Source organism: Gymnogyps californianus, chromosome 3 (assembly GCF_018139145.2).
Source record: "Gymnogyps californianus isolate 813 chromosome 3, ASM1813914v2, whole genome shotgun sequence".
Taxonomy (NCBI): Eukaryota; Metazoa; Chordata; class Aves; order Accipitriformes; family Cathartidae; genus Gymnogyps; species Gymnogyps californianus.
Genome location: NC_059473.1, coordinates 73,225,781 through 73,347,676, shown reverse-complemented (window position 1 = coordinate 73,347,676; position 121,896 = coordinate 73,225,781). Strand labels below are relative to the sequence as shown.

General features: G+C 40.1%; 9 protein-coding genes across 11 annotated transcripts; 5 read left to right on the top strand and 4 right to left on the bottom strand.

Annotated features, from left to right (window-relative positions):
• Positions 1 to 254: 254 nt before the first annotated feature.
• On the top strand, positions 255 to 3,063 carry CALHM6 (calcium homeostasis modulator family member 6). The gene is made up of 2 exons (XM_050892979.1): positions 255 to 788; positions 2,647 to 3,063. The coding sequence occupies exons 1-2, from the start codon at positions 255 to 257 to the stop codon at positions 3,061 to 3,063; spliced, it is 951 nt and encodes a 316-aa protein (XP_050748936.1).
• A 4,469-nt stretch (positions 3,064 to 7,532) lies between these two features.
• Positions 7,533 to 29,147, bottom strand: TRAPPC3L (trafficking protein particle complex subunit 3L). The gene is made up of 5 exons (XM_050892981.1): positions 29,063 to 29,147; positions 25,803 to 25,900; positions 22,772 to 22,871; positions 9,321 to 9,506; positions 7,533 to 8,253 (listed from the first exon to the last, which is right to left on the bottom strand). The coding sequence occupies exons 1-5, from the start codon at positions 29,102 to 29,104 to the stop codon at positions 8,134 to 8,136; spliced, it is 546 nt and encodes a 181-aa protein (XP_050748938.1). The 5' UTR covers positions 29,105 to 29,147; the 3' UTR covers positions 7,533 to 8,133.
• Positions 10,225 to 15,620, top strand: CALHM5 (calcium homeostasis modulator family member 5). The gene is made up of 2 exons (XM_050892980.1): positions 10,225 to 10,785; positions 13,680 to 15,620. The coding sequence occupies exons 1-2, from the start codon at positions 10,246 to 10,248 to the stop codon at positions 14,067 to 14,069; spliced, it is 930 nt and encodes a 309-aa protein (XP_050748937.1). The 5' UTR covers positions 10,225 to 10,245; the 3' UTR covers positions 14,070 to 15,620.
• A 6,187-nt stretch (positions 29,148 to 35,334) lies between the features above and the next one.
• CALHM4 (calcium homeostasis modulator family member 4) lies at positions 35,335 to 38,632 on the top strand. The gene is made up of 2 exons (XM_050892978.1): positions 35,335 to 36,058; positions 36,851 to 38,632. The coding sequence occupies exons 1-2, from the start codon at positions 35,501 to 35,503 to the stop codon at positions 37,253 to 37,255; spliced, it is 963 nt and encodes a 320-aa protein (XP_050748935.1). The 5' UTR covers positions 35,335 to 35,500; the 3' UTR covers positions 37,256 to 38,632.
• Positions 38,633 to 41,590: 2,958 nt separating this feature from the next.
• On the top strand, positions 41,591 to 53,513 carry RWDD1 (RWD domain containing 1). 2 transcript variants are annotated; one of them, XM_050892985.1, is made up of 7 exons: positions 41,591 to 41,678; positions 43,528 to 43,593; positions 44,808 to 44,938; positions 45,941 to 46,084; positions 47,111 to 47,243; positions 49,021 to 49,083; positions 50,885 to 53,512. In XM_050892985.1, exons 1-7 carry the CDS (start codon positions 41,606 to 41,608, stop codon positions 50,995 to 50,997), a joined length of 723 nt encoding a protein of 240 aa, XP_050748942.1. In that variant the 5' UTR covers positions 41,591 to 41,605; the 3' UTR covers positions 50,998 to 53,512. The 2 variants fall into 2 exon arrangements, with proteins under 2 accessions (XP_050748942.1, XP_050748943.1); XM_050892986.1 differs by lacking the exon at positions 41,591 to 41,678 and adding an exon at positions 41,713 to 41,731 and having other exon boundaries at positions 50,885 to 53,513.
• A 2,804-nt stretch (positions 53,514 to 56,317) lies between these two features.
• On the bottom strand, positions 56,318 to 64,534 carry LOC127013991 (amine sulfotransferase-like). Its single transcript, XM_050892984.1, is given in 7 exon segments — positions 56,318 to 56,442; positions 57,227 to 57,407; positions 58,334 to 58,344; positions 58,926 to 59,009; positions 59,603 to 59,729; positions 61,777 to 62,012; positions 64,387 to 64,534. Coding segments are annotated over 7 exon segments (903 nt in total). The 5' UTR covers positions 64,526 to 64,534.
• A 16,285-nt stretch (positions 64,535 to 80,819) lies between these two features.
• ZUP1 (zinc finger containing ubiquitin peptidase 1) lies at positions 80,820 to 90,670 on the bottom strand. Its single transcript, XM_050892973.1, has 9 exons — positions 90,379 to 90,670; positions 88,174 to 88,290; positions 87,100 to 87,209; positions 86,147 to 86,315; positions 84,482 to 84,670; positions 83,991 to 84,159; positions 83,384 to 83,535; positions 82,823 to 83,043; positions 80,820 to 81,602 (listed from the first exon to the last, which is right to left on the bottom strand). The coding sequence occupies exons 1-9, from the start codon at positions 90,668 to 90,670 to the stop codon at positions 81,555 to 81,557; spliced, it is 1,467 nt and encodes a 488-aa protein (XP_050748930.1). The 3' UTR covers positions 80,820 to 81,554.
• Positions 90,671 to 90,980: 310 nt separating this feature from the next.
• On the top strand, positions 90,981 to 109,743 carry KPNA5 (karyopherin subunit alpha 5). 2 transcript variants are annotated; one of them, XM_050892971.1, is made up of 14 exons: positions 90,981 to 91,031; positions 93,248 to 93,381; positions 95,724 to 95,825; positions 95,908 to 96,007; positions 96,807 to 96,901; positions 97,736 to 97,867; positions 98,741 to 98,829; positions 100,039 to 100,138; positions 101,790 to 101,953; positions 103,058 to 103,136; positions 104,074 to 104,199; positions 105,329 to 105,456; positions 107,139 to 107,317; positions 109,068 to 109,743. In XM_050892971.1, the coding sequence occupies exons 1-14, from the start codon at positions 91,028 to 91,030 to the stop codon at positions 109,253 to 109,255; spliced, it is 1,620 nt and encodes a 539-aa protein (XP_050748928.1). In that variant the 5' UTR covers positions 90,981 to 91,027; the 3' UTR covers positions 109,256 to 109,743. The 2 variants fall into 2 exon arrangements, with proteins under 2 accessions (XP_050748928.1, XP_050748929.1); XM_050892972.1 differs by lacking the exons at positions 90,981 to 91,031; positions 93,248 to 93,381 and adding an exon at positions 94,045 to 94,145.
• Positions 109,744 to 113,073: 3,330 nt separating this feature from the next.
• On the bottom strand, positions 113,074 to 117,329 carry FAM162B (family with sequence similarity 162 member B). The gene is made up of 4 exons (XM_050892982.1): positions 117,212 to 117,329; positions 116,617 to 116,728; positions 113,551 to 113,659; positions 113,074 to 113,322 (listed from the first exon to the last, which is right to left on the bottom strand). Exons 1-4 carry the CDS (start codon positions 117,327 to 117,329, stop codon positions 113,224 to 113,226), a joined length of 438 nt encoding a protein of 145 aa, XP_050748939.1. The 3' UTR covers positions 113,074 to 113,223.
• Positions 117,330 to 121,896: the final 4,567 nt, after the last annotated feature.

The following is a 121,896-nucleotide window of genomic DNA, read 5'->3' as shown; positions in this document are numbered from 1 at the left end:
TGCTGGGTTGATGTTGATTACTGGGATGGGTTTCCACTGTGGTGTCCACTTGTCCTTGACGCCATGCAGTGAGCTCGTGCTCTTCTGTTTCCTCTAAGGAGAGCTGCTTCTGTGTCTCACTGCACCACCACCACCAACAGAAAGTGAAAGCTCTGCGAGCTTCTCTAAGCCGTGGGAGCTTCAGAACAACTTGTCTTTCTCTTTTCTTTTTCTGACTGAGACTTCACTCTCCTCAAAGTAAGGGGAGGCAGAAAATGGATACGTTACACAGGGCACTGGATTTCTGCATCCGCCACCAGACCGTTCTGGGTTACGGCATTGTGTCCCTACTGACAGCTGCCAGCGAGCACATCTTCTCCTCTGTGGTGTTCAAGTGCCCCTGCAATTCTGGGAACATGCTGTACGGCTCCGTCTTCCTCATAGTGCCTGCCTTCATCCTCTTTCTGCTTGGCTGCATGGTGAACGCCAGGACATGGCACCTGCTGACAGGCAGCTGCCCTCCGGAGAAGCGCTGCGGCTTCTGCCCCCGGGGAACCTGCACCCGCCACTGCCCCGTGCTGGTGTCGATTACAGCCAGAGCCTTGGTGGCCCCCCTCACCTGGATGGCGGTGGCCCTGCTCCGAGCCAGCTTCTACGAGTGCGCGGCCAGCGGGAATGGCCTGATAAAGAACTTCGTGTGTCAAGATAAAGGACAAGAGTGCCACAAGCTGCTGGCCAAAATACCCTGCGATGAGAAGTTATCAGAGAAGATATCGGGTGAATTCCTCAGCCTTCAGGCACAGTCCCAGGTAAAGCCTCACCGCTCTTCTCTTCACCCTACAGACTTCAACCCTGGCTGCTCAATGCATGGTTGTGCCTGCTGGGGACTGTAAGCAGTCCTTCTCTCTCACGCTATACAACTACCAAAAGTACACGATTAGCAAAAATTTGTTAGCAAAAAAGCACTAACAGAAAGGTAGTAAGTGTATATTTGTGCTATCTTCTGGTTTTGCCTGTTTGCGTGGCAATTGTTTGGCACTGCCACTTACAAAACCTCTTTCAAAGCTGGGCAGGGAACCAGCCTAGAGACCAGGACTTCCCACAGCAAGTTTTCTTCTCATTTAACTTAGGCACAGTGCAAGTTCTTCTCTTTTTCCACTCTTACCCCTCTAAATTCCTCAAACTTTTGTAAGTACACATTAGCTGAGGGGAAGCTGAGGTCACGAATAGAGGTGAAGCTGATGTCTCCTTGCAACAGAGAACTGGTAAGTGAAACAAATAAGGACAGTTTGTTTGACTATGAATCTCAACACTTGAACCTATTAATAATTTCACACTTGTATTCTAGAAGAATAGTTAAAATATATATCTGTCTTGTTAAAGTGTTCTTGTGCTGAAGGCAAACTGCATGATCAAAAAAATAGCACTTGTGGGTGGATTTTTTTGTTTGGAGTAAAATGAAACCCGCAACTTTTGGCAGCACTCCAATTTTGTTTCTAGGTTTGTTTGGTCATCATCTTAACTCCAGTAGAAAAATCAGGTTTTATCACTTTTTCTCAGGAAAACATTAAGGCTGGTTAATGGAGTTAAGTTTATAAGAGATTATAATTACTTGGATTTTTATAAGTTCCTGTTTAGTACAAATGCTTATTAAAACAAAAAAAGTGTTTACATTTTTTAAATATTTAGCATGCCGCTCCTCCAAGAAGGCGGCTGAAAAGGGGCAAACTCCATACCATTGAATTCAGATAGGGTAAGAAAGGAGCAAAATCAAGGAAGACTGACTGTTACTGATATTGCAATGAAATCTAAAAAACCCAAACCTGTCAAACAAAACCAGAAAAAGTGTGAGAGCATTTTTATTACTGACCATTTTTTTTAATATCTGACCTACTTTCAACAAAAGTAAGAACCAAAAAGAACACAAACTCATTTTTCTTTAGCACTCAATGTTTTTCACTTGAAAACAATCAGCCTGAAGTGAAAGAGGATGCTGTGAGATCTCTGCCTGGAGCTTCCAGCTAAGTACCACTGGGTACTGGAGGGACTAGCATCTGCTAGGACACCTGCTTTAGGTGGGGCCTCTGAGACTTATCTAGGGATGTTAAAATCATGTATAAAACAAGAATGAATTCCTGTATTCGATAGCCAAATCCGTGTCCTGCCTACAAAACATACAGGACACAACTTTTCCTGGGTGCTGTGGCAACTGGCTATTTTTTGCAGGCTCAGGCATCAGGGAGAGGAGGTACTTTCCAAGAACAGATAAAACACATCAGCAGGAGGTCTAATGCACAGCACCAGAGGTGGACACAGTGATTCTGCACCCTCTGTACTGTAAACCTGACCACAACTACAGAAACTGCTGGTCAGTATCGTGCCTTTAAAGTTAAGAAAGCTGGATATAGCTGAGGAAAGAACTTCACTCCACCTTCTCTTTTTTTGGTATTCATCCTCAATCCAGCAAGATCAGCTCAGGGGTGCAGAAGCTCTGTAAGGCTGGCTGAATTGTGCGCATGGGATCCTCTCTTTCCGCAGTGAGCAGACTGTTACAGGCACTCCACGGTGTCTTTGCTTACCGTTTTCATGTCTTCTTCAATGTTAAGTTCTATACTCCTACATATGACCATGCAAAATGACTGTTAACCCATCTATCTCTTTTCCAAGCTGATGGGATGGCTCCTGATAGTCATCATCGTGACTGTGGTACTGATTTCAACATGTGTCAGCCGCTGTCGCTCCCCGGTTAGCTATCTTCAGCTTAAGTTCAGGAAAACTTACTCGAAAAAGGAACGGGAGCTCTTTAAGATCAAGGCTAAAGAGCATGCAACCAGGCTGGCAGAAATAAATGTGAATTGCTTTTTTGAAGCCACTGACCCAGCACCGTTTCAGACTCCCAGCAATGAAGACTGGCGGAGGATTTCATTGTTGTTTCCCTCCAATTCGCAAGAGCAGTATTACAGCATGATACACAAGTACGTTAACACAAACAGAGGCAACAGCGTCAGATTTGGGGAAGGAGATCAGAATCCCTCTGTTTTAGGATCTGTGGATGAAGAAGGCGCAAGCGAATCAGGGTTTTAATGAAACAAATCCTTTGCAATGCTGGCAGTCTTTTAACTCTACTGATATAAGAAGAGTCATTCTGTGCTTTTATTGAAATCTACGCGAATTGTATGTAAAAGCTGATAGTTGTAACCCTCAGTAGATTTGTTTTTAAATACACTTTATTACTTTTGCTTATGTACCCTCATCTCCTATTTTTCCCTCAGTCTGTTTACTTCTTAATCCTGCTTTAATTAAATAAATTTAAATAAAGACATCTGTCACAATGGGAGTTTTCATATGTTGTTGTTCATTAAGAAGAGCCACATGTGTAAAATAATTAGCATCCACAAAGATGTCAGCACGTACTATGTCAAATTATTACCAAACACCTTAAAGGCATTTGGCAGCTGGAGTGACAATACCAAAACTTCGTACCTGGCAGCATCAGAGACAAAAAGGAATGGAAGTTTTGATCAGAAATTCAGCTTAGTTTATTAGCTCTCACTTGACAATATGTCTTTCAGTGGAGCTTAGAGCAAGCTCTAGACTAAAATATTTACTTTCAGTCAATTACTTTCTCAAGGCAAGGACCGTACCTTTTAAAATCTGGGAAGCAATTAGCATTTTGGAGCTACCTGGGCATAACAAAGGAGTCCATTGGAATGACTTCAGCTGCTTATCAGTTTGAATAGATAAGCAAAAAGATTCCAGCCACTTTACCCCTACGTGCTCAGCAGCTTTAGGTAACAACAGTGAAACTAAAAACTTCCATGGTGGTGAATTTTCTTTACCACTGCCTGATCTTGATCACCTTTTGCAGCAGGCCTTCTTAATTAGCTCTACTGTTCGTTTCCTGTGATTGCAAAGCTCTTTAATGGAAAAAAATAGGCATTTGAATGCTGTAGGGAAAACACACCAACATTAAACTTCCTGTTTATATTCCATTTATATTTTTTTCTATTTTTTTTCTGAAAAATATGTATTATGGGTTTTTTAAATATATAATATTACATGTAGGGTTTTGGCCCTGGCATCAGTACCTAAGCTACACCTGGATGTCCCTGCCAAATACACTATTTAACTTGATCCGAAATGGAGTCTCAGTGCAAATTAGCACGTCTTGAGGGGTTAGGCTTATGCATAACATGGCAGTATAGGTGAAGCTTATATTAACAAACATTTATAGCACAGCTACATACTTAAGGACATTATAAATCCACAATCCATATTAGCAAATAATAACATTCTTATCAAAGAACATCTAATTATAAGAAACAAAGATACCAGTTTTGAGTGAAGAATGATAAAGTTCAGTTTTTCTCTGAAAAGCTTTTTTTAGAGAATATTTTAGAGAGGTGAGTCAGATTGTTTGGTCTGGGCTGTCCTTTCACTCCTCCCAGAAATCTTTTCTTTCTAGACAGTAAACTCTATCTTGGAAACTATTCAGACAGAGAGGAATCCCATGAAGTTGTTTGTTACAGTCATTTTCCAAGGAAGAAGGAAGGGAAGAGCTTATTTTAACTAGCTGAATATAACTAGTTTGGAAGCTTCATTCTGATTATAAACTGAAACTATGACATGTAAAGGGAAATCAAGATTTAATTCTGTACATAGAAAAGAATTTTAAAAAGCATTCATTTTGTCACAGAGTCACTGACTTGCTCAGTGCTCTTTTCCTTCCAAGAAACTTGATGATAACAGAGTAACAAGAGTCCAATTTGTTACTTGTGCCTCCACAAAGCATGGTTCAGTTAAAAATGTTCCATTTTACCTCTCATATTGAAGAGTTCATTTGTTCATTGACATCTAGAGAAAGACAAATCTACTCTGGAATGTCGTAAATGGGAAGGAAACAATGTCCTGGCCCCACTGCAATCAGTGCCAAAACGTTCCTTGATGCAGTGGGGCCAGGCTTTACCTTAGAGATATAATAAAATACTTTAGGATAAACTGAAAGCTTCCAGGAACAAGCCATGCCTTATTTCATTTCCTGATGAGAAGCTGCAGTGAAAACATCCTCAGAATTCCTGTTAATCCTCTCAGCTGCATCTGGGTGGGCTTTTGCCACTTCCCACTCATGGTCGCAACTGCCAGGGTCTCATTACCAAAGCTGCCTCGGCTTTCCATGGAAGACAGAGAGCTGGCACTTCTAATTAAAATCAATGAGCAAAGGCTTCAATACATATCTTCAAGTTTGCTGGCAATGATGGCAGTCTATTTTTCACAGATAAAGTGACTTCTGGGGGAAGGAAAAAATTTATATGTATGTATAAGGATAGAAGCAGATATTTATATATTGGGTTTGTACGCAGTCACGTTTGAATTTTGATTTTTCCTCACCTTTATGTAACACTCATATCTTCCGTGAGTAATTACATTTATAACGAAAGAAATTTCAAAGAGAAGCTTCAGCACACTTGCGAGTGCTCCATTAGACACCTTCAAAAGAAAGGCCTACACTAACACAAAACACTGAGGAACACTTCTGTGAATATGCTACCAAGCAAGACAAGCAAAAAACTGTATGTGCATAGGGGAGCTAATGTCAGCAACTAATGGTAACGTACTGTGAGTCACTGTTTATTCTATTGTTTATTACTGGTTCTCTACCTAATATTGACTTACTCCATCTTTAGAATACAATGGACGAGGTGATCCAGTGCGGGAAGAAAATACAAAAAACAGCAAAACAAGTGTGCGTTGAGCATGTCTGCCCAGCACAGAGCTGAGCCAAGAGGAATGACTGCTGCACGACCAGATGCACAAGCAGGATATGACATGAGTATGAACGAGCATCCAGCCTAGTCTGGCAGTCTCATGTCACCTCTTGGCTTGATCTCAAATCTGTGCTGCCTCGACTGGCTCAGGCATTTCTGCTATATGTTCATTTGCACAGTGGAGCCTTATCCTTCAAAACTTGCCATGTCCAAGTAGAAGTAAAGATTTCCTCGGGCTGTTTATTCTGAAATACTGAAACCTAAAGAAACAGTTTTGATGGCCTACATGGAGCATCACTGCAAATGTTTGGCATTGAAGGAAGGGGAGGAAGCCTTGGCCACACCAAAGCCAGTGTGGCAAGACTGCAAAGGCCCCAGGATGATGCTAGTGGTCCTTGCTTTAAAAATCTAATATCCAGCCCTGACTTTGCTAGCTAATGCCTGCAGGCAGAAACTCTTTAACAGGCCCTGAATACACAGGAGTCAGCCCATGTGTCACTGCAATGCGGTGACTGACGCTTTTTAGCTGGTGCAGACCTCGACAGAAAATGTTACCATAGGTGTGTGCATGCACACACACCTGCGTGCAAGTCTAATGCAACAGCAGTTTAAGTAAGAGAATTGTATCTTACAAAACAAGGACAGTATAGGTTATTCACTTTCAAGATAATGATAAAAAAAGAGGAGAATAGTTGGTTGGTAGGATGTTGCTGGAAAAAGGAAAAATGGCCTGTGCCTTCTAAAGAACCTTTTTGTGGTCAGCCAAAGTTGCCACATGTCTATCTCAGCCAGCTGGGCACAACCAGCAAAAACCCCACCGAGGGCTCCAGCACAGGCAGTGAAATCAGGCAAATTCCACAAGACCTTTCAGCCCCGATTAAAAAAAAAAAAAAAAGTAGGGAAACTTGTTACTGGTTGTAACACGTTGTTACATGTCGTAACTCGTTATTTGTAGCATGTTGGGCTGAGCCCAAGGCTGGGTAATGAATAGTTTAGTTTTTGTTCTGTACAAAATTGTTCTCTTAAAGCTCCATTACACTACGCTACCACTGCATGACACTGCTAAGGCAAACGAAGGGAGAAAGATTATCGTGAGGATTGTACAGATCTGGTGGGAATGAACCCCACTGTCCCCAAGGTAAGAAGTGCCCCTCACTTAGCAGGATTAAGAGGTAAACAGACTGAGGGAAAAATAGGAGATGAGAGTATAAATCACAGCAATAAAATCAGAGTTAACTCTGGGCTTCACTGAACTGAATTGAGGGTTTGTATTTCGGTTTAAAACAAGCACTTTGGTGAGAAGAAGGTGAGCTGGCTTTGTGGGTAGGGTACTGTGCTAGGACTTGGGGTTTTGTCCAACCCTTACCCAGATATCTTGCATTACACTGGACAACATTAAACCTTTCCTATAACTCAGGTCTCTGCGAGGCTGCTATTTCTCTACTTCCCAGTCATGTTGTGGTAACAAGTCCACTGCCAAGGGGAAGATGTTCAACAGCTGGTGAGGAAGGTCACGTAAGAACAGACACAATAACCAGCAAACCAGTTGTGTGGCAATCTCTGAATTTTTATTCAAATTTCCTTAGGTGAGTACAGATCCACAGTGACTATACATTAAATACGCCATGCTTTGTTCAGTTTGGTCATAAGATCAGCGCTCTTCAAGAGAAGACTGACACGAAAAGGCCCATAGCTTGAAGCAACACAAGCATTGCTGTGGTTGTCAGAGTGCTGCAGCCTGACGCACGCACAGGGCTGGACAGGCACGCCAGCAAAACTGTATGTGGGGCCTGACAGAGCCGTAATGAACTGAACTGGCTCCTGCCATCAGTGAAGCCGCATCCCTCTCTGGTTTCAAAGGGAGAGGATGTCCAGCGTGGAGGACAATGAATGACAAACCATTATGCATCAAAACAGGCACCTGACAGCGAGACACTGCATACAGCAGTCACAGCGGATGAATTCATTATTCCTAACCACAAACAGCCAGGGAAATAAAGTACCTCTTAGCAACCATGCTTTGAAACATTACCAACAAACAAAATGGGAAAAGGTGGTCATATTTAGCTGAAAACAGTTGGTGTCCAAATGAATATTTTGCATCCAGCGTGCACTAAATACTGAGATAAAACTTACATTGAGTTCAAGAGCATGTTTATGTGAGAAGGAAGGGCAGGCCATTTTGATCTTTTGTACTAATATCTGTGTCATGACAATTAACATTGCTCTCCTCCTGCTCTGCCCCTGCTGTTTGCTGCCCGGCTCTCTTCACCTTTCAAATGAATGACTGGTGCAGCTCGCTCAGCGAAGCCATTTTTACCCTGCATGTCTTCTTCAGAAACAAAAGGCGCAAAATATCCCTCAGCAAGGGTTTCTCCCAATATTTCTTTCATTTATTTCTTTTGTGCTTTCTGTCTTCAGCCTTCCTTAAAAACGTAATTCCTATTTCTGTCACAGCATCACCCTTCAGCCTGTCCTGGAGGAAGGTAACTTCTGCTGCTAACTGAACCTAGGAAGAATCAGGTCGGATCAGTCAAGTAAAGAAATGCCCAGTTTTTCCCTCTCCTCCAGCATAACAAGCTTTTTCTCTCTCTCTTACCACACGGGGACTCTCTTTCTCAGGTTTCATAAGAAACAGAGTTCTAGATTGCTTTAAAATATCTTTCCCAACTAAGTTAATAAAAAGGAAGTTTATATACACTGGAATTTGTATAATACATTACCCTTCATTCCAGTACTTTGCTTTCTTCCGAGAACCTAAATTGTGTACTTCATGATTTTGTGATCACAACATTTCCTAATTTTCCACGTAATAATACTTATGATATAATACTTTTTAAAATTAGTCTTATATCAGATACTATAATTCTGAGACTGATGTACATATACATAATACTTGTACAGCTCGTTTTCTTGAAACATAAGATATATGACAAATTAGATACTGACAGAAACATAAAGCAGCCCAAAAGTTATCATCTTCCAGAAAACACCACAGAAGCTCTACAACTCAGTGACTTTCAAATTATGCCCTTTGTTTACTCTTTTGTAAAAGTCTTAAATTTAAGAAAATTTGGAATGTCATCTGATACACTTCTGATGCTTTGGTTTTAACATTATACTCATCCATACTTTGTTCTCCCTTTCAGCAGGCGCTGCGGTAACCTCAGAATATTATTTATTTTCATGTATTTGGAAAGAATCAGGGATGACTATTACTGGTTACACCTATGCAGGAAAGTAAGACAGGCTCAAGGAGCAGTGGAGGCATCCAGCATGCCCCTCTGGCTCTCCACATTACGTGTTAGCTGGCTCCCTGGTCCCACCTGGCTTTTGCACCTGATTCAGCCACTGAAGAGCCAAGCAGGGACAGTGTCGAGGTGAGCCAACCTTTGTGCTTCTCTACCTCAGAATCCAGGATCAGTCTGGCCCTCTTTTATTTACATATAGACATTTAATCTGAGAGAGAGATTAAACACTGCTAAATTTCCTTCATTTATCTGAGCAAGTGGTTTTGCTTTCCTGTGCCTCTGCATATTAACAAAGAATGGAGAAAACAGATGTGCCCTTCCTTACCATTTCCAAGGCACCTCGAATCACCCCGCAGAGGAGGTTACAGTAGCAAAGTGATGCTCGTTCTGCTGGCAGCTCCTCCACAAAGTCCACTAGTGGGTTTTTGTCCAGGATTAAGGAGAATTCATTTCCTGCGGCACTGCTGCAGCTCACACTAGGGGTGACCCCAAGGTACATCTTGAAAGCAACCTGCAAAAGGATGAAACTCTGCTGCTTGAATCTGTTGTGTGCAGACCAGAGGTGAAACTTTAGGATGCAGCATCCTGTAGACCAGCTTTACCCCAGGAAAATAGGGGGAAGGGCCAGACAGCCTGGAAATCAAACCAGATTTGTCTCTTCTGTGATAAGCTTGAGCCAGAGACACAAACCTGGAGCTATGTGATACTCCAGGGAAGTACAGCAGAAGGTCTTTGATGTTCCTACATTTACAACCCCATACAAAGTGGTTTTACTGTTATCACTCGTCTGCTTTCAGTCACGTCACACTCCCCTGGGACCATTAGCATCTATATTAGGTCCTTCACTACATTGCCGGCAATTTTGATAATCACAGCTCAAGAACTCCTGCAATTGGTGAGTGTGTGTTTTTACTCTGATCTCCATCTGCAGTCACAAAAAAAACAACCCACCAAGAATATGACTGCCAAGACTGCAAACTTATTTGATTATATAGAGCATTGCTTGCTTTCCTTCTACTACGGATGAATGTTACTGTAAATGCGCAACATCTGCTCTGCTAGTGGAGGGGTCCCCTGTGAGCGCGTTTCTCCAGACAGTGACATCACCGCGTTATCTAGACAGTGCATACGCAGGCAGGCTAGCAGCAGGCTGTTCTTCCTCTGGAGAGCTCTCCCCTGCTACACCACTACAGACTGCTACGACCGAAGACAAAAGTGTCTTGATTTTTACCTCTTTATGAGTATCAAACATGGACAGTTTCCAAACAATCCTGAAATTCTTTATGAACCGGAAAACAGCTATAGGTTACAGTTTTATGGCACTGCTGACCATGGGAGGTGAGCGTGTGTTTTCTCTTGTTGCTTTCAGATGCCCCTGCAGCAATGAAAACTTCAGGTACGGTTTGGTATTTCTCTTCTCCCCAGCTTTTGTTTTGCTAGTTATTGGATATTTCTTGAACAGCAAGACCTGGAAACTCTTTACAGGCTGCTGGGTGAATCCCAGAAAAATATTCCCCAGAGGGAATATCTGCCATTTCTTTTATGTCTTCGGACAAATCACTTTAAACGCTCTGGTAGCCCCAGTGATGTGGCTTTCTGTGGCTTTGCTCAACGGGACTTTTTATGAATGTGCCATGAGTGGCTTGAAAAATCCTGCCTACTTACATGCAGTTTGCCACAGCAAATCTGCAAAGTGCTTTGAAGAGCTACACAAGGTAGCCTGTGACAAAAGCTCCATGCCCTTTTCAGAGAGTGACGAACTGAAACGAACTCTTCAAGCACAGTCCCAGGTAAGAAAAATAAATAAAGAGCATTATGCAGTTTGTACTGCCGCTGTGATTTATCTGTGGAAGATCCTGATGTCAGATGCTAAGATAAAACTGTTGGTTTCACATAAAGTTTGGGCATGATGCAGCCTTGCTAAATACAATCAACCCATTTTTTAGTTCAGTTTGAGCTGTGCCATACTTCCTGGGGGGTCCCACTGATGGCAGGATCAATAAGACCAGATAACTTAAAGCTTTCTTCCTGAATGAAGATTGCTCTAAAGAGAAAAAAAGACTGGATTGTTTAGGAGGCTGAATTAACAGATGTCACCCCGTTAAAGGGGTCTGTCCTATTAAAAAATCCATACCACACTCTCCTATTTTATACCATCATGATAACTGTAATGAAATCTTAGGTCACTAACAGTAGAAAAATACTGGAAAATAAGATTTGCGACAGATTTGTGACTCCTTACATAATATGTTTCTGTCTGTGTTCCTTACGTTCATGATGCCAGATGAGAGCACGTTTTTGTCCTGCTTGAAGGAAGAAACACTAAAATAAAACAAGCAGAACATGCAAAGCTGAGATCATATTACATTTTACTATATTCATGTGATACAGTTCTGCTCAGTGCCTTGTAACATAAATAAATTCAGAGACAAAAAATCAAAACAAAGGAAAAAAAAAGAAAAAAAGGCTACAGAAAATGATAGAAAGATGATTGTCAGCAGAAAGGAAAAACACTCTGTGGAGCCAGCGAGTTTTTGTCAGACAATTATATCCATCTGGAACCATTTCCTCCCCATGAGCTGGTTTTATTTTCAAGTCCTCATGCAAATAGGACTGGAATGCAGACAAAGCCTGCACTGCAGACAAAGCAATTTATTTCAGAGTTTTAGAAGGAAATAACAAACAGTGCTTAAGACTTTAAGTTGTATCTACAGAAAACAGTGAAAGACCGGTGACTCAGTTTATAGCATGAGAATACATGGGTTCATTCTCCAAGCTGCAAGAAAGTGAAAAGCTGCTAAAAAGAGCAGTTTCTCAAATACCCATAGAAATCATCAGTCAGTACAAAGTGACTGGAAAAATAACAGAAAGCAAAGCTATTCTTCCATACCAGTCCCTAAGAATAATTGTTTGTCAAGCTTCTCTCTCTCACATATTTCCCTGAGGAAACTTTCTATATTCCCTCAGCTAAATACAGATTTTTACTGGCGCTTATTTTTTTAACATCAGTGCAAGAGTTCACATGAGAAAGGTTGCAGCTCTCCAAATCATCACCATTAAAGCATGGGAAATCAGTTTCACTTCATATGGTCTCTGAAACCTAGAAGATTTGTTCCACACTGGAATTTCTTCCACTGTTTGAAAACAAGTGGGGTTCTTTTGCAAATGCTACACATTTCAGTGGAGCAGGTGGGTAAAACTATTGGCTAGGCCAGCGGCACTAGGCATGAAAAAGTTTTGTTTACACCTCTGCTCTCCTTAGAGGAGAACATCCCACAATAACAATTTCAAGCACATTTTTCCACCCTCAGCCCTTGCTCTAATCCTGGAAATAGCTCCTTCTTTTAAAATGTTCTTAACAGACTTTTGTCAAACTCTGAAGTCACTATAAAAAAAGTTGAGTGATGCTCGAAAAGCATATTTCAGCAAAAACAAAGTTCTCTGAAAATACACCAATTATGTCTAAACAGTGTGCAGATGAATTGGGCTCTGTTCCAGTGCCAACACGGACCTGCCAATGCACATGCTATTTCTTCTTTCTCATGCCCTCTCCTCCCAGCATTCTCACAGGATTGGGCAAGAAGGTAATTTTAAACCAGTTTTGGCATAAAAATTATTTTCCACTACAAAGGGCTGATTCATCAAAGTCAAAAGAAGTTCCCAAGAATAGCATAGATTTCAGTGAATCTCCCGGTAAAAGAATTGGGGAACGCTTTTTAAATTTAAGACCATCTTTTATATTCCTGTTAGCTAATTAATGCAGTTGTTGGTTTGGGGTTTTTTTTAAATTAAAAAGAAGTCTGAAAACAACACATCTAAAAATGGTCACAGTTTAAAAGGTTGATTGATCTGGGACAAAAGTTACTTACTCTTTTTGGTTTTGTAGTTCGTCACAATTCAGAATTGTGTCTTAATCCTAATTCTTGCTGGATAATTTTATTTAACGCTTTCAGGAGATAGAAAACCATTTACCATCCAGTGATTGTGATATTTTATTCTCCCTATGCACTTTTCCCTTTGTGTGACAGAATTCAGTGAGCAATTCCAATACATTACATACCAGATGGTTATAGTTTTGCAATAAACTCTCATCAATATCCTCTCTAAATTACCCAGACACTACTCCTGCTCTCAGGTCCGCTCTGTTTTCTGTATAGCTCTATTCAGCCATAACATTATTTGACTGATCATTTAGACCTCTCTTAGATTTTTCGTCACACACAGTCTTGTAGTTGAGGTCTGATTCAAGATCATCTGTCCCTGAACCTACCATTGCCGTTGCACCAGACATGTCTCTTCAGCTGTTATCTGAGTTCCCTTCGTTATAAAATGGGATGGGGAAGCAGCCAGTCTCCAGTATAAGCCAACTTTTCTTGAGCGTTTTGCCTTCCACTGTAAAAATCAACCAGCTTTTGCCTTCCTGAGAAAGAGACATCAAAATGAGCACTATTGAGAAGCCTCAATCCTGACGTCTTCTGCTTCCCTTTGGTCCCCATATGGATGCCCCATTAACACTAATGCCAGGCACTAAATGCAAACTGGGATGAGACACCCACAGTAGGGTCCCAAGAGGAGCGGGAAGCCCTTCGTACAAAGTGTGGTCGCTCCGTCGGACACTCTTGATTTAAGCAGCATTTTCACTTGGGCCTTTTTAACCTGAAACTCATTTCTTTTGTTTTCCCAGATTTTAGGCTGGTGTGTGATAGTTACCACAGCTCTTCTCTCCCTGCTAACCACGTGCTGTGCCAGCTGCCAGTCAAAAGTCAGCCACCTCCAGCTGATGTTCTGGAGGGTGTATGCAGACAAGGAGAAGGAGCAACTGGAGCAGATATTCCAGCTGTATGCCACCAAGCTGAGTGAGCGAAACCTGAAGTGCTTTTTTGAGAACAAGGAACCAGAAGCAATTCCCCTGCCAGCTTTTCAGGCATGGGAAGATGCTTCCCAGCTCTACTCTTTCAGCAGTAGCAAACAGCATTACAGCACAATTCACAGGCTAGTTGAAGAAGGCCAGAAAGAAATCAGTGAGGAAAGAGAGACAATGCTGGACTTTGTAGACAGAAGGGAAACACCATAGATCAAATATATTTTCAGCTTTTTTGTATCTTGCTAACGTAGCATACTTCTAGCTGGTTTCATCTCTATATTTTTTCACAGTGGCCTCTCTCTTCTTCATCATGTTCCCTCCCAGTTACAAACTTGCTCCAAAAGGATGGAATGAAATTATTTCCCTACATCAATGAAAAGGTTGCAGTCCTCCATGGCACCTAGGGTTCATGCTCCACTAATGTCGCTGGCTCCAGATCAAGAGCTGACAGCAAAAAGAGATGAATAATGACTTCTACAAGAGGGTTTTAACAATATCCTATGTAAAAGGTGCTATAGTATGCTCGTCCTATGTAAATCAAGACACTATCATAAAGTAACACCATTGAAAAGGTGTGAATATGATAATAGAAGATGTGTGTGGCTTTCTGACAGTCCACAGAAAGTAAAGGTTTTGCTTGCAGGTCATTTCCAGGCCATTTGCAGGTACAGCATTGTTTTGAGGCACTAGTGGTCACTCAAGGCATCTCAGTGTCTTTGGACTCCTGTTGTACCTAGAACGCCACGGATGGTCACAGTGATCAGTCCTGGTCTTCTAGTCCCTGAGACAACTCCCTGGGATGTGGAGCAGTGACCTCCATTGACAGTGAGGTGCCAGGTAATTTTTTAGACAAATCTTACAGCTGAAATGTAGGGTACCAAGAACCTGAAATTACCAAATGGTTCAGCATTTTTGTGTTTTTGTTAAAAAATAACATGCTATTTTGAAACATTTGAAACAAAAGTTGTTGTTAGTGCTTTGTTACAATAATGAAAATGCATCACTGATATTTTGCCTCTGCAGAGTACTTGGTATTATCTTCTCCCACTGAGAACTTCTCTTTGTACAGGTATAAAGCTCCTGTTTTGAGTGGGTTTCGGGCACTGGGTGCAACCTGCAGAGCTAGGTAATGTTGTTTGTACTGGGCCTGCAGCCAGTGTACGACAGAGGGCCTGGAAGGAAATTCCACATTTTAAGACAAGAAAATATTTTTGCAGCAGGCTGATTTTTATTTTTCTGAATATCTTAGGAAACTTAGTGTCTGGCGCAAGAGGAACCGGCAGGCAATGCAGGTGAGGCGGCTGCACAATCAGTGCTTCTGACAAATGCGTTTCACCCCAGAGCCCTATGCTTTACCTCACTCACTTGGAATTCACCACGTGGCTCTCACACAGGGTGTCCAGAGTCTTTGCAAACACTGTATAAAATGAGAACAAAGTTTCTGCCAAGTTTCTTTCCCTGGGGTGACTGGGCAGGCTTTTATGCAGCATTTTGCTGCCAGTCTCCCTGAGTCTGCAAAGAATCATATTTTTGCTCTGCTTGAATCAGGCTCATCAACAAACCAGGGTACTCTGCCCAGCTGTTCTCATACTCACTGCGCTTCAGCAGAAAAAAACCATCTATCTGCATTTACAGACCATTACTCTTTTTTAAAATAAAATCCAAGAGCTAATTCCACTGTGTGCTTAGAATTTTCTCTGTGTGTTTTGAAGAACTTGTGGTCTTTGAGCAAATGTTTTAAAGTTTTTTTTATCCCAGCTGACCCACTTTGCAGCAGACTTAGAACATGTTATATGCCTAAATGTACGTGCTGCAGCTGAAAGCACAGAGGCAACACTACCAAAATGAAAGTCACAACAGCAGGCATGTCTGACACCATGTCTGGCACATACGCATTTTTCTCCCCGGGCTCCTCTCCTGGTATAGCAACTATCTAATTCCAGGGTACACGTCCCTTCCCATTTGTCTGCTTTCCTCTTTCTTTATGAGAGATGCCCCAACATCTACTGCCCAGCCCCATCTCACCTCCTCCCTACATGCAAGGGGAGAGGGGACACCACCTAACAGGATCTACCCACTGCCTGGGCCAAACTTCCCTTCCCAAAGCCATCTTTCCACCTCCTTCCTCATTGGTACCACAGAAAACCAAAGCAACTAGGCATGCAAAGGGGAAGACACTAAGTAGGTTAATGACCTGATCAAGGAATATGGGAAACAAGTGGGTTGATGTAAGGATGAGGTCTCCACTGTGACACAAGAGCTGGGACACAGAAGCGAAAGCATAGTTGGCAGAGGGAAAGATGGGAGGACAGAGGGATCCCACTCTGGGCTTTTGGCACCCTCTTTTTCCTCAGGAGAAAGCTTAAAGCTCTGCACCTGAGTAGCCAGGACCATCTGAAACAGGAGTGTTTCCCAGCCCAGCCTCTTCCTTTATCGTGGAGGGGCAAAACCAAGGTGCATTCTCCTCTCCTCATCCTTACTCTGCTTCATGTTCACAGCTAACTAACGTTGAGAGTGTCTCCACCTCCAAGAGCAGCTGCTGAACACTTAGTGCTGCAAAATGTGCCTGGTAGGAGCCTAAGTCTCTCACTAACCCTCGTTTCCAGGGCTTTGTTACTCTAACTGTGTTGTCTTACCAAAATGCCTGTGACTTAATGCAATTGCCATGTGGATGCTGGAGTACTTCTATAAAAACAGATAAAAATAAAAGCCAGTTTGACCCTATGTTTTCAACTGGAATCTGGTTTTGGCAAATTTAACCGTGTCCTTCAAGCAGCTATCGCAAAAGCTGTTTTGTATCAACGTTGTCCCTGAATTAAAAAGTTCAGCAGCTACCACGGCAGCTCAGAAAGAGGCAAAGACTATTGTCAACATCATCCAAAACAAACTGGAGAAAAAAAACCCAACAAACAGCAGCATCAACACTTTCTCTTGGAAAATTTAGATTTTGCATTCATTCTGATGTCCATCAAAATATGAGTGCACAAATAAACAGGAAACTTCTGCTCAATTCTCTGTGCTTTGTCCCTCAGTTTACTATTTCTTCTCCTGTGTGAGAACCCAGTTTTCTCATATAAATTCTCTTCACTCTTTTTCCGCTATGTATCTGCTGCTCCGTCAAACTTCAAGTCTTTGTTACAAGAACAAAAACTAGTTAACTGTGCTAGGCCCTCATATGCTTTCAATTTAGTTTCAGCTGTACTTTGCATTACGGTATGACAAATCTGTCCAAATTCTATTGTTAAAATTTCCTGTGTAAAAGAGAACTTGCATGGAAACTATGCAAAAACAGTAGCTGGTTTGCAATGGAGCACCAAATTAAGGCAAAATTGCAAAGCTATAAAATGAAAATTGTAAAAAAGTCTCAGCAGAAAATATAATTTAAGTACATAGAGAAGTAATTCAATGAATACATATGAACTTTTTTTTTAAATCCAGGCTATGACTGGACAGAAATTCCTTTAAAACTACCATACACAACTTCTCAGAGGGTAAAACAAAGGTCTTTTCAATCTTTCCTTCTGACTCCAAAGGACAGGGAAGTAAAACGAATGAGCGGTTTTGAAAGTTGCATCCATAAATCTGTCTCATTTCTATCTATATGAAATGGAAGAAAAAAGAATATCTGTTTAGACATGTACATAGGCTCACCATCAAAATGACACCCATATAAAGCAAAATCTCTCTTTTGAAAATGTTACTTGCAACTCTATGGGATTATATACTGCTTAATGTCAAACAAGAAATCGATGCAGTCAAAATTAAAAATGTACCACTGCCCTTTTTCAAAGTCTCAACTAGCATCCCATCTCTCCCAAGCAGCAAGAATGAAATTCATTAACATTTTGGTGGTGCTCAAACACAGTCTAGAATTACCGAAATATTTAGGAGGCCACTAACTTACCAGTTCCTTTATATACTACTGGGGACTTTTCACTACAAAACATTGTATGCGTAAGTAATGTTGCAAAAGTAAGTGATAATACAGACTGTTAAAAAAACTGAAACCATAATTTCAGATGACATAATAACAAGATTAATGAAAGACCAGAATTAATCAGCTTAGAAGGGGAAAGGCAGCCAAAATAACATTTTTGCTAGCATACTTCTCATTCTTAGTACTTTTCCACAGTCAGTGTTTGGGAAGAGCAAGATGCTTTAAAGGTCTTGCCATCTGTTGCTGATTCCATGTACACACAAACTTCTCTTTACTCTTTACAGTGCAGCACTTCATTTTTCAGTTTACTGTCTACCACTTAGCACAGCAACCTGCTGTATGCATTTCCCTCTCACTGTTGAGATCTGAAAAGCAACATTTACCAGCTTCGTAAATTCTGCCAGCTTCTGTCAGACTTTCAAATTGGCCATATGTCAATATATAGGGACCTTGTGTGGCAGGACCTCCCATGGGAAGGGGAATCACATCTCTTGTCCTACAACTCTGGGCTTGGGGGTGACATGGTTGGATTATCCTAGCCCTGGTGGTCCCCAAGGGCCTCTCTACAAGCAGCTGCAGAGACGTACGTTTGCTGCATTCATGGCGTACTGAGCTTCCACCATAAAGCCCATCTCTCCAGCCACTGCTTTTCAGCAAGGGATATATCCTTAGGCACAGCACTGTATTAACACAGCTATGGAGCCTGTGAGCCAGCACTAGCTCACTATGGACCAGAGGGCATGGCCCAGCTGCTCCCACCTGTAGCACACACAGACACCTCCTGGGACATGGTGACATTGAGCTATAGAAGGTAACTTTGTTCTAGGATTAGATCTAAAACCAGAAACTGTATTTTTTGCATCTCTCTCGATCAGATCAATGATGCTAGAGGCCTTCTGAGGAGGAACTGAAGTAAAAATTTGATTTTGTAGGATTATAGAGCAAAATTATCCCCCTCATTTCAAACATAATCCTCAGTTATACTCAGATCCAAATTCTGAATCCAGTCTTGGACATTATTTGTTCAGCTGAGCTTTGTTCCTAATACCATTCCTCAATTGGTTTCCATTTTCTTATCCCAATTTGCCAGTGAGCAGAAAGCCTGCTTTTACATGGCCTGTTTTATCTTTTTTTATTCTACCCCGACTGTAACAACACAAAGTCACAGCACCAACACGAGAAGTCAGTGAGCACCATGGGAACTCAGTGTAGAAGGACTCACTTTGGCTCATCATCAAAACTTGTTGGCCCTTCTCCAGTCCAGTACAAGCTAGCAGTAAATCCCAGGCTTTGCAGCCTGAACCAGTGGTTGAAGTTTTAAGCCCTCAGTCACTGCCTTAGGTGCACCTTTCCTCTGGTATTTATTTCTTAATATGGCAAGCTGGCTTTGTACTCCTCATTTTACATGTTTTCCTTTGCTTCATCTCTTTCCATTTCCACAGGGAACACCCACAGCCTGATCTTACAGACTTCTCCTTTGCTTTCCAAAGGACTGCAGGATAACGGCTATGTTTACAGGAAGTTTGGCTCTAACTACTTGAACTGCTTAACTGCCTTAATTTAACTTTGAACTGGTTTTATCCTACACACTCATCCTCAAACAGATTTCTACCTCAGAAGAGTTAGTGCTGTTAAGTATTTAAGCACTTCCTCCTGGCTGAGAATGCTACTGCTGAAGAGTTAAAGAGATCATGTAAACAGCTGTGAAATTCTGAACCGATAACTTTAACAGCATATTTACAGTTACTTGCTGGGTCATTTTACAGATGTTTTGTTGGTATGTGCCTCAGACCAATGTGCTTGAAGACTATTTAAAAAATGTTTTGCCAAAGAAATGTGAAAATGCTTTCCATATCACATTTTGCCTCAGAAAGGTTATACTCCTACTACAGAACTCCTCTTTTAGTTTGCTAAAAATAGGCTTTTCAAGAGACTGTGTGCTTTAAAGTTTGTTCCAATCTTTCCAAGTAATTTTATTTCTCTCAGTAAGTCTCTTTTGAAGTACAACCTGCAGAGAAATAGTGTCTTTTTCCTTACTTTGATGGTTAATTTCTCACTGTATTTTGTTGTTGAATCCCATGTACTTAAGAATGATGGTTCAACTGTACTAAAGCATTTGTAAATAAGGGAACTATGAGGAACAAGACACAGAAAACCAGATATCTGGCATATACGTGAAAATCCAGAGAAAAAAAAGTACAAATATCATCTGAAGAAGAACAGAAAAGTGAACAAAAACGTGATTTTGCAGCCTGGTATCATTCTTTTAATGAGACAGTGTATTTTAATAGAGTGATTGAAATGTTGCTTGTCTCATGGTTTTCATTCAGCTGTCCTCACTATCTCCAATGGATCCTCTACCCTGGCTCAGCTCCTCCAAAGGAGGAGCTTTGTTATACATCATCCTGATTTGAGACTCCAAAATACACTTTACTTCAAGAAGAAATTTAGTTTCCACTCTTTTATGAGCTAATGGGATCTGGCTGGCTTTTAGTAATATGTGACTTGCTTCTGCTTTAAACTTTGGCAGATCATGGTGTATGTGTGTGTTGTGCACATGTACATTTTATAGCCCTACCAGCAACAGCAAATGCAAAGAGGTCCTTTCTCTGTTTCTGTGACAGCCATCAGTTCCTCTATGACAAGCATTTTGGAATGATAACATAACTTCTGTCCCTCCATTTCAGTCAGATGTAACGTAGGTATCTCTGACAAGGTTAATGTGAGCAGGATCACACATCTCCTGATAACATCCACATACACTTTGAACTAAGATACTCCTGTATAACCAGCATATACTGGTGCCTTAGTTCACTGTACAGAAAGCCTGCTGTTTCCCAGTTCTGCAGTCAGCAGTTAAACATAATGCTTACATTTAGCTGATGCTGCTGGTAATTCTCAAGCAATCAAAAAGTATGCCAGGCATATTTTTGCCTCCTAAAATGAGCCAACGGAAATGAATCTCAGTTCAATTAACTGATGCCGTGATCTCTCCTCTTAAAACAAATGACTACCTAGCAAACAGTTCTTCGTTATAAAGTGTGGTTAATTTTTGCCATTGGGAAAGGCCAGGCATATCTTCACTGGCAACACTTCATAGCTGAAAATCATAAAGGATAAAAGGGACCATTCACCATGACGTGAGCAGGTATTAGTCCGAGCTAACTCAATATCTATGAACTACCACCTCCATTACAGTGACTCAGCAGTCTAAAGGGGCTGGACATCCTATGGATTCTCTTTGAGCTTCCCCAGGAAATCTGACTTGCCCATGGGGGCAAAAATACATCTTTAGAAACCTGTGTATTGCCACTAAATTTCCTCCTAGATCTTTCTTGTCTGACAGTAGTGTGAATGACTACTCAATAAAAGGGAAATTTCCATCAAAGAAGGCGAAACTACCCCCTCTGATTTTATCTTTTTGATTTTATTATTAGATTTGTGGGTAGTCATGAAAATGTTCCTTTCATTTTCCTTTCTTATAGTTCTTCTCTGCTACCATTGAGTCTTCCTTTTGCAGAAAATCCTGCAGCTTATTCCTAATATCACCATTTTAAGGTTAAAAAACAACTAAGAAAATTATGGAGATGCTGAGGAGATTCAGATGGCAGGAGTAAGAATATCAAAGTTTAAGATCTGTGTGAGATGGTTATGCTCCTAGAAAAAGAAAAAAGTGAGGGAATATATGATTTGAAGTTTGTTAAAACTGGATCATTTTTTGTTGTTTGCCGCATTCTCTGGCAAGAGTAGAAGAAATCAGATTAAGCTGCAGCAAACAAAAAGAAACTTTTTAATTCTTCTGATGGCAAAACACCTCACAGGCTACTAGGAATAGAAGAATTTTAATTTCAGCTTAGCAACTGTCTTTAAGGTTAGTTTAAGTCAGGGGTTGGCAGCCTCTCACAGGTGGTATCCCATTTTGTGTTCTCTGTCCTCAGCTCAGATATAAAACTGTCCTGGTTTCAGCTGGGACAGAGTTGGCTCTCTTCTTAGTAGCTGGTACAGTGCTGTGTTTTGGATTTACTGTGAGAATAATGTTGATAACACGCTGATGTTTTAGTTGTTGCTAAGTAGCGCTTATCTTAAGTCAAGGATTTTTCAGTTTCCCATGCTCTGCCAGCAAGCAGGTGTGCAAGAAGCTGGGAGGGAGCACAGCCGGGGCAGCTGACCCGAACTAGCCAAAGGGGTATTCCATACCACAGAACATCATGCCCAGTATATAAACTGGGGGGAGTTGGCTGGGAGGGGCAGATTGCTGCTCGGGCATCGGTCAGCGGGTGGTGAGCAACTGCATTGTGCATCAGTTGTCTTTTCTCGGGTTTTATTTCTCTCTTTTTTTTGTTATATTCCTTTTCATTACAATTATTATTATTATATTTTATTATTATTATTGCTAGTATTATATTTTACTTTAGTTAGTAAACTGTTCTTATCTCAACCCATGAGTTCTACCTTCTTTCCTGATTCTCCTCCCCATCCCACTGGGAGCCGGGGGGGAGTGAGGGAGTGGCTGCGTGGTGCTTGGCTGCTGAGTGGGGTTAAACCATGACAAAAACTAATACCCATGTGAACAAATTCTGTGGTTCTGATGACCCTTTGTGGTAAACTTACCACTGTGTGTTTATCAAGACCATCCACAAAATTCTTATCTCACTAAACATCACATTTTTGTGTTCTGTTGAATGTTGTTTTTTTCCCAGCCTGATGTAGCACTATGCTACAGAGGTAGAAACTGATGTCTCTTCTCAAGGCCAACCTCTGTGAGCTACTAGTTGATATGAAGTTGTAGATAAGGAAAAGGCTGTATTTCACCCAATGGAAGCATGGGTATGATTGTGGACATGAGTGTTTTTTGATAAGACGATCATGATATAGCGAAAATGTAGGTAACTTCTGGAGCAAGCTGACAGAGAAGGAGGGAAAAGCTAAGACCACTGAAGCTGATGAAACTCTAGACAATGTAAATCTTGTTTACCTGTGCAATCACATCTGCAGTTTCAGAATAACTGCGGCACTTTTTCACAGCTGAACGAGCTAAAAAATCATCAATCAGCCTTACGCCAATGCCATATCCCCTAAGGAGAAAACGAAGAAAGTTTACATTCAAAATGGGGAACTTCTTTCCACCTACCATCTCCCTAATCTGTCTCTTGTGCTTTCTCAGCAAAACAGCTGCACGTTCCTAAATGAATGGCTTTGAGGACAACAGATTTTGCTGGTCTAGATTCTTCTCTCTACCACATTTTTCAGCACAGTGGGATTGCCATTCATGTAGTCATTTAAGGAATCATACTCCTTTAAGCATGATACTCCTGGCAAGGAAGATATGAATGTTGTTTATATACACATTGTCTATACATACATTTATATTTACGTATATGAATAAATATTAGATGTTCGATATAGGAGTATAATATATAAATAATATACAAATGATACACCTGATTAAGACTGCTTTGTCACTAAAAATAGGAGAGGATAACATAGCACAGGATTTTCTCCATTCTTCTGTTATCCCCTGAGTTCATCTCACACTGTCTCTGTCAAGGAGAAGAAAGCAACTGCCCCTTCAGGTCACAGCATTCACCTCTGGGTTGGTACGGATTTCAGCAAATCCTGGGCACCCTTATTGCAGCGTTCAGGTGCCAGGAAAACCCACAGGAAATGGACTCACACCTGATCTCTTTCACTTTATCCTCTTATCTCATCACCTCATTTTTCACTCTTCCTCCACAATTCCCTTTGTCTTTTTTCTAACATGTTCTCTCCCTTCATCTACTAGTTGCAGAAAGAATTTGAAAGTTGCTAGTTAATACACAGTTTCAGTACACCACCACCTTCATTTTGTATTTAAAACACAACAATTTCAGAGAAATGAAATAAAAAAGGATGGAAGGTAATGGAATTTTTTATAAAACAAATATTCATTCCTAGCTCTCACACATGAACAAAGGTCAGTAACTACATAGTGTGCAAAATAGCTATGCCTCCAAGCATTTTTTGAAAAAGGGAAAGAGATTGACACAAATGTTATGAAAGAATGTGAACTCAACTCAGAAATGTTTTTAGGGAATTTTTCGTTTCCATTTATGTGGACGTTGGCAGTCTGCCTGTTTGTCAGAGGCCCTACACCCTCAGTGAAGCAGCCTGAACTCGATGGAGTTTCTTACTGATTTTGTACCACGTCTTTGACAAGAAGCCAAAAAGCAATCTGATGTCTAATGTGATGACAAGAGCAAAAAGTGGTTTTGGCAGCATGAAGTTTAAAATTGCAGTATGTCATGTATCGGAAAACAATGAAATATTTATTTATTGCCTAATTATCAATATCAATAATGTTGGTAAATATGTCATCAGCAGTTACCAAGGTATTTATTGGTGATGTACATGACTCCTTAGATCCTTTTCAACTTTTATGCCTTAGATTTGCAAAGTCAAATGAATAATAAATTGACAAGCAGCTATTTGGCAACTGTACGGTGAAAAACACCCTTCCCACTACGGATTATATATGTACATACATATAGAGAGAGACCTAAGAATACTGTTCCCAACTGTCACAGGTCTGCTAATCTATAAGGTTTCTTCCTCAAGCTGAGCTGTTTTCATCTTCACAGAAGTAAAGATGGCCATATTGCTTTAATGAAACCTGTCATTACTTTATCAAGTCTTTCTCTTTAGCAAGAGAAAACCAAAAAGATTTTATAAAAACAGATATAATAATAAAAACACAAGGAGCAAAATATGTCTCCACATCTTCCAAAACTACCCTTTCATAATTTCTACCACAGCATCAGAAAGAAGTCTGTATATTTTTTAAATGTATGATTTTCATCAGAGCTGAATGAGGGATTAATATCAAATAAATATCCGAGGGGTGTTGTCCCTTCTTAGTTAGTGAATAAATTATTTTTCTTTTTTCCAATCAATTATATTTTTACTCACTTCCATCGATAGCTATTTGACTATAGCTTGTTTGCAAGCTTTCAGATTAATAGTAAAATGGTTAGGTATTCCGTCCACTGTGATTGTTGTAAATCCATTTTGCATGTCTGTTTTTCTTGAAAACACAAGCCTTACTCTTCTGCTGAAGAGCTTCTTGTTAACCAGCTCAAAAGTAGTTTCTTGCTGATTTTCTGTGATATTATTATTTTTACTGTGATAATGCCTAGGAATCTCAGTCAGGATGACAGGATCCTATAAACATAGGAGCTTCATCTTCCAAAGAGGTTATCCATGTAAAAATGAGTTCCTCATTGACCATTTGTGCGCTCTCACTCATTGCTGTATGGTCTTTTAAAGGTGAGAGGCCCGTCTGCCCCTAACCCCGGGGGGGCGGGGAAGAAAGCCACCCCACAGGGGACAATTCAGAGCACCCAAGTCAGACACCTGAATTACACCCTCAGGGAAGGTGATTGATTACAAAAGGAGTCTGCCTATTGACTTAGTCACCTAAGCCAAATCCCTACACCCTGGAATTGTGACTACTTTTTAGCTGTCAAAGTCACAAAACCATGGTGTAGCTAGATGAGGGGGAGCCATGGGAAGGCCACAGAAATGCATGTTAACTAGAAAACACCTGGGAGAAACAAAAAGCTTGTCTAGTTTGAAGTAACGTGGGTATGAAGAAATAAAAGAGGAGAGTTAACATGGAAGTTGAAAATGAATACATGGAAATAGGAGACGAAATTGAGAAGTTTATATTATTAATTAGCTTTTGAGAAGTTTATATTATTAATTAGCTTAACAAAGGACCAACAAGGAACAAGTGTAAGCTGTCAAAACAACCCTGACACTTTTCTTTTGAGAATTCAAAAGCAGATTGTTGATCTTCATTCACAAATTAGTGTTATTTCTGTTGACAGAATATTGAACCTTATCCCCATGATCTCTGTAATCCTAGACAGTGCTGGAACTCATAAGATAACAGACATAAAGCTGAAAGGTAACATACAGGTGGACAAATAGCATTATCGATAAAGTTGAACATTTAAAGCAGTACTTACATTCTATCTAAACAGGTGTTGACATCTTCATCTTTTTCATAGTCCTTGCACAGCTGGGCTACCAAAGCTCCATACGTGAGTACAAAAAGTTCTCTGCTCTGCCAGAAAAGGTGGAAATCGAAAATGAAGCAAACTAGAATCAAACTTTTTCACACTTTTGAGCTGCTACCGTATTAAAAGCAAGCAAAAAAACCATTTACATTAATCAAGAAACTTTTGTGCATGGACATATAATCACTGAAATCCACAATTCAAGTGTGACAGTCTGACTTGATCATCACTTGAGTCTCTGTGCAGCAATTTTGCTTGTCAGAAATACCATTTCTTGGGATGTAGCTACTTTAATCAGGTACATTCTTGCATTCTATAACAGCACATATGTATGTTGGATTGATAAATGCTGTCAAATGCCATCCAAGATTAATGAGAAGTGTTTAGTTGCAGGAAGAATAATTGAGGCAATGAGCTATTAGTCCTTTTACAATAGGAACAACAGTGTATAACTGAAATTCCAGTTCCTTCACAAAGGTATGGTTGATCTGATTCAGATCATCAGCTGCTTCCCCCGCCCCGAAAAAAAGTAGATTAAAAAAAAATTAGCTCAGAATAATAAAAAAATACTATAATTCAGCACAAGTGTAAAGAATAACAAGCAAAGTAGAAAAGAATCAGTCCCATTGACATGTCCCCTTCTTTATCAGACTTTACAAGTAACTTGAATAGCTATCAATACTAGCTCTCCAAATGCCTGGACAATCTCACTGTGACATTATTTCTGTATCTTAATACAGAAGACGTGGTTGGTATGGCTCCACCGCATGAGCAATATGAAGGGGATGGGTGACGATTACAGCCACCTGCCCAAGGAGCATGGAGAGCAACTGAAGAGGTCAAAAGCGTATCCCTGCACAGATCCTGTCACAAGTACCAGTATGAGATCTTCAGCTGTGCACCAACCTGGAGGAAAGTTTTCTTCCCTCCTTGCCCTGCCAGATCACCCCCATGGCACTGCAGAACTGACTGTATTTAGCAGGAGTAGCAGCTGGCCTTTAGGGGAGAGACTAGGTTGACTCTCACTAAACTTCTTGGACAGGAATTAATTTAAGGAAGTGCTACAGGCCTGTGGCATGTGGGCAGACTAGAGGTTCTTTTGGTTTATAGCCTGTGGAAAAATAATAGTGAATACCAATGAAAACAATAGAAAAAAAAACACACAAGGAAAGGAAGAACGGCTTGGTGGAAAGACCTCTTCCTGCTCCCATTGCATCAAAAGCTTGGAGTTTAATCAATGTTTCCATTTTAACAAGTCACCATTCAAAATCTTAAGTAGTATGAAACCATTTCCTAAACTCGCCTTGGTGATAACTCCTGTTTACAATAATATTGCACACTTTGCCAAATTCTCATTAACAAGTTTTTAATGGTGTAAATGGATGTCATATTGTTCTAGTCTCAGCAAAAAGTCTGTGTTATAATAAGACAAAAACCTTAGAGAAACTTAAGCATACTATATCAATATAATTGTATTTATCAGCCACTCTTGCAATCCATTGGAGTATTTTTTCCCATAAACTTATGTATATTAATTTTAATTATATTATAGTCGTCTTTTTTGTTCAGTGGAAATCTCTGTCCCCTTTCCAGAAATTGGCACAAATTGTCCTAAAGCTTTCTGGAACTTCTCCACTGACCCAACTCCTAGCAAAAATCACCATTAACCATCCAGACAGCCCTAAGGCTCTAAGTTCCTGAAGACAGACTTGTGTGGAATTGAACCATCCAAACAAAGAACAGAGATCTCTTTCTCTGTTTCATTTAATGACTATCTAACCACAGAGGCACATAAACCTACCTGGCATTTCTATCTTTGACCATAAATCTCTCCAAGCACTTAGACCTCTACTTCTGAACAGACCCCAGTCTCAGAAACTTTGTGCCTATCTTTCCTAAGCCTGTTCAGAATCTCAGCACTAGGGATAAAGCAAAAAAATGCAGCTAAGTGCCCAGTGAGCGAGTCAGTCACCTTGGTTTTGTTATCTGTTTTCTACAGTTGTCTATGTTCTCTTTTCCTTACTAGCAACTTCCTCTCTCTTCAGTTTGTTATACCTATGTATACATATATACGCGTGTCATAATTATACTTTTAGAGGCAAACATATTCTCTTCAAGACACAATACTACTATTGGTTTTTTTAAATCACCGTGGCCTTATTTCCGCATTATGGCACTTTCGTTTTTTGGACTTGTCGTAAAACATTCCTAAACAGTTAGAAATTTTCAACCACAGATAGAGATTCTGAGGAAACTTGCTATCTGATTTTATATTTAGACACACCGCTGCCAGAGAACAAGAAGGAGAATAACTGGTATCTTTAATGGCACAAAATACTGCTTTTTGTGACCATGCAGTTTAAGAAGGCCTCTTGGGAAAATCTTGCATGCAGTATATTTAAAACAACTGCTGGAGCTTTAGGAGAATATTAACATGAAGTACAGAAAAAGAAGGAAGTTTTGGTCCATATAACTTCTACCTGATAGAATTCTGTGCTATGTGATCAATGGTCAAAGCCAATATTCAAAGACAATGGTTACAGTTTTACCATTGTTTCCCCAAGAATCAGATTTTGGCCTTAAAGCCAGATGTTGAGATCCTGTGATAGTGCACTCCCTGTGCATAGAAAAAAATGCAACATTAGGAGGATGAAGAAGGACCCCTGCTCATGCAACATAACCCCCAAAAGAAGACGTGGTCTGCTATGCAGAAGGCACACAGTGGGTACCAGGTATACTGCACCCCCAGATGAACCATCTCTTCCTGTAATTTTTCATGGGGTAGAGATATGGCCAGTGCAGCTTCTTTTCTCCAAAGCAAGAAGAGAGTTTTGGCCTCAAGGATTCATGTTGAGGGCAGGACTGTCTGAAAATCATTTCAGGTCATAGGCAAGGTAGCTGGAGAGATGTGAAGGCTCCTAGAGCAAATCTCAGTATTACTGCTCAGAGTCAAACAGACTCCAAGTCCTATGGGCAGGCTTTTTTATGTCACTGCTTAATAGCTGGCAGCTTGTTGGCAGCTCACAAGGGGGTCCCACTGTAGCCATAAATGCTGCCAGCGCCTCTGTTCTCATACTGGCAGACTCATCCCCATCCTTTCAGTACTTTCAGGCTATTCGGAAATATGACTGTATAAAACACATCAAAACAATAATAGCTTATTCTTACTCCATGCACAATTTTAATTGCACATTACAAAAATGCCTTACTATTTTGTGGTTCTCCTGCTTTCTTCCTGGTGGCCGAGACATGCTGCTTGTGTAACGCCTCACGTACTTGATTGTCAGTTTATGTCTTTTCTTCCTCAAGCAGCATAGTTTTCTCTCAATCACTGTATTTCCTCTTTTCCTTCTCTAAAGTTTTCTCCTTTCTGCTCTTCTGCCTTTTGCATGAGATGTGTTCGCTGCAATCTGTAATGCTGCTGATGCTCCTCCTATTGTCTACGTGTACTGAGCCGTTTGGGAGGAATTTGACTGGCAACAGATCTGCCCCTGTACACAACATAAATAACCGCTCCATCCATAAGAATGATTTGTAATCAAATACACAGCAAACAGACATGGGAAGTCAAACTGGGCAGCCCCAAGAGATTCACAGGTCTTGCGTTTTTAGGGACAGCAAATTCCTTCTGTTGTTTGTGTCAGGTTTTAGTGTTTGGAGAGTTAATAGGAGCTCCCTCTCTGAAGAATAAAAACACAATTGCAAGATACTGCTGCACAAGGTAATTAAAAATTGATCATTTTCAACTTAAAGGAGCTATAGTCTTCTGACAGCTCTGACTGCTTTAGTCTGGTGAGTTAATGTCTGCCTAGGCAGGAGCAGTATGGGTTACAAGGCACTACTACCACCATGTTTCTGCAAAGCTGGCAGGACAGATCTAGAGCACCCAGGTTCCCAGAGGAATAAACTGTGTACCTGCTACAGCTGCCAGCTTGTACAAATGGCACTTTCATTAATGATGTTTCTAGGGGTTCTTATATCATTCTTAACCTATTATAACCCCTATTTGTAAACATCCCTGCTATGAACATCCAGGAAGGTTCGGCTTACTTTTTCCATTTTCCCCTGAGGTAAATTTGGCCTATTCTGTTAGTTTAGATTTGCAATAAATTTAGACTGTGGTCACTAGTGAATTTAGAAATGAATCAGGTAGCTGTCTTTCCTTATAGGACTTATCTCCACATATATTCCCACTGAGTCCTCTCAGGAAAGGAAGTAAAAATACGTGGCCTTATCTGAATGCCATGCTGTTATTAAATTTCAATTAATTAATAGATTCTGTGCTAGAGTAAAATTACAGGTATTTACTACTTCAGGTACACAGAAAGCAGCAGATGTGATTCATTTGGGATAAGAAGGATTAATTTACTTTAAAAAATGGTAGTTTAAAGTTATGACACAATTCAACAATAAAAAAGAGGACAGATAAAAGGATTTTCAGCTTTTTCTGTGGAAAACATAGTCATCCTAACAGCTTTCATTTTACACAGAACAAGCTGGTGTTGACAACTTTACAATATAATAAGCCTATTCCATTTTTTTCTAGGCACTTTTCTAGCCCTGTAAAATCCGACTCCATTTTATAAGTGAAACTATTGCAGGTACTTCCCATATCTAAATTTAAATAAATTATAAAAGCCAGGCATTACAATCCTCTAGATAGTTACTTGCATTTCTAAATTGAATCTGAGATGGGTTTGTTTCTCAGATTGTCTCCAACTGGCGACAAGCGCCAACTATGTCTCTCATTGCAAGAGACATCCCACATTCCATAAGAAAGTGTACTGCATTGCATTTTAAAAAACAGCTCTAAAAGATTATCATTAGCATAATCTAACTGCAGCAAAACGATCACAAAGCACTTACGGCTACCCAGAAGTGAGCACCATTTTATTTATTCAGTTCTGAATATAAGGATGAATTACTTCAGCTTGCATTATTAATACTACAGTCATGAAAGAACACTGTGGACCAGACAGTGCAATGTGTGGTAAGAACACATCAGCATTGTTTGGAAAATACATACGTGCACACGTGTATACATGTAAATTCACACATAAAATATGATGTATTAGGTAGAATGTACTACATTTTGAAAGGTTTGCACATGATTGAGAAAATGAAGCTTAAATGGTGTGTCCAAATAAACTGGGGATTCAATGGCTCCAGTGAGGGAAACAAGTCAATGGTGGACTGCATCCACATCTTCAGGAACAAAACAAAAGCACCTTCTTAATTTTAACTGTCGTCTGACTTGCAGCCCTGTGAATAGAGTAGAGGTTGGCACATATCTGGCACCTGTTTTAAACCTTAACATAGACTTCTCAGAAATAATCCAAGGCAATTTGAATAGTGAGGAAGTTAGCATCACCCTCTACCTCCCTTTCTGTTACGTTTGTCCCGAGAGGATTTTAGCCTTCAACCCCAAGAAGGCTGGTCTGGCACACTGCTCGAGCATTAGACTACACCAGTTCTCTTCATGCTCATTAAACTGAAAAAAAATACACAAAATATCTTCTGAAGTTCAAAAGTATGCATTAAAGTGTGCACCAGCACCCCGTCTCTTATAGTTGACTGGCTATTATGGAAAGCTGAAACCTGTAGAGCTAAGTACATGATCGCTTTAGTAGTCCAGTATCTAAGGATTCTCCTAAACATGAATATCCCAGTGCAAAGTGCAATATAAAGGTCAATAATGAATTAGGTGTCAAATGCCTAAAAAAATACCTTAAAAAGTTCTTTGAGCCAAAACAAGAATACACTTGCCACAAAAGATGGGTGTCCAAATTAGTACAATACAGGATCAGCCTTTTGTTTGCTCTCCATCTCCAGCTCAATAGATCTTGTGTTAAATATTTCACTCACAGGAAATTGAATTCTTTCAAATCACAAGAAAGTAGGTGATGGGGCTACATGAAAAAAAAGTACTTGAACACAGGTTTCCCACATCACAAATGAGTGCTTTTACTGAAAGCCCAGTGTGGCTGCTGCTTTGGCCATGTTTCAGAATAAAGCAGTGCCGTTGCTGCCACCTTGCCTGTAGTGCCCTGCCTGGGAAGCGTTTTCAGCGTGACCTGCTGAAACTTCCTTGGTTAGGTTAGGCATCTCAGGAACTGTTTTCAAGAGGGTGTTTCTGGATTCGGGTGCCTACTTTCTGCTGAAACTCACTGCAGGCACCTAAAACCTCATATAAATTTGCCTATAAAGCACAGCTGAATTCTGAAGCAAAAGATGTAAGTTAAAAAAAAATCATTAACAGGTTTCTATATTTCCCTTAACATAAAGCTTATTGATGATTTTCTCATCAGTGCTTGTCTTGGTTAAGGGGAGAGGAACTTCTCCCTTAACCATCCCAAAGAGACCACGAAAATGACTTGGCAGCCTGAAGCCAACCTGCGACCGGGCAGAACACAGGACATGGGCAGTGTTCCCCTATGCTCCCACAGGAAATCTGTCATGCAGGTACTTTCATAGCATGCTTTCTAACATGCACAGGCAGGCTCGACATCCATGTAAAATATAACTCAAAATGCAGCTAGAGGAGGCACAGAACGTCAGCCTTTTGACTGCTAACTCAGTGATGAAAACACTTGCGCAGGACCAGAGAGACCAGGGTTCAGTCTCCTCCTCCAAACTTTCCAGGAAGCAACCTTCAGATGGAAAATAGAAGAACACTTCACTTTTTCTGTCTACCTTTTCCTGGCCATTAGATAACAAAATCCTAATCTTCTTCTGATCCACTAAATATCAAAATCCTCTCTGTAGGGGAACTAAGTGCAACTGGTAGAACTATGGCAGGAAAGCTGGAGAATACAGCTTCTTCCCACCACAGTCACACCACATCACTAATAATAACTGAGCTCTTGGAAGAGAGAGATGAGTGAGCGAGTTTTGACTCGATCAGGTGGAGAAGGGAACTGAAACCAATCTCTCCCTTCTGCCACGGCTGCTTTATTTCAATAAAAAGCAAACGAGAATAAAAACTGTTTGCTTGTGTATGGGAGGATAGGAAGGTGTAATGTGTCTTCCAGTAACCATGTTTTAAAAGAAAATGACAAACCACTATCAGTTCTTCAAAAAAATCACTTATTCTCATAAGTGAGGTTGCTGGCAGTGAATTCAAGCTGACAGAGCCCTGCAAAATGACAAGCAAAACCATGGCTAAGGTTTGCCCGTGTATCCTATTTGCCTCAGACATCAGCTATAAGCATCTCTGCCTCAGAGGCAAGCTGCCTGTCACCTCAGGTAGTGGTATTTTGGATTGCATTCAGTCCTAACTTTTCCTGGGCATCAGATAAAGAGCCTAAATGTCTACCTCAGGACACCGGGTTCCTCTGCAAAGGCGAGTACTTAAAGGTTTGATGTGCCGCCCAAGCTCTTAATTGGATCCAGCCCTGTAATTTGTTCCATAATAGGATGACCCAGCAGAATTATTTACAGAACAGCATGAAAGCAAATGCCAAAGAAGTGACAATGCAGCAGTACAAAGTTGTTGTATTGATTGTATAAATTGCCTCATTCAACAGCCTTAGGCTGACTATGAATATTTCAGTGTTCTACGTCTCTTCAGTTTCACATCTAATGTGTTTCTTGAGTAAACAAGTGATGCTTGGGAAAGCCTTCCTCCCTTATAAACAAAGTAAGACATGGGTTCCCAAAGAAAGTTCAGCAGCAATCAGTCAGAGATTTTAAAATGAACTGAGGCATAAAACACATCTTCAAAATAATTCTGTAATAGCCTGATGGGTTTATTCCACTGAATTTAAAGGAGGTAAATCTTTTCAAAATATAATGCCACTAGTACAAAAAAAAAAAGTTATTGAAAATCCTGTGATACTGAAAGAAAATGAAGCTTCAAAATGGCAGTGTTCAGACAGCACTGGCGTTTTGTTGTGCTACCACTCTGCCCAACCAACCAAGAACTTAACAACAGGTTCCAGAAAAGCTGTGGCAAAGTGCTGCTGGATGTTTCAGCATGTTTCTCTATCGCTTTTAATTTTGTGTGATGGTGTCACATAGTTTTGAGAGCCAATTACCAGGAAGGACCTCGTTCACAGATTGTCCCTGGGGATGAGACAAGCAGGTGTCTACCCTAACAGTGCACTGGAGGAACAAAGTCTTGCCTAGTAAACAGGCAAGATGTGTATAACATGCCATCCATGCGTATAACAGCTGTGAGAGTGTCTCTGCCACCCAAGCAGATACCATGGGTGCTAAAACTACTTTTTGAGCTGAAAGTTATTATTAGCAACCCTCTCTGCAAGGGGAGAGAAGAGGCTGTGCAGTCAGACACTATTATATCATCTGACCAAGTCCACGCATGCTGGAGATAGCCATCTGTAATGGGAAGACAATTTTCCTCATAGACTTTCTGGCTAATTTTTTTTCTGTTCTTGGTAAAAATGTTTATATTACATGCATTTAGACCTCTCAGAACTTAAACACAAGTATTTGCATATTCGGATCAGCCTGAGGTATGCAATGTACAGAGCTCCTGGATAACATGACCATAGACAAAGTGTGACCTGGAGAAAATCATCAGGAGTGAAATGTTTTAAATTAACCTCTGTTTAAGGCTTGATTTGTGAGAGATGCTGAGAGCCCAGATCATACATCCCAATATTCAGAAACCAGCTCTGGAAATGTTTAACTGAAAAATTTCTATCTACTGCTGTTCACAGAATGGGATTGACGATGCATACAGAAAATCTTAAAACTTTGGATCACAAGCATGCTGTATAAATGCCAGCTATTACATGAGCATGTCTGAAGCTGGCTTGACACTGTGTGAGTAGCAGATTAAACCTTTCCAAAAAAAAACCTTACAATGGAAACATTCAACACTGTCAGGAAAAGAGACATGCTAGCTTCTTGCCACCTACAGGTGAAACACTAAAATCCTCATGGTCCAGCAGCTAACTACATCTCAGACTCCAGTGTTGGGAGAGCAAATTGCCTCAGAACCAGAACTGACATTAAACATGAACAGAATTGGGATTCCAAACTTTGTGCAACTTCCAGAATCTTTTCTGGTTTTATTTTAATGTTGAAGCATTTTAAATGCTTCATTTTTTATAATCAGTCCACTTGTCAAGGCTTTGTTTGGTTGGTTTTTTATGAAGAATAGCTGAAAGCTCTCCTTTTTCCCCCCCCCCCTAGTCCCACGCCATGCTTCTGCTAATTACCATTGATTAAGAAACAGCTTGCCAATTAACCCAGACAGGGTAATCATCAGTTTGATAGCATTGCATGTCATCCAAAAGGTAGGGAGAATTTATTGTTAGTTTCAGACAATTAGCAAGGGGCTGGCAGAGCTCACAATTGCCTAAAAGCTAAATGTTCCAGAACCGCCGAGATAAATTATTGAATCAATTAAAACACATGATTGGATGTTTGTAAGTGTATTTAAAGCTAGCAAACAAGCTTTTAGGTGTCATGGAGTAGAATCAAAAATTAGTAGGAGGAGAAAGACTAGCAGAGTTTTTTTGGGGGTTGTGTTTAGGCTTTTTTTGTTTGTGAGTTTGTTTGGGTTTTCTTTAAGCTGTTGGAGTTTGTTCTGTTCTAGTCTGCTATTAATATTAGTTAAATATAACTAAAAGCTAGTATTGACTTAAAGCAAAAGCATCTGGTAAAGAGGAAGACCTAAAATGACTTTCCTTCCAAAGTGGTTAACTTTTCTAAAAGGCAAAGAGGTTGTTATTGCTAATGCTGTAATTGCGATACTGACAATTGGTGGGCAGCAACTTTTCTCTTTTTTTACATTCAGCTGTCCCTGTCATGTCGGGCAGAACCTTATCTATGGGCTGGCTTTCCTAGGAGCTCCTGCACTGATCCTTCTGGTTGTTGGTTATGCCCTGAATAACCAGACTTGGAGGCTGGTTACAGGCAAAAGGTCTCCTCTTCAGGAAGAGGCTACACCAAACCGGTTACTGCAATGCAAACTGATCTGCTTTGTCTTGTGCAGCATCACTGGGAGAGCCCTGGTTGCCCCAGTAACATGGCTGGCAGTCACCCTGATAAATGGCTCATATTATGTCTGTGCCATGAGCGAGTATGTCTCCGTGCATTATTATGGAGCTAATCCTAATGTTACTGCTAGTGAACGCAGAAGGATGTTGGCTGCATTTCCCTGCAGTCAGTTAGTTCCCCCGGAGCTGAGCCGGGCAAGAGATGAAGTGATTCTCCTACTCCGATACCAGTCACAAGTGAGTAGCTCATGTTGCTTCTGTTGCCTGCGGCTCTAATGATGAGAACTAGAGTTAATTCAGCAGGCAAAGTGTTAGGATAAAACAGGATCACTATCTTCTGCCTTGAGTGCCAAATCTCTATGTGTTTTGAAGCCTGCTTTGTTCCTGTATGTGGAACTGAACTTTAGGTATCTAAATTACTATGTCTGGTTGCCCTGTTTGTTACCTGCTACTGGAAGATATATTCTTACTTGATAGTACTTTTCAAGATGCTACACAAGGAAGACAAATGGAAGTTGAAGAGCCAGGGAGGGTATGAATTTTCTTCATTCAAGCATAAGAAACCTGTGACTAAGGGGCCCAGGCTGCAAGGGCTCCACGTGAACCAAATTAAAATCTTGCTTTTAGATCAGACTCAATTCTAAAAGCTTACATACTGGGTAAATAATATGGGGAACACTAAGTTGTCACTTCAGAGAAAACTGGTTTTAAATAGGCCTTAAGCTAATATAGGCTAGGAATTGATGGCTTCTCTTCTCACAATAATAGCTGTGGAAGCAAAATCCTTAACAGATTATACAACAGAACTTCCTTAATCTTGACAGAAAGAAGCGACTTTACTACATGGCCACTTCCAGTAGGCAGGGACTGGTTTTGATGGCAACAGACCCTTACCAGGCTTATACCTTGTTAAGCTTATTATTCAGGAAAAGCAAGTAAAGATCATCTTACGGATTTTCTGATGCTCAGAAGTTACCACAGTGAGTATTTTCAGCTGTAACAGTTTTTTCTTTTCTTTTTCTTTGTAAGGTAGCTGGCTGGCTTCTGATTGCTGTGGTAGTCATCACTGTCTTCCTGTCTTACTGCCTGGCAAGCTGTTTCTCCCCACTCAGCTTTCTACATTTCAGATACTGGAGCAGCTATGTCCATAATGAGCAGGAGCTCTTTGATGAAGCAACAGACCAACACTCCAGGCTCTATGCCATGCAGCACGTAAGGAAGTTCTTTGGCTTTGTCCCAGGGAGTGAAAATGTAAAGGAAATCCGTATCCCATCTCTCAGAGAGTGGCAAGCCATTTCTGGACTGGCCTTTCTAAAACGAGTGGATGAGGAGCACTACGACTACAGCCTTCTCCATGACTGGGCACTCAAGGAGTCTGCAAATGGAAAATATCTGAAGACTGATGAAGACCCTGTGATCAGAACACAGTTCTGAGGGTTCAAGCCCCCACCAACACCTTGCAGAAAAGCAGGAACGTGTCTAGCTCCACATCAGACCTGAGCTGCTCTGGAACTTTCCAATGCCTTATTACATTGATATATAAAGTACAGGAGCAAGGGCATCTTGTTAATGTAGTCCTTTAGCACATCCTTACAGATGCCTTTCCTGATGGTGTCTGACTCCTGTGTGATGTGATGGTCTGTCTAGATTAGGGTGGGCTGTTTCAAGCTGCAGCTCTCTGATTTCTCATACTTGTGCTAAAAGGATGAGTATGTACTGGGAGAGAAAGTTATTTCCAAATGCTTTTTTTCCTCTCATTAAAAAAAAAAATCTTTAAGAGCTAGACTTTGATTGGATCCTATGAGTCAGTCCATTCTGTGCAGAGCAAAAGCAGATATCCAGCTCTGTCTTAGTGACCCCTAGCAGAAATGCCTTATTTCTCCTCTTCCACATCTTTCTTGTACTATGTAAATAAAATATACTGAACTAACTACAAGCTAAGTCTGTGGCTACAGCAGCACAGAAGAAACACATGGGGATACTTCACCAACAAAGGCTGAGTCTAGATACAGTGATGAGGGAACTTGCAATTCTGGTAAGGAGATAAAATGGCCACTTTATGGCCAGCCATAGGATGGAGGGGTACAACATGTAGCAGCTGTACAAACAAGCACTTTACACCTGGAAAACTGAGTTCAAATGTATTCTGGGTGAAAGCAATAGCAAGGTCGGTCTCCTACTCCTTTTAAATATAATTCAACATCTCTTAGTTGTTTGTGTGCTTGCCTACTGTACAAATAGCGAATCAGGATGGGAAACAAATCTCACTCTGTGCAGCAAGGTTTGCTTTGCCTGTGATAAACTTAGAATTTAGTCATACTACTGTGCCCATAAATATCCCTGTGATTAAAAACTACTGAATTTAGTGAAAGAAGGCTTAATTATGTTTTTGTGTTAATTCAGTGTGGTATGATGTGATGTTACTGCATCTCATCTCCTCTCTAACTCCCTGTGCAGACATTTCTAATGTCTAAGGGGGGAAAAAAAGGAATATCATAGTTTTTTGTAATGCTTCCTGTATTGCCATGTATACATGTACTTATGTGTGCTACAAAGCCATATGCTAGATTATAGGATGCTATCTGCTGTTAATAAATGACCCCAGAGCGTTGAAGTGGGAAAAATATTTAGTACATTTTACTAGAAAATGCAGGAGCCAGAAATAAGTTAAATAGCAGATCTTGGTAAATGTGTTTGGTCTTGAAGACTTAAATTTCTAAACAAAAGCAAGTACTTCAGCAAATGCAAACGATGTATGTGCTGAATAATTGGAGAATTATGCGTATTTTACATCACTAAAAAATTGTTACAAATTCCCACATATGTATTTCATCTGAATCCTAAACTTTCAGATATGTGATGGGTTGACCCTGGTGGGATGCCAGGTGCCCACCAAAGGTGCTCTACACTCCCCCTCCCCAGCAGGACAGGGAAGAGAAAATATAATGAAAGGCTCATGGGTCAAGATAAGGACAGGGACAGATCACTCAGCAATTACTGTAATGGGAAAAACAGACTTGACTTGGAGAAGTTAGTTTAATTTATTACCAATCAAATCAGAGTAGGATAATGAGAAATAAAAACTAAATCTTAAGAACACCTTCCCCCTACCCCTCCCTTCTTCACAGGCTTAATTTTATTCCTGAATTCTCTGCCTCCTCCCCTCCAGTGGCACAGGGGGACAGGGAATGGGGGTTTGGGTCAGTTCATCACACATTATTTCTGCCGCTCCTTCCTCCTCAGGGGGAGGAGGACTCGCACTCTTCCCCTGCTCCAGCGTGGGGTCCCTCCCATGGGAGACAGTCCTCCACAAACTTCTCCAACGTTGAGTCCTTCCCATGGGCTACAGTTCTTCACAAACTGCTCCAGCGTGGGTCCCTTCCACGGGGTGCAGTCCTTCAGAAACAGACTGCTCCAGTGCGGGTCCCCCACGGGGTCACAAGTCCTGCCAGCAAACCTGCTCCAGCATGGGCTCCTCTCTCTCCACAGGTCCTGCCAGGAGCCTGCTCCAGCACAGGCTTCCCACAGGGTCACAGCCTCCTTCAGGCATCCACCTGCTCTGGAGTGGGGTCCTCCAGGGGCTGCAGGTGGATATCTGCTCCACCGTTAACCTCCATGGGCTTCAGGGGGACAGTCTGCCTCACCATGGTCTTCACCACAGGCTGCAGGGGAATCTCTGCTCTGGTGCCTGGAGCACCTTCTCCCCTGACCTTGGTGTCTGCAGAGTTGTTTCTCTCACACAGTCTCACTCCTCTCCCCCAGCTGCAATTGTGCAGGGTTTTTTTTTCCCCCTTCTTAAATATGTTATCAGAGAGGCGCTACCACCATCGCTGATGGGCTTGGCCTTGGCGGGTCTGTCTTGGAGCCGGCTGGCATTGGCTTTATCATTGGATATCAGGGAAGCTTCTAGCAGCTTCTCACAGAAGCCACCCCTGTAGCCCCCCACTACCAAAACCTTGCCACACAAACCCAACACAAGGTGACAGAACTGCACTGTTTATATGAATGCCTTAGGAAGCAAGGTACCTCTGTTAGTAAACACAATCTCTAATTTAACTTTAAAAATCTTTGTGGTTTTCTATTTAAGTAAGATGGAACACTATGGGTAATCTGGAATACATGCAGCTGATCTGTGTAGCTGCAAGTTTTGGCAAAAAAACCCTATGCTGATGTCTGGATCCAAACGACAAAAAACTAACTGCTGTCTTTATTCTATGCGGGTTCTTTCCACTTCTTCCCTTGTTTTGCAGAACCACTACAAAATGATGCAGTATTTGCAGCTAAGAGAAAGGTGAGCTGACAAATTCTTTTAACTTCTTGCTAAACTAACTTTTAAATTAAACTTCATGTTTTCTGATTTTGTCCCAATTACTATTTGCCCTGTGGTTTTTTTTATAGTTTGTAATTTAAAATGCTGAGTGGAAGTACTAGCTGTATCTGTCATTGTGAAGTCAGCCTGCCAATATACAAATAGACTATCACCCTGCTAGCATATATTAATCCATAGTACTAAATACAGTTGTAGTACTATAGGTGATTTTGTGTATTTCCCTTCACTGCTCTGTTCCCTAAAACACATCATGGATTGATAATGAAAGCATAGCTTTGAAAAGAATTCATAATTACAGAAAAATCAATGAGTTGGTACTGAACAGTATAATTGTGCCTGCTAAAACCTGAATCATCTTACCCAAAATCAATTTAGAACTGCAGTTTGCTCACTTGAAGTGAAAATTATTCTCTTTATGTCTATGGTAAAAGTTTTCTGGAAACTCTGGGCTTGTAAAATGCACCTGAGGGAAAAGTCCTGGCCATATGCCCAGGAAACTGATGCACCTTAAAACTACTCTGTGTACCAAGTACCCATCAGGGTCTGCTGTTGTTTAACCCTCAAGAGTCTTAAATTCATCCTTGCAGGTAACCCCCAAGTATGGGGGCTCCCAATATTGCTAGCCTTGATGACTCCTTTTCTGCACTTGCATAATGACGTTGCTTACGCAATGGGACTTCTGAAATCACTGTGAGCATTTCCTGGAAAATTTGCAGGTGCTTTTTAACTCCAAGCTGTACCACCAACTGGTTTTTCCAGCTGCCTCAAACGAACTTCCAATTTCAGGCTGAAATAGCATTCAGCTGCCTCCATGGCACCCTTACGCTATTCCTACAGCAACCGTTTTGAATCCCCTTCGGTTTGCCGACCCCAATAAATTTTCAGTGAAAGAACGACAAATAGCGAATACCTGCCTAACACCAATGCACTTTTTACAGTAACTCGAGTCCGCACACCTTCGGAAGCCTAAGTAACAGAGCCTGACTACCTCACCTACTCAAACCACTGCTATTCCCAGCAGGGGTGGGGCCGCCAGCGCAGGTGCGGTGCAGATGACGGGGACACACGATTCTTCTAGCGCGTCAGGCACAGGTGGGTACACACGTCAAGTCCGTTCCGTTCCGCCCAGAGCTGAACGCCAAGCACCCAGTACTAGAATTAACTGACCACAGGGCACCGCACTCGATCGCTCTGTGTGAAGGCAACCGAAAATCGGTAACGCTCGTTATTTGTACCCTCACAGCCGCTTTTTAGCCCAAGCGCGGCCGTTGGCTACCCGCCGCGCAACCTTCCTCCCCTTCAGCCCAAAGGCATCCACCGCCGATCGACGGTGCTAGGCATGCTTAGCCGATGCCGGCGAGGAGCGCGCATGTGCGGGCCGGCGGTGAGCAGCCGGGGGCGGGGGTGGCTTCGCGGTGCGGGCGGCCCATGGCCGTTGGCGGCGGCGGGCGACGATGACCGATTACAGCGAGGAGCAGCGCAACGAGCTGGAGGCCTTGGAGTCCATCTACCCGGACTCGTTCACGGGTGAGCCGCGGCGGGGCCCGCGCCTCGCTCCGCCACACGGCCGCGGCGAGCCGGTATGAGGGAGGAGCGGGAGGCCCCGCCGGGCGACAGCCGCCCCGTGCGCCGTGCCTGCCCGGGCTCCTTCGGGTGTCTCCTTGCTGTTAGCTGCGCGGGTTGAATATTTTTCGTCTTTTTTTTTTTTTTTTTTTTTTTTTTTGGGTTTTCCCTAGGCGGGAAGACCAAAGCACTTGATGGCGCTTCTCGCCAAGTACGTGTGTCGGTCTGGGTTGCTGGTGTGGGCGATGCCCGCCTCAGCGGCGTTGAACGCCGGAGTCCAGCAGCCCAGCGTGGGCACCCGCTCCTGTATCCGAGCCCGAGTTGCGTGTGGCTGGTGGAAGGACGCTCTTTGGAGAAACCTTTCAAAAGATGCGGCCCTAGGTGGAAATTGGGGAATTGGCTTGTGTGTCGACCAGTTTTCCTTTCTGGTAACAGCTTCTCACAACCGTGAAGCACGGGATGTTTTGGGGTACTTAAAAGTTGCTGTTTCCTCTCTAAGTGCATTGCCGGTATCTGCCTTATTCTATTGCAGATCTGTGGTGGAACAAAGGCAAGCTTTAATTCTCAGGTGCAGTATGTTATATTGCTAAAACTTTCATATGATGAATACATTGGTTCGTCAGATTTTCAGGACTTCCTAGTTACCATCAAACAATTAAGAGTATCTACTATGCTAGCTAATCCAACGTGATTTATGGTGCTCAGTATCCAAAGAATTTTAACAGTGAAAAAACCTGTGCATTTTCGGTTTCCTTCCTGCACAGTTTCTACTCTGCCTGAAGTCCCGCAGTATCTTACTTGGTAGTAACTTCATCACACAAACATTTGCCCAGTACATTTGCCCATCTGAAAATCTTTTAGGTTCTTCAGTTTTATGTTACAGGTATATGAATTGATGTCTGGTAGCTGGGGATGCTGAATCACTGATATGGAAGTAATATGCTTTCATATAGGCTCTACTCTGATGCTTACTCTGAGTTATTGTTCGTGCATGTAATGCTCTTATGCCCAAAAGAAGAGAGAGGAAAAAAGGTGGTGGTGGTAGTAGTAGTACATTAGCAATTAGGCAAAATTCAATTAATACTGTGAGAGGATATATACTAGATTGGGCATAGGTTATAACAGCGATACAGAGTGGTCCTTATTTGAGGATATGGTCTGCAACCGACAGTTGTGTGGTGAGGTTTCTAGTGTATGAAACTTTAGATCACAAGGCTTGCATTTTGTCCGTCTCTATAGAGCCGCTTGTTGTCTATCTTCTAGCTGCCTCATTCACGCAATTTCATTCTAGTACATTCTTGAAGGAAAGCACTATGTATTCCTTTTTTGTTTTAAGAAGCATTTGTTATGTTAAGCTGTCCTAAATATAGAAATAGGTGCAGACATACTGTAAATATAGTCCAGGGTCAAGAGTACACTGGATGCTCATTATGCGTATCTAGCACAATAAAGCAAATTAGCTTTGGGAGCTTTCTGTACATGTTCAGTGCGCTAACATAAGTCATTTGATGGTAGGTAGATTTGCACTTTCTGGAAAAGTGAAACTTCCAAAAGAAAACTTTCCAAAAGAGAAACTTTTTGGTATTGTTGATGTTACTTGCTCTCATTCAAAGAGCACTCCAAACATCACATCGTATGGAAAATAGCTGTTAGTTGAAAAGTATTTATTAATAGGGTAGAAAGGCCCTTAACACTGGATCAAGAGCTTCCTTGCTTCATTAGTCCTTGAGAAGTTCAGTTTTAATGATGTGAAGAAGTAGTTATCTGATTTAAGGAATCTCTCTCTGTCCCTTTTTTTTTTTTCTTTGAACAGTATTGTCAGAAAAGCCAACGACTTTCACAATCACTGTGACATCTGAAGCGGGAGAAAATGATGAAAGTAAGTTGATCATGTCTTAAACATATATAGGAGAAGTTTCTGTGTAAGCCTAATTCTATCGCCAACAGCTAGATATACCTCCACTTAAGTCCTCTCACGGGCCTGATCCAGCAAGCATTCCTCAGAAAATGTAATTCAAGGATTCTGGTGGTCTGTGTTTAATTTACAAAAATGTTGTGCTCTCTCACTAAGGCTACTTTCTGACATGCTGAATCTCAAATGCTTTGTAGCATAGCTTCAAAAATTATTGGTTGTCGTCATCCCTGTAGGAGCTTACAGCCATGTTGTGAGGTGATATTTTTTCTAGCAGCTGTATGTATACCAGCCACATGGGAGAGCTGAGTCTGTGTATTGTGAATATGTAGTCCTTAAGGAACAGTTCCAGAGCGATGAGCTGTGGGTCCCAAGTCCCTATGTATTTGTTGGGTATCAATGGTTGCTAAGCGAGCCTTACTCCAGGTAAGTTTAAGAGCTGCTGTTCTGTGTTACTGTATCAGAAGGAAGAAACTGGTGCTGTCTCCTTCAGTTTTAAAGGAGCGAGTCCTGCTCAGAGCAGGTGTCTGTGTTGAAGAGACTGCTGGACTGCCAGAACTGTGAGTCTGGAACTGGAGGAAGTCTTCTCGCTGGTATCCTGGCAGAATGCGTGAAAGGAACTTGATTTCCATGTTATCCTAGCTCTGGGTGGCTTCAGGTTGAATGGGTTGTCCTTAGGCTGTTCTCTTCTTATAACTTCTACTGGACATTATGTCCTTGTCATATGATTTATGTGGAGCCCTGGTACCCAACACAGAGGTTGATACTCCAGCCAGGCACACAGAATTTAAAGCATTAATATGCTGAGATTCTCTCTAGATCTGTTGTTAGGACTCTTCCTCATTTTCTCCAGCTTTAAGTGGAATATGAGGGGAGAAAAGATTACTGCTCTAGTACCCACCGTACCACAGAAGGTTTTCCAGTCTTTCTAAAGACCTTTCAGACGTTAATAGCCTGTAATAGTTTATGTAAGGGTAAACGTCATCATCTTAACTTCTCAGAACTCTTGCATTATATTTAAATCTGTTCATATAGTTTTAACATCTGTGTAAGATGACTGTTCCTTTAAGACAGGAATATTTTATATTTTAAAATCTTTAGGCTGCTGATGCAATAGAAAAATATACAATTTAAGTTACATAGAGTTATCACCATAAGAATATGTGTTTTTTATCTTGTAGCTGTCCAAACAACCCTTAAATTTACCTATAGAGAAAAATATCCTGATGAAACTCCACTTTATGAAATTGTCTCACAGGAGAATCTTGACGATAATGATGTCACAGACATAATAAAACTACTAGAACAACAGGTAAGGAAAATGGAGTATCTCAATTCAGCTTGATACCACTTCACTTTAGCCAGAATTTCTCTCTCAAATCAGTTGTTTTCTGAGGTATGTGCTGCTGATTTGAAACCTATTCCATACTGTAGGGACTGACTTTGAGGTTTGAGTTTCGTAAATTACATTATTGAGGTAAATTATGTTAGTGAGGTAAAATATAGGGCTAATTCAGTGTGCAGAGGTACGATAATGAAATGGTGCTCTAGGGCTTCCCCTCTTTTGCAGTTCTATCTTGAGGTGAATTTATTTAACTGTATATATAGTATTTGTGGAAACAAGCCACTTCAATTTTATTTTGAAAGATTAAAATGCTACATTGATTCTTGATTCTTTTTAATAACATAACTGTTTTGGGGGAGGATCTCTTCAACCTTTGGGATCAGTGAGAGTGCATTGTGAAAGAATGAGAAGGAAACACTTTCTTGGTTTCAGGAATTCTTGACAAGTCCGCCCTGCCTTAAAATTGCCATAGTACGTTCAGTAGGCATTCTTTCTTTTCAGTTTACTTCATATAACCTTCCTTCCATCAACTGATGTTTTTTTGTTTTTCCTGGGAAACTGTCCCACTTCAAAGGGGCATGTAATGGGATTAAGGAATAAGCTATTTCAGGAGAGGAGAGGTTCTGAGTGACTGTTGTCTCTTATGATTTATGATATTCAAATCTTGGAGTTGTATTCCTACTATAAGTTTTGCTTTAGTCATGAAAAAGCCTTCTACATGTCTCTAACATGTTGATAACCTGAACACAGGTGTTCATCATTGGTGTTTTGCTGCGCACCTGTTTGGGGGTAACTTAACTGGCTTGACTGGCCAATTGACTTGAATTTACAGCGAGCTTTTGAGACTGGTGCAGAGTGCCTCAGCTGTGTTATCTGCATTGGCACAGCATACTGCTTTCTAAACATACTTATGCATTCAGCTGCTGAAGGTTTGATGTTCTGTTTGAAATTGCCTTCTTTGTGTTGTAGGCAGAAGAAAATTTAGGAATGGTAATGATCTTCACGCTAGTGTCAGCAGTACAGGAGAAATTAAATGAAATAGTGGATCAAATAAAAACACGAAGAGAAGAGGAAAAGAAACAGAAAGAAAGAGAAGCAGAAGAAGAAGAGAAAGTATGTAGAATAATGTTTTCAATTAAAAATTTCCTGCTTTTTTTAAATGCGTGGGTTTGATGCAGGAGCAATTCTCGGTTGCAGTGGGAGAGGAACATCTATCCCAAAGTTGATATAATTAAAACTTAAGGACCTGAAGATTCTTTAGTGCACTTAAGTAGTGTTTTTTTCCCCCCATTTTCTAAAGCAGTCTTTTCAGAGACATATTGCATGGTTGCAATCCTTTCTAGCCTTACTTGCTAAGGGAGGCGCTGGGATTTTTCCCAAATTAAATCAAAGTTGCTGTAGCCAGTTTTTTTGCTTGAAGAGGCAAGAGGGGATGGGGTGCAAAAAAGGCTAGGATATGGCATACTGCACACAGGCTGTATGGTCTGAGGAAGTCTCTTCCTCGGTAGACTGAGTGGGTAGGGTGGAAGCAGTGGGACCGGTCTTCAAGACTGGTTTGCCCTACCTGCACGTGTGCTTTCTACCAGCCACTGTGGAATAGTTTTTTCCGTTCATGGAATGTGCTGTGATAAGTCCAACTACTGAATCTTCACTTTCTTCCTCAGAAATAGCTAGAGGGTGATGGGAGTTGGAAGGTTCAGTATTTCTGAAAATGGCAGAAAAATAGCTGGAAGAAAAGAATCCTTTTTTCTGTCTCAACAAGTTAGAAGGGTTAATGTATTTTAATGGAAAATATTTCAGTGCAGATTGCACTTAAGAGTTGATAAGAAGTGCTGCCTACTTATGGATAACCTGTATTAGGGGTGTGTTGCTAACTGTTGCACTGTAGGTCCAAGAGTAGTATGCGGGGTTTTTCCATAGGAATTTCCACCTCAGTACAGTGCTCTGAAGGGAGAGTCCCATGACAAAAAACAGTAAGAATGTGTTCTTTGTATATTCTCAGGGTTAGGATTAATTTCTCAGAATACTTCGCAGCAAACAGTGCTTCTGGAATGTTGTAATTTAAATAATTAAGAGAATGCTCATCTTCATTCATAGCTTTGCAAGTTGTGTTTGCAGCCTTGTTTTCTGTTCTTTCAGCAACGTTTTCATGGCACTCCTGTTACCATTGAGAATTTCCTAAATTGGAAAGCGAAGTTTGATGCAGAACTTCTAGAAATAAAAAGGAAAAAAATGAAAGAAGAAGAACAAGCAGGCAAAAATAAATTAAGCGGTATGATTTAAAACTGGTCATGAAGTTTTTGCAATGTTGCCGGACTATAACAACAAGCCTAAAAGTAATTTTTACACTGAAAGATGATGGTAGTAAATAAACTCTTAATGCAGTATTTGGTTATTGTCCTCTATATTGCATGAAGTCTTTCTGAGTGCAGATTTTGGGCTAAATACAAAGCTAATAGATTCCTAATGAAGTCATTAAGGTTCCCAAACTGTGTGTTTAAGCTTCTTCAGTTTTGTGCCAGACAGTATACCACTTGGAGCTGCTACTGACAAGCGTTGTTCTGGCAGAAATAGTTGGGATTTGTTAAGCAACAGAAAGAATCTACATCAGACAGTTCATTGATTTGGCCTTTATTGCACTGGATCGTACAGTGACTTCAGATGATTCAAGCGCATGTAGGAGTTTGGGATGCTCTTGCTGGACTGAAGCAACACAGAGGCTGGCTGCTGCATATGACAAGCTTACGATGACTAGTGAGAATGGCTCTGATATTTTGGGGAAGAGCTTGTCATAGCAGTGGTTTCGGGCTCTGTGTTTTGCAGATCACAGTTTGTCCAGCAGAAAGCAAAATCTCTATCCAGTGGGCAAAATGTGGAGGAAATAATTTTTCTTATGAGAACCTGTAGGTAAGAATTAAATCTTCGGCATCCTCCTCCACTTTCTCCATGGCTTAGTTTTGGACTGGTTCTCCTGTGATGTTGGATCTACTTTTTAATATGATTACATGAGAAAACATGACCAATGTGATCGTGCTGTATCACTGTTATCTTTTCTTCTCCCTTCTGAAGGCGCTTAAAACTTTTCACTAGTTTTGGTGAAATTTGACATAGAGATGGAAATTTTAATGGTAGTAAGGTTCATGAAAAGTTGCACAGGGCGGAGGACACGCTTGATTCCCCTCTGAAGGGAATGCATTTGGGAATCTGCAAAGATGAGATAGAAGAAGCCTGATTTCTGCTAGTTTTCCTGTTCTTAAAATTATTGTTAGCATGCTGTGTCTATTTTCCTCTGTACAAGTCTAGTTTATAGAAGCTCACCTTTACAAAAGTAAAACCAGGCTTGTTCTCAGATGTCATGAGTGTAACCCCAGTAGAAGTAAAAGGTGTCTTAAATGTTTTACCGTGAACACCAACCAGTCTTGTTGGCAGAAGCATGCATAAGCAATACAAATATAGATGGAAGATGGATAGTTTATGTGGGAAGAGTCCTGAGCTTTTCTTCCCCTACCTCCCAGTTAGAAAGGCTTCACTTTGCCTTGTGTGATGTTTCCTTCACGTATGTTTGTGTGTAGGAGCTGGTGGTTTGTGTGTAGATCCAAGTTGCTTTTCGAATGGGGAGGATATATGGAAAAAGAAGGAGGAGGCAGCTAATTTCCTTTCCAGTTCCCACGGATGATTTCTTGTGGAATGCAAGATGAGGACTAAAGCAATAAAGACGGAGCAAAGGGTGTGGGGCAGTATGGTGTAAATTTTCCCACCCCCCATTATTAAAGCCGTAGTAACATTAAAGTGACTGTAAGAAATAGTGACCCATTTCACTTGTAAGAGGAGGAAGCCTGTTCACATGGAAGAATCCTGGATGAATAGGCAAAAAATCAGAATGGGGAATTTAGCGAAATGAGCAGCTTAGGAAAAAAAAAAAAAGACTGCTCAAATTGGTTAATTTGAAAAGCCTGAAATACATGTGCTAACTGTTGTTGCCTTAGGTTGATAGTTATTTCAGAACTCTACTTGCTTATATATTATTTTTTATTTTATTTTCTTTCTAGGTAAACAGCTGTTTGAAATGGATCACAACCTTGACACCTCTGACATCCAGTTCTTGGAGGAAGGTAAATTCCTGTTTGTTTGCACAACTGAAAGACAGTGGCTTAAAATAGGTCAAAATTACTAAGCAAAGTCTGTATTATATTTCTGACTTAACATCTTAGCTCAGTATCACTTTTACATCGGAAGAACTTCCTGAGAAGTACTGTTTTGCAGATTGAACAGAAGTGATTTTAACTTCTTTCAAAAACAAACAAAACAGCTAAAGCATATTTATTTGCAGTTTTGAGCTTGAGTTGATCTTATTTCTGTTGCTTCTATGCAAATGTTTGGACTGGAAGCAAAACCAAAAACAAGCAAAGCAAAACAAACAAACAAAAAAAACCCCACAACCAAACCCTGCTTTTCTTTTTTTTTTCTAGTAGCCAGGCTTCTTACCCCCAATTTCAAGCACAATCCTTGAAGTCTGTGTCCTTCTCTCTGAACCTCAACACCGATAGTAAACATCTTGCAGGTCAAATTAAATGCTATTTGTTTCTGTGCAACCCAGTTCTTCTTCGTGGTTTTGTGCAGATTTGTCTATTATCTTACCAAAAATACCTGACCTGGTGCCAGCTGGAAATTTTGTAAGCTTGTGCCAAAAGATGTTAAACTTGGAAAATCTGTTGGATATAAATCAAATAAATCTACTCACAGTCACATATCTATTTAACTTTCTGTACTGCCTTTTAGTATCCTAGTTTAAAAGACTAATTTTTGAGTTAAGACAATTCTTTAATGTAGCTGCATTATCTACTGGTATTGCAAAACACACATTCAGAAGAGAGTCAAGAATTTTCTCTACAAGTAACAATTTAAAAATAAAAAGTTGTTTATGAACATCAGTGAGTATAAACTGAAATGGCAGTAATGGGGGAGTTGAGTTTCTTTTAGTTAGAGGGCATAATTTAACCTTGTCTTCCTCCAAAATGCCTGAAGTGAAGACGGGTTGTTGATGGAACATTTGGCTGTCTCAAGGGAGGAACAGACCTCTATATTTGGGCTCTGTGCCCAAATGACTTGTGATTAATATATTGACTTTTAATCCTGTTGCTATTGGTGATTAAAAACTCCTGTTCTTATTGCTGTTTGCATTCTATCATAAATGCAACACGTTACTAACTGCAATTTAATATTACAATACCGTGTAATAAGTAATACTAGTTTTCACAGCTTAAACAGAATAATGGCATTATCTTTTAGATGGAAACAGTTATAAAGGCTCTTTCAAATCCAGTGAAAGAATAGAACCTTATTCAGTGGCCGGAAGATGTCGCTGTTGATACACACAAATAAAACAGCAGTAGTCCTCAAGTTTTATCCTTAGGTCAGCATCATCTCTTTCAGAAGAAAATGTGAAAGCATACAAAGCTTCATCTTGCTATTAAAATTGAAAGCAAATGTATGTATGCAGGCATATAAATGGTGTGTAAGGGTTTTTTATAAACCCTGTGTGTTTCTGTGGCTATGATAGTTGTAACTATTCCAGCTGTGAGGTCCTGAGCTCCTACTTTGACAGTACCTGGGAGAAAGGATCTCTGCTTCTGGGAACTATAAATGTTAATTTCATTCTCCCAATGGATTCTGAGGTCCTGTGTGACATTTCTCTTGGCTGGGTTTTGGTATGAGGGAAAGAAAGCTTCACTTTAGCTGTAAAAAGATGAAATGTGGTGTTTCCTTTTCCATATCTATTTGATATATAAAAAGCCGAGTAAGTTAACAGCTACCTACAGTGAAGAATGAATATGAAAAAGTGTTGTATATTTTGTTGTTCAGATATTGTTTTCCTACTCGCATGAAAAGAAACTTTTTTTCTGTTCTTTGCAGCTGGAAACAGCGTGGAGGTTGATGAATCTTTATTCCAAGAAATGGATGATTTAGAGTTGGAGGATGAAGAGGATGACCCTGACTACAACCCTGTTAATTTAGATAGTGATTAGACTTTTTTGAACTGGCTCTGTCATCAGTATGGACATATGCAAGGAGAGAGGGGCAGGCAGGAAAGCCACAGCATCTGTGGTTTTAGTAATGTGTATTGGTTTTCTCTTTTTTTCTTTCTTCTTTTTTTCCAAAGAAAAAAACCAAAATATTTTAAATCCAGGAGAATGGTCTTCTGATGACATTCATCACAAATAAATTTACTTTAGTATTTTAAATGAAAAATTTGAGGAATATTGATCTGTCTGAAAATGCTAGTCTACTTTCTCTTATTTTTTCCTTCCTACTTCTGTAATTGTCCTTTGAAGAGACATGACAACGAGCAAGATGGAAAGATGTTGTAGCAAATGCTAAACACACCTGCATCTGAAGGCTGAGCAGCTGTTCTGCTATCTTCCACCTGGGATATACATGGGCAGCTTTGGTGAATAAAAGGGATCACATACTATGCAGGGGTTTTTTTGGGTGGGTTTTTTTTTTTCTTCTGTGGAATTTTATACACTTCAAGTCAGTTCTGGTGCCCCAACCTATCAGCTGTAGATAGGCAGCACTAGTCACCTTTTAATAAGGCATAGCCTTAATAAAGTTTAATGGAAACCATTTCCATACTACTGGAGTAAAATCTTTTGTTGTGGTTGAGGATAATAGTTTCAAAATGACTAGTTCAAGTCTGTAGGAAAAAAATCAGAATAAGATGAAGTCCTCTTAAAAAGTTTGGTTGATTTGTTCAGGGAGTTTTTTGGTTTGTGTTGTTTTGGTTTTTTTTTAACTTGTGCATCAATGAATTTCCATGGGGAAAAAAAAAACAACCCACCCTAGGAAAATTAGTTTGCATTTGGCAACAGACTATGTCGAAACACTATCAGTGGAGTGCAGATTACAGTACCAGGATTTATAGAGTGCTTATAGGTTTGAATGCAATGGGTGTTCTTTTAGAAGCACCTTGTTGGCAGCCTGTAAAGGTTAGCACAATATACAGTAAAGCTACACATCAACTCATGGATGTTAACCATCCTGCAGAGTTGCTTATGGAGCTAACAGCTTGATGTTAGACTCCTCCTCCCTTCCCACCTCCAAAAAAACCCCAAACACTGTGAGAACTGTGGTGTTTAAACATGCTGCGTTTGAGACTGCTTCAGCTAGAAGGATGACAGTATGGATGAAGGTTTCAAAAGACAGCTCTCCAAATAGAGAACTACCAGGCAGCTCAATGATTAAACACTGTGTGCTGAATTTTGAAATACTGTTAGTAGACTGCCTTAACTGCGCCAGCTTCAACCTTTGAAGAGGGTTGCGCTAAAGTGTCACAGTGCTTAAAGGAGTAATAGATTTAGGAACTTTAATATTTGGAAATTCCGTATTCAAAATGAGAAATTTAATTCTGGAAATAATTTAATGGTGTATAAGATTCTCTGCTTGTATCGCTCGAGAACATCTGTTTAGGATGATCTCCTTTAACATGTTTCAGTAGTCTTTTCTTTTTGTATTGAAGATGAATGAGTTTCTAGTAGATTGAAAAATGTTCAAGTACCCTGTAAATACTTTTATAAATTAACCATGTGCCTTTGTTCCTACTGTCCTCTATTTGATCTTTTTAATTTTGGCTACTAAGAACTCCAGACAAGCATTTAGGTTTCAATGATAATGTTGTATGTTTCAAAGCAATAAGCAGGATCTGTGTTCCAGCAGAGTTACCAAATATATTAAAAAATTGTGAGCTAATGTGATATTAAGTCTGACTTTTCCAAAGATACGGTTGGATTGAAAGCTTCATAGTGACTACATCCAGCTTCCTGTGTAATTGCTGGGATGCTTTAGAATGCTCTTCAGCGCTGAACTTAATTTACTTCTGGTATGTCTCAATTCAGCTGCATAAAAAACATTTAACTCCTAGGGCTGCTTTCCATTTTCAGCTATGTATGTTTAAAATGGCATTTTTTTGTAAAAGGAGTGAACTCTCTTTAAATCTGGACTGAATCCAAGAACGCTGTGTAGTCTGTGCAAAATGTGGTAATCTGAGAAAATTTTCCAAGTGGGTCACTAACAAGAATCATCTATGTATGAAGATGTTTCTCGTTCATGGTATTTCTAGATTAATGAGATTTTTCTAGTCTGTTTTCACACATATTTATTGGTTTTCATGCAGAGGATGTGTAGCTTAAAAATGTTAAAATGATGTCAAGCAAGTTAAAATGTGAAAATGTGTTTTCACTGTTACATCTTATATTTCAAAGCAGAGGAAATAATAAGGGTTGAAGTGACAAAAAATTGTGTAAAGTCCGTTCCTCCAGGTCTTTGGAACAAGTTTCAGTGACTCAATCTGAACTTCAGATTTGTTTAGCTTTGTTAGCAATTAACATCTGTGAAATAAAAGGGAATTTGACTGAGAATAAGCTCAGCTATGTTTGTGTGTTTTAGTTTGCTGAAATGGACTGAGAGAAGGTTTTTTTGGTGGAAGAAGTTTAGGTGAGATATTTAAAGTTTACTTACGCACTTTGGATTAGATTGAAGTCTAATTCATATTAATCTAATAAAATTCGATTGATAACTTTGATGGAATTCTAGTAATTCAAAATCATGGTGCTGACAACCTTGCTTGTATCTTGCTTTTAACTCTCTGAGTCCAAAGCGTACACTGTAATGCATGTGGGGAGATTATTATGAGTTTCAACACTGCACTACAACCAGTGCTAATTTAGTTTTGATCATGCTGAACTTTTTGAATAGTTGGTGCCTGAGCTCTATTAAAATTCAGAGGATGGTGATCATCAAGATCCTGTAGGAGTACAATCTCGGGCATGCTGTAAAGCCTAGGATTTTGCATCCAAATTATGATTACATTATGATCTGCTTCAAAGCAAACAAAACCTAAGGGTGGTATATGTCTCTTCCCCTCCTTCCCTCCCAAAAATGGGGAGCTTGAAGTACATTTCCTGTGGGGATAATCAACTTCAGTGTTTCTCCTAGAAGACTTAAAACCATCAGGCTACCTCCAGTTTTTGAACTGTGTGGTTGCTGAAATAAGTTCGAAGCTTGTTGGACCAGACAGTAGACTGTGCCAGGATCCAAGATGCTGATACCCTAGATCCTGAGAGAAGGAGCTGTCATGTGAGTGCTCACTCTCGTGTTGCAGAATCTGACAGGGCCTGAAATACCACTTCTTTTTTTCCCCTCTTTTTTTAAATTAGCCCTTCAGTGCCTTGCAACTTGGCTCGGAGTAGGAGGGAGAGGGCAGAGGCTTTTCAGGTTTGGTTCTTTGACATAATTGCATTTATTGCCGTGAACTCGATTTTACTGTCTGTGCTGCATGTTCATGAAATCTGCAACTGATAGAGTGAGCTGATACCGCTGGGCTGTGGCATGCAGTGTAGCGTGAGGTTTATGTGGCTTTTATTACTGTGCTGGGACTTCCTGTCATTGGAAAAAGAGTAAAAATCGAGGTCCTGCTTGTAATCAGCAGTTCTGTCTGTACTTACGGCAAACTCAGCAAAAGGCTTCTGACACTGAACTAGTTTTACCTTTTCTGTCCCCAGGGTAAATATGTACAGGTGGGAGAGGTCACTGGTCCCCTTGTGGGAAGTTCAGACTCAGAGGTCAGGGGATGCAGTGGTTACATAAGTCACAGAAGGGGGGTTTTTTGTAACTTATTTTCTTGGTATTGGGGATGCAAGGTTCCAGAAGGAAAGATGATCTGGCTGTACAGTTGAAGGACATGGAAACATTCTTCTTGTAGGCTAATTATATGGGGTCACCTTTGCCTAGCAGAAGCCGCTAACTATGCAGTGCATGAAGTAATTCTGTCCAGGAAAAAGCAGGTAAAATGTATCAGAAGGCTAAAATAGGTGGATTGAAAATGAGAAGAAAGAGCTGGTCCCTTGGGACCAGTGAAAGAAGCAAACAAACAAAAGCCGTTATGTGAACTGGAAGGATATTTTACATTTTTGAAACAAATCAAGGTTAGATGCTCTTTGTCAAATCAAAATGATTATTTGGAATGTTTTTGAAATTAGAAGTTGTATCCTGCTGTGGCTGGTTGTTAGGACATTGATTCAATAGCAACCAAAAGCAGTCACCATAGTTTGATCATGTAGACATCATAGCAGGAAGCAATGAGGGTCCAAAACTTGCCTTCCCCACCAGGGAAGTGCAATTGGTGTCTGAAAAAAAGTTGGAACAAAATGTTTCCTCCTCAGATCACGTCCTTTCCCTCCGCTCTCCTGACTGAGGCTGTGCTGAAAGGGACGGAAGATTATTGGAGGAGAAAAAAATGCTAGAGATGTATCAGAGACTTAACAGTGTGTACATGGGGAGGAGAGGAACTACAGGGCTAGTTTGTGAGTAGTTTCAATGGATAGAGTTGAGAAATATGCAGGAGTTGGACCTCCCGTTGTAAGCAACATAAAAGGCATTACTGTCTACAAAGGTGAATATATCATAGACCAGATGCATGTCAGGAGTGGAGCTGTTGAATTTGCAAATACTTTTTGAGTTGTTGATAGAAAAAAAATCTTGAGATATGTCTCTACTTACCTTCTTGGGGGAAGCCCATGGGCAAGCCGCTGCATGGAGTTGAATCATGGACAGGTTAAACCATGACAGTGAGTCAATGAATGTATGAGGAAGGACGTAGTCATAGATAGCTGGTAGTTTTTTTACATCAGTAGCTCTAGCAAATCATCAGGTATGATAGAGTGTATGTTCACTTAGAAACTGCTATAACCATGGCTTGTGGTTTTTTCTCAGTATTTCAAGTAGCAAATTGTCAGACATGACCTTGAGAACCATAACAAACAATGCAATGAAGTTTTTCAGTCAATAGGCGACACCAGAGAATGCATCATAAAGGTCACTTTAATAGCGAACGGTTGAGTATCGGTGTTTACCAAGGAAATAGGAACTCAAACATATCAAAGCATAACCATACCTAAGCTGGTCAATCTTACTTCCAGCCTGGACATTGAAGGTTCTACCAAAAGAAGCCTCACAAAATGCACAAGTGCAATATTTTTCAGAAAGTTTTTAGCAACACCAATCTATTCTCACTTGGTTGTCTACAACTCTGGTATTATTAAAGCCAATGAAAGAAAAAGCAAACATGAAGAAAGGAAGTCAGTTTACTAAGAAAGCTAATACCTTGTAAAATTACAAACAAGAAACTGGTGGAATTGAATAGCTCCCTTTAGACAACTCACATTTTGTGACTGAGTTGTCATCATTATTATTTCTATAACATAGCTAAAAATGGATGTATTTTCTTCTTCCAGAACTTCAGATATGTACATCCAGTATAAACACCAAAGGATGATGAAACTCAAAACCAGCCTACATTTCATTGTTAATATCCCCGATGAATGTGATGGGCAGGGTCTTCATTTTCTCTTTAGGAACTTTGTCAAACCTTTCACTCTGTGCCACTGTCATGATGGTTTTCCAGTCTCCAACAGTGCTTGAGGGAAGAGGCAGTAAAGGGAGGCGACAAGCATAATGTGCACCTCTCTGACTCCTCTAGTGACTGCTAGTCTTGGGAAGCAATTCCTGGCTTCCTCAGCATCTCCCTGTCGCTGGCCTGCCACGTGAGCCTCTGTGAGCTCTTTTGAGGACATGCTTCCAAATCTAGATGCTGTGAATAAAACACAGCGTAGACCTATAATCCTGACTCATCATAAAGTTATTCAACTCATTTGTTCTGGTGTTGTTACCGATTCCTTTGAGATCAAAGAGGAAGTTATTAAAAGCAACATCTCTCGTTTTCCTCTCAGTGCACCACTCTTTAATCCCTGGAGGTGTCCTCCTACACTGAGCATTAGGACATCTTAGCAATGCCCAGGAGCCCAGGGATGCCATGTATGGACTTGGAGGGTAGTTGGTCAAGAAGATCTATGCTCACACAATTAAGGCAACTCTTGCCTTGAAAAGTAAGAAACAGTAAAAAAAATAGTATTGTCTTACTCCTGGCTCAGTACAACCCTTAAATCCTTTCCTGTATCTGACAGACCTGTTACAACTCAGGTTACAATCAGTAAAACATTACCTTTTTATTATCCTTAGGAAAATATGGTAAAATCACTGATGACACACCAGTAAAACTGCTCTTATAAATTTAATTTGCCACTAACCTGACCTCTCCCTCTGAGAATGGGGCATTCCAGCTGAGACCAGAAACCCTAGGTTCATCTCACACCAAGAAGTGTGGGATTAAATAGTTGTTGCATTGGACTGCTTCCACTTTACCTTTTCGTAGAAAACTTCCCTTGTCTTTCACTACGATGTCATCTGGCAGGTTCTCATAGTTTGCCCTGGGATCTTTTCTCATGTTCTCAGATGTAGCCTGTCTCACAACACTGTCCACTTCCTCTTCGCTCAGCTTCTTGCCTAGGAAGTTGCAGATCTCCAGCACAGCACTTCTGAGATCCTGCAATAGTGTTACTTTGAAGAGTCCTGATGATGCAAAGAACTAAACGCATACAGTAGTGGAACACAGGATAATAAAGGACATACATTTGGGTGCAAAACTGACCATTGTTTTTATGTGAGCATAGTCTCGCTTGCGTCAGTTGAATACTGGAGAACAGCAACGCTGTAGCTCGCTGTAGCTCACTGCAGCAGCATGCCCTTGGAGATGGGGAATTCTGTGTTCTGCTCCCCATGCTGCAAACCCAGTCTGCATCTCACGTTAGATGCCCTGGCAAAGTTACCCCTGGAATCGTGCCTGTCACTGTGAAGGCACTCGACCCATGGGGGTTGTCAGTCTTGTTGTCCTAGCAAGGGACTTGACCTGAGCAGCCCCAGGCTCCGAAGTCTGAGGGACCAGTGCAGTGGCACGTGACGTGGGCTGTGCTGCTGTGGCTGGGGCGCTCCGGGGCTTGCCCACGAGGAGAAGGGCAGACACCTTGGAGGAATGAGAAGTCGCACAAAGGCATGGGCAGCCACCAAGCAGGAAACATCTGGTCGGCAATCTGAGAGCCCCTCAAGTACTTTAAAGCCTGCCTCTTAAGCACTTCTTTCCTTTAGTGGAACTGTCCTTATGAGCACAACATTCCTATTGAAGATACTTGTGAAAGTCTTGTTCTGTACTATTTCAGAAAGGGTTTTTTGGGGTGACAGTGAAGATAACTTCTGTTATACTGGAAAGTGTTTAACTTAATTATTGTCTAGTAATGGATAAGACCTTGAACCAATGAGACAAATTACTTCATCCTCTCAGAAGTCTCAGTTTGAACCTACTCCACAATGGATTAAGCACTTTCCAATATAAAGTGTAATTATAAAGAGCTGTCTGAAAATGCACTCAATATAGGAAAATAATATCTTGAATACAGTGATACTAATTGACCTCACCTTTTTCATTTCTTCATAGGTAAGTGTATTGGGTCTGGCTGAGATGGAGTTAATTTTCCCCCTAGCAGCCCTCATAGTGCTGTGCTCTGTATTGGTAGCTAGAAAGGTGTTGATAACACATCAGTGTTTTGGCTGCTGCTGAGCAGTGCTCACACAGCATCAAGGCTGTCTCTCCAACATTCCCCTCCTCACCAGTAGGCTGGGGGTGGGCAAGACCTTGAGAGGGGACATAGCCAGGACAGCTGACCCAAACTGACCAAAGGGATATTCCATACCATATGAAGTCTGCTCAGCAATAAAAGCTAGGAGGAGGAAGGGGGGTGTTCATATTTACGTTTGTCTTCCGGAGCAACTGCTATGTGTACTGAAGCCCTGCTTCCTGGGAAGTGGCCGGACATTGCCTGGTGATGGGAAGTAGAGAATAAAATCTTTTGTTTTCCTTTGCTTTCATGCGTGACCTTTGCTTTTGCTTTATTAAACTGCCCTTATCTCGGCCCAAGAGTCTTTTGTTATATTTTCTCTCCACTGTCCAGCTGAGGAGGGGAGTGATAGAGCGGCTTTGGTGAGTACCTGGCACCCAGCCAGGGTCAACCCACCACAGTAAGGAAGAGTATGTTGAAACCCTCTGCATGACTGTACCAGCCTGCAACATGATCCAGCCACAAACTGGCAAGTACTTAGCAAGGGAAATTATTGAAACAAAAAAATAAAGATAAATACTATTAACAGCTAGCAGTAAAACAGTAAAATTATCAGTCCTTTAGGTCTTTGAAAGTGTTTTTTTAAATATTTTTTTTTTTTATAATTTGAGGGATGCATGCTCACAGTCTTTGTTACAATTCTCTGAGCCAATGTGGTAAATCCCCTTTTGTTTCTAGTAATCTGAACTAATACTGGCAGAAGCAAAAAACTACTTCTCTATCTTTGCTGTACACTGTCTATTCTTATGGGTTCAGCTCCACTAACCAAGTGCAGAAAGTGTTAAGAGATTTTCAGTCATAATGGTTATATTCTGGATCAGCATCCAATTCAGATAAAATAAGCAGCTTGCATGTTGTTGGGGAGCAGCAAAGCCATGACTATGCTACTCTCTTTGGACCAGCTTTTATCAGAAAATTGTGTCAAGCTCAGACAGCCTCTGCAGCTTTGGATTCAGGTTACAGCATAGCTGAGGATTCTAGTAATTGATATTTACTGATATAATTAATCTCCATTCAGTCTGAGGTCATGGAATAGGATTTGGGATCCTTAGTAAAAAAGATATCCTACCTTCGCCAGCTAAAAATCTCTCCATAAAAAGGTTAAAATCTGGTACTTCCTCTAGTGGGGACATGAATTTGGAGAAGTGGTAGTAAGAAACCATACCATCCTTAGGGTTCCTGGTAACATAAACAATCTGCAAAACAATAAGATGACTAGTCTCAGAGATATTAAAGGACTCCATTCCCCTGACCATCAGTGCATTTTCCATACAGGTCCCACTAAAAATGTGTGAAAACAGTTTGAAGGTGACAATCACATTAGGTAAATTCTGGATAACATAGTGCTGTCAATTTGTTTATTGACAGTATATTGGCACATATATTGACATATATATTGGTGGTATTTCTGTAGTTGCAGTCCTTCAGTGCCTGTGGCTAACCCTCTTCATGGGATCCGTGTTACAGGCTTCAGTAATACCGTTCACTTGTGCAAGGCAGTCAGGCTGCAGTAACGCCACTAGAAAATCATTAGGTTGATTCAGCTCCACATTTTTGTGTACAGTCACGATGAAATGAAGAAGAATTTCTTGTAAATCCCAGTTTTGGTAGTGTTGACAGCATCAGTACTCTGTGGCCTCAACTCCTGGCCTGTGGTGCTGGTGCCAGAGGCAGCATGCAGGCAGATTTTGAATGACATGTAAGAGGGAGCCCTGGCATCTTAAAAGAAGGAGCTGTTATCGGCAAGGGTTATTTTGGCTCCTGCTGACTCCTGACCACACAAGAGCTGGTGCCTCAGGCACAGACCGGGCACCACCAGTGAGATGGGCAGCCTTCTGCCTCTCAACTGGCAGCATGTGCCAGCTTCTACTAAGTTTCTGCTCCTTAACACTTAGTGTCTAATTAGGGAGAGAAAATAGAGCCTAGCATGTTGCCCTTAGGAGGTCACAAGTGTTTGCAGGGAGAGACAGGAGACTCATGCTCTCGGACTGCCTTTCTAACTGAGTGAAATGACTACTTTTGATTCTGCTTAACTGAAAATTTATCTGATTATCTTTAGCAAAACTAAAACCATTATTTCCAAGGTATATAAAATAAGGATTCCTAAACGCATTGCAGGAAAACTCAATAAACGCCTAGTTCAAAAGCTGTGACCTGAAATAACAGAAAAAGTTATTCTATGGTTTGATACAAAATGCAAACAACCTGAGTGACATATTCAGGCAGAGGTGGAAAAGATCCCCCCACAAGCAATATTTTTCTGAAGTCACAACAATTTCCATATTTTCTGACGTGCATTCTCTGTGTGATTTTGGGGCAATTTTCTCATTCTTTGTTGGGCATCATTTAGATTTCAAATCTTCTGCATGTGAGCTTTCTCTTCCAAACTTCGCTGGTACTGTGAAGAAAATGGTGAGCACATCATTGCAGTTTCTCATTACACCTGTATCTGTGAAGAAGGTAACAGCAGCACTAAGAGCTTGCCTCCATAGCCCCTGTGGGCAGAGCTCTGCCACAGCTCTCCACTCGCTCAGCCATGGGAAGCCCTACATCAGAAATAAGAATGGAAGGGGCAGAAGTCATTGGGACCACTATAAGAAAGACTAGCAGAAGTATGAGATCCTTTGCCAGGGAGCAAAGTAACAATTTGCTGTAAGACGGCTAAGGCAATTATCAGTGTGCTGTTAGAAGTATACATCCCATATACATCTTCAGACTTGCCCATATGTCCGTGTTCTGTCAGTGAGCCTTAGTGTAGTAGCCTGGTTACACCCATCTCTAAGGAGGCGTTTTCCATGGGAGACAGGCCCTGAGCTATGGCACAGTTCATGATGGAGAGTCCTATTCAGAAACTCACAGCACTGGCGAGCAAGAAAAGGCAGTTCTCACATTCCTTCTCTACCTACTCTATTTTCAGTGTGGGAGACTTTTTTTCAGACTTATAACTTCACTGGAATCGGACATTTTCACAAGGGGAAAATCAGTGCAAGTCTTTCACCCTGGCAGATCCTCCTGAGATGCACCACCCCTCTCTCTAACAGTGTTGGGGCTGAGAAATTTGGCAAATGGAAGCAGAAGAAATGGGCTTTAGAAGGTCCCTGACCTCCCCACATTTATGAAGCAGGTGATACTTACACCGAGACATGGGGAACTGAAAGAGGAAAAAGGTAGGATTTGGACCAATTCACTGAGGCAAATTGGCATGATTGGTTTTAAGGAAATTGTAAAAGTAACATCACTTACACATCCTCTTTTGTTTCTCAGGTCTCTTGGAACTAAGTAGTAAGGCAGCTGGGTGGCAAAAACACGAGGCAAAGGAGGATCTGCATAATCTTTTTTTTTAATCTTGTGTTCCAGCCATGGGATTCTGTCCATGGTCTCCACATTTTCTGTTCCATTATGGTGGCCTTCATGAATTATTAAGCTCAAAATGTTCTAAGTCCACACAGTTCATGAGAAGGAAACCTTTTTATTTGAACCTTGCTTGATTTTTTTTAAATTAAAGATAGTATATTGTCATAATCAGAGCCTCTGCATAGCTATAATGAGTTTCACTTTGTGAATATAAATACAACTTCACATACTGAAGAAAGCAAACATTGTCTTGGTGACTGTTGAGTGCAGAAGGGAAGCATATTTTTGTTTTGCCCCTGCAGAAAAGCCATGGCCAGTAACTAAACCTTCAGTTCCTTCACCCGGTATACTTAACTTCCACACAAATTATGTCTGTCCTCACCCTCTTGTGGCAACATGAATTGCTGCATCTCTGTGGGCCATGCACCTAAAAATATCTCGTATTGAGTGGATCTGGAAACGACTTTTGCTTCCAGAACTTCTGCAAAGTGTTGTGAGATGTTATGAAACAAACAGCTGATAACACCATGTTTGTAAAGCACAGATGAGCCTCACAAAGCACATGCTTGTGGTAACAGGCTCTCTAAAGTTCCTTGGGGAAGGTCTGACTCCTGGGTCACAGCTGCTGGCAAGGATGATCTAAAAAGGCAGGACCCTGAAGGTGGCTGACGGCTGTGCCAGTATGTGTTCATATGCCAGCCGGTAATGGTGGGAGGCAAATCCTGAATGATTAGCCTACCTGGGCAATGAGCAGCATTGTTTAGCTCCAGGTCCTCTGGCCTTCTCAGCACTATACTAGGACTGGTTCCTCTCCCCTTTTATACCATAGGCCAGTAAAGATGGACACTTGAGAGAATTCAAATCAATGCAGAAGAGCATTGAAACTGAAGCCTAGTTGTTAAGACCTCACCTGGGAAGGAAGCTCTTGGTTCTGGAGATTAGACTGTATGCATGTTGTAGATTTCAAGTCACTGGGCAAGAAAAAGAAATAGCCCTAGGATTCAGAGGAACAATACCCAGTGACTTCATAGCTGTGTTGCTGTGCTTGGCATAATCAACCTGGACAATTTTTCTGCGCAGTGGTAGATTCAACAGAAGGATTGGAGGGTACCTTAGATTGATAACTGGTGAGGAAGAAAGAGGATGGTGGGACAGGATAGAGGAAAAGGTGTGAATAAGAGAGAGATGACATTCTGTGCAATTCATAACTCAAAATCATCTTCCAACTCCTTCCTGTCCCAGGGTAGCCCATCACTTTGCAACACAGAACTCCCACTTCCAAAGATGTGCTCATCTCAGTGCCATAACATCTTTACCCCTTAAATACTGCCTTCTCATCCTCCCTCTCTGACTTACTTGGACAGCTCACCCCGGTGCTGCCTGACGATGAGCTAGCATCGCCTGGGCTCCCTGTTCCCTCACTCTGTCGCCCACGACCCCTCCACAGGCTTCTCATATCACATCTACCTTCCCCACAACCACACCTGGTGCGCCCTGCCACTCCTTCTGGGCTTTGCTCAAGAATGTCTTTCTGCCTCAGGTATTTCACTGAATACCTGAGGGAATAGTGAATTCCAGCAAGATGTTCAGTGACCCTAGGAAAAGGATGTATGCTAACAAAACACCGGTTATGTTATCCGAAGGCTGCGTCTTGAAGGCTGCTGAAGAAAACCAAAAGATAATGGCAGAGCTTCCCAAGAGCACAAACAGAAGAGGATAGCAGAGGCCTTGAAAGTACAAGCACAGATTGGTACCAGAGATGTCAAGGCTTTAGTCATAAATCACTGCTTAATGCATGATCAAGTCATTAATTACTAATCACTAAAGAAAAGCAGTCTTGAAAAATGGGTAGACCAGTTTTAGAGCATAAAGTGAACCTGTATGGAAACATACAGGTCTAGGCATGTCAAGGCTTTAGATTTCATGTAAGATGACAATGAAGCCAGGTGGTTGCTCAGTTGCATTTGCTTCAGAAATAGGAATGCAGAATTCATCACACTAGTATCCTGTATTGCTATGTAGCTAAATAGTACTTCTTTATCCTTGAAAGGAGGTATATATCATTGACTCACATTTGCTCTGATCTCCTGCTTGGTTGTAATTTTGATGCAGCAACCCCCAAACCACCTTCCATGTGAGCCCACAAATCATTCCAGGTATCCCACGGTCATCTCCAATACTCATGCACCCAGCCCTACCAAAACTACGTATGTGTTTTGTGAGGCCAAGGAGGTCAGTTTGGTTTGTCTGTAGCTTGCTCTGAGTACACCTACAAGATTGAGTCCAAGAATGAGGTAGACCAATTCAGTTGGACACGAGCAGGAACCTTGTGTCTGGCTGTTCGGGCCATGGCTATGCAGGGTTTGTACTTAATGCTACGCTGCATATACTCAGAGACGATTCAGGTCTAAAAGCAAAGCTAACAACCCTAGGTACTTCTGCAGTTAGATGGCTGAATAAAGGCAGATTTCCCCCCCTTAGAAACAATTCCATTCTTACCTGATTTTGGGTAAGTAGTTATAAATATGTCACTATATTTGATTTCACAATCCTCCAGGGAAGCTACGTACTCAAGTGAAGTACTTACACCAAAATAAAACCCTTTTTATTTCAATAGATTTTCTTTTGATGGTTCCATTGTTAATCTGTTGTCCTTATAGGCGAATAACCTGCAATAAGACAATATAAAGTTATATCTTTTTCTTTGGTTGTCATCTCACAGAAACAAACAAACAAACAAACGAGTAATTCAAACAAAGAATCCAGTGCTGGCAAATTTTAGCAAAATGCATTTCAGCAAAATTCTGGAAACAATACACTGAAATTTAGCTTTCAGATTTTCACAAGAACATCACTCAGGATACATTTCTAATGAAAAAAAAAAGAAAGGTGTATAGCAATACCCTTTACTGATATACAAGTGTATACTACGTGCATGTAAAAACTAATGTAACTGAAGATAACCTATGTAAAAATCATTTGTCAAGATTCCTCTAGGGTCTGAGTGACTGTAGAGTTTTCATTGGGATGTCAGTAGCTCTTGAACAGAGCTAGCTTAACTACCAAGCTCTCAGTCTGAATTTTGTGACTGAAACTCTGTTCAGAATGTCTTATTACAATTTCTGCCTCCTTCTACTTATTCTCTGTCTCATTACTAATATTACTCCCATAGTAAGCATAAGTTCTGCAAACTAGGATGGGTAATCATGAATATGTGTTATTTTCTTAAACACTCCTATTGGTTTTATGAGATTGTTTTCTTGTGTATCATTAACACCATCACCGTGTATTTGCCAGAAAAAGACATTAATCATCATTGTTGTGGTGACTAGAGAAGAGCAAATGCTTGGGGAGATACAGGAAGAGTAACAGAGAGTCTGAAGAGAGAGACTGACTCTTGCAGCTGAGCCAGAGCCAAATGGAGCATCTAGGTTTGACAGTTTTGGTCTGTGTCTCTTCTGCAGTCTTTGAGCTGAACGATACATCCATGGATTTCAGTGAGCTTAACATCCCGGTCTCTCCCTCCCTGCTCTGTAGATGAACTATTTATTAACACCATTAGACAATGTACAAGCCTTGGCAGAAATGCCATAAGCAAGTTCACTTCCAGACTTGGATATCACAAGCATTGTCTTATGTGGATTAAAATACATTTGGAAAGAGAGAAATTCCTATCTGGAATTTTTTCTGGGTTTCTGTCCCCTGCCTTCCCCTTGCAATGCAACCTTTCCCATGCCCCCTTGGACTGCTGCATTTGCCATTGCTGCACCATTGGGATATCGCCATTGCTTCACCGTCGGGATATCACCCTTGCTCAGATTTGTCAAATCAGCCGATTGTGCAAGACGTACCGGCCAAGTGGTACAACTCCTTGGACATGCAGTGCTACCAAGTTTTAAGACAAACATATGCCTTTGTTTTATGAGATTAATCAAATCTAGTTTCTCCTGTTAACACCCGCACTTGGTATCCTTAGACAACAAAAAAATCCTTTGCTTTGGGGGATGCACAAGCTCAGTTCTACTGCCAAAGACCCGCGAGCAAAGAAATGTGGCTGGATGTCTCCTTCCTGGGAGTCCCGACTCCTGTGCTTCTGCTGCCCTCCCTCCACCAGTGCGGGTGGCATGGGCCATGGCCAGGGCAGCGAGGGGAGCGAGGGCAGCGAGGGCAGGGAGGGGAGCAAGGGGAGCCATCTCTGCACGTGATGAGGGGCTGCCTGCCTCACCTCACGGCAACGGGCGCTGCCTGCATCAAAGCCTGTGCGGTGCTTCAGCCTCACGGCGAAGCCTGCGTTTCACTGGCTGAAACAACCCCCAACGAACTGGAGCTTTAAATGGAGAAAAACCCACATTTAGAAACCGAGGGATTGGTACACTTCTAAATTCAAGTTGTGGTAACAAAGCTGGAGAAGTCCTAAGAATGCAAAGATATGGAGAATGAGTGAAAAATGTTACTGATACAGGAGAAAGAGCAAGGAATTTGTGGGAAACAAAAAGGGGACACATTCAATGCACAGTATACAGAAACCTTCTTGATCTTGTTCTGTCAAAAACATGAGTTTTTATATCACTTTGGGACAAAGGTTATTGCACTGCTTGTTTCTTAGAGATGTATGAATATACCATGACAAAATATACCATGGAAAAAAAGCCTTGCTCCGTTTCCTGGAAAGCCTATTCATGATCTAGTGTATGTGACAGGAGGAAAAATAAACATTCAGGTGTGCTCGTACCAGCCCGCTACGCATCTCAAAACCACATCTCAACAATCTGTCTCCAAATGCAGACACAAAGGTGTCTGCCAGTTAATCTCCTGAATCCACAGTGACCGCACACTTACTCTGCTTAGTTAACTATCTCACAGCTACAACTCCAATTTCTTTGTTGAGTGATACAGAAAAGCCCATGTGATACTCCGGTTTCCACACCAGCACTGAGATGACCCTGCTCTGGACAGTCATTCTCCTCTCAAGCACGGACCAGCTCTAGTCCCTAGTTCTCTGCAACTCTTTCTGGCAGTGCATGCCAAAATGGTCTATAAAAGAGGTCTATGTACAATTATTATTATTTTACTGAGAGGGTAATAGAGCATCATTTAACTCACAGATCTACCGTTCTAATAATTTCAAGCATACTTACCTCTCTGCTCTCCGTTCAGTGCCCATGGAGACGTGTGCTACTACTTCCCAGCTCGGTGAATGTGAGTAATTCTAGAGATGCATGAGCTGTCACGTTTCCTTTTTAACTGAGATGTGAACCCGTGGACACTGTGCTGGTTGGCTTGCTTTCAATATTTGCTTATCTTTAATGCAGACAGAGATTAGAGAACTAATATAACTCTCAAAAAAGTGAAGGCAGTCCGGAAAGATTTTTGAAATTATTTAAATGCTTATTTTGATTTCTGTTCCTCCTTTTTTTATCAACAGCATTATTGAGGAAGATTGGAGAGCAGCAGAAGTGAATAAAATCTTTTGCTTTTTACTAGATTTTGAGGGTTTTTTCTCAGCTTTCACTGAACTTCTGGCCAAATTGTTTTTTATTTCCAAGCTAAGTGTGACAGTAGTCCCAAAGAATAGCCTGAATCCACTACTCCACCAAAGTGGTTGATCAGACCGGTCCAACCTGGTCTAAGCCATGAGCCTGGAATGAGCTACTTGGGTTAATTACGTGTATGTGTCCATGTTGAGTTTTTCTGTGAGGTATTTTATAACTGAAATAAAATAATGCCTGAGACATTTCTCACTGAAACCTGCACTCCAACAACATCACAAAGAACATTTGGTTGCCCAGTTCTTGTGTTGTGTTCTGTATAGGATTACTTTTTAACTTGGATCAATTCGCCAGGTAGTCCCCAAACTTGCACAGCCCATCAGTCAGGTTGGTCAGCATGTGAATGAGACAGAAAGAGGAGTAGGGCTGAGGTTTTTTTCGCCACAGTAGAAACCCTTACAGTGAAAGATTAAGCCTGTTCTGCTTTGCTTTCTGCTCCAATGAGGCATGTCTCTAGTATTTTGTAACTGAGATTTCTATTCTAAGTGTTTAATAATAATGACAGACAACACCTATTGACCCCAAAACTAGATGGCGAGGTGCTCCACCAGATGTTCCAGCCCCTGGCACATCGCTCTGAAGAATCCAAAGAGTAACAGCTATGGTCCCACATCAGCTTCATGAACTACCTGGAGAGCCAACGAGGTGTGAGTTAGAGCAAGAAGCGATATTTTCCAGCAAAAAGAAATAGCGTGTAAAGCCATTTGGCTTTTGGACAGATAGTGAGTGGGGAAAGCATATGAATCCTAAGGATATTGTAAAATGTCAGCATCCTAAAGTTAGGATTTGTTCCTGCTTGTCAGTAACACTGAATTACAGTCTTTCTGCTGTTAATTGAGCATAGGTTTAATGTATATTGTCTTTTTCAGGATAAATAGTCCATTGCAATATTAAAAATTAATGTTGGAATCCAAATACCTAACATACATTTATATTGTAGGTGCAGTTGCACAAAGTTCAGTGGGAGACTGGGAAAGGAAATGTATGGTTTATTGCATAATTTAAACAAAACCAATGTTCTCGGTGCTATTAACATCTTATGTCTTTCTCTGGTTGTTTCCTCTGGTACTTCGCACCAATACATTTCTGTACATATTAATAATAGTTCTTTCACAAGCCTCTACAGTGACAGCAAACTGATGTAGCTCTGAAGTTCCCTACACAGACAATAGACAGGTCTCCTGCCTACCTATACTGTAAAATTAAAGTGTAAAGTAAATGCCTAAATCGGGCACATGGAATCTCACAATGTTTCATATAAGTTACTGCAAAATACATTCAAAATGTCATAGCAAAAAAGGGCAAACTAAATTAGACCACTTCAACACTCATTTTAGGAATCCACATAGGAACAGATTGTTGCCCAATCTGTTGTCTTTGGAAGATGAGGTGTTTGGACAGTTTTGCTTGTGTATATCCCCACTAGCGCACCAGAGCAGGATTCCAGCAGAGATGCTTAAACAAGTGCTGTTAATTTGAGGGTACATTTTTTCTTTCTTTGAGAGACAGCTTTCTCTCTGATTGATAGCCATTAGTTTGTGTTTTGTCCCCAGAATTTCTAGCTAGAAAGAGGGAAGAGTTTGGTGCATTTTACACTGCAGACAAATGAAGAGGGTGAAACTGAAGCCTGAGAAGTTTTGGAAGGAATTATAGGGACAGTGTCAAAGCCAAACAAACTGAAATGTATATGCTGCACAGTAGGAATCACACGCTTTCACATAACATGAGTGGCATGTGAAAATGAGATGTTGCCAGGGCAAAGTGTATAGGCAGTCACAAGGAGGATTGGACTAATTTTCCTCAGCAAAGGATATGGAATGGTGAACCAAATAGGTTTGCCATTTGGTGAAACAAATTCTGAATTTTCTACTATTACGTGTATTATTTACACGTTTTAACTTGCATTTATGTGTTACTTTTTTCTTCTGGGAAGACAAAGTAATTAACACAAATTTCAGTGACTTAGCTGTGGGCTAGCTGTGAGTGCTTGCTCCTTGACTCATGCGCTCCAGAGGGTATGTCAGTAAATATGAATTTCCATGCTGTTTTCAAATGGATCAAAAAAACCCTAGAAAACAAGTGTCCTGGATAGTGTTAATTTTCTTCTTAGTAGCTGGTACAGTGCTGTGTTTTGGATTTAGTGTGAGAGTAATGTTCCTAACATGCTGATGTTTTAGTTGTTGCTAAGTAGCGCTTCTCTTAAGTTAAGGACTTTTCAGTCTCCCATGCTTTGCCAGCAAGCAGGTGTGCAAGAAGCTGGGAGGGAGCATAGCCGGGGCAGCTGACCCAAACTAGCCAAAGGGATATTCCATACCATAGAATGCCATGCTCAGCATATAAACTGGGGAAGTTGGTCAGGAGGGGCGGATCGCTGCTCGAGCATCGGTCAGCGGGTGGTGAGCAATTGCATTGTGTCTTTTCTTGGGTTTTATTTCTCTCTCTTTTTTTTGTTATACTCCTTTTCATTACTGTTACTATTATTAGTATTATATTTTTATTATTATTAGTTAGTATTGTATTATATTTTATTTTACTTTAGTTGTTAAACTGCTCTTATCTCAACTCACGACTTTTGCTTTTTTCCCCTGATCCTCCTCCCCATCTCGCTGGGGGAGGAGGGGGGAGCAGCTGCATGGTGCTTAGTTGCTGGCTGGGCTTAAACCGTGACAACAAGCTAGTCCAGCTAAAATAAATGTGCTTGATCACCTTAATATTTTTCAGTCTTTAGATACAAAGTCATTTTACAAAGCTAAGCTCATAGGGAATGGGATAAATCTTGGTAAGGGAAGTGTGAGAACCAGGACAGAAGGTAGTCTAGAAAAGATAATTTTTGTTATATTTTTTGCTTCATTTTTTACTAAACCCTGACCCCCTGCTTCAGTACATTACTAGTCGATGAAGGTCAGAGTTCTCAAAATACATAAAATGAAGAATAATATCAGCTATTTAAGCAAAGCAGGCTAAGAGTTTGAGCATGGGATTCCTCTGTTCTAGTTTCAAAGAGAGCGTCTTCCTTTTGAGTATGAGGATTTGACTAATGCTGCATTACAACCCCTTTTTCATATGTTCTGCTTTTACTGGGAGATCAAAGCCATAACCAAACTGAAAAATGAATGATTTACAAGAGTGTGTTAAATTTTGAATGGAGAATCTGAGAACATCATGCCCATGAAAGCAACCATTAACTGGAAAACAGCTTTTTAAAAACTATAATGACTTTTTTTCAATAATTTAAAAGATTAAAATCCACTAAGGTAAGAGGAAACTGAGAGGAATGCTAAAAATTATAAGCATTACATGTTGTAAAATCTGTCTGGCCTAAGAAATGTGACAAAACCAATGATATGACAATTAGATCACCTTTGAATTAGGCCTAAAACTCTCTCTTTTAACAAAGTCTAGCCACTTTGGCTAGAGCTGAGCATTGAACTCTCCGTTTCACACAACACTGTGGAGCCATCTCCTTGCATTTCCTGTCTTACAGTAAAATATGCCTGTGCTCACAGTTATCCATGTATTTAGTTCACATTTGTGTGTGTGTGCACATGTTTTAACAGAAATAAAAAAAAACAAACTTGAAAGGGCCAGGGATTGAAGAACATGATGGTCTTTTCTCTTAGTTGGAGTAAAGACCCCAAATCTTTCCAATTGCTTTGCATGACCAGTAGCTGAAAAGCATTATACCATCTACACAGTTTTTCTGTATGCATAGCAAAAATTATCAACTAGATATCTTATTAATTCTGTCTTGGCTGTTCCCCTCTAAAATTTCTGTATCTATCTTCTCCACAAGCCTCCACCTTCTCAAGAACTATTTAAAGTGTTGCTGGCTTACACTGTTGTAATGTTTGCTTAACCCTGTTACACTTCCTTGTATTCAAGGTATTTACAAGCACTTGTCTTTTACAGCTCTGCTTTTCTCCCTTTAGCTTGATTCATCTTCTGATATATCAGCTTGACACTCTTGTTTGCCATTTGAATAAAAACCTTTCTCCTTCAATCTGTTTGGAAAGACCTCATAGTTTGCCTTGGGATCATTTTTCCTATCTATGGATGTAACCTGTTCCCACCAGTCTCTGGTTCATCTTTTATTCAGGTTTTTTTTCTTCAGAAAAGCTGTAGATTTTCAACACAGCACCTCTCATATCCTGCAAAGGAAGGTGTAGATGGGGGCTGGAGGAGTATAGCATTAAATATCCCATTATACTCCATTTAAGACCAGGTTTATCAAGGCACTTTGACATTTTGCTTCTCAGTGCCACTTTGAACAAGGTTAGGTGCCAAAAGCTGTATTTTGGAAAGAGGAACTCTTGATGTCTCTGGATTAGAACCAATTAATGGAAAAATCTTTATTTGCTTAGTCGGTCTACTTTGAGACTATTCTTCTCCGAGTGAGGTGATGGGCTAACGCTGATTTTGGTCTATAAAATCTTCAATTTTTTTTCTCAAAATTCTACAGACTCTCCAGTTTGTTAAACCAGTGCAAAGGACACAGACTTTTTTCTGTGGAATTTAAGCTAGGATGCCACAAACTATATTATATGTGACATACATAACACAAAAAAACCAGAGCTGTAATCTCGTGGCCACTAGCTGTCCATAGAGGAATGAAAAAGATTACCCCATTGTAAACTGCTGAACATCTAAGAATGAGGACAAGACTCTGCATGTTTTTCGCTGATAAGTCTTGCACACTGTGATCCCACTTAGAATATGATCTGTCCTATGTTATCATGCAGCCAACAGTCCAGTTAAAGTTGCAGCTCATTGCCTACATTGCACTGTAAGTTTGAGGTGAAAGGTAAATGAGAAAAAAGCTGTAGTGAAAACATGATATGGAATTATATCCCTGTGAGGAAAATTATTGCCTGAAAAGCACACACAAAAGAAAATTGCAAACTGCAGAGAGTAGAATTCACTCCATAGCCCTGCTTCTGAGGACAGCAGGGGAAGAGATTGGAAAGGTGACAAAAATCCTTGCTTGTTTGCTTGTTTGTTTATTGTTTCACTATCATGCAATTATTTTTATCAATTATAGCTTATTTAATCATTCTTCTGTTACAGATGACTCACATCTTTTAACAAATATATTCCCTCGTCAATACTGCCTAGGTCATGGATGGATCATATCATGGATCTGAGGCTGATACAGCCATAGATATGACTTCAAATATCCTCTTCCTTACCCACATGGAAATTAAGAAGGGGAAGACAATGAATATCACTGCACTTAACATATTGTATCTTTAATTTGTTGCTCACACAACATAGTGTACAAGAGACTGAAATGTATGAAACTCTTGAGTAAGTAAAAGCTATTGATCTGATTTGCATAAAGTCTGGGTTTTTCAAAGTTTTTGGAAAAAAAAGAAAGATGAGTAACAGTACCAAATGAAGAACCAGGTAGTGACATTTGCAGAAAAAATTTCTGTGGGATTTAGATGTGGACTCCTCCTTGCACTCCAGCACTTTCACAAGCAGGAGGATGTGAGATCATTCCTCACCACGTCTGTCACCCCACAACCCTCCCTTCTTGTCGGTGCAAAACTGTAGGCATGACACACCCAATATGTAGGTAGCTTTGCACATTTACATAGCTATACGAGCTGCAAATGTGAACCCACCATGATTTATAGTATACAGATACACAAGTGAAACCTCTGGCAAAAACAGTTTCTTTATGAGATCACATCCAAAAGAACAGTGCCTTGAGCTGAAACTTTTAGTTGTCCATTTTGTTTTGCTTTTTGTTTTCTTTTTTCTGTTGGCAGGCTCTGGAGGTGGAGAAGGGAAGGGGAAGAAGCAAGGCTTCAAAAGCTCCTAAATTCACCATTCACATGGAGGAGGAGGAGTTTATGCTGGGAACATGTGGTAAGGACAAGGGCTGATAATGCATTATCTCTAAACAAGTTGCAGAAATAACATTCTCTCCTACCTCTCTGCTCTTTCCTTTCCTGGAGCTAAATGGTAAAGTAAGTGCATAGCAAACAAATGAGGTGATGGTCCATGTTATTTAAAATAAACCCCTGCCATAGATTCTTAGCCCTTATTTCCATGCCTTCTCTTCTTCAGAAAACATTAAACTCAAAATATTCTGCACCCACATAGTCTCTTGAAAGAAAATAAAGGTCCCTGAAGGCTATTTTATGATCATATTATTTATTTAGGTGCAACAGTACCTCATAAACACATCTCCTGACAGCTACCTTTGGTTTCAGATTATCTAATTCAAAGTACACGTTTAAAGGCAAAAAAGTGATAAACTCTTGGAATTAATCTGTGCAGCTGGAAAGCATTATATTGCAGTAAACTATGATAGCACTGCAGATCAGCAATGGCCTCATCTATCATCTGACAAGCATTATATTGCCAGCCTCCACAATAGGGCAAGAGTGACAAAGAATTGAGTTTTCTCCCCGATTCCTCTGTATTCAGAGGTATGTCTGTACATAGTACATGGAACGGGTCACCGATACATACGATATCTTCTGTTTTAAAGCATTTGAAAATACTATTTGATTTAAAGGAGCCTGAAAAATATTGTGGACTGCCATGGACCAGCTGGTGTGATTATACGGTCAGAGCTCAGTGCAGTCCTTGAGACAGCCAAGGCAGATGAATGATTGTATCGAGAGGATACTATTATTACATTATGTTCCTCCCAGTGCCGACCCAAAGGTTGAGCCCTTGTAAAAGATTGAAAAATAGGCTAGTTCTTTAGGAATAAGTTGAATTCAAAACTCAACAGAGGACGTAATTCATTTTTCCATAACTCCTCTGCTTCTTCCTAGCAGAAACTGATGTGCTGGTAAGAGAACATGTAAAAATGGAACAACACTATTTATAAAATCCTCATGGACAAAGAGAGAAAATAAAACAATCTTTGCTTTTCGTGGAAAGCTCAGCTCCCCCTTGTTGTGGCCTTGTGAGAGGAGTCCGTGTGCTTTGGGATGGCAGCTGCTGTTAATGTTCCTCCCTGCTTCTCTCCCGTCTCCTGGGAAGATGCCATCACATGCCAGAGGACGGGCTCTTGCAACAAGAGTCACTTTATGGCACTGAGATGACTCTGGAGGGCAGAGGCACAGGCACTAGGAGCCTTTGCTAGCAAGACATAGCGTATATAAGTAGAGCAAATCACAACAAGCTGCAAGCAGCTTGATCCCCTCGCAGATGCTGTTCTCCATGGTGGGAGAGATGGGCCGTTGATGAACAGTCCTTCCTCCTTCCATGAAGGGGCTGCTGCAGCATGCCATTCGACCTACACAGTAACTCCTTTTACCATCTACAGACACATATTAGGCCTTATCAGAATAGTTATATTTGGCAAGACAATGAAATCATCCTAGTTTCAGGTCACTTCGTCCCGGTTCCATAAGAAGGTGCTCTATCAGCAGCAGTCTCATTTCAACTAGCTAGTAATATACTTAGAGGTCCTACCTATCAGCAAAAGATTTGCCACAGCTGCAATTACCAATAAAACAAAAGTTTAAAAGTGTATACTGAGCACAGGTAAGCAATGAAGAAGTCTATGCATCTGGCTATGCTATTGCATAGGATTGCGTTGGCCTACGTGAGCTGATGGGAAGTCCTCTGGCGGTGTTACGGCTGTTTCTGCTTTTAGCTGTGATATTAACCTGGCTGGGACTAACAATATTTTTCCAGTGCCTCAGGGGGTCCAGAGGGATTACCCTCTGCCAAGGGGATATGCTCCTCCAGGAGTGGCATGGGGGAAGGCAGATACAGATGTCCACATTTTAATCACAGGGTCCTTTAATTTGAGGAAGCAGGTTCCTTTACATTTAGTGTTGGGCTTTACAGGAAAGTATCTATCTCAGAAAAGTTCTTTTTAAAAAATATTCATTGTTCTTTGAGTGCTTATTGCTGTTCACCTTTGATATAAGCATTGCGACTGTTCTTACCTTGTTCTTGTCCTGGGAAATGAAGAGCATGCCAAATTCATCCTCACGTGCGTACCAGCCCTTTAAATGGTCAAACCAAGAGCTTCCCGCCACTGCTAGCAAAACGAGATGGCAAACTATGCTTATCAGCTATCCTGGCAGTTTGTACAATTATTTCCCATGTGTTTTTAGTGGGCTACGAGAGGTTGTGAGTGGTTGGATGGAAGCCATACAACAGTCTATCTCAGTCTCTCTGTGACTCCATACAGTCAATAGAAAGGACAAGACCTTTTGTCTACGTATCGTATCATACATTAGACATTATATTGTCGTCTTCAACCTTTGCCTTTGACAAAATTCAAACAGGAAATTAGCAAATGAAGCTGCTTATGCATGTCTGATGAAAAAGAATGAGTACAAATAGACACTGAGAGTAAGGCACAACAAATAGATGCTCTGTGTTTTCTGGTTACTTCCTGTAAAAGAAGCTCCGAAACTGATCGTTTGTTAGTCATCTGAAACTGTGACCTTCCAATTTTTGTTCTTACAAGTAACAGTCACCACTAAAAAAGAGCAAGGAGGAACAAATTCCAAAGAGTCCATTGATGTAGAGGCCATCAATTAATATATGTATCAGTTGATATAAATGTCTTCTATGGGTCTGCAAGAACATGATCAACATATTTGACTTCCTCTCCCTTAACCTTGTGAAGCAAATACCCTTTGCCTGTCCAAGTCCCACTTTTTCAGCAGAAGGAAGAAGGAAGTTTGCCTGCACTTTCAAGATTTAGACAATTTCCTCCTACCTCTTTTCTCTCATTCAGCATTAAGGACCTTTAAGTGACCTTCATGTCATCTTCTGTCACCCTCTTACGATATTCTTCATCGTGCCTAAGACAAACTCCTTCTAAATACCTACAAAACAAGATCATTTTTCTTCTTTAAATCTTCTTCAGACGACCCTGTGCTATGATACCTGTAAACCACTTGCTAGCAGATGGACAGCCATTGCCGTGATCATTGTCTATCACAGTAATTCTGTCTCATTTCCTTTTTCTCTGGGATATGGCTATGTCCATCTATTGTTCGTTGTCTTATTTTCAGATTGTAAATGCATTAATCCTCTGTGTGTGCACTTGTCAGCATTCTGCACTTTGCCTAGGTATTTGGGCTTTTAGGCATTACTTCAGTATAAGTTCATAATGTTTTTTATAATAAATTGATAAATGAAATGTCAATAGTAAATGTTAATAAAACTATGTAAACTTCGGGACATTCTTCCTTCTATCATACCACAGGCAAAACAAATGCATACACCCAACTACGCTGGCCACAGGTGAAAGCAAGAAGATACAAGATACTGTTGTGATCTCAAGAGAGAGGAATGAGCGTTCAGATGGAGAAGAAAAATGGAGAAAATGCCATGGTGTCAGTCACCCTGCTCCTATGATCAGAACAAAAGCAGGTAAAGAAATAAACCAAAAGAACGCTGATACATAGACATATGGAGAAAGTTTTTTTAACAGAACCAACAGCATGTTGTCAAACTGACCAGCCTTTATTTTTTTCTTGGAATTTCCAGGCAATATCTGAAAGTTGCATAAAGAAAAAAGGGACCAGAGTCAAGACAAGCAGGATCAGTCTTGCCTAGGTTTCATGACAAAACCTATGTGTAGGTTACAGCTTCTGTTGTGAAGCTTTGTGCAGATTTGACTAGTTTTCCTACATCATTTCAATAACCTCTTTTGGTCTGAGGCAATAGTTTTCATTGTACCACTATCAACACTTTATTAAGTGCATCTCAGCTGCTTATGTGCTTTTGGCACATCTGGTTGTAAAAGTAGCTTATTGCTACCTATTGCTCAATACTTTCTTCATAAGAAAGAAAAAGAGTCATTCCTGTGCATGCACTAACCTTTACCCTGATCTAACAATGAGATTGCCGTAACAAGTAGAGGAGAAAAAAGAAACAGAAATAACCTATTAGTGTATGAACTACTGTGAACTCGTGGTATGAGTTTCATAAGCCAGGTAGGACAGTAACAGGGAACTGCTGCCATAAATCTCCTCACCCATATAACATCGCTTTTATTTGAAGATGATGGGGAGAGGGAAAGGAAGAGAAAAGTCAGAGGGAAAAGAAGAGTTCTGAAGATGAAGATTAGAGAGAAGGAATTGAGAAATAGTAAATGTTAAAGGATGTTTTAATTTTTTTTTTTTTTTTTACTTTTGGATTTTTTACTGAGTTATATAAAGAGGTTATTTATTCAACTTAAAAAAATATTTTAGTAAGTAAAATATCACATTTCCAGGATTCATTGTCAGTAATGGATTGCAGCATGAAAAGCAGGAAAGTTGATCAGGGAGTAGTTGCATACAGATGTTTTGTTCCTTCCTCAAGCAAGAGCTTTATGATATTTCCTCTCCTATTCATTTAGGAGAAACTTACTATTTTACACAATAATAACTGCTTTGCTTAAGTGACAGTGGATAAACACTTATCTTTTCTCTCTTCAGGAAATCCTCCAGATTTGATTTCTCTAACCTGATTATGCTTTTGATGGAATGAATAAAGAAGACTAACCTATCCTTAAATTTTCTAGACACAGATAGTTTGCAAGAAAACATTTATGTGATTATTTATTTTTTAAACTCAGGGAAGATGTATTACCTCAAAACACTAATTAGATGCAATTTAGAAACAGACACAAATTCTCCACGAGGATGAATTTATCACCCAAGATGCTAGAATAGGCAGAGATGAATGCTGACTTTGTGCTGACACTACAGAATAATGAAACACTGATGTATGACACCTGACAGCTTTTAGGAAATAAATGCTTCCCAACTGGAACATAAGCCCTCTCAGCACTTGCTGTTTAGCAATATATATGGTGTGAAGAATACTGTTTTTCTAATTATGGCTCAAATGGCAGTGGTTCCTCATAGTAACACCCTTCTCTAAACTCTCGATCTCTAGAATCTGACTGCTATTAAAAAAAACACAAAAAAACTTTATTTGCTGCGCTTGCATGGAAAATGCGGTGTAATCCATGCAGCGTTGTCTGAACATTCTCTGCATATGAAAACTGTTATGAAATAACCACGAGATGGAATTAAAACGTGTCACTTCTCTCCAGTCTACAGATGCCTCCTGAACTACTCCCTGGGATGTCCGCACGCCACCTGTAGAAAGGAGAGGAACAGTACTGAAATAAAATGCTAGAAAACACCCTGTACAGGTGAGCTCTTGTCTGCGCAGAGGAAATCATCACTTTCAGGGTTGGAGTGTGCAATGAAATTCACTGCCATATAGCCCAAGAGAATGTGTTAAAATTGTTTCTGTGAGAAAAACTTAGGGGTCACCAAAATCCACATTTTTCACTGGAACCTTCAATTTAGGAGCATTTAATCTGAAAATGCCTATCTATAAAGCAATGTGAATTAGAATTAAATACTAGAATTACTAGAATATTATTAGCATACTAGAATTGGATGTCTTGATTTTCAAAATAATGTCCACGTTAAAGTCCCTATAAGTTCTTAATATATAAATATACATATTTATATATAAATATATAAATATATGTATATATGTATATAAAAAAGTATTTGGACAAGTCATATATAAGATAAACTGAATATAAATAGACAAAAAAGAATGGAACATTTTGCCCCCAGAATTTTGAATTTACAGAGTTTTGACATCGTTCCCAAGGAGAAATGAACACATTCTCAAAATCATGGTAAAACAGCTACAGCTTCTGACAAACCCGAGTAGCAATTATCGCAATAATCACCTGAAACTCTTCTGAGAGTTAGCTTACTACATGTAAAGAATAAACTGCTACAGCACTCAATGTATAGCAGACTCAGGAGGCCTTTCAGTAATCAGTTTGTGCTCTGTCTTGTGTAGATTTGCAGACACTCCACTGCTTTTTTCAGAAAATAGTTTGCAGCTGAACACGAGTGGCTAGGACCCTCAGCAATGACAAGTCTCTGTGATTTACTTCTGATAACAAAAGTTTACTTCTACTTCCGTTGCCCTGCCATCTGGGAAGAGAAAAGCAGATCAAAGTCCTTCTTAGAATTTCAGGAACACGATGTCAGTTTCTTCACCCAAGTAGTTAATCAAATATTCAGGGTCTTGTGAATAGATCCAAACAGGATCTTGTCATTTCTCTGAGGCCACTGTTTGCAAAGAAGATAAAAAGTTCAGCTTCTGTGAACCCAGGGGAGTCTGACGATAAGAGGCAACACCCCTTAAGCAGTTATTTTAGTTAGCATTGAGCCCAAACGCACTCATTCTTCTCTTCACGCATCTTCAGCTGGATCAAGTGAGACTCCCACTCTTCTGCACACTTATCATCTAACTGCCCCATGGTGATTACGTAGAAATCAAACAGCACATACAAGCCACTACAAAGACATATTTCAAATCTGGCACATTACAGCATGTCACTGAAACACCGGCTTAGTCCCAATGGCAATTTGAACACCTAAGTGAAGAGCTGGGGCTGAGCTGCAATTCCTGCTTCTTAGGCTTACATATCTGGGCACACTGTCATACTGGTAAAGAACACGCTCGGTCTGGAATTAGCAGAGCCTTAGCCAGGAATAGCCTCAGCCCCAGTCACAGGGGAGGTGAGGGAACAGTGCAGAAGAGACTGAAGTGTATCTGTGAGAGGTTAAATGATTGCATGACTGCAAAACTTCACATGGCATAAGAACATGTGCCACACAGACCAGGGCAAATATGGGAGCTGATGGTCCCCCAATTCCCAGGAACTCTGTCCCTAGTCTCAGCCCCCCCAGTGTCCTAAATATTTAACCCTTTCACAGGTTATAGGGCACTTGTACATACCTACTGAAATTAACGCATTTTCATAATTTTTTTTATTTTATGCATGTTTCAGAAAAATTACTAATTTATGGGTTGTAATATCTTTACGTGTTCACGTGTTTCACTGCTTCCAAAAATTACTAGTTCTTATCACCAGAGCATATTAAACGTAACAGAAACAGGCTAGTGGTAAGACTCCTACACCTACATCTAGATGTCAACATGTAAGAGAGTCTAAATGAAAGGGAAGTATCTAAGCTGTAGTTACAGTAAATGTATGCTAGGGCATGATTCAGTTGCTCAAGCAAAGGCATGTAGTGCTATTTGCAACACACTGGACCATCCCTCCCAGCCTCCAGCTGCCCTGCTGGAGAGGCACGACTCTTACATTCAGCCAGAGCCGCATGTCTTAGATATAGCAGGGTGCCTCAAATGCCCAAGATACTTGTCTCAGCAGATAGCTCCAGTCTCTTAAATGCCACTAACCCTGCACAATAGAGCTCCCAGTCAACAGACAGTTCAAACGTCCTTTTGAGATGCCTCCGAGACCTAGGGGATATACGTTATAAAACATACACAAAAATAGAAATTAAAAAAAGGATGAAATAAAGATGAAATAAACACTTCTAAAAAATATTTATTTTATTTATTCATGGTACAAAAGAAATATTTTCTTCCTATACCTTGCGCAGCCCATGAAGCACATGCACCCCACTTTGGACACCACTATCTTAGACCTCACAGCCAATGCTAACGGTGATCCACGTCATAAGCACACATGTTCATGTTTACAAGTGATACAACTAGAGGAGCCAGCTAACTCAAAAGAAGTTCAGTAGTAAACTATTCCCTGGTGGAACAGACTGTATTGTGAAATCACTGAACTGTCTCTGTACTTTGCAAAGAGTTGCAGGAGAATTTGCTGAGGCATAATAGATATTTGTTGATCAAATCTGGCAAGATATAGAGCATTGACCACAGAGGCAGCATAAATATATTTACAGAGGTAAACCATGACCAGGCACTCCAATAAAGTAGTTCCATAGTATCTTTATCCACTGCTTATTGACAGGTAACTACGGTGCATAGTTTGCTACGGGATGGTAGGTGTTGCTTGGTAATTTAAGCAACTAAAAAATACCAAATTTTCTAGTAAGACAAGGACTGTAATACTTCAGAGTTACAGATTCATCAGGAGGGCAGAGTTTTGATTGAAGATCAAAACTACAGGTTTACTCCAGTGTTGTGCTTCTCCAGAGCCCCCAAGCATTTATGGAGACATAGTGTAAGTCTAGAAATTGTTGAGTTAAGGTCACAGTCCAGAAGTTTAATGTTTTGCATCCAGCAAATTCCAGAAAGAGGTAATAAAGGCATCCTTTAAGGAATCTTCTCTGACGTTAAGACCCTAGAAGCATGGCAGCGAGCCTAAAAAAAGGTGGGGAGAGGGGAAAGAGAATAGTTTAATGAACGAAAATACCACTTTAAAGAGCATTTTCCAAATTAGTAGTTTAGTAAGCTTAATGAGTATAAGGGGTTATATTTAATCTTAATTAAATGGGAGCTTTCAAGACAAGATTCGAAACAACTGATAATTTTTAAATATAAATCAAATCTTTGAAGAGAGGAAAAAACCCAAACCCAATGAAAACCCCACACACAAATCCCATACAACACTCTTCTTTTTACTGTGTCCTGAATTTTAAAGCTTTTGCCAGCAGGAGGAAGAGAGGATGGCTGCGTTTCACTGATATTTCTGACATGTTCAGAGCCAGAAAACACTTGATACTTCATTTCAATATACAGATGTTAAATACAGTTGAGCAGGTGACTCAGTCACCAGTTATTTCACAGTTTAAATAAAAGTCTGTCCTGAAGCTTGAACATGCTGAACAGTGCTGATAAGACACCAGAGAATTGGAACATGGGTCCTCAGAATCAATTTGTTAGTGTAGGAAAGAGAAAGCTTAAGAAACAAAAATTACATCTGACATTCAGCTGAAAACTTCTAAGGTCTTAAAAAGTTACAATGCCCAAAGTGAAACATGAAAAACACCAACGGCTCAAACATATAAGTTGCTCAGAGCTGTGTTTTGAATATATGAAGTTCTAAGCACTTTCAGAAAGCAGAATGCACTAGTTCCAGTGTCGAAGCTGAGGAGACATTGGATGGTTAGGCCTCAGTATCTGTGCGCCTTGTTCTTCAACTATCAAAGGCCGATAGACACCACATAGCTTTACAAAGTTGCAATAAAAACCCCTGAACGTAATTTTGGACTATGAATGCTTTGTAAGTACCTTATATGCCCACAATAAGTTATTTAGGAGAAAATATTGTAAGAAAATGAAAAGGAAAAAAAGCCTAATTTACATGTGCAAACAGCTGCAAGCTTCATAAAAGATTTAGAAGTTGTCAGTTACATCAAGGTGGCATGCATTTACATGCAAAACTTTTTTGGTCTTGATATCCTGTGATTACTCAATTCACAGAGAATAAGCAGAAAATAGCAGAGAAGAACAATGAGGAAAGTGAAGAGATGAAAAAAATTCACCATGCAACCATATATGCATATGTGTTTGAGTATTAAAGAAGAGATGCAGATTCTCTTGAATTTTCTTAAACAGAAACTATTTTCCAAAATACTTACAGCTTTCTCTTCCAATGAGAGTACACCATCTACAGCCACTATCTGGTATTGCTTTTCTTTTAAGCTACCCACAAATTTCCGAAGTAGTCTGAGACTAGTACCATCACTGTTTTGTTTTAGCAGTTTCTGCATTTCTTGGGAAGGACATCCTGGGTCAAACAGTAGCAAACATAAAGTTTTATTCTTCTTCTCTTCTATTCCAACAACAGTACGACTATGACCTAATTTCAAAATAGAATGTCAGTATTTTAAAACCACATAAATCCCATTCCTCATAGCATACTACTTATTTTCAGATCAAGGAAGATATTACTTGAAATTGAATAAGGTAGTTACAAGTAAAGAGCAGATGTCAAAAAGTTGAGATCCCAGTCACACCCAGCTCCTCCATCCAATAAAAATACAAACTTTAATGTTGCTCTTACTACATAAAAAAAAATAACAGGAAATAAAGCCATGCCTTCAATTAAATGAAGAAGGAATGTAAAATGCTGCTCTGAATTGCAGCACATATAAAGAAAGATAGAGAATAGAAAGAAACAAGCATATTGTGATACTGACCTTGATGTTGCAAGTAGATAGGCGGTTTGGGAGTACACACTACCTTTGCACCACCTTCATTATCTGTAGAATAGTAACGCAAAACCCACTCAAATAAACGAGGGTGTGTACCCATAGGGCCAGTCGGTTTGTGAAAGTCAATGATCTGGCACCTACAGAACATTTAGAATGAAAACAATAAAATTTCAACCAGGTTGTTTGTTAAAACAACTTTTTCACCCCTTGGTCCTTTCCTCCTGCACCGAGAATGTTTTGTAAACACAGCAATTCCAGGCATCAAGTGGTCGTTACCACTTTTTTTTTTTTTTTAAATACAGGAGTAGGGGAGGACACATAATTACAAAGCAATGCAATATATACTGTTCAAAACTGGAAGATTTATTCTGTAACAAAGAAACAATGATCTAAGTAGTTATTCAATTTACATACCTGCGTAAGTAGTTACACAGCTTTATGCTGCTCTAAATCAGATCTGTTTATAGGTTGGTTAAACTTAAAGCCACTAAGGAGGCTTTGTCATGGCACCACTGGCAATTCTAACCTTTCAAGGTACAGCACCTAAACCAGCACTTACAAAATAACAACAACAACAAAAAGCAATATTTACTTTATCCTGAGGCTGGTTAACAGTGAATAAATTTCACATGCTCCTATCCACGCTTTGGAACCGTGTAATCTGTTGTTGAAGTGAGATGCCCCATGAGGATCAAAGCCTTCTCTCCAGGCATCTTCAATCATGGACTGAATCTTTGGTATACTAGGAATGAGTGTAGTATCTGGAACAGAAAAGCTTTTGAATTGCAGTTACAGTTACTGAAATAGTTTATTAATTAAAAATATTCAGCTCCTTTAATAAGAGGCAGTTGATACAAAGATGCACCAAAAAAACCTAACGCTAAAACTTCAACCACATCACGCCTTGCCAGTATTCACCCCTCTGATTCTACTGATACCACAGTAAGTTGCAGTGGTATACCAAGCACTTAATAGGTATCATTGACCTAGTAAGCCTTGCTGTGTAAATGAAAAGGTAAAACATCAGTCAGTAGGTTGTCATCCAAGGTACATGAAACAAACAGGCAACGTTTTGTGTAATACCTCTCAAGCAGTCATTATACAAGCTGTTTTGCAACAGTGAGGAAAGGAGCATTTGGAAATTCCTGTAACCACAACCCCAGCCTCTGTCGCCCAAAGATGAGTGGAAGTGATCTACTCCTGTTGAAAGCCATACGTGCCTCACATCTTTGTTTTCATTCTGATAGTACTTGCACAATGCTTCAATGACTCCTAAAAGAAGACCAAATACAAAGTTTACCTGTAAAACAAACTACAAAATTTGCCAGAAAAAGATTCTTTCCCTAGCTTGGAACAGATACAGATTAAGACAATCTATTTTAAAACTTCTAAGTGATCCTACGTTACATCTAGAACCCAAGTCACAAAACCAGTGGACTTTGCACCTATTTCATTTCGATGGTCTTTGCTTTGATGAATTTACGTACTATGAAGCTTTCAGAATTCAAGCTATTATTCTCTGCTGCTACACAATGAATATTTTAAATTAATCACCTTGGACTACATTATAAACTGTGATATGCACAGGAACTATTACAATGAAACAGGAAAAGTAATGTCACCAGTAAAGCATTTCTATGCCACTGCCACCTCCTGTACAACGTCGCCTTAAAAACATGGAAACACTTATGCATACTACATAATCCTTTTATTCCACCCAAATTATTTTTCCTGGAATAATAACAATAATAACAAGAAAAGGAACAGCATAGAATTTGAGAATTACTGTAAATATTTTTTAAAAATCCACTGGCAGAATATTCCAAATCCTCCTTTGTTACATGAAAGAACATGCTTGGGAATGCTCTCTCTCCAATTTGTATATGTAAATTCTCAAAGGCCCTTTATTGCCATGCTATTGTGAAGACAATCATTCCATAGCCATCACAGATTATTTTCTAAATTCCTCTCTGAAGTCTAAATCATTACCAAGAATGAAAACTTTCAATGTATTATTTCCACTCAATACATTTTATAGAAGAAATTTTATTTTACCTGTCAAGAACCAAATGGATATTTTGTAAGCTAGAACCACTAGCAATAAGCTAAAAGACCTTTGAACTGTGGTCTTGGCAAGTAAAGACAAAGAAGGCTTTTAAAAGGGACATAGAAATGCATTGGCACTGTGTTTTTGTACCAATTATAAAACATTTTAAAGAAGATGTATCAAGTAGATGTCTACTCCTCCTGGTCCTCTCTTGGACTTTGTAATCAGATGAACACTGTGCCTACCTAGGACCAGCTTACATGATACTACAACTAACAAACACAAGATAAAAAGCTACTGTAAATTTTAACAGCTACACTAGGTTAGGAACCAATGAGTACCAAGTAGTAAACAAGCACACACTCAAGGACAACCAACTTGTAATAAGACATTTGCATCTTTTGATACATATTGTATTTGGGCCCTTAACCAGACAACTTGGTTCCAAGGTTCCACAGAAAAAAAGAAAAAAAAAGAAAAAAGTCTTCAGGTTAGAATAAAGATTAGAAACATACCAAGCTTTAATTTCCTTATTAGTTTAGGACTAAAATGGTATAGATTGATCCAGAAAATAAGGATTAGAATTAGGATGAAACTAATATTAAACATCCAATTATATGCTTTGTTAAAGACAGCTTTGGTCGCTACAATCTAGGTCTAAAAAGTACAGTCTTAGTTGTATATAATTTCAGCATTTTTACCTGAGGTCTTTGTTTTCCCATCATCTATACCAAAAGCCAAACATTCCATCATGTCAGCTTTTCTCTTGTGATATTCAAAAGGCTGCATCATTCCTCTATCAACTTCCCTTTCCATATTCTTTAGGAATTGCTGCTTATAGCCTCCAGAATTATCCACGCCGTACTGTATCTGTTAGGGATGGAATGTGCATGATTTAAATCACATTTTTTTAAAATTCACATTTAGTGATTTCGAGAAGCTGCATGCACAATCAGTAACTTTGAAAAACAGTGAACTGAGAGACATAAAAACTTCAGATTTACGATATTTTAGAGCTGAAGGCCAAGCTTCACTCCTCAATAGGAATGTGGGACTAGGAAAGCCACACCTGGAAGAGCAGGCACATCCCTCTGCTCCCTCTTGGGCAGACAGCCATTGGCACAGAGGCAGCCAGGAGGTAGTGAGAGTGGGAAATGAGCCATCAGGGCTGTCAGGTGGGAGGGAGAGGGAAGCAGGGGAGTGGTCACTGGAGCAGGTGATGGTATCCAGGAAGAGGATAGCCAGGATGCTCAGGCCCTCGGGCACTCTGCCAGGGAATATGCTCCAGGCTGCGCTGCAAGGCAGAGCACCAGAGCTGGGTGGAGCACAGTATGAGGCAGCAGGCGTGCCAGAGCCCCAGGCGAGAGCAGTACGGTATGCACAGGGACCACCCGGCCCCAACCTGAGCCAGCACCACTCAAAGCAGTAAAGCCAAGTAGCTCAAGGTGGGCATGCCCAGCACCCATGCCAGGATGGGCGTTGCTGAGAGCTTGCGTTTGCCTGCAACGTGCTCCTGCACCACTACCTCAACACAGCCTGTCTAACTGCACAGGTCTGACCTGGTACGGCCGTTCCAGGTCATTACAGTTCCAAGATACTCAGCTTCTAATGGCACAACTGTTCAAAATTTTACCATTTAGAAATATTACTGTACCTGCAGCTTTTTAAATTCTTCTCTCTCTCGCTTCTCCTCTTCTGATCTCTGCCGTTTATCTTCTTCAGTTTGGAGCCGTTGAGCCAGTTCTAGATCTCTTATGTTTCCACCTACACAGGAATAACATTCCAAAGAGAGAGGACTTGATCAGGAGGTTAACAATGCTTTGATAGATCATTTATTGAATTTTAAAAGATTCTTTTCTAAGCAGACAGACATAAATGCCACAACTGGGCATTAATTTTAGGACATGCATCCCACATTATTTTGAGCTATCAGCAACGAACACTAAACAGGACTGACTGCATTCAGTCTACTGAGACTCAAACTCTTGACTTGGACAAAGTTTATGCAGTTACAGGAGCAATTACTTTGCAAATAATGCATGTACCTCTACTACTAAGAAAACAGCCTTTGTTTACTATGTTTCACTTCATTGTTAGCAAGAAGTCCCAGTTTCTTGAATACCACACACTTCTTAGCTTCTAGGATCACTGCCAGCAATCTCACAACAAAGTGACAAAACCAAATTTAGGATCAGAGAACTGGACAGGGAATCTCTAGGATTTTATTAGCCATGCTAATAAATAAAATTAATTTTGATTATTTTATTGTTATGACTAACGAATCAGCACAAGCATTTAGAGAAAAGAATTGGGAAAAAAAAATGAAGTTTTCATAAGCTACAGATTTTCAACTCATCACACTGTAGTATACCACTCTAAATTCCATGTATGTAAACCTTCTAAAGAGCTAGAAAAAATATATATAATATGGCTGTCTTTTAAACATTTTTTGCTCCAAGTTATAGTTTTGGCAAACTTTAAGTGCATTTACTTAACAAGCATGCATAGACAAATATTTCTTTTAGCATGTGTAATTAAGTTGGGCAAGTGATATGTGGGCAAGTGATAGGACTTGCTATTAACTATGTTAACTTCACTATGTATGTGTCCAGTTCTCTTTTTAAATAAGGAAACATTTAGTTTAAATTTTGTCTGAGATTCTGTACTGCAACATGCAAATACTTGTAAATGCTTTCAAGTATTATCAAGCCTGTATCCTTTCATGTACCTTCCGAAAAGCTATGTTCCTCTAAGTGTAAATCCACATGTTCTTCAAGAATCTGAATGTTTGTACAGGTAAGACTGCACATTGGACATTCATATAGCTGTTCACCATTTCCTGTGTCTGAAACAGAAATGCAGTTTCTTGATTAATGCAATTCCTGGTTTTTGTGAGAATCACCCCCCCTAATAGATTAACAGTCTAAGATAAATACACAGTAATGAATTTTGTGTTGCCGTTGAAACTCCCCAGTGAAAGGCAGCAAATTCTAAACAGCTGTTACTCTCTTAACCATTTAAGAATTTGTATCTAAATACCTGACAATTTCAAGACATCTTTTCCTTCTTTCTATTAATCAAGTTTTGCCCCATTTAACTTATAACAATCTGCTATGATAATATTTGTATTAAGAAATGCTTAGTCTGCAATATCAAACCGCTAATGAAAAGATCTGTCCTGCTAACAAAAGAACACTTGCTTACAAAACTTTAACATTTGTGTGATAACACAGCAGTTGGTGGGCAGAAAGAATAAAGTAAAATATGCTGTCATTCTTACTTTGTTGGTCTTCCTGCATCTCCTCAAATAAATATTCGTTCTGTAGTTTTAGTATTATTATTGAAGAGTACCATATAGAATATGTAAGGTTCAAAAGGACTTCTGGAGATCATCTAGTCCCTCAAAGCAGGGTCAAATTAAACAGGTTAAGTCACACAGGGCCTTTTCCAGTCAGTTTTCAAATAACTCCAAGGATGGACACTCCACAAGCTCCCCAGACAACTTATTCCAGTGTCTGACCACTCTCACAGTAAAAAAAAAAAGTGTTGTTGCATTTAAATGGCATTTCCTGTATTTCAACTTGTGTTCACTGCCTGTTGTCCTGTCACTGGGTACCACAGAGAAGAGCCTGACTCCATCTTCACTGCCCTCCTTTTGAGTCCCTAGATTTTACTTACACCTTCCTAGCTTCACAAAACACATGAATTAATATGCTATGTTAGCTGTTTTGGGAAAGCATTTGCCTAAGCTAAAAGTTCATGACTGGCTGGAGGGAAGCTTGACGGTATAATAATCTAAATTCACCAGCAACATTTTGCATAACACTGCAAACATATAGTTTCCTGAAACACACTATGTACAGAAAAAAAAAACCAACCCACCCTTAATGCAACTATTTTTAAAATAGAAATTGACATGCAGGCAAGCAACTTATTTATTCAAGCTCTGCACTATTTGCACCCATAGAAGTAAGATATTATTCAATGCTAAGATCTGTTTGTTTGTTTTTTTAAGAAAAATATATTTTTAATCACAGACTATGCAGTGTGTGGTTGATTATACTGCCACATTCTGCATCCTCCTCATCATCTGTTTTTCTTGTCAGTATACATAGCTTGTTACATCAAGAATGCTAGTCTTCTAAAAGAATTACCCATTAGCAGAGCTGCCATTACTAAGTTTCTGAAATAGCTACCAGCAACTTTGGACAGTTAGAATAAAATTCTGACCATGCTTAAAATAAAATACAGCATTCAAATAACTATTTTCCTTACTCTAACTTTATCCCCCAAAATATTCTTGTGGTCTCCAAACCAATGTTTAGTACTTCAGAATACTTCGGTGCTGGATTGTTCCTAACTCCCTACTTCAAACTGAAAACGACCTTTCTCTCGTGTACTGCAACTGCTCTACCTGATCCTGTCCACGATGAGACTGCAAGAGGCAAAGTCAAACCTTTGTGACCAAACATATGCCAAATAGGTAAAAACCCCCTCCCTATCCCACAAAAGCTTTACGGTTTGCTTTCATTGATACAGATGGTGTATTTTGGGCATGCAAAACATTGCAGGTTTGTCTGCATTAGTGTTTTTAGTTCTGCTCTGGAGCAGATTTTTCAAGCGACGCCCCCATCGTCTTCACTCACTGTCCCTTTCTAAGTGACTTCTCTCCACCGCCTTCAGTCACTGCCCCTTGTTTGCACCCACCAGCCGTCTCGGAGCTCTCCATTCGCACCCGCCGGGATGAAAACACAGCGGAAGAGGCACGCCGGCAGCGCCCCCCACACGCTGCGCTCATCCCCGGGCGCTCAGTCCCCGGCACGCCGGCAAAGCGCCGCAGGGCGGTTCTCCGCTCCCCGCCGGGGCGACCACGGCCAGCCCCAACCTCCGCGGGGCCCAGGCGCGACGCCCCGCCGCCGCCGCCGCCGCTCACCTGTGCCCGGGCCGCCCAGCAGGTGCCCGTGCCGCGCCCTGACGTGCGCCTCCAGCTCCCGCCCCGCCGCCGCCTCCCCACAGAAGGGGCACTCGGGCAGCCCCTCGGCGAGCTCGGGGCGGCGGGCGCCCGGCGGCCCCGGCTCCGGGTGGGCCGCCTCGATGTGCCGGCGGAGCTCGTCACAGCCCGGGGCGGCGGCACCGCAGAGCGGGCAGCGGGGCTGGCGGCCCAGGTGCCGCCGCACCGCCGCCTCCGAGGACAGCGCCTGCCCGCAGACGTCGCACACCAGCATCGCGCCGCCAACGGCCGCCGGCCGCCTCCCCCGGGAAGCGAAACCGTCGCACTTCCGCCCGGCGCCGAGAGTCGTACGTCACGTCACGTCACGTCACGTCACGTCACGTCACGTCACGTCACGGCCGGCCTGCCCGCCCCCGCTGCCTGCTGGGAAGTGTCGTTTCCTTGCCCGGGGGTGGCTGCCTGCGCGCGCAGAGCCTGCTGGGAGCGGAGGGGCCCGCCCCCCGCCCAGTGCGGCGCGCGGCGGGGCGGTGTCCGCCATCTTGAATTGCGATCCGCTGCCGGTGCCGCGCTCCGGAGCGGAGCGGGGTGTTCTCTCGTAGGAGGGCGGCGGGCGCCGTGCGTGTCCGCTTCGATGGGTAAGAGCGGAACAGGGCAAAGAGCCGGCGGGTAGGGGCAGGAGCAGGAGGGGCAGCGCCTCCCTCCGGGGTGTGGTGCGGTGCCGCTTGCTGTAAGGCTCCCCGGCGCAGGCCGGTCTCCTGCCTGCTCGGGGGCGGCTGGCAGCAGCGGGGCGTTACCGCGCAGGGCAGCTCGGTCCCCGCCAGGCGAGGCCGTCGGTGCTGGGACAGGGTCCTCCCGCGCTGTTCGCCGCCGCTTCCTCAGTCAGACGGCTGCCGTCCTCCCGCTTCCCTGCCCTGCTGCTGATGGAGGGGGCTTTTCCGACCCTTTCTTCAAGGGACGTGGGTGAAGAGCTTCGCCAGTCGCTCTTTGTGGCCGGGGTGGGTGTTCTCTCGGCCGAGCAGCCGGCAAGGGGACTTGCGGTCTGGCCCGGCCCTGCGCCAGGGTCTTGGCCGGTGCGAAGCCTGCGGGCAGCGTCCGGCCTCCCCCGGCGCTGCCGGTCGGGGAGGGGGCGGTGGCACAGCAAGGCGCGGTATTTAGGAAGCCTTATGTAGGCAGGGAGAAAAAAACCTATTAGTAGGAGAGGTCTTAGTCTAGGCACAACAAGTGGGCGAGATGCAGGATGTGGTGGGTGGAGGGATTTAGTGTTAAAACGAGTGTAGTTTTGCAGAGCAGAAGTGCAGACTTCCTTGGATCTAGATGCAGAAGTTGTGAAGCCTGAATAGATCAGGGACTGCCAGTCTTTTTGCCCTCGTGATGTCTATACCAAAACCCTTGTGGGGGGAATGAAGCTATAAATTCATAAGCTTTTCTTTTTGAAAACAGTTTTGATGAGAGCTTCCTCCCAGTTGAGCTTCTGTCACTCTTTGTAGAGCTGGTGACATAAACTGGGTTACTTTGAGTGCGTGCTTCTCTTGTTTGGTTCATTGCTTGGCCTGACAGTTTTATTGGCACAACTAAATTAGCAAGGCATGAATGATTAAGGAAGTGATGATGTTCTAGGACTAGTTAAGCCAGTAGTGTTGTTGGAAAAATGGTCGTCTTAAGGTGTACTTCAAAAGTTACACAACAATTACTAGAAGATTGCTTTACATGGTGGCACACTTAGCATCGTGGTCCAGAGATGGCAGTAGTTTAGTAAGGTTCTTGTGAAGCAAATGTGTTTGGGTGGAACAGGCTGCTGAGTCCTTGGAGTGTCTTGATGTCAGCCTAAGTCTGCAGACTGTTTTCCTCTCATAGCTTGTGTTTATTGCTCAGCAGTCCTTGGTACTGTTGATACTAAAAAAAAAAAAAAAATAGTCCCAGCATGGAAGTTGATAGAGAATTGTGCACAGCTCAAGAGCTGTAGTTCAGATGTTTTCTTGTTGTGGAAGAATTCCACACAAGTGAGAGTTCGTGTAGAGTCTTAAATCGTATTTTGGCAGTTATTTCTGAGATGAAGGCTACAGTTTTAGCTTTCAAAACTAGCACCATGCTATTAACAACCTTTTTCAGTCAGTCAGTTTGATCATTTCAGTGACAGAATCATGTTTTATCACTTTTATCTTTTCACAGCTGATATGCCTGAAATGACAGTCAGATTCTAATCCTCTAATCCATCAAAAGCACTGTTAATTAGAATGAGTCAATCATTTTGTTAGTTTAAAATGGAAAAGAGTATGCCTATCTGGGTGCTACTGACCCTTAATTTGTTTTTCTGCATACAGTTGAGAAGGAAATGCAGCATAACCTTTAGATCCAGTGTTATGTTTGCAAGATAGGCATCTTAAAAATAAAGAAACAATGCAGTAAGATATTAAATGAGGCAGTAATTACTGCAGGTTTTCTTCTTGGATTTGTCCTTATTTTTTTTAATAAGTTTAATGTCTCCTTTATGAGAGAAAGAAGCAAATTCCTTTACTTGCTGGCAGAATCAAAATTTAGCAACATAATGTTTTTGCTTTTTGTTTCTTAGTTTGCTCATAAGACCCACAATTTCTTTTTGCAGTAGCTTATACCCTTTAGTGAAGTATCTGATCCCTGAGATGAACTGTAGTTTAATCTGCAGTTTAGAAATGCCTGTCTAGGCAAAGATATTTCTCTGACTTCTGCCTTAGAGATTTTTGTTGATGAACTAGGTATTGCAAGCAGCTACAGGAATATATAGCTGCTGCTGTAGATACTTTTGTAGTACAAGAGGTGGCAGGTTTGCATTGCAAGGTTTGGCCTTTTGGAGTAATTTTTCTTTTTTTAATAGACAACATGGCAAGCCCAGGTAAAGATAACTTCAGAATGAAAAGCTACAAGAATAATGCACTTAATCCCCAAGAAATGCGCAGACGAAGAGAGGAGGAAGGAATCCAGCTTCGGAAACAGAAAAGGGAAGAACAGGTAAGTATCTTGGTGAGCTGTTAACTGTTAAGTGCTTGTGAAGCTAAATTCAGATATGTGAAAGGACTTGAGCAGACTCCTCCTCTGGAGCAGAATCCAGAGCGCCAGGTTGAATGTCTGTTTTCTGTGCAGTCTTGGGGAGCACCAGGCACCTCTCGATAGGATCATAAAACACAAAAGTGAACAGAAGCCCTCTTAAGTCACTAGGGCACAGAGAGGAGAGACCCATGTCTTAAGTTTAATCCTTAGCCTAGGTTTAAACATGTAAGGCTGGGCTGAAAGGATACTCTGATTTCCAGTAAGGATTGGAAACCTTGCATTCTCTTCCAGAATTTGGGCCAAAGTTGTAGTGTTAGAAGGGAGAGGATTATTTTCATCTTTGAAGCCATACTTCAAATTGCCAAAGAGCTTTTCTACAGTAACTTAGTAAAGTGGCTACCAATAAGTGATCCCTGAACTATTACATATAACATTTGCAGTTGTCCTCATTGAATTTTTAGTGATCCAAGTACATGGAGCATTGTATAATTTAATGGTTTGTGGTAGTTCCTTTTCCCAAAATGTTTAGTAGTTTCTTGCCAGGAAAGTAAGGAATGTAGTTTGTTTTTCTGCTTGGTCTAAAGTGGCTGAATTTGTCTCCCACAACCTAGAGAGTGTCCCAGGCACTGATCTACAGTCTTCTCTGAGGTGGGAATGCTTACCCTTCTCCTGGGAAAGTGGTGCTACTGCATGGAAAAAGAATTTAAATTAGTTGGGCCAGAGAGGTAAGAGTAAGAAGTAGTATGATACTGGAGCATTTACCTGTGAATGGGTAACTGCATTGCAGTTCCAGCTGAAAGTTTTGTTTGTGTATTTTGTAGTAAATACTCCCTAGATAAATTATGAAAATAATGGGTGTTTCCTCTCCCATGCTGACTGTTGTAACAATGAGAATACTGTTATGTTCTCCTTGATCTTAATTTGTTGGACTGGTGTTTTTCAGCTCTGAAAACTGGGGAGAACAAGTTTATGCAGGGAGATGAGACTGCTTTTGCTCCAGAAGAAATTATAACTGGTAGATAGACCATGATCCTAAACAAAAATGGTTTATACATTCAACCAAGAGCTTCTGTGTCCTTATTGAGTGCTAGAAAGAATGGCTGGTCTTCCAAAAGAGGAATGTTGTTTCTTCCTTTGTGGGTTTAAATGGAATTAAACCTTGTTTACGTCCAGGATTCTGCGGTTGGTTTGTGTCCAGGATTGTGCCCAATCCAGAAGTGTGTTGAACAAGGGAGAGAATGCCTTGGTTTAGGTTCCTGTTTGAAATATGGGTAGATGTAAACATGGAGTTGCTTCTGCAGTTTTGGACACGTACAATAGCAGAAATCTAGGTGTTTATAGACACCTAGAGGACAAAACCTTCAGGATTTAGTAGGAGGTTTCATTATTATGCTTATAGCTGAAATCTTAGTCAATGAACTGAGATTCTAACATTTATTTTTAAAGATACCAACATAATATTCTTGGAATTGTTACTTATAGTAGTTGTAAGTGTAGTACTGGATTAAAGATAAAAATTTAGGTTTGGTTTCTAGAAGAAAACAGGCTAATGTGAATGTTTTGCTTGTATGCCAGAAAATGAAGAGGCCCTCATTAAACATAGCTTATTAAACAGTACAGTGCAGGTATGTATTTTGAGCATAGGCAGTGCATGCAGCCAATTGTAGAGCGATTTTTTGGACATAGAGAATGTTTAATGTTACATAATTTGAAAGTTCACCTCGAAGCTATGCTATTTTTTCTCCAACGATACTAAAATAATATTTCTGTTTTAATCTTTCTGCAACTGTATATGAAATACAGGTGCTGTTTAATGTAACTGTTAAAGAAAGTACCTAGATCTTAGACCTTCTGTTGAAGGGAAGAATGCAGTGTGCTGAAACACAAACATTGGCTCTGTGTTCATGATTTTAGCCTATAAACTAAAAAAGAAGAAAGTAGCTTGTAGAATACTGTTTCCTGCTTAAAAATAAAGGCTAGTTATGAGGGGTAAAAGACTAAAAGTAAAAAGATCTGTATCTTCTTTTTCTTACATGTGGAAAAGTTTATGGATCTTTGCTAATTAAAAAGAACTTCAGTTTTTAAGTGTATCTGAAGTGTTGCAGTGCAGTTTATCAAGATACAGATGTAGTAGTGTTTTTCTCCTTTATGTTCTTTAAACTTTCATGTAGAATTCCATTTGCATGGGTGAGTAGCTGAAATACTTTGACTAGTATTGGTGAAAGCATTCCTTCAAGTGTATGTCATCAGTACCCACTCTATGGTAAGTTCTAATGTCTCCCAAAAATTTCTTCTTTGTTTAGCTGTTTAAACGCCGAAATGTTTCTCTCCCGGGAAATGAAGAATCCATGGTAGAAAGTCCAATTCAGGATCCTGATGTCAGCTCTACTGTACCTATTCCAGAGGTAATTACTTTAGAGTATGTTTAGAATGTTATCTGTTGATGTGCATAGTACTAGACATAAGAAATCCTCCTTTCATTTTTAGGAAGAGGTTATTACAGTAGATATGGTCCAGATGATTTTCTCGGATGATCCTGATCAACAACTCACAGCAACTCAGAAATTCAGAAAATTGCTATCTAAAGGTACGTAAAAGTTGCCTGATTTTTTTTCGTTCTTTCTGTGTTGGTACTACAAATTTTAGTCATAGAGAGTCAGTTAACCTTTAGTTTTGTTTTACTTTAAAATAGAGCTTGCTGAAACTTCTAGTTCTGTTTATAGAGAAACCGTGCCAAATCTCTTCCGACCTAATGGCTAAATACAGAAGGCTTCATTATTCTAATGTTAAGTCTTTCAGACAAAGTAACAAAAGCAAGGATATGTTGATTGAAGTGTCCAGGGCAGTAACTAACTGCACACTAATGTTACTTACAGTACTTGTTGCAGTGATTCAGTTTCTGATTCTCGTTCTGTAATTGAGGGGAGAAAAATCATATGGCTGCCAGAGAACAGCTGTAACTTGTTTCTGTTGAGACTGTAAGACATGCAGTCTTAAATTAATGCTGGTGTTTGTATAGCATGATGGGTAGAGGTATGCTTGGTCATTTAAAATAGTATCTAATCATAATTGCTCTTCCACTGACCTGAGCTACTGATTGAGGGAACAGTGTTTTGTAATGTTACTAACATGCCAAGGGATAATAGTATGTGTTACTGTTATTATACATAATAGGGTGTTTACTAAATTGTAGCGCTTTATGGAGATGATCCTGCAGTCTTCTAAAGTCAAAAGTTTAGCTCCTTCATTTGAGATTAAAATGATTGAATGCTAAAAATTATGATAAGAACTGAGAATCATATTCATGGTTTGTGTCATACTGAAAAAGTAATTTATTTGGTCTTTTTTGTTAGCCTCACACAAATATGTTTGTTTTTATTCCCTAGAGCCTAATCCACCTATAGATGAAGTCATACAAAAACCAGGAGTAGTACAGAGATTTGTGAAATTTCTAGAGAGGAATGAGAATTACACTCTGCAAGTGAGTTTGGCTGGTACTGATTGGGGTTTGGAATGGGATTAGAAACCCCCCCAAAAAGCTTTGGAAAGCATGTGTTTGTTTTGGGTTTTTTTTTTAAATAACCAAATTTAATTATTTTTAACCACGGAAGCTGTAAATTTTAGTTGTCTAAAATGTCAGTTATTGCCACTGAAATTGTGACTTGACTCTTGTGAATTTCATGGTAGTCTTTAGGGTTATGTATTCAGCTGTTCAGATACTTGGGTGTTGAAAGCAGAATGTGTTCAAGAGAGTATCCAGAGCGGTATATTAAGATTATCAGCACTGATGTGGAAGCAGAATCTGCTTTATTTGTGTTGAATGTATTGTAGTACTTTTCAGCTAAAATCTTAGAAAAGAAGAAAAAAATACAGGAAACTGAAAGGCTTGTATGAAACGCTTTTAGAAAATCGTTGAAAAATATATAATTAACAATAGGAGCAACTAGTTCTGTCTACTTGTGGTAGCCCATGGAATGGCACTTAGGCCTTGTGTACATTCATACTAGAAGAATTAATATAGACTAAACAGAAGGGATTTGTACTAGTTAATAGAGATTTGAAATCTTCCTTACAGTTAGTGCTGCAAGCCAAAACTTAAAAATAATTTAGATACTGAAGGTTCTTATTAAATAGAGATTTTGTCAATGCCAATTATTTTATTGTATAGAAAGTACAATAATAGTAATAATTGCATTTCAATTAATTATTATAATTCAATAATTAACCTCTGCAACTCTCATGTCAAACTGTTTTTCATGAATTTAAGTTTTACTGCTGAGTGGTTTAACGTGGTCATCTTTGTGCTCCTCAACAGTTTGAAGCAGCTTGGGCTTTGACAAACATAGCATCTGGAACTTTTCTACACACCAAAGTTGTAATTGAAACTGGAGCTGTTCCAATTTTTATTAAGTTGCTTAGTTCAGAACATGAAGATGTACAGGAGCAGGTAACTCTTTTCCTGATGTGTTTTATAACTACTTAAAATTCATTTATGAATGTCTATTTTTGGCATGTGTGTGGTTAGAAAGGTTTTGAGCCCCATTTGCCTACTAGCTCGTTGATCTGGATCCAGGAAGATGAAAATTTACCTTGAGTGTATTTTTTTTCCCTTGTGTTTTTTTTTCCTCTGATTCTTTCAGGTTTCTTTGAACCTGTTTTTTATTTCATGTTATTGAGTAATTTGAAGAAAGCACCTCATTTCTGTTGTGGCATTTACAGGTGGACAGGATCTTAAACCATAGTAATAGAAATAATATAGCTGAAAACAATGTGGATTTCTTCCCCCTAAGTTATCTTGCAGCTTTATTTACTATATCCTTCTGCTCTTCCATCTTATTATGTTACAGTCTTCATTAACGTTTTCCTGAACTTTGGGTTTTTTGTTTTGGTTTGGGTTTGGGGTGGTTTTGTTTATGTTTAAGAAGTTTGTATAGTGAAAGTTCATTATTTAACTTTTTTATTCCTCATACATTGTTTGCAACTTTGAGCCAGTTTTATTGAATCTATTACACATAGTAAGCAAATGTAACTATTGACAAGAGTGCGTGCATCCTTTTTATTGAAAAGCACATGAATCAACATGTTTTCATAACAGAAGACTTTCTTTCCTTGAAAGGATGACTTAAAGTGTAGGTAATTGACTTTGTGTGAGTTCACCAAAAAATGCAATACAGAAATCAGTAGTCTTCTGAAATTTTATATTTGGAGTGATACTGCTTTTTTTTAATTCTGTAATATTTGCTGTAAAAAATGTATAGATGATCTGTAAAAGTTGATTTGCAAGCATGTATAAATTCACTTGGATGCTTTGCTTTTTAAGGCAGTGTGGGCTCTTGGTAACATTGCTGGTGATAATGCAGAATGCAGAGACTTTGTTTTGAACTGTGGAATATTACCACCCCTCTTAGAGTAAGTATTGCCAATTAATACTATAACTATAGTGTACAGGTATAGATAACTGTAAACTTCAACTTAAAATTTATTTGAAAAGAATATAAGCTTCTTGCTAAATTGAGAATGTGTTTTGGTTTTATTATTATTATTATTATTATATTGCTATGAATCTAATGTTTTGGATTACCTGAGCTTCGTGCATATCTTTAATTAGTCTATGACTGGAAGCTTTCCAATGTTTGCAAAAGGAGGGAAGGGTTATTTCACAGGTATGAAATTTCTGTACTGTGCAGAACTCTGTGTTACCAGAGTTCTGGATATATAGGGTGGGAGAGATGATTCAATTCACACTTGAATTTGTCAGATTCGAGCTGGCTGGGCAATAGGCTGTTTTCCCCACCTTGGTCCAGTAGCTCCAAGCTCCGGTCTTGCTATCTATCCATTTGCTTGTTGAGATGAGCTGGCAGAGTAGTTGTTACATGAGCTGTATTCCACCAGAAGATTTCTCTTCACTAGGAGTATCATTCCAGCATTTACTATATGCTTACAATAGGATGTAAGGTAGCTTCATCACAGGGAAAAAAATTACACAACACAAATTTTGTTCAATTTATTATTACTTAAAGTAATAAAATGCTTTAAAATTTGTAAAATAGCTTAAAGTAATAGAGGAGAATGTGATTACCCTCCTCAAGGATTTAAAGGATTAACAGTTTTGACATTTTGGTACATATCTGAAAGTGAACCTGATTTTTCAGGTGTTGAATCTTTTGCATTCTATTCAGCAAAAACAGTAAAGTGTTAATTTTTTCAGAAGATCTTTTAAGTTCTAACTTTTTATGGAAGTGTTTTTATTATTATTAATTGCATTCTCTGACTGAAAACATCAAAGTTAATTCAAGGGAGGGTTGTGTCTCCTAGCCCCTTCTGAAGATCCTCAGAAAAGATTAGTTGAATGATTTTTCATAAGAGCAATAGTTTACTTTACATGCATATACTTGATTTGGGAGTGAGATGTCCATGCAAAATAATCTGTTCAGATTCAGTTGATTCTAAGAAAATATTTGCAGAATGTAAGCTATGAAGAGAAATAAATAGAAACTAGTGCCCAATAATAGGATTTATTTTCCTGATTTGAGGTACTGTTGGTAATAATAGACATAAAAAGACTTACCTTTTCAATAAGAAGTGATTATTTTTATTATTGTTGTTTCTCTTTGACAGCCTGTTAACAAATTCAAATCGTCTTACAACAACTAGAAATGCAGTCTGGGCTCTCTCAAATCTCTGTAGAGGAAAGAACCCACCTCCAGACTTCAGTAAGGTATAATAAAGTATTCACTTTGAGAAATCAGAAGGCTGAAGAAGACTTATGTTTGTAATATGTTATAACACACAGAATCTTTGAATCTGGAGATGGACTCAATTTTATCTTTTTAATGTAATCACACAGTCTTGTCCATCTGTTGTATCTGCAAAAAAAATCTACTTTGACACCTATCAGCAATAAAATTAAATTACTTAAAAACCTGAGATTGTAGTTAGTCAGATGCAAATAGTCATTCACTGGTATGAAATGATGGACAAATAAAACATTCAGCTCTACACCCCTTGGGGCTGTATTTTCTCCAGATCTGTTTTAGAGGATGTGAGTTATGTTTGAAGCTTTTTTAAAATTTTTGTTTGTTTATTTTATGATTGCGAGTGCATGCTGCAGGAATAAAATTTTGAGTTTTCTGCTCTGTTGGATGCAGTTAAATCAGACTATGATGACAGAGGTGATTTGCCTATATGCTCTCCCCTTCACTTTCTCCTCTCTCCAGTATGTGGTTATAAAAACAGGAAGACTGTAGAGGCTAGTAGGAGTATTAATTAGCTCCTTATTTTCAGTATGAAATTAATTTCTGGTAGGGTTAATGACATTAAAAGAACTGAACATTGGGTATTCTGGTAGAAGAGACTGAGGTTAAATGATTGTTAAAGATAATCTGGAGAGAATTTACATGTCTTGAAGCTTACCTCATGCGGTAGTAATTACTGTCATTGCTACTTAATAATTCTTGGAGAGATACTAACAAAAAGGGGGGATTTCTGATGTCAATCGATCACCTCACAATTGCCTAAGTTAAATCCTTCAGTAGGGTTTTGTTCTGGTAGTAAAAAAACAACAAGATTTCTTGCTGCTTAAACACTTACAACTTCAGTGGAAAAGAATGCCCTGTAGGCAGCTGCTAATAAGAATGGCTCCTTTGCTTGTTGCCTTTTGCAGTAGCACCAGTTGGACACATAAAGGAGGCTGAATTGCATAACTAACGTAAGATAAAGAACTAAGTTCTACAAAGAATATGAAATTCCCAAGCTGTACAGCTGAAACCTGTCGGGTTCCAAGTGATGTTAAGATGGTCTAGTTCATTTGGCTCTGTCTGTGTGGAACTTGTAGGATATTAATTAAGGCCAGAGACTACAGTTGCAGTGAGAACTAAAGTCAGCTGTTGCTTGTTTGATTTGGTTCAGTGAATGTTGAGTCCTCTGTGAATTACTATGAGTTTCTTTGTGCTAAAGCAATTGTAAATTGGTTATTACAAATAACCTCCAGTACTCCTACAAAGACAGCAATATAAAAAAAAATGTTATTACTTTTGAGTTTTGTTCCCTGAGAGATTCAAAAAAGCATCAGTAATTCCTGATCATCTGGTTACCTGTAAAAGCAGATGGGTTTTGTTTAAGCTGAACAATTATATACCTAATATAGTATCTCTAAATAAATAGGCTGTGAATCGGAATTTATCCAATTTGCCAGTTTGAATTGGATAGTTAGTTTAATCAGGAAGTGTTCCACCTAGGTCCTGATTCATTAATGAGCTCATGTGCTTTGGCAGTAAATAGTTTTGCACCTTTATGCCTTTGCAGAATGTTCTCTGAAACTTGAAAAATATGAAACACCTAATTTTATGCAATACTTTTCTTTAACCTAGGTTGCTCCTTGCTTAAATGTTTTATCAAGACTGTTGTTTAGCAGTGACCCGGATGTATTAGCAGATGCTTGCTGGGCCCTCTCTTACCTTTCAGATGGTCCCAATGATAAAATTCAAGCTGTTATTGATTCTGGAGTGTGTCGAAGATTGGTGGAGCTGCTTATGTAAGTCTTCTCTTCACCAAATAAATGTCTTACAGCACTGTTAATATTAATGAATTCAAATTAGTTTTTCTCACCTCAAGTCTGAATTTATTTTGTGAGAAGTGATGAACATGAATTCAGTCTGAAACCTTTTAAGTTGCTTGCTAGGTTGCTTGGCTCCTGGGATTTTTCCTGAGATTGATAGTGAAAAAAAGTTTTCTCCAAAGTATTCCTTTATATTCTTTAAAATTTAATGTAGGATTTCATTTACACGGAGAAATAGAAAGGTGAAGACTGGAGACCAAGCTTGAATTGTAAATTAATTTTTCAGCTTATTTTTTTTTTTAATTTCACTGTTGTATTTTGTTTTCTTACTTTTCTAGGAGATGTGGTTGCAATACAGACAGTTCTTGGACTCACGAAGTCCAGAGGCAGGCTTGTGCCACTTTTGAACCGTTCCAGTATATTTGGTTTATGGTTCATTATTTTCCTAGAAAGGGGAACTAAGTCCCTGTGTTCACATGGGGACTGCAGAATAGGTCAGGGATAGTAGTTCTCAGCACTGACAGCTCAGCACAGTTCCCTGTGAAAAGCTCATTTGTATAGCTGTCAGGAGAGGGTGAGGTTGGTTTCTCTTCTGTAGAAGCTTTAGGACAACTGAGTGGATTTCCTTCCCCCACATCTCAGACAGTTGAATATGGGAGTATGGGCTTCATGTACTGGCTTCTAGGGTTATTGACTTACAAAAGGGGGAAGTTCGCTTAGAAAGGGGGGCTGCTGAGTTTTAGTATACAGCTAATAACACCCCTTTTGTTTCTGTGGCTATTGAATGATGCAGGTTTCAGTATTGTATTCAGTAATACTTGAGCTGAGTGAAATGAATCTGCTGGACAGACAGATTGCTCCAAGTTGTGTTCTTCCATAGAGATGCCCTTTCCTTGAATCAGCCATTCAGTTGTGGGCTTGCAGTTGTCAAATTTGGCTAAATAGGGGGAAAGTGTAAGAAGTAATGCAGTGTTTTCTGTAATTAAAAATTTAGCACCTGAAGTAAACCGTTATTCACTGAAAATGCAAAATTATACTTTAACACTTGGTAATACCAAGCGATTTAATATTTGTCTCCAGGCATAATGATTACAAGGTGGTGTCCCCTGCATTAAGAGCAGTTGGAAATATTGTTACTGGGGATGATATCCAAACACAGGTAAGACTAGTTGATTTAAGAAAAATGAATTGGCAGGACAGATTTTTGTAAAAATTGTGACAAAATACATATCCAGTACAGGTATCTGCGTACGTCGGTGAAAGATCTATATTGTTAATTTGACAGTTTAGGCTGCTGTTTTAAACATTAAATTACTGCAAGATTGAACATTTTTTTTTTACAGCACTGTATGTAGTGGATCGCTTCATTCCTGTATGGTACTTTGAGTGTTACTTCCCATTTTTTTATTTTTATATTTTCTCCTTAGTGGGGGTTCAATTATTTACTATCATTCCTTTTTTTAAGTCTTCAAACGCAGTCAAAGTTTTCACTTGTAAGCAACAGTCATACTTGATTTGTCCATGAATTTGTATGTGATAGTCTTACTGATGCAATTTGTTCTAAAGATTTATTTTTTAATTTTAGGCAATGGAATTGAGTTTGAAGCAATGCAGGAAATACTAACACAGGTCCTGCTTTAAAGAAAATCGTGTCTAAAAGGCATACAGAACTAGTGTACAGGGAAAATAAGGAAATAAGTTAATTTCATAATTTGTTGTGACCTCTGTAGGAGAGGATTTTGCTAAGGAATTAAATAGAAAACATCTGTCTCTTAAAAAAACAAATGAACAACTAACTATACAAATCAGATTTACACTTCTCAGTTATTCATATTCTAGACTTAAGCAGCCTTATTTAGTCTTGCTGTTGTCAGTCTTCTGGTCTGAACTTAATTGAGGGCAGATTCTTTCAAATTGCTGGATTGTCTGTTCGCACGCTACGGGATTGAACACTTCGTTTTTGCAGGATGTTATCTATGATACTTTGTATAATATGAATGTGTTGCAAAATGTTCCTTTGATGTCATCTGTAAAGTGCTTATATATATATATATGTATATTGCACAACTCAATTTTCAATTCTCAAATTATTTTAGGTGATCCTGAACTGCTCTGCATTACCCTGTCTCTTGCACTTGCTTAGTAGTCCCAAGGAATCTATTCGAAAAGAAGCGTGCTGGACTGTTTCTAATATTACTGCAGGAAACAGAGCTCAGATTCAGGTAAAGCCTGTATATTTGTTACTTGGTTGGTTTTATTTTCATTTTACTAGTCACTTGGTTTTCCTTCACAAGGAGAAATAAGTAGATACTACATTGACTCTGCATTACTTGTTTTAGTCCTAACTGTCTATAATTTTACTTAAATGTTTTCTTCTAAATTTTGAAAGATTATTATAACTAACTTCATAAAATAATACTTTAAAAATAGCTGTCATGATTTGTACTAGAGAAACTGATTAATTTCTCTCAAAGGGATTTGGTTGGTGCTTATAAAACAAATGAAAGGATACTTCTCTTAGATCCGATATCAACAGTTGTTATTTTTCCCTGTGGGAGCATCATCTACTGGTATATTCTCTTTAATTTTGTTCTGCATTGTAATATACATGTTAAAGTAATAAGCAATTTTTCTTTTTTAAAAATTGAAACAAAACATCTTGCACAAATTAGTCCAGTGAAAAGTGGGCAATTCTACCAATTTGGAAATGTTGGAACATTTTGCTTGGATAAAAAACCTGCATGATGTCATCAATACTGAGTTGTATTCTTGTGGAAACTACTAAATCCTGACTATTGCTCCAGGTGTCTGGAGTTACCTGAAAAAAGGTTCTGGTCAATAAAAGTGAGAATTCTGAATCAGAGTACATGTTTCAATATGATTTTTTTTTCCCCTCTACTTCAATCAGAGATGAAAATGTTACTTCTTGATGTCATTTAAAATATATAATATAGTCTCCAATTACAGACATAGCCTTTATATGGAGACTGCAAACCTGAATAAAATGGACAAAGTGAAGTTTTGTTCTGAGGCTTGATCTCCAGTTCAAAAACTCAGGTTTAGTGCTTATGTCATATGATTTTTAAATGGGCCTATCCGGTAAGCAGTGTTCTGTCCGCCAGAGACAGAGAAATCAAAAAAGAAGATATTCTGATGGCTGCTGCAGTGCAATGTTGGAATAGTTCTGAATTTCAATTTTGTGTTTCTAGTTTCTGTGGTGCCTTCTAACAAAACATTGTTTCCTTTGATATCAACAGGCATCACTGACTCTTGTAGTGAAAGGTATTAATATTCTTTTTGTATACTAAATCTTTATTAATTATTGTAAAATATTACAATTTAATCTCTTAGGCTGTTATAGATGCAAATATTTTTCCAATATTGATCGAAATTCTTCAAAAAGCTGAATTTCGCACCAGAAAAGAAGCAGCATGGGCCATAACTAATGCAACATCAGGAGGAACCCCTGAGCAGATTAGGTAAGTTTGTGTATGTTACTATTTTCTCTGCCTAAGTATCTTCTCTAAGGCATTTTTATTTCTGCATTTGAATCTTGACAAATATAGCAACAAAATCCTAAACACAACTGTAATTCCTTGAAAGTCTGTCTGTACAGGGACTAAACATGTAGAAATTCAGAAAAATGAGAGAAATGTATGCAGTAGACTTAATAAATTGACCGATACTGCTTTGTTTCAGTGGTATTACACCTAAAGCTTTCACAGGATTATCTTCCAGAGTTGGTATTACATTGTCAAACACAACTGGAACGGTTAATGAACAGTTTCAGTGTTTGAAAATGGAAAACTTTGGGAGAGTTGTTTAGAAAACTTGTGCAGTGGGATTGTATCTTTGTGGAGAGACTTCAGGAATTTTAGTGGTTTCTTCATGTATTTTAAACTGACTATCAGCATTATTTTAAAGCAGATATCTAAACTCCTTTTTCAAAATTGAGCTTGATTAAAATTTTACTGTCAGCAGCTATTTATGTGCTGCAAAGATTGGACTTCTTGAATGACTAGAATAAAATACTCTCTGGTTTCTCTGAATACCATCAGCATAGCGATCAGTTTGAATCACTAGTTGATAAATGGATTTATAAATGATGGTGTATTATTTGGAAGCCAGAACTGAAAGTGATGTGGTAACTCTTCCAGTGCATTTGGAAGATCTGTTGCAATAAGTGCATGCTTATTTAGTTAAAATGTAAACAATCCTGGTTTTCTTAAAACCACTAAGTGTTACTAGATGTAAGGAGAGTTTGTTGATGTTTTTTTGCTATTATTTTGATTGCTGGCATAACATAACATCTTAAAATTTAGCATATTTTACATAAATATTAATTTAGGATCTTCAAATAGTAAATGTGCATGTAATACCATAAAAGTAGCTTCTCATCACAAAATACAGATATATTATCTGTGTCATGAAATTTTAGCCCTTTTAATGTCCTCAAGGTACTACTGTCTAACTGCAGGATAATTTAAAACCACTAAATAAACTATATTTAAGCAACCTTTTGATGCAGGCAAACATTACTGTCTTCATTTTACTTACACACTAGAAACAAGGACACAGGTGTTCTGACTTCCAAAAGTTCATACGCAATTTTGTCCAAAATTGGAAAAAGGAATAGGATACTCATAATCCCAAGATTTTTTTATATTTACAATTTTGTCCTTCCCTTTATAGTAGGCAATGCTAATATCGTAATGGACTACTAGTGTGGACTAAGTTAGCACAGAGCAGTGTCCAGTGTTCTTATCTGTGTCTAACGTGTTTACTTGATGTTTTTGCCACTACAAAATTTCAAATACCTGAGGAAAGAACTTACTGCTAAAACCAATTTTTTCTCTTATGTTCAATTAAAGCCATCTGAAGATCGTAAGTGAAAAGGAGTTGAAAAGACAACAAATTCCACACTCCAGTTAGGAATATGCACATTATATTTTCTTATTAGGATAAATTAGAATATTTATTCTATTTCAGACTAAGCTTATCTTTGTGTTGTTGCATGTTTTGGAAATTTTTTTGTTTCAGCCACTTTTTTTTAGCAAAATTAAGTACCAATAGTGGTAGACTGGCATGTCAGAATAAATGTGCTGGATTATCAGTCCTTCTTTTTTCCCCCTACCCACTCTGTTTTTTTGCTGTTATAAAGGTATTTGGTAGCACTAGGTTGTACCAAGCCTCTTTGTGATCTCCTGACTGTGATGGATTCAAAAATAGTACAGGTGGCTTTAAATGGACTTGAAAATATTCTGCGTCTTGGAGAACAAGAGTCTAAGCAAAATGGAATGGGCATTAATCCTTATTGTGCCCTTATAGAGGAAGCATACGGTAAGAAATTACTTCTCGTAAAACTACATACCTGAACTTCCTTAGTTCAGGCTGTAAAAACAAAACCGTTGTGAACCATTTTGAAATTTGTAGGTAAGTTTAATGTAAGAATTACTTCAAGCGTAAGTGGACATTAAAGTATCATAAATTAAGTAATGTAACATGGTGGGAAAAGTGGTTAAATGCAGAAAACCTGTGGATGTTTGTCTGTGGTCAGTTTAGGAAATGTCCCTCTAGAGAAACATTCTCAGAAATATTTAACACGCAGGTGTCCTAGTGTATCGGAGCCATGGTTTGCATAAGTTTATCGGCCAATCCTAAATATAGTTTTATTACTTTAATATATTTACTAAAATATTACTTTAATATATAGTCCTGTCTGGTACATTCATTACCAACAGGGATGCAAGATCAGAGTTTCTTTTACTTATTCCCGAAGTTGGATCACTTTTTAGCATAGTAAATATCAGTAATAGCAAAATCAACCTCAGATCATAACATTAAATGTTTGTACTTAATTTGTGAAAGTATTTTGTTCCATTTCTTCTTTTAAGAGCTGTTGAGTTAAACCACATTTTAAAGGCAGAGTGTCAAAACTAAAATGACTATTTGTGGAATTTCGTGACTAGATGCTTTTGATTTAACAAAATTAATGTTAAAACTGGCTTATAATGAATCTGGCATTCTTTATGGAGGGTTATCTTTTTGTAGCTCTGACAAAAAAAAAATTGGCAGACATTTGTGTTTCAGAAACTGCTAATAACAATTCTAGTTGACCACATTGATCAGATGGTACTGACTTTTCTGTAAAGCAGCCTTTAAATCTGAATTCCCTGTTACAGAGTTTCATTTCTAAAATCAAGTGCATACTTGGAGAACTTACTTTGCAATCTAACGTGTAAGAGGAATAAGTACTGAATACTTTAATGGAATTTATTCTGTTCCAGATTTTGAGTCCATTCATAATTTCAACTATTGAATGTCTAGGTTCTTTTTTTCCTTTACTGGTTAAGTATAGGCTGCTGAAGCTGTAGAGTATAAGTTCAAGTAGGGGAAACAGCTAATTATATCACCCTCATTGCTTTGGCCTCTGTAGTCACCAGAAGCATTTGTATGAGCTCTTCCTAATCCAATTTAAGTGAAAACTGAACTATCTTAAATAGCTAAAAAGGAGTTTTGAATCAACCTAACTGACCGCTAAGCACTTAATTCTGCCAGCAGAGCAGAGGTTATGTCCTCTAGCTTGCAAATGATAAGCCTTTGGGAACATACTATCTTCAAATCTTAAAATTAAATTTGAAAAAAGATACCAGCCTGTGCCCAGTGACAACTCCATAATAGGAGATAGAATTGAGATTTGGGGAAGACTGAAAGAGTAAAAGAAAAGAAATGGGGATATTGGAAATTGCTATAGCAGTTTTACGCTATCCTAATTCTATACAGATTCAATTTCTTTGTAGGCATGGCATATTTCTTTGTAGATAGTACAGCCTCCTCCTCCTTCTTAGTTTAACTGATATTCTTTTAGCATAGTTTTAAAATTAGTTTGGACAGCAGAAAATGCTGCAGAAAATGAAGACTAGAAATACATGGGTTAGGAAATTAAGAATCAATGATATCGAATGAATTGAGATGATTTGGGATTCCATTTTTTAATCTAAGAAGTACCGCTATACTATAAGCTGTTTCCCTTTGAATGCATCGTTCATTTAAGCAACTAGATTTTGAAAACATTTTGTTTTGAATGTAGGACTTGATAAAATTGAATTTCTTCAGAGACACGAAAACCAAGAGATCTACCAAAAGGCTTTTGAACTCATAGAACATTACTTTGGTGTCGAAGAAGAGGACTCCAGTATTGCACCTCAAGTGGATGAAAGTCAGCAGCAGTTTGTGTTTCAACAGCAGGAGGCTCCAATGGAGGGGTTTCAGCTGTAAACTACTGAAGTGAAGACAAGCATAAAATGTAAACACTTGTAGGGTTTTGGGTTTGTTTTTTTCCCCAGAGGTCTTTTCTTCATGGCCAAAGTTAGAGGAAAGGTTGAATATGTTTTGCAGAAATAGATGAAGAAGCAGCTCATGCACTTTTATATATTGTGTTAGATACAACTGTTCTTTGTTTTGTATTTGTGTTTTTCATTATCTCTTATGTACAGAAAACAACCATGAGTAATCATGTCTAAAGTAAAGCATTAAATGTGATTTAACACGAACTGTTAAGCTAAGACTTGGTAGGATTTTAGGTAGTGGTTCTGAATTTTTCATGTAGTCTCAAACTGCATATCAGCAATACAGTTACTGACAGTTGCATTTTTGGCAGTAGGCTTGACTTGCCCAGTCTCTATCAAATCTACCTCTTGTATTGAAGCAAAAACATTGCTTCAGAACTAAGGCGTGAAATAAAGATGAGCTTGTAAGAAGCTGAATTGGAATGTGAAAAATATTTATTTAAATTGTGACACTTATGCATTACTTACTTTACAACACACTGTTGGAATTTATTTATAAAATGTATTTAAAGACATAATAGATATACATATATAATGCTAATTACCTAATATAATATTGAATATATGAAAAAGCTTTTTCTGAATTATGTGGGAAGAGGACTATTTCAGAGGTTTTCAAATTGGAATTAGCAGAGAGCTTGCCGGTCATTTGATGTTGGCTCTGTAATTAAAGCTGCTAAATAGCATTAAAAGTCAGCCACAAATACAGTACTTTGCAGTGGAAGCAGTTGCTGTAGTTAACCACAAGAATGCTGCGATTATGAATGACAGAGATGGTGATTTGCACAAATCACCAAGCAGATGGTCTACAGCTGTCTCCTGTCAAAATGTGGTAACACCACTTCAGTTTGAGAAACATTGCAATGTTTGCCTTTCTAGTACAGTAGCTTCTTAAAAGTTTAGACAGTAGGTGTTATTTTTTTGACCAAATACGCTACCGCCACTTGAATTGTTCTTTAAGTTACCTAACTGTGTTTTCTTTTGGTAAGACAATAGAAATACTGCAGTGGAGAATGAATAGTGAATCACTCCAGCCGAAGGAAAAGTTTGTTGTACTGTAAATAGCATTAAGTATGTGGACACCAAAACTAACTAGAAGTTATTGTCATCTAAATATTTAGGCTCTACAATATACAGTGTTTGCTGTTAAACACTAAAAGAAATAGAATTCTAATATTTACATTAACAATTTTGAATACAGAAAAATGTATGCTCTGCTTCGACTTGCATATAGGTAGTGTTTCTGGTGTATTAGTAGTATATCTCATTTGGAGAAATTAATACTTTGGGTTAACTCTGAAGTATGATTATTTTTTATTACCTGTAATTAATGTATTAACATCAAACTCCTGGGTTAAGTGAAATCCATGAGAGCATTTCATGCTTCATAAAAAGCTGCAATTTAAACTTCAGATTACCTGCCCCATGGCACTGTGCTTGTCACTAAACAATATTTTAATGCACTGAAAAATACAGGTTAAAGGTGGTATCATTTACAGTACCATTTTATATTTAGAATTTTTTTTTACATGCAAGTTAAGATTCTAAGATGTTTCACTTTGATGTTACAGCAATATATACTGTATTGTAATTGAATGTGGGACTTGAAGTGGATTTTCTAAGATTAATGGTCAGTTTTGACTAAGATGTAACTGGGAGGGAAGAAACCTCTGAAGTCTTTTTAGTGGAAGATAAGTGTAAGACATGTATATAGGAGTGCTGTTACTTTATGAATTCTGAATAATGAGATATTTTAGCAAATGACACTTTAAACCTAGATTTGTACAGCATACAACAGTTTTGAATAGCGTGATAATATTGAGTACAGCTGCCAAATTTTCATATAATGTTAGATGATTGTATTTGTGCCCTTTTTACTCTCATAGTTTTAGGTTTTCATATGCTGACCTTCCTTCTCCCCCCCCATCTGTTCAAAGTACAGGGTAACAATCATGGAAATCTACCAAGATTACCAGTAAATGCTGAATTTCAATGTTCTTCTAGTGTAAGAAAATTATTCAGGTAACAGGGTATTCCATGGTTTCTAACAACCTTGTTTTGATAACATAACCAGCTGTGCCTGCTTTTTATTTGGAGAACCCTGTAAAAACTGCATTTATAAGCCTCTGTAATTTAAACCAAATCTGAACTACAAAAATCTTGATTAAAAGACTTGAAAATGAAGAAAAGAGGGGACATTTAGAGTATTATATTTGTTTTGAAAGAATGTCTTCAGTTTTGTGGATATATTATTCTATATGTGTGAACGGTTAGTGACTGCACTTTATGCGTTTAGATAAAACTATATTTCATGCCTCTGATACATTTAAATGTAACGGTTTAAAAGGGAACTGAAATTGATGGACTTTGGCTAATGAAAATCATTATTTAAACTCAACATTTGGTTTACCCCAAAATTGTTAAAAAATAATAATGAAAATTCTTCTTTAAAGGATAAACGTACAGGATGGCCTCTCCTATTTTATCACTGGGTTTGTATCACACTTTGTTAAAAGCACATAAATGAACAATATAAACCCAGAGATGATGACTTAAGGTTAGCTCTGGTGTAGTCATTTGCAGGTAGGGGTGTGAATATGGTGATGTTGCCTAAACAGGTGAAACCAGTGTGGAGAAAAAAAAAAAATACTGTGAGAAGAAAATCTCTTTAAGTTTGGTATTTTATATGGAATCTGAAGTGCCCCATCAGTTACAAAGTCTGTTTAAAAATACAGGGTTTTGGTTTTTGTGGGTTTGGTTTTAATTGAAAGGGTACCATTTGTTCTGCTTAAATGTGAATACTAACTAGCTAATCTATGCAACTATGCAAAGCATAAGATTTTTTGTTTTTAGTTCCCTACTCTTGATACACTGAATCATATCTAATTTTTTCATCGTTGCACTTTTGTCTGAGGACTGGTTCATACAGCTTTTTAATTTTCTAGTATTTGCTTTAAACACTGTTGCTAGCAGCAATCAGAAAATAGTAATAATGTTGGCACAGAAATAAGTTAGCTGTAGAACAAGTTTGCAACTGGAAAATATTTGTTGTTGGGTCTGTCTTTAAAAAAAATAAAAAATAGAAAAGATGCACTATTGTCTTTCCTCCACGGTTAGTTCTCAGTTGGTTTAAATTTATTAAATTGTACAACTGAGGATTTTTGTAATAGGTCTGCCAATTGATACGTGAAGTTTAACTGTGACCTCAAGAGTTCACTGAAATCTGGAATGAGAAATTTCAGTTACTTATGGCACAATATCTTCATAAAATGTGTGGAAACTAAAATACCTATACTAACTTCAGATAGTAATAGTGCATCTTTAAATCCAGGCCAAAGGCCCATTACTGTAACAGAACACATGAGTAGTATGCAATATTATGGAATGTTAAATCTCCAAATACCATACAGAAACCAATAAAACCTATTTTACAGACGTTTATTGTATTTATTTAGTGGTTCAATAAGTGTGGCTTCTTAAACTAGAAAACGCAAATGCCATTTTGAATACAGCGTTGAGGCAGATGAATTCAAACTGGCTGATTTGTGCGCTGTAAAACTGCACTGTCACCAGACACAAAACCTCCTGGTTTTAAAAATGTTTTGTAAATATCTAATGAAACATACCTGACATTCTCAGGAAACTACCTCATCTCCTTTGAAATTAATTACTGCTTTTAATCATATGCAAAAGATTCTAACTAATTATATGCACCAAGTACATCGAGTATCTCTCTAGTAAAAGAGACCCTCTATGTCTTTTTGTGATCCTGTAACTACCCTTATTGGCTCCAGTGTGTGCAATACTACAGTTGTCCATTTATTGGTGAAATTCACTGGTCAATCTCAGCAACAGTTAATTTTGCTCCTACAAGGACATTCAGCGTTTGATGTGAAGTTACTTTGTCTTTGACTCCGCTGCTAGCGCGGCCTCTTCCCGCCACTTGGCCTTCTTTGCCAAGTTCCAGCTTGTTAAGGACTCATGGCGTGCAGCAGCCTGCGGAAGTAAAACATCTACTGAAGAGTAGCGTAGTAGGAGTAACGATGCACCTCGGGGAAAGCTACCCAATCTCGGGAACAGCCAGCGACTACTTACGTGTCAGGGGTGACAGGAACCTAGGTTAGCTAAAACTGGGGTAGGTGTAAGCTGCTGCTGTTTCTACGTTTCACGGAATTCCATCATTTTTAAGTGTGCTACGTGGTAACTGGCTAGCACTGTACTCACCTTTTTAGCTGAGGCAATCACTGCAAAACAGGCAACAACTGAGAGTCCGATCATGATGTAACAAGCTTTAACTCGAGCTTTGTTTCTTGCCCTGTCTAGCATCTCTGGCCTGCAATGAAAGTTATTGAATTGTTACAAAACTGTGAAATATCTCTTCTCCAAAACATCACAACTGAAAAATAAAAGTAGAATTAGCTTCTAAAACAAGCGTCTTCAGCTTGCTATGATCGGTTATGTACTACCCAAGAACTTTGCATTTTCTGACCCTAATTCATTTCCAGTGGAAAAGCAACATCTAATGGATTTAAGCTAAGCTAAAAAAAAAATCGCTCATGCAATAGATATTTGCATTTAAACACTTGGGGTAAATACACCAGAAATCATACCTTAAGCTCTATTTAAACATAGTGAAAATTAAGGCATTATATCTATTTAAACAGATGGAGAAGTATATGTGGTGTCAACCAGATGTGGTGAAAGCAAGTTCCTTTTATTCAAAATTAGCAATTAATTACTGTCATATCTAACCTGTTTAGATGGCATCCTGTATACTGTAGGCTAGGGACTTTACATACTTGGATAGGTGATTAAAACAGAGTTTGTACTGCTACGAGTTAGAGTTTTTAGTTCTTTAGAAAAGCAGAAGCTTTATTTAAAGTGGGCAGCTGATGTCAGCCTTCTCACCGTTACAGGAACATGCACCTGAACAAGAACAATCGATATGGTTATTTTTGCTGGTCATCAAAGGCAAAAGCGATGAAAGCTTCTGCCCTGTGTTTGGCAGTAGTTGCTGCAAGAGAGGCCTTGTACGGCCCAGCAAGCTGCGTTGGTTCAGCTCCCAGTTCCACCTTCCTCCGTTGTGAGCAGGCTGCCTACGCCTGAGAACCAGCAGTACAGGACCATCTCCGTATCACTAAAATTGTCTCAAAACTTTCAGCTAAGTCTTTTTCTGAGTCAGACATTATAGTTGGGAGTACAGTTTTTAAGGTGTTCATTATAATGCTGGCTGTGCACTGTTTTCCTTTCATAAATCACACGGGAATGCTTTATATATATAAAGCTATATATTCATAAGATATAGAATATATGTAATATATAGTTACAGTTTTGTGTGTATATATGTAAAAAGGATAGTTGCATAAAGAATTGATTTGATGTTGTGAGTAAAGATCTCGTAATGATCTCCTTCCCCCAAAACACCTTTAGCTTTACTTTAAAGAGTGGGATGGGGCAGAGCTGCAGTTTTTATAGTGGACGTTTTGCCCATGGAAGCCTTTACCAAGGCTGAGGGCTGCAGCGCGTCTCTCAAAGGCTTAACGCAATGGAAGAGGGCAAGCCTGACGAGTGGCTATGCCATACTACCCCCTTCCCTGCCAGCGCACACACATGCACGTGTTGTGCGCGCCACGTTTCTTGCAGATGGCTGACAATGCCTGCAGTTCTAAGTAACTGCTTTTGTTTTGTACAATGGTAAACGTCATCTTTAAAACAAACCACACATCAGACTAGCACATAAAATCATTAATCCACTAATCCATTTGTAGCAACAAAAGCAAAACCATAAATGTTATTAGTCTGGCTTATTAGCCTAATCATATTTCACAATGCACTAATTGAAACTCTTCTGAAGCAGATTTTCACTTTCTCCCTGCTTTCTGCCTCTGCTTTAAGGAAAACAGACCTGATTATGTTCTTCCCTAATTGCACATTAGGGCCTTTGCTACACAACCCTTAATCAAGACTCTGGGTAAACCTCTGCTGAAGTCAGTGACAGCTGTTTTAAAAAAAACACAAACCACAACAACCCAACAACCTTGAATAAGGACTGCAGATTTGACCCTTAGTACAAATGATCTTCAGCAGCTAGATTGTGTTCACAAGTAACAATATCTTGCAATCGGTTTTTTTGTTAATAGTTAAAGCAGTGACACAGTTCAGCTTCGATGTCTCACAATTAACTTCTTCTAGTATATTACTATTTATGACCTTACGGTTCTAAAAAGACTTTGCTCACCCGGAAAGCACAAAGCAGTGACACTTGCCAGGCCAGCTACTGCACAGAAATGAGCGATTTGTGTGCGTGTATGTGTATGGACTGGCAAATGCATGTGTCTTTATAAACACTTCCCAATGACTTGAATAGCTTTTAGAGCTTCTGAGACCTGTCTGAACCTTTCTCTAGGGGAAGATGGTAAGACTAACACAGCACAAGAGAGGTTGGACCATTTAGAAAGCCACTGTCCAGCTCAGCAAACACCAGTGAAACTGTCAGGAACCAACAGGAACAGGCAGAGGATGTACCTGTTGCTTGACACAGCTCTGCACGCTGCTTATGCTCAACGTACTGCCCAAGACAGGGACATGGTGTGATGATGAAAAGTAGTGTCCTGGAGGGAGACATCTAACACACTATCTGACATCCTAAGAAAAAGGCAGCAATTGGCATCAGAGGGATTTCACGTGTTCAATGACTGACTCCCTTGGAGGATGCTAACTTTCAGCGTGTCAGAGAACCACAGAATCAGCGCGGTTTGGGCGGGAAGGGACCTTCAAAGATCATCTAGTCCACTGGGTCAACAAGAATGGGAGGCTAAGGCTGTCAAGTACTCAGTTTTCCTTGGTGGGGAATATTTCTCTAATACCCTCCTTCTCTATTTTTCCTCGAATTCTATAATAAATCATACTCCGTTGGATGTAATCATTCAGTGACAGTCAGCTCCCTTAGAACTGTTTATGGGAGCTATAAGCAGAAAATATTGTTTACCAATAACATCCTTCTCCAATTGCACATTAGGAATAAGCAAAGTAAACAAGCCAGTACATAAATGTAACCGAGGCTATCTACTCAGATGGATCCAGTTCTTAATCCCAGGCTCTGGGGACCCCAGTAAGGAACATTTTTCCATCTTAACCTCTAACCAGGACAGGAAATTCTTTTGCCCTTCAATTTGTTTCCAAGTATTCAGCGTTGAAAAACTGACTCGTTCAAACTCTGTGGAAAAGCTTTAGATCAGGATCACTTCCCTTCAGCTCCATGTTCCCCTTGGACGGGAGCAGTGCACTTACGGGATCCTCGGAGGAATCTCTTCTTCTGTCTTGAAACGTCCGGTCCAGAGGAGGATTTTTTTGTCAAACCTCGAAGGTTTGTAACTTGCAACCACCTTGTGAGCCTGCTCAGCTTAAAGATGAGGAAAAAAACACCTCGTCAAACCATGCACTAAGAGTGAATGATGGGTGGTAGTAATGGTGGAAGCGGAAAACCCCTGGCCATCCTGGTCGTTGGAAGAATAATTCGGGGATTAAACTTCCAGGTCTCCGCTACGCAGAGTTATCTCCACGCGGTCTCTTGAATACCCCCGGCATGCAACGAGTGTCCCTGCGGGTCTGGTTCGACCTCCCCGCAGCCTGCGGGTGTGGGTACCCAAGCCAGCGGGAGAACGCCTGGGACCACCCGAGCTGCCGTGCCACCCGCGGGCCGCGGTGCGGACCCAGCCGGCGGGCAGCCCCTGCCCCGCTCCACCGCGGCCCCGAGCCGCCCGCCCGCCCGCCGCCGAACCTCCCCGTCAGCCCCGAGGCGCTGCCGGCGCCGCGGAGCCATCCCCTCCCGCAGCCCCGCAGCCCCGTAGCCCCGCTCCCCGGCGCGGCGGGCAGCGCCCCTTACCGCGGGTGGTGCCCGGGCTCCGGGCGGGCTCCCCGCCAGCGGCGGCTCCCCGCGGCGCGGGCAGGCGGAGCGGCGCGGCGGACAGGAGCCGCCCCGGGCGGAGGCGCATCGGCAGCATGGCGAGGGCGGCGGGGAGCGGCGCGACGGGACCCTCTCTGCCTCGGCGGGAGCGGCACCGGGCCCGCCCGCCCCCGCCCCGCGGATCCCCTCCAGCCGCGCCCGGAGGCGAGGCGAGGCGGGGCGGCCGCCGGCAAGGGGGGGGGGGGGGGGGGGGGGGGGGGGGGCGGTCCTCCTGAGAGGCCGTCCTGCTCACCTAACGCGCTGATGTGCTGCATCTCCAGCATAGAAACGTCAACGTTAAAGTCAAAACTCGGTTAAAGAAACAGCCGCAGTGCTTCGGCTTCACAGTTTAGGGCAAGGTGGACCCAAGTCCCGTAACACAGACCTGCCCACATCAGTGGTTCTGTCGTTTTGCCACTTTCAGAAGGTTCAAACGTGCTGAGTCTCATCACATGCTTTTCTGTTTACTTCAATCGAAAAACTTTTTTTTTTCCTTTCACGTCTTGGACAGAGTAAACCTTTATTAGAAAAAAATAATACAAAATTCACGGCAAACATATCCTTGAAAAAAAAAAACCTCAGAAAAGTCAGGACAGAATACATATTTAGTAAGCAACAGCCCCTGTCAGCACGATACCAGTGACAGTGTAACACAGTGTCTCAACAGAAGTGTGTCTGATGCACCAAACAGTGGAAGATTTTACATCCGTCAACCAACGCCAGAATGCCTGAGGGTGAACGGAGGAAGCCCTGCTCCCCAGGGACGGATCACTGCCCAGCAGCAGCTAAAGTCCCGTGCTCAGCGTGACAGCATGAATGAGGAGTCTTGAAACCGTTTGTAGCCAAAACCTCCAGTTATCTATTTTCAGGAGCAGAGCCAGAGGTAAGCAGCTTTTTCTGAAAGCAAATTGTTGAGTAGAGGAAATCAGAAATTTGTCACCAAAGTGAGTTCTAGCATCCTTGGTATTAAAACTTTTTTAAAAATGCTGTTTGGACAACATTTCGTTCTGGAAAGATATTCAAGAAAGCACTTTCTTTTCAGTAAGCAGTCCCATGTTGTTGTTTTCTTGTTCACACATGTACTGTTTCTGTTCCAGAATTATTAAAGTAACAAAATGTCCTTATTATTGGTAAAACATCAGAGCCATTCCAATCCATTTAACTCATACCAACTTAAGAAAAGTAAAAAAAAAAAAAAAAAAAAAAAATCAATCTTCACACATTCTATTTCAGAACAAAATTTGTTTGCAAATAAGCCATTCTCTAAACAGAAGAACCCAGCTCCCTGAATCAAAGCTCCACACCAGCTTTCTCATGTCCTTCTAAAAGTAACAAAAAGGAAGAGCATGCACCTCTGCACACCCCGCCTCCTCTCGAGCAGCTCTGCCCTATTTCAGAACTTTGTCGGGGAGATGAAGACGCATCAATAGAAATGACCTAGAGGGTGATACTGGGGTTATAGCCTGCCCGTAACCCCTTTTGCCTTTGCCTTCTTCCTGCTCAGAGAGCGCCGCGTGGTGTCAAGCAGTGCTCCTTGTCTCTGGAGACACAGCTGGGAAGGGTAGGAAGAGTCAGCACATCTGGGCTGGGCTGCTCGGCATCATACATTACGAGCAGCATCCCAAACACTGCTCTTTGTTGCTCGACATGCTAGTAACCCACACATTTAGAGTCATTGTAGTTCCAATGGCCATCGGCATTGCTGCTGGGAGGAAGCTTGGAGCTCACATAAATAGTTCCCAGCGCTCGCCAAAGAACTGCAGAACAGAGAACCGCTCTAAATATTATGGGCAGCTGAAAGGCATCTGCACAGCTAGAGCTACTGAAATCTTGAGGGAATTATGCCCTGGAGGAGAGGACTTGAAAAACTTGGTGGCTTCATTCTCTCTAGAGATATTGTATACTGTGTGATATCAGCTTCAGAATGCATCATTTAGCATTATTAACAAAGAATGACATAAACCCCCGAAAGGTTAAATAGTGATTACATCCAGAGCAGCCTCCCACTGACCTCAACAAATGGCACTTCCACACTTGGCTTCTCTGTGGACAGCACTGTGTTTGGGGACCATGTGTCCTCCCTGTTGCTCTTGGAGATGGAAAGCTTGCAAGTGGGCACATACATATGTTAGTATTTTGAGAAGTGGTGTCGGGATCTTTCCAAAGTAAGCAGGCAGAGAGTGCTCTGAGCTGGAAAGAAGAGCCGACCCTTTTGGCCCCGCATGGTCTGACCTACGGGCCATGGCTCCAGGGGGGCCGTGCCGAGACTTTGCTCTGACTTGACTCAGGAAGGTGATTCCTGTTCTGTACTCTGGGGAGGAAAATCTGTTTCAGGCTCATTTAACGTCCCTGTGTCTGCTAACAGGAATGGACAGATTGGTGGAGTGCTTACGGTTCTTGGCAGGGGGAGGCACACAAATGCTCCCTTTGGCATCATGAACCCCTATTTTCAGCTTTTTTTATCCTCTGTATAGGATAGCACAACCACTTTATGTTCTACCTACATATGATCACTTGCTTCTTGCAGACAAGGCATTTAAAGACATATGTAATACAGCTTGGTACAGTGTCTCTTTTTTCTGCCAAACCTAGCTAGCAAATCTGTTACGTCCTCTCAGCTCCACCCTTGACTGTGCTTTATGCAGAAGACTGAGTAGCTGGAGAGGCAGACATAGCATGCAGAACTCCTTTGAAATTCTGCCATATGTGATGTCTTTCCTTAAAGATGCCTCTGTAGAGACCTTCATATTGCTGTCCCCACTCCCTATTCCTCAAGACGCTTTCCTCATTGTCCTGCAGGGGGGATTGCCCTACCATACTTAGCTTTCAACCTAAAGGATGTTTGTGAGAAGCAGACTTGAGGTCTACTGGGTGGAAACACTGCACAGGTGCGTGTATTGCTGCTGTTCAAAGCCAAACCGAAGTTCATGGGGAAAGGTAAGGAAATTAAGTAAGCAAACTCAATTTTAAATAACAATATGGCTTTAATCATCCCCTTTCCTTATATCTTTAAGACAGGACATGCTCAATACTTTTGAAAACAATAAAGACAGGTACAGTGTTCGAGCCAAATTAACTTTTCTAACCAGCTTAGTGCTGACAGCCGTTGTGCAATGTAAGCTTTGCTTCTCTCCTTTGGGGAGAGACTTTTTGCTGCATTGGCAGCCAAATTGCAGGAATTTTAATCTTAACGTACATAATTTTGTATTCAGAACAGTATTCATTACAACTGATGTATGAACAACATTCATCATATAAATATATGTGCATTAACCTTCATTCTTCCAATCAGCTACAGAACTTACATTATTACTCAAATATGTGTGTAAATTACACCCTTGCCATTCAAATGACTTTAAAAATATCTTCACAGATACGTAGTACATATGTAGTCTACATGTCACAGTAATTTCACTGCCTGTGTCCATTGTTGAAATGTGATTTATACCTATTTTTAACAAAATATGAGTAGAAAAATCATATGAATAAGGGTTACAACATATAAATAGAAACGATAGAAAAATAGAAACATTGTACATAACAACAATACAATATGCCCATGTAATACCAAATCTACTGAACTTTATTTTGGCCTGCCAAAACATCCAGTTATTCTGGATCTAAACAGAAGCATGGACAAAACTCAAGGAATTTAGTACTATTTCACAGTAACATAGCACAGAAGTTAAAATAGCAAAGTTTCTATGATCTGGGCTTTATGAACACGGAAAAGTTTCACGGTCCTGGATTGGCAACATAGCTCTGCTGTTTAGGGTTTGAAAAAGCTCTGTGGTACCATTGTCCTGACAGAAAAATTCCTCCTTCTCTGAACGTGCCTTTTGCCTCTCGTGCAGAAGGCACAGCATAGCTGTACTGACGGAGCTACAGAGTAGAGACTCATCCAGTGCAGCTCATATCAGTTCATTCTTGTGCTATTTCTAAGTATCGGAGTGGTGCATTGTCATTTTCTTGTTGAAAATCAGATTTTTAAAATATGTATTAAAAAAGCTAAAATTCCCAGGATATGCTTATGCTGATCCTTGGTCATTACATTATTTACGCTAATGAGAGGAATCAATTAGTGTTTATAAGTTTTGACATTACACATTGACATTACATCCTCAACTAAGGGGACACCTGGGGACAAACATAGCGGGTCCTCTCTCCTCATGCATCAGAGGCAGTGCATGAGGTGAATCAGTGTATTTCCTCTGATTATGGGGGGGAAAAAGTAGATAAACATCTGTATGACTAGAGAGCTCCAGAGGAATTCTTTAATTTTTAGATAGAACTATCTCTAGTTCATTATCATCCTGGTAAATACAAGGAACTTTAAAAGTTACTGCAGCACTCGTCTGGAATAAGTTGTGCAATTTTGGGGAGGAAAAAAAAAGGATTCACTGATACCAGTTGAAAAGGGTTACTTTTGGATGTTTAGGAGAATGGAAAGAAAGCCTATCTTAAAAATGGAGACTGAAGGACTGGACTTGTTTATCCTAGCAAACAAAGGCTGGGAGAGGGTTCTGTTTGATCTGTAAAACAGAGCCAGGTGAGAAGAAGAGCTCCTTAAACAACTGGGCATTGAAGACGCAAAAAAAGTGGGGTAAACCCATATGTTCCCACCT

Excerpts from the sequence above, each read along its gene's own strand:
- CALHM6 (XM_050892979.1), top strand. The coding sequence starts at position 255 with ATGGATACGTTACACAGGGCACTGGATTTCTGCATCCGCCACCAGACC. Across the intron at positions 789-2,646 it reads GCCTTCAGGCACAGTCCCAG|CTGATGGGATGGCTCCTGAT; the intron begins GTAAAGCCTCAC and ends CTCTTTTCCAAG.
- CALHM5 (XM_050892980.1), top strand. The coding sequence starts at position 10,246 with ATGGACAGTTTCCAAACAATCCTGAAATTCTTTATGAACCGGAAAACA. Across the intron at positions 10,786-13,679 it reads CTCTTCAAGCACAGTCCCAG|ATTTTAGGCTGGTGTGTGAT; the intron begins GTAAGAAAAATA and ends TTGTTTTCCCAG.
- TRAPPC3L (XM_050892981.1), bottom strand. The coding sequence starts at position 29,104 with ATGTCTCGGCCACCAGGAAGAAAGCAGGAGAACCACAAAATA. Across the intron at positions 25,901-29,062 it reads AGCAGGAGAACCACAAAATA|AGCAGAGAACTTTTTGTACT; the intron begins GTAAGGCATTTT and ends CTTTTCTGGCAG. Across the intron at positions 8,254-9,320 it reads TTCGAGGTGCCTTGGAAATG|GTTCAGTTAGCAGCAGAAGT; the intron begins GTAAGGAAGGGC and ends GATTCTTCCTAG.
- CALHM4 (XM_050892978.1), top strand. The coding sequence starts at position 35,501 with ATGACTTTCCTTCCAAAGTGGTTAACTTTTCTAAAAGGCAAAGAGGTT. Across the intron at positions 36,059-36,850 it reads TACTCCGATACCAGTCACAA|GTAGCTGGCTGGCTTCTGAT; the intron begins GTGAGTAGCTCA and ends TTTCTTTGTAAG.
- RWDD1 (XM_050892985.1), top strand. The coding sequence starts at position 41,606 with ATGACCGATTACAGCGAGGAGCAGCGCAACGAGCTGGAGGCCTTGGAG. Across the intron at positions 47,244-49,020 it reads AGGCAAAAATAAATTAAGCG|GTAAACAGCTGTTTGAAATG; the intron begins GTATGATTTAAA and ends TTTTCTTTCTAG. Across the intron at positions 49,084-50,884 it reads CATCCAGTTCTTGGAGGAAG|CTGGAAACAGCGTGGAGGTT; the intron begins GTAAATTCCTGT and ends TGTTCTTTGCAG.
- ZUP1 (XM_050892973.1), bottom strand. The coding sequence starts at position 90,670 with ATGCTGGTGTGCGACGTCTGCGGGCAGGCGCTGTCCTCGGAGGCGGCG. Across the intron at positions 84,671-86,146 it reads TGGGAAAACAAAGACCTCAG|GAGTCATTGAAGCATTGTGC; the intron begins GTAAAAATGCTG and ends GTCTTCTTTTAG. Across the intron at positions 81,603-82,822 it reads TCTCATTGGAAGAGAAAGCT|GCTCGCTGCCATGCTTCTAG; the intron begins GTAAGTATTTTG and ends ACCTTTTTTTAG.
- KPNA5 (XM_050892971.1), top strand. Across the intron at positions 95,826-95,907 it reads CTACTGTACCTATTCCAGAG|GAAGAGGTTATTACAGTAGA; the intron begins GTAATTACTTTA and ends TTTCATTTTTAG. Across the intron at positions 107,318-109,067 it reads CCTTATAGAGGAAGCATACG|GACTTGATAAAATTGAATTT; the intron begins GTAAGAAATTAC and ends TTTTGAATGTAG.
- FAM162B (XM_050892982.1), bottom strand. The coding sequence starts at position 117,329 with ATGCTGCCGATGCGCCTCCGCCCGGGGCGGCTCCTGTCCGCCGCGCCG. Across the intron at positions 116,729-117,211 it reads GAGCCCGGGCACCACCCGCG|CTGAGCAGGCTCACAAGGTG; the intron begins GTAAGGGGCGCT and ends CTCATCTTTAAG. Across the intron at positions 113,660-116,616 it reads GAGATTCCTCCGAGGATCCC|GCCAGAGATGCTAGACAGGG; the intron begins GTAAGTGCACTG and ends CTTTCATTGCAG.